The sequence below is a fragment of the Scomber japonicus genome, chromosome 22 (assembly GCF_027409825.1).
Source record: "Scomber japonicus isolate fScoJap1 chromosome 22, fScoJap1.pri, whole genome shotgun sequence".
Classification (NCBI taxonomy): domain Eukaryota; kingdom Metazoa; phylum Chordata; class Actinopteri; order Scombriformes; family Scombridae; genus Scomber; species Scomber japonicus.
In genome coordinates, this window is record NC_070599.1 from 9,938,266 (window position 1) to 10,061,049 (window position 122,784).

A 122,784-nucleotide genomic window follows, 5' to 3' on the forward strand; every position below is an offset into this window, starting at 1 on the left:
TAATGTGAGAATTATGACAAAAATGTTCTAAGAAGGGCATTTAACGGTCATAGATGAAACTTGTCAGTGCTTTTTGATGGACAAATCATGTAACAATGACACTGAATGGTGACCATCTGAATAATTTGGCCAACAGTAATGTATCTTGTAAACAAAAAAGGAATATCAGCTGTATTGTTAACAGATATTTATTGTTTTTAAGTATCAATGTGGTTTGTAGAGCTACGGATGGGAAACTAATCAAATGATATGTCACATCTCTGTAGCCCCACAGGTTTATCTATTATGTCAGCTGAGGACATTCATGGTTAATAAATGACAGGCTCTGATACCAGAGTACGATATTTGCTTATGTGTGTGTTTGTGTGTGTGTGTGTGTGTGTGTGTGTGGGGGGGGGGGGTTGTGTGACATGTTTTCAAGAATTGTATCTCTTTTTTAAATGTATGTTTAAGGAGGTAAAGAGGAGGTGTGTGTGGGGGTGTGTGTAATAAGAAAAAAGAGCCAAAGTAAGACAGAAAGAAAGAGTGAGAGTGGTTTATTGCATGTGTGTGTTTTTTGGTGTGTGATTTGGTGACGACAGAATGGCAGGTTCAGGCAGGGGTGGCGTGCGTGACGTTGTGTGTGAGGGGAGTATCCTGAGCTCCCTGCGCTCAGTCATTCACTCAGGCTCACACACACACACACAGACGCGATATTGCTCACCGGTGCTGACACACACACATACACCCAATTACACACAAAGAGGCAAAAGAGACAACAGCAAGAGCTCAGGTAAGACTTCTTATTCCTTTTTTAACATTGTGTCTTATTTTGACTGCTTGATGCTACTTTATGACATACTTATACATATATTGTGTGTCTTTAAGTTACTTTAAAAAGGAAATCAGCATTCTCTTAGCAGCACTCTTTCTTCTTTTTACATTACATGACATTCAATTAAATATGTGTTAACCTGCTTTATGCTCAATTAATCATTTTCTTTGTTTTCTCTACATTGTGTCTTTGAATTTTAAATGTTTCCATACAGCTGTCTTCTTTTGTGTTTCTTCTCACATTCACACTCACCTTCATTTTTTCTTTTCCCTTTGCTCAGTAATCTGTCTTTACTTTGTAATCTGAGCTACTGACAGAGTATGCAGATTGTGTCAGGTGTTACCTGCAGCTGGCATATCTTTGCCTGCTTAGCACATATCTCACAGAAAGTTTATCACTAGACACAAATCAGGTATCTTAACCACTAAGACTTGCTTAGCCAGCATTAACTTATCCTTACTTTAAGGCTGTTAAATTAAATGTATACTGGTATGTCAAGAGTTTCTACAATAAGTTATTATGTTTGGTCTAAATAATATCAATCAGGTATATGTACAAGCAAAACAACACATCCATTTATATATACCAAAAATATGAGGACAATTAGTGGATGAAACACATTATTTGTCACTAATTAGGTAAAGATGGCATTTTTCTTAATAGTTCAACAGTTACTTAAAGCAAGATTATGCAACTATTTTACCTCTAAATAACAGCATCAGAATCATTTTGATGGTACAGTGACTTGTATCAGGAAGAATGGCCCCTCTTTCACTTCCACTCCATGCACCAAATGCTTGATCTTACAGTTGGTAACTTAGGTTGAGTGGGTATGTCCACCCCTGAGAAACAGTGTACACCTTGATGTAACTTCAGCTCAATTGCTGTCTCACCAATATGTTATTAAATATGTTATTATCTAACTATAAGCACTAATCATGGTATGTGAAGATGATGTGGATTGTAATGCATGTCGTTCATAACACTAGCTATTAGCTACTACATTTCAGTACACAGCTGCTGTGGGTTCAGATCATGATGATCACAAAATAGGCCAGAAGCACAGTGAGGGATGTCACAACAGTATCCCAGTGTCAATATTACAAGTTTAGCATGAGCAGCATGTCTCTACATGAGACCTGAACGAAGCACTCACTGCTAAACATGCTGCTCACACTATGCTTGTGGTCTAGACACAGCATTAGTATGTAAGTCTGTTCCCCTTCAAATCACGTTCACTCATCTTACAATAGTGCTCAGATATCAACAGAATTAAATGCACCAGCATCCTGTAATTACCACTTGTGGGAGCAGAAGCTGCAGTTGCCGCTGCTAACACGCCTCTAGCCCCCCCAAAAAACTACAACGTGTTGCTTTTGCACTTTAGTTTCTGAAAAATTACACAAATTTGATACAGCATGCCAATTAGTAAGCTTTTGAGGCGCTAGTTAGCACATTTTTAATCTTCAGACTAAGCTATGCTAATTAGCTACAGGCTGTAGCTTCATATTTAACAGACAGAGTATAAGAGTGGTATCAATCTTCTTATACAACTTTCAGTAACAGAGTGAAAAAGAATAATTCTCCACATGTCAAACCATTTCTTTAAGTGTGAACTGTCTGTGAACTGTCTTTGCAATAGGCGCTGTCGTTTTTTCTTTACTAAAAACTGAAGCCCAAAAGGTACAGATACATTAGTAACAATAATAACCAACAACGATTTTGCATATTTTCAGTGGATTATTGTCAGATGTAGATTCCTGACAAGAAGTATTTGAGGTGTAATCCATTAGAGCAGCATTTATGCAGAAGTGTTTGTTATGTAGGGTGGGTGGGTGAAAGAAGTGAATGATGGTAATTATCGATGAATCACTTCTGCACTGTTATATTTAGGTTGAAACTATGAAACATGTTTCACTTTTGGTGACAAGTAATTCAGTGATGTGAAAGCAAGTGTTTTGTTCTTGATGGTTGATGGAAAGCACCTGCTGTAAAATTGCTGATACCCCTCTCTTTTAGTATAACAACCACCTTTTAAGTTTAGCCTCTTTTCATATCTGTTAAAATGGGCGAATTTGATACTGTACCCTGTTACACAGTTGAGAACAGGACAACAGTTAGGCTGACATTGACACTGAAAGTTGATCAATATGAAGTCATTGATTTTGGCTTCCATTCAGCTTCCAACTTGTTAAATCAGTATCAAAGTCTGACTCTATGTGTGCATGTGTGTGTTTGTCATCATCAGAACATTGTGTCTTTAGCTTTAGATATCCAGTTATTATCACAACCCTGATAACACTGACTCTGACCTCCAGCCTCAATAACACACACACACACACACACACACACATATATACTCTGCTGCATAAATGTCTTGTGACAGATTGCAAGGCAGATACTGTATAACACACAGAGCACAGTGCATACCATTCACAGCAACATCTACACTGATAAAATATGCAGGCACAAACACAAACCCATGACATTGACGTTAGATTTGGACATATCTGCCATCAGTGGTCTCATTTCATAGCATTCTCTCCGCTTTTATCTATTTTTTTAATCATCCGTCACCTTTCCTGAACTTTGACTAATATGAAATTTTGCAGCGGCTATGAAATGAATAAGACTGTGCGTGTGAAATAAGGAGACCAAGAGAGTGTAGTTGAGGGCAGGATTATATACCGGAATTAAGCTAATCTCTCTTGCCCCTTCTCTTTCAGAAGTAGCAGAAAAGCAAGCGAGAAGAAAACGTGTGTGAGAAGTGAGAGAGCAACAGAGGGCCCAAGAAGTCACACAGAAAAAAAGAAGAGACAAGCATAAAGAGAAGATGACAATCGGCAAGAACTCCAGGAAGAGCTCTGTGCGGAGCTCCATCCGGGCCCCAAAGTTTCTAGACAAATCCAGCGGCTTCTACGGTCGCCTTGATGAGCCTGAAACCACTGTAGAAGGGGAGGTGGAGATTGGAAAAGAAGTGGAGGAAAGGTGGAGTGGGACGGAGGATGGCAGCAAAGAGGGGGGAGTTGTGAGCAGCTCAAGCACACGTGTGGTGCACATTCCTGGGGCAGATGAAAGGGAAGAAGCAGAGGCATTTGACTTAAATGAAGGGATGATGGAAGATGACGGTGAGAGTCTCCTGCGCAGGAAACCCAGCCGCCGCAGCAGCAGGTGGAGAAGAAGCTCCAGGAGGAAGCAGAAGGAGGGGAAAGCTGAGGAAGACACAGCCAGAGATGAGAGGCCCAGCCTGGGCACAGAGAGTATCGCTGACACCCACATCCTGGAGGACACCAAGGCGATGATCGAGGTGGAGATGGAGAAACTGAAGACGATGGAGGAAGAAAATGAGAATGCAGGAAGAGGGAAGGAGCCTGAGCTCGTTCACTTTCCGGTTCGAGAGGAGGCGGATGACCAGGTCCTGATCAGAGACAAGAAGAGGGGTAGAGAGGAGGAGGGAGAAGAGGAGAAGAGGATGAAGAGGGAGCAAGAGGAGGGGATGAAGATGGTGAAGAGGAACGCGATAAAGAATTACCGTAAGGTGAGAAAAACAAACTGACAGAGGCATGTAGACAAAGACATACAAAATGAAAGCCTTACACTGTGTTATTTTGTTATTAGTATATTGCAGAACATTTTTTTTTATCAACTTCTGCTTTTGAGAGCTTCCTTATCTCACATTTAAATAAATTCCATCCTCAGGTTTACTCTACCTGGTTAAACTTTAAACCCTTCAAGGTTATATAACTCCCGGGAGTTTGTGGAACAGAGGGGTAAAGTTCTCCCTGGACATCCCTCTCATACTACTCACTGGGGCTATTAATCACTATGGAAACTATCATATCGCCTTAATTATAGACTGCAACCATGCAGGGTCAAAGTACAGTAGTTATTGGTGCATGTCACCAACACATTAGGTAAGCTCTGGCAGGATTTTCCCTTTGCGTCATGTTTAACAACATGAAAACATTAAGCTGTAACAGAGGTTTCACTAACATAGGTGGAACAGCTGTGCAGTGGTCTAAATGTACTGTACTGTATGTACCTTCACCTGATTCACATGTTTCTAAAGATTTTCCGCTTCCATTGAATTGCACATACATTGAGGTGGAATTCCTGTGCCTCCTATATCATGTGCTTTGATCAGTGGAACGAGGTATGGCAGTGTTGACCCGCCTCCTAAACCCACACCATAAAAATTCCATTGCTGTTAACCAATCAGCTCCCCCGTCAGGCCTCGGAGTCTGACCTGCCATGAGATTACAAGACAATCATGGTTAAGAAACTGTCTGCAGAACATTTGTTACTGTGTATAAAGTTCAGTGGAAGATGCTGAAAAATGAGCATCTCTGCAGCTGAGAAGAGCTGGTTGTGAATGAATACTAAGGAATAGGCACATGTCTAAGATAAATATGGGGAACAGGGTTGCAAAAGTATAATCAGGGTGTTGGATATTTGTTCTGGGTGGAACTGAAATGTAAGAGAAATAGGTAATGCTGTATTTTTGTACGTAATGTTCTTGGAAGGAACTTTGTAATTCATAGTGTTCGGTACACTCATATAATCTAATAGTGCACAGCAGGTCAGCTTAAGATGCATGCAATTCAAAATGTATGGAGAATAAAGTCCACTAATATTATAGATGAAGTGAAATCAACTGCTTCTCATAGACAACACAACTGAAAAAACTCCAACTAAAAATAAAGTGATAGAGAGAAAGAGAAAGTATTAAATTGTACAGGAAAACCCACAATCTCAGCCTTTTTAGCCATTAGCCGATAATGGCTGTAGTCATGGTAAAGTTCACCACTGTGGTCCAGACTGAAATACCTCAACAACCATTGGATGGATTGTAATTAAAAGTGTGAACAAACAGTGATGGAGTTTTTAGTCAAACTATCATCAAGTATGCCTACTTGAATCACTTAGTTACCCTTCACTTTTCTGCTAGTGCTACCATCGGGTCAACATTTTTATGTGCCCAATAGTTTGGTTTTACTCTACTGTGCCTAAATACAGCCTTATGTAAGTTAGCTCCTAGTGTGGCTGTAGACTTATTTCTCTTTATTATTCAGCTGCAGTACAACACAACACAACAGTAGTACAACACAACATAACCTGCTTTCATCTAATCTTTGTGTCTAATATTTACAGAACTGTAATAATACTGTGGAAAGGACATTTAAGTGTGCTCCTGTTCCTCATTCATATTATTTTTAGCATACACGTCTGATATTCTATGTGGTATACTGACCTTTATGTGTTTCCCTTTAACTCACCAGGCTTTGGACAGAGCGTTTCGTCGCGGCTGGGAGGCCTTCGTCACCAACCTCTACAGTGTCACCCTCACGCCTGTGACATCATCATCATCATCTGCGCGTCATCTTCATGTTCATCACTGAAGAAACAAATGGAACAAGAGAATGATATGGACAATTACCCCAAACCATTATATCTAAATATCTTGTATGCTGTAATTCTGATGCAGTGTTTCAGACAAACTTGCCAATATGACATTTACCTTCACTTGGGACTTTTATAGTCACATGATGTGTTTCAGTCATGCATTAGGTCTTAGAAACATTTCAACCTAATTATTTATGTTATTTAGAGTCTTAATTATTCAGCATAAAGTTTACTGCCGTACCTCATAATGCAGATTGTTAGTTTGATACTGATCGATCAGTTAAGTAATCAATTATTGTAGGAGTTGCAGAAGTCCAGCTATTGATTTTACAGTGAAGGCGATGGGACTGGGCTGAATGGAAAAGTTCAGTCTTCAGGTGACTGAGTTTAGTGGCTTCTGGTTCCCTTCTTCTACGTTGCTAATTTCAGATTTTAGGTCAGTTTTGTGAGCAAGTCTTCACATCTTAGAGCCGTACATCAGGTCCACTATTAAGAGCTATGCTTCTGTTGGTTTAGCACTATGAAACTAGTAAAAGTGTTGATGTGTAACCAAAAAGAGAAAAAAAAGGAAATTGTTCAGTGAATAGCAATGACTGATTAGTGGACATGTGTTCTGGAAATATTCACATTTCTGTATGTTAATGATTGCTTTCTGACAGCTAATCATTAATGATTGATTACGAGTCTGGAGGACACACACAAATCACTGCAGTTTTTACCAGTCGTAACTATTTAAACCCAGGGTCTCTCCAATCTGTGTGTACACAGAAATAAGTAGGGCATCTTGTCTGTGTTTGACTTCTCACTGTGAGTACTGATGAAGGTTATATAACCCGAAGAGACAAGACAGGAAAGTGTTTTAATGTTTGAGAGAGAGAAAATGAAAAAAGGTAGTTTATAGAGTTATAAATCAATCCCAAACTAACCCTAACAACAAAACCAACTTTATGTCTTTTTATTGTTACAATTGCATCTGCACACCATATGCATTTTCATTTGAAAAGAGTACCCCAACCTAAAGGTCAAATAGTATTTAAGAACTAAGCTATAACAGCCGGGTACAGGAAGATTCAGGTCCGGGAGATTTTCCAATGAATCCACAATTTAGCCTAGCTAAAATGAAACATATAATGTTCATAATAGGTCTGCTATAATTCCTTGTTATTTGCTATGTATTTCTTTTTATATTACCCAAATTGTGGTAAATATAAATGTGGTAATTTTTATAAAAATCTTTTTGTATCCTAATCAAAGTCATGGACCATAAAAGACGCACTTGTTATGTGAGAGTAAATAAAGAAACTGTCTCTCTGAATGTCAATTGAGTTTTTCATATTTGAATTAACTCATGTCAGAGCCATTTGACAATGAATGAAATGCCTGACACATCATTACACCATTGTAAGAGAACACCATGGCAACAGGTGCCCTGAATCAACGAGCAGCCAAAAAGTGACTAATCATAACATGAAGATATTACCTTTTCCTGCTAAACTCACTAGACTGAGTATCTCTGCATACTTTTAACCTATTAACAATACCTCAGGTAGACACACTGAATATGTCATGGCAAGCTGTATATTTGAATCCTGCTCTTATATTGTGGTATATTTACAGGTGGTACATGTGGATATCAACACATAAATCCTTTGACAACTCCTGCCTCACTTACTGTTCCTTACCCTGCTTCTTACAGAACATTGTATAGTTTATATGTCATTTCAGCAAAATAAAGCAGATGAAGCTTTCTGTTTCTGCAGGGATAGTCTTAAAAGGTCAAAATTGAAAGACATCTTCACTGTTTCAGCTTGGGGCCTGTTTACTCTAAGTGTTGCTGGAGTTTGACCCTTGATGAACCCAGTAAACTTCTACAATGGAGGTTGTTGTCCTTGAAATGCCTATTCTAGGACATAAATAAAAACAAGAACAAGAAACTGATTGTAAAAAATATGAAGTCAGAAGAATCTTAAACCTATCTGCAATGGAAGATCAGGGTTTAAATTTAAATAAAATGAATATAGGATAAATAAATAGTGTACACATATGTATAAGTAGCAATAAAATCTCCAGTTACTAAGAAAGTGCTACAGACACAAGGCCAACAGGATATGTCCCCCAGCATGGAAAAGGCTATTTGTAAGGCTAGAGGAACTAGATGAGCAGTGATGGTGGCTGGACACCTGCCTATCAAGTCAGCTGGTCCAGAGATTGTAACTTAGCCTATGCAGATATCATGCAGGTATAAGGCCTGATTCAATGGGATTTGAGGGGAGTTTAAAGGTGCATTAGCCTAAGCAGATACAAATATATGTTTGGGTGTGAGAAGGATTCAAAGGCAGCTTAACCTCTTAAGTGTTAACTTACTACAGTCCCACCTGTGGGAGACTTGAACCTTTGTGGCGTAATTTTCAGGATCACTTATAGTCATTCTCACTTTCTGGTTAAGACTGTAATTAAAAGGGTTGAAGAACAGCAATCTTCTAATTTTGGGTACATTGCACAAAAAATGAGGTGCCTGGTAGAAGTTTAAAGGTATTTTGTGATAGGTCAAAACATAACTTAACATGACTACTGGGCTTCCACAGAAATGCTTGCCCACCTTTTTCCACATGTTTTTTCCACTTTGATTACTTTTCTATTTCCATGAAGAGTAATGAACATTTGAGAACCATTGCTCTAAAGTGACAGTCAGTGGTCAAGTGGAACACTCTGTCTTCATTGTGTACAGTGTTTGTCGTTGTATAAAATAATTTTGATTTATGATGTGACAAGCACTGGTTAATGTGTAGTTAGGTTTAGACACAAAACACTTAGGTTAGGGTTAGGAAGAGATCATGGTTTGCTTTAAAATGATAACTAGAAACACATCACCATAGACATGACACAGTTCAGTAATGCCATGTGTTAGTATGACTGCTGCCACCTCGTGGATATATAAAGTATTTTAAATAAGGGAAATGACGTATAAAGTGACATTTAGTCGTTTGTTTTTTTTCCCCAAATGTGCCTTTATCCTACACATAGACTGTATATAAGATGCTATCCTATCCTATGCATCCTTCTTATATACAGTCGGATCCTACCACATGCATGATACATACTTGTTTTTCTAGGATAGCGAAGAAGCAGAGTACGCCGGTCATGACGTCGCCATCCTAGGAAAAGGAAAGTGACTCACCAGAGGAAGGTTTGTGAGGCTGGGAGGAGTCCTGCAGGCGGGACATAAAACGCAGACGCACCCGCTTCTTCTTCCACTTCCTTCTCACATCTGGTCGAGGTAAGAGTGTACCCACGTTTTTGCTAACACATATTTAGGTGCAGATTTTTTCATTACATTATATAAAGTAAAGAACCTGCAAGCTGTTTCTTTTAAAATGCAGCATACTAAACTGCAGTAGAGTTTGTTTCAACCTGTTTATTTGGTCGAGTGGCCTTTTGGCGAAAAACTCAGTAGCAACACCGGTCAGAATTAGCTTAAATCCATAACCATCCTGCAGTAATATTGAGTAGTTTAGTCAGATTGACTTTAAATACATGAACAGCAACATGTTCTCTAAATGCTGGATGTATTATTTATTAGGAAAAACAGGCCCAACATGATTTTAAGAAGCGGTTTGTTGAAATGGCTGCTGCTCTTTTTTGGCGGGGCTGCTAGCAGTGTCTCTCAATGATGAAACTTACACAGACCTGTACTGAATGACTGTGATTGCACAATTTTTATTCTGATGTGAGACACTTCTAAAATATCAGTGTGTGTGAGCACCTCATGCCGTCCTGAGCACGCTGCATGGAAGTCATGTTAGCAGCTGCAGCAGCTAACAGTATCTCTGCTCACTTTGTCTTCCAGATACTGAAGAAACTTCCAGATCTTCCTGCTGCAGAGGTAATTACTCATTCATACTATTACACTGGGCAGCATTGGTGCAAATTTAAAAAAAAAACAAAAAACTGGCATGATCAAATAGTATGACATGAAGTCTGATGCTACAGTGATGTTCTCTTTGAACTCTCTCACTGAATCTTTTTGAGGAAACCATAACTCAAATACTGAGTAGCATCAAGCTGGACATGTAAAAGTGTACAGTATGTATAAATCTGCTTTCTATAACCCATGAAATTTTTTTTTTTTTTGTTCAGGTGTCAGTGGAGAGGTGAAACTCAACATGAAGGTAAATTTGAAAATGTCTTATGTTAATATCAATGATCAGTAACTTGTCTGACCAGCTTTTAACTAATAATATAGTATGATTCTTCAAAAAAAATTATAACCACCCTCGGTAGTGAATCCTGTAGTGCTACGTCATCAAACACTAGTCTGGGGTCTAGGCGCTCGGTGCTTCAGTGATGAATCTCTGAACTCTCTCTTACTGAATCAGCCTTTGAAGAAACTTCTTTACCAGATTCTGAGTGGCATACAAGGGCGCCAATGAATCTTGGAAGTTAGTGCTAACAAGTAGTCTTTAGACTGCTCTGAAGCCTAAAGTTTTATTCTTTTCCTCAACAGATGAGCAGCACTGGTCTAGAGAGTTTAAGGCTCAACTTTGAAAGGTAAGTTACAACTTAAAAAGAAAATCTCCTGTGCAACTTGAACAAGGGTCAAAACTGATGAGCTTTTAAAATAGACAAGCATATGCCTGATTCTAGTGATGCTAGCCTTTTTAATCTGATCAGCCCTTAAGACACTAAAGCTCAATGTAAAGTTTGTGTTTTTGACTAACCACTGATCATCTTTGTAGGTCCGTCTGCACAATCTGCTCACTGACCTCACCACACCAGCTGAAACATGCACTGAGGTATGAAGAGTTTATTAATGACCATATTGTGTACGGGGCATAAAAATGATGATTACCTTTAATGACAAGCATATGCCTGAATATATTGATGTCAACCTTCAATCTGATTGCCCTTCAATGCAACTTGTACAAGATGTTTCTCTTTAGCTCTGTAATTTACTCATTTCTATTTCTCTGGTAGGTGGGAGTTTGATTAGAGGTTTGAGGATGGATACCACACTTCAATGTCTCAACAAGTAAGTTTTACTTTCAGATTGTTGTGAGAAATATCTTTCCTACCAGGCAGATAACGCATCAGTTTTGGACACTTCTGACAGTTTGAAAGGATGACATGGGTTAGCACCCATCAAACAGCTGGACGACTAATGTCACATGGCAGTTTGTCACCAAAGCCCTGATCAAACATTTAGGTCTAAAAATGTGCTGCAGGAAGTAGCTTGTTCTTTCTATTAAGTTGTTTGTTTTCTTTGCAGGATCTCTTCAGTGGATCATTGAAGATGAACACAGCATTGGTTGAAGTTTGACGGTAAGCTTTATATCAACACGAGATTACACAACCTTCACCAGTAATGCAGTTCCAATGATGATGATACTTAGCTCACTTTGAACCAATGTGAAACGACATGAACTTCTGAGAAACTGCATTTATTCACAGCTTCTGTATCAGTTTAACTCTAAATGAACTTTTTATTAAGTGAACTCATCTTCTGTCAACAGATGGTGCAGTGACTCCTTCAGCAGCACCACTGAGATGTTCTAGCTGAAGGTAAGACGTCACCTGATTGTGGAAAGGTGTTACCACTTGCTCAAACTCTGACCTGCTGAAAATGATGAGATATATTTGGAATCTCGTTCGTCTGAACTACTGTTGAGAAATTTAATATCTGACATCAGTAAAGGTCGACAGTGAACTAGTGTGAAACACTGATATTTTGTGCCTGACAGCTTATTGTCCATTACAGGTATCTGTCTGGACATTCAGGAAGATGCTGTGATCACTGAATGGAGTGTCTGCTCAGGTGAGTGAGCTTGTCTGTTACACAGTAACATGAAGTCCAAATCACAGCACAAGCAAAATGGTTTCCTTTATGATGACACCCGCACACGTCTTACGCCTTGTGTCAATGCTAGACCTGAAAAGGTGGACCCACTGGTGTTGCCTTGGCAACAAGGGGAAAACTTGTTGGGGTTACCAACAGTCTGAATGGAAACAAGTTAACATGGGTCTGAGAGCTGACTTAAAATGGAGTTAATAAAAACCTGAGATGTAGCCGATAGCCAGTATCAGATTTGTATGTTACAGTATACAAAGATCCTCTACTGGAATTGAACTGCAGACGTAGTGATTGTGCAATGTGTCTTAACCAGTAGACTAACAGTGTGCACCATAGTTAGGTTCTTCTAAGTTGACCTATATTATCAGTTCGTAACAAGATGTGTTGTTTCAGGTCTGGGAACATGAAGTCTTCACATACTCTTGGTCTTGTGCTCACTGTGAGACACAAATTGGTAAGTGTGATTTGGGTTTCTTTCCTCTTTCGATGTTGAATATTCTAGTGTCCAGTCTTAAAGCAGAAGTGATGAGTTTCTTTTTACCGCCCCAGTCTGAAGATTCATGACTGATTGGTATCCTCTGATCATGATTATAATGTTACAAAATAGTTTAATTGAATGTAATGAGTCACTGGGGCTCAGTATCACAAGTGTAAAGGATGCTCACTAACCTGAACAACTTGTCTCCACCATTAGGATCAAGCTGCCTGTCAAACTATCCATGTGAAGCAAGATGATGGAGGTATGTTTTAACCTCCACAACCAGTCACATTAACGCTGAATGTTGAAAGGATGTTCATGCTCCCAGTCGAGTAGTGGCCCCTGGTACTAAGCTTTCTAGTCTTTAATCAAACTTCTATTGGCCCAAAAAGACACTGAGAACCCTGGTCTGTGCTAGGTGTAAGGTGATCTTCAGGTTCCCTTGATGAGGTTCTGATGGATTGGACTGTTTGGTACCAGACCAATGACTGATAAACTAATCAAACCAGGAATTGATTACTGATTACATTCCTAAACAGTAATTCTATGTACCAGCAGGCAGGTATAAAGTGTTGATCCTTTTTTATCTTGTACTTTCAGGTTGCCATCAAATTGTAGAGGTCCTCTGGATTTTGAGTTGAGGTAAGCATCTGTTAGTGCCGTCATGTTTCTCAGCCTTTCTAGAGCAGAAGTGATGAGTTTCTGTTTACCGCCCCAGTCTGAAGATTCATGACTGATTGGTATCCTCTGATCATGACATTTAAATATTCAGTGTCTTCATCAGAATTGTCAAACATTTTAAAAGTGAATTCTTGTGTTTCAGGTATCATCAAAACTGCTGGATCTGCTACTTTGTGGCATTTGTGGTAAGAGCATTAACTTGAATTTTCAAAGTTGGGTTAGGGTTTGTAGAAATGATGAGTTGATACCCCCCTTGTCTGAAGATTAATGACAGATTGGTATCCCCTCTGATCATAACTGTTGTAGTTCTAACAAAGTTCAGCGTTTTGTCATCGTTATTTCTAAGATGATTTTTTTTTCTCCTTGCAGATGCTGGACACATCGGAGTGACAACATGGAAGCTATCAACCATCTTATGCTGCAAATACTGACTGTTACAGTTAAAAGTCTCCTACAGCTCAATACAGACTTTGGAAACATGTAAAGAATATTAAACCTGTCATAACTAATGTTTGTTACTTGGATATATATTTTGTATTTAAGTTTCCTGACTGTCCAGTGAACAGTTTTGATGGTGCAAATTTCAAATAAACTAAAACACAAGCTTGTGTAACTTAATTTTGCAGTGTCTTCATGTTCTACACAAACATTCAGAACACATGTAACACCAGGGAGTTAAAAAAAAGTGATAAGTCAGACAAAACTATTATACCATAGTGTCAAGTGAAATCAGCCATTTCATGAGTTGGTTGGATTTCTTGGATTCTACAAGTATACAAATGGATCATTTTTCATCCACAGCCACAAACATAAGTTTTGATATGGGATCTAAAGACAACCAACTAGATAAATATGGATGTCATGACATTGCTAAAATACCTTGATTGCAGTATAGGTCATATATCCCACCCTGTTCATGTTGGCAGATTTGATGCATACTGAAATCAAATCACACATTTAAACAAACTTTCCTAAAGGTGCATTGTTATTTCTGGTAGGTAGGTGGGCTCAGTGGAAGAGGGCATACTCTTTATGTTGACACTGGTCCTTCAAGTTATAGACCAGCCTGAGATGGAAACATTGAACAGTCATGACAATATTGGGAAAAAATGTAGTAGTGTAATTTGACTGTTAGAGAATGCATACACATGGTCTTGATGTCATTGATAACTTCAGGAGGTATTTACACGTAATCAGATGTGATATGCCGTACTATTAATGTGGGGGCTCATCTGCAGTGTTTCGTCACCACATTGTATATGTCGATGTACAAATAAACTTCATTCAGCTTTGTTTTAATTGCACAAATTTCCTTTTTTTAATGTAAATCCTTCCCTCATGACATTAGAATCAAGTGTTAACATAAAGCAAACGATGTGCAGCCATTTGTGACTCGAGTGATTACAGAAACAGACAGCGCAATAGAGCTTTTTAAAAAATCATTGGTGGAAATGAAGAGCAGAGAGAAAGGGCTTCTAGAAAGGAAAGCATTAGGAACAAGGGAGTGATATGGGGAATACAAGTTGAGATCACCATGGATAAAGTAAAGGCAAATCTAAAAGGTGATAGATGTATAACGATTACAAGTCTTCAAGGAAAAGACGAGGAAGGACAGTGAAAGTGTATTGTTGGAATTTGAGGAAGCTAAAGCACTAACATGGAGCAATATGATGATTGTCTGGTAAAAGGATTGAGATGAAGGAAACAAAGGATGTCATCTATATAAAATATAGCAAAAAGATGGAGGAATGCAAACAAACTCCAGAGAGCAAACAGTCATATCGAGGCTGAGGTTATGACACATGGGAGGAAATTCAAACAATACAGTTAACAGGTAAACATCCACCAGGACTGTATGAATGTAGCTTAGAAGAAGAAGAAGCAGCTGAATATATAAGCAGAAGTACAAAACACAGAGACAAGTTAAAGAAGCAGCGAAAGAAATGCAGGGTGGGAGTATTGAATATTAAGAATGTCCTTAGCATTGGCATGACATAGTAAAAAGCACAGTAGGTGGCGCTAAAGCCGCAGAGTTGCCACCCACCAACAAAAGAAGAAGAAGAGAAGTAGTTCCTTTCTGGCTCCCGCTCCCTATTCTCTCCCACTTCCTGCTGGCGTCTCATCGAGGTAAGATGAAACACGCGTTTTTGCCAACACTCGTTTAGGTGCAAACTTTTTCTTTATATCATAAAAACGGAAGCTATTTCTTTTAAAATGCAGCATACTGCACTGCAGTAGAGTTTGTTTCAACCTGTTTATGTGGTCGAGTGGCCTTTTGGCGAAAAACTCAGTAGCAACACCGGTCAGAATTAGCTTAAATCCATAACCATCCTGCAGTAATATTGAGTAGTTTAGTCAGATTGACTTTAAATACATGAACAGCAACATGTTCTCTAAATGCTGGATGTATTATTTATTAGAAAAAACAGGCCCAACATGATTTTAAGAAGCGGTTTGTTGAAATGGCTGCTGCTCTTTTTGGCGGGGCTGCTAGCAGTGTCTCTCAATGATGAAACTTACACAGACCTGTACTGAATGACTGTGATTGCACAATTTTTATTCTGATGTGAGACACTTCTAAAATATCAGTGTGTGTGTGAGCACCTCATGCCGTCCTGAGCACGCTGCATGGAAGTCATGTTAGCAGCTGCAGCAGCTAACAGTATCTCTGCTCACTTTGTCTTCCAGATACTGAAGAAACTTCCAGATCTTCCTGCTGCAGAGGTAATTACTCATTCATACTATTACACTGGGCAGCATTGGTGCTAAAATGAAATAAAACTGACATGATCAGATAGCATGACATGAAGGCTGCATTCACACTGCAGGCAAATCTGATTCCTTCTCATCAGATTTTTCGGCCGGACTGTCCACTGTTTTTAGCAAGTGTCTAAATCGGATTTGGCTCTGTTCAGACTGGGCCACATTAATGACCAATCTGACAGGTTGCTGTGGCAGCCTGAGATGGAAACATTGAACACAGTCATGACAATATTGGAAAAAATGTAGTGTAATTTGACTGTGTTAGAGAATGCATACACATGCTCTTGATGTCATTGATAACTTCAGGATGTATTTACACTTATTAGAAAAAATAAGCATTCACAAGTACTCAGATCTGACCATAATATTAATGTGGGGGCTCATCTGCAGTGTTTAGTCACCACATTGCATATGTCATGATGTACAAATTTCATTCAGCTTTGTTTTAATTGCACAAATTTCCTTTTTTTAATATAAATCCTTCCCTCATAACATTAGAATCAAGTGTTAACATAAAGCAAAGGATGTGCAGCCATTTGTGACTCGAGTGATCACAGAAACAGACAGCACAATAGAGCCTTTTAAAAAAAAAAAAATCATTGGTGGAAATGAAAAGCAGAGAGAAAGGGCTTCTATAGGACGAAGGAGGTAGGAAAGCATTAAGTGATAAGTGCAAGCTTTGTGGAGAAGGAAAGCAGTAGGAACAAGGGAGTGATATGGGGAATACAAGTTGAGATCACCGTGGATGAAGTAATCTAAAAGTTGATGGATATATAAAGATTACAAGTCTTCAAGGAAGAGATGAGGGGCTCTTTTGGCGGGGCTGCTAGCAGTGTCTCTCAATGATGAAACTTACACAGACCTGTACTGAATGACTGTGATTGCACAATTTTTATTCTGATGTGAGACACTTCTAAAATATCAGTGTGTGTGTGTGAGCACCTCATGCCGTCCTGAGCACGCTGCATGGAAGTCATGTTAGCAGCTGCAGCAGCTAACAGTATCTCTGCTCACTTTGTCTTCCAGATACTGAAGAAACTTCCAGATCTTCCTGCTGCAGAGGTAATTACTCATTCATACTATTACACTGGGCAGCATTGGTGCTAAAATGAACTAAAACTGACATGATCAGATAGCATGACATTAAGGCTGCATTCACACTGCAGGCAAATCTGATTCCTTCTCATCAGATTTTTAGGCCCAACTGTCCACTGTTTTTAGCAAGTGTCTAAATCGGATTTGGCTCTGTTCAGACTGGGCCACATTAATGACCAATCTGACAGGTTGCTGTGGCAATGTCGTTGGAGTAGAAGTCAGCTAGCGTGTATTGTGTGATGTGATATAATTGTGACAGCAACAACAAACCCTTGAACTGAGCCATCTCCCCAAAGATTAAGAATACGGTTTCGTCCTTTGTCCATGGACTGATGTTTTCGACGTCCTCCGTTGCCTCCAGTGATATCCAGAAGAGTTGTCGTTGGAAGAGTCATGAGCTCTCCCACACAAAAATCAAACCCAGCATTTTTAAATCCCGGCAACAGTGTTAAAGCCATACGGCTCAATTTTCTTGCTTTGTGTGTGACAGAAAGCCACATACAGCAGCAAGTACACCACTGCCTCCATGTCCTCCATTGTTTATGTGTTTGTGTCGTGTATAAAACGAAGTCACAGCAGTTTTGCGGAGTCGTGCTATGATGACCCTGCCCACGTTGAGTAGGTACCTTTTTGTAATGGAAAAGGTTGTTCCTGGAACTGTTTCGAGTCGTGCTGGAACTGTGTAGTGAAAAAGTGCCATTGGAACTCTCACTGAATCTTTTTGAGGAAACTAAATTACTTACTGAGTAGCCTGAAGCTGTACATGTATAAATCTGCCTTTTAACACATGAAATGTCTATTTTGTTCTTCAGGTGTCAGTGGAGCAAGGTGAAACTCAACATGAAGGTAATTAAAAAAAAAAAAAAAAAAAAAAATTACCCTAATTATTACATTGATCTCAAGCAATATCATTGTTTATCAGTAACTTTTCTGACCAGCTTTAATTCATGTTTAAGTTGTACCACTCTTTTCATGGGTAGTGAATCTGAGTGCTACAGCACTTAAATCTAAATGATGATAATTATAAGAGTAAAGCTGGAAAAATCCTTCCTGACTAGAAGTTTTTTTGTTTTTTTCATTAAGAGTCTGGGGTCTAGGCGCTCAGTGCTTCAGTGATGAATCTCTGAATTCTTACTGAATCAGCCTTTGAAGAAACTTCTTTACCAGATTCTGAGTGGCAAACATGAGCGCCAATTAGTCTTGGAAACTAGTGTTAAGCCAGGGCAGTCTAAAGATTTAAGAAAATGTTTCCATGGAAACCTGAAATGTTATGCTTTTCCTCAACAGATGAGCAGCACTGGTCTAGAGAGTTTAAGGCTCAACCTTGAGAGGTAAGTTACAACTGGGAAAAAAAATCTGTAACTTGAACAAGGGTCAAAACTGATGAGCTTTTAGAATAGACAAGCATATGCCTGATTCAAGTGATGCTAGCCTTTCTAATCTGATCAACCCTTAAGACACTAAAGCTCAATGTAAAGTTTGTGTTTTTGACTAACCACTGATCATCTTTGTAGGTCCGTCTGCACAATCTGTTCACTGAACTCACCACACCAGCTGAAACATGCACTGAGGTATGAAGAGTTTATTAATGACCATATTGTGTACGGGGCATAAAAATGATGATTACCTTTAATGACAAGCATATGCCTGAATATATTGATGTCAACCTTCAATCTGATTGCCCTTCAATGCAACTTGTACAAGATGTTTCTCTTTAGTTCTGTAATTTACTCATTTCTATTTCTCTGGTAGGTGGGAGTTTGATTAGAGGTATGAGGATGGATACCACACTTCAATGTCTCAACAAGTAAGTTTTACTTTCAGATTGTGTTTGTGAAATACCTTTCCTACCAGGCAGATAACACATCAGTTTTGGACACTTCTGACAGTTTGAAAGGATGACATGGGTTAGCACCCATCAAACAGCTGGACGACTAATGTCACATGGCAGTTTGTCACCAAAGCCCTGATCAAACATTTAGGTCTAAAAATGTGCTGCAGGAAGTAGCTTGTTCTTTCTATTAAGTTTTGTTTCTTTGCAGGATCTCTTCAGTGGATCATTGAAGATGAACACAGCATTGGTTGAAGTTTGACGGTAAGCTTTTATATCAACACGAGATTACACAACCTTCACCAGTAATGCAGTTCCAATGATGATGATACTTAGCTCACTTTGAACCAATGTGAAACGACATGAACTTCTGAGAAACTGCATTTATTCACAGCTTCTGTATCAGTTTAACTCTAAATGAGCTTTTATTAATTGAACTCATCTTCTGTCAACAGATGGTGCAGTGACTCCTTCAGCAGCACCACTGAGCTGTTCTAGAGATGTTCTAGCTGAAGGTAAGATGTCACATGATTGTGGAAAGGTGTTACCAGTTGCTCAAACTCTGACCTGCTGAAAGTGATGAGATATATTTGGAATCTCGTTCGTCTGAACTACTGTTGAGAAATTTTAATATCTGACATCAGTAAAGGGTTGACGTGAACTAGTGTGAAACGCTGATATTTTGTGCTCAGACCTGACAGCATATTGTCCATTACAGGTATCTGTCTGTGGACATTCAGGAAGATGCTGTGATCACTGAATGGAGTGTCTGCTCAGGTGAGTGAGCTTGTCTGTTACACAGTAACATGAAGTCCAAATCACAGCACAAGCAAAATGGTTTCCTTTATGATGACACCCGCACACGTCTTACGCCTTGTGTCAATGCTAGACCTGAAAAGGTGGACCCACTGGCGTTGCCTTGGCAACAAGGGGAAAACTTGTTGGGGTTACCAACAGTCTGAATGGAAACAAGCTAACATGGGTCTGAGAACTGACTTAAAATGCAGTTAATAAAAACCTGAGATGTGGCTGATTAGACATTATAGCCAGTATCAGATTTGTATGATAGTTACAAAATGAATCTGATCACATTCCTATTCTATGTACCAGCAGACAGGTATAAAGTGTTGATCTTTGCTCTTGTTCTTTTTAGGTTGCCATCAAATTGTAGAGGTCCTCTGGATTGTGAGTTGAGGTAAGTATCTGTTAGTGCTGTCATGTTTCTCAGCCTTTCTAGAGCAGAAGTGATGAGTTTCTGTTTACCGCCCCAGTCTGAAGATTCATGACTGATTGGTATCCTCTGATCATGAAATGTTACAAAATAGTTTAATTGAATGTAATGAGTCACTGGGGCTCAGTGTTAGTATCACAAGTGTAAAGGATGCTCACTAACCTGAACAACTTGTCTCCACCATTAGGATCACGCTGCCTGTCAAACTATCCATGTGAAGCAAGATGATGGAGGTATGTTTTAACCTCCACCACCACGGTCACATTAACGCTGAATGTTGAGATGATGTGGTTGTATCCAGTGCAACAGTCGTGTCAATGCTAGGGTACCAAGCTTTCTAGTCTTTACTCAGACTTCTGTTGGCCCAAAAAGACACTGAGAACCCTGGTCTCTGTCCATGTCAGGTGTAAGGTGATCTTCAGGTTCCCTCGAAGGAGGTTCTGATGGATTGGACTGTTTGGTACCTGACAAATGACTGAAAAAAAAATCTGATAACATTCCTAAACAGTAATTCTATGTACCAGCAGGCAGGTATAAAGTGTTGATCCATTTTTATCTTGTACTTTCAGGTTGCCATCAAATTGTAGAGGTCCTCTGGATTGTGAGTTGAGGTAAGCATCTGTTAGTGCTGTCATGTTTCTCAGCCTTTCTAGAGCAGAAGTGATGAGTTTCTGTTTACCGCCCCAGTCTGAAGATTCATGACTGATTGGTATCCTCTGATCATGACATTTTAAATATTCAGTGTCTTCATCAGAATTGTCAAACATTTTTAAAAGTGAATTCTTGTGTTACAGGTGTCATCAAAACTGCTGGATCTGCTACTTTGTGGCATTTGTGGTAAGAGCATTAACTTGAATTTTCAAAGTTGGGTTAGGGTTTGTAGAAATGATGAGTTGATACCCCCCTTGTCTGAAGATTCATGACAGATTGGTATCCCCTCTGATCATAACTGTTGTAGTTCTAACAAAGTTCAGTGGTTTGTCATCATTATTTCTAAGATGATTTTTCTCCTTGCAGATGCTGGACACATCGGAGTGACAACATGGAAGCTATCAACCATCTTCTCCTACAGCTCAATACACTTCAGAAAACGTGAAGAATATTAAACATGTCATAACTAAGAAGTTTGTTACTCTGATATATATTTTGTATTTAATACTTTGCTGATTGATCTGAGTTTCCAGTGATCAGTTTTGATTCAAATAAAACTATTAAACTCAAGCTTGTTGTAGCTTTATATTTCAGTGTCTTCACAGGTTCTACACAAACATTCAGGACACATATCAGAACTACTGTGCTCAGAAGTCAGAAATGCCATGTTTTAACTATTGGGTCTATAGGTTTAAGTGAAATAAGTCATTGTATTATATAGGGACAAATGCTGTGTACAACAGGTTATGGCACAGTATTACTATTGTATGGAATGTAGTGTTTGATTTGATTGACACAAATTGGGTAGATTTATTAGAGAAAAAAACATGCACAAATGATCTGATGTACCACAGTATAGAAGGGGGGGGGCTTGTGAGAAAGTATCAGTCACAAAATTGCATACATTGAGTAAACAAGGTTGATTCAGGTTTGTTCCAATGTATCTTTCACACATACACGCCGGAAACATAAAATAAAGGCTGTGTAGTCATGTGATTCCAGTGATCACAGACAGGGCTGTATGTGCAGTACTGCATGCAGCAGGTGAGCAAAACAAAATGCAGACTGCTGTTGAGCTCTAGATACCTCTGATCAAAAAGTCATGACAGCTCATCAAATAAAGAGATGCTGCTGTTTTGCCTTTTTTTAAGAATCCAATGTGTGCTCAGTCAGCAGTGAAGATCCTTGCAGCGATATCGTCCAGTAACCAGTCCACTCCGGCTAACAAGTTCTCTCCTGTTACTGCACTGCAACCAATGATACACCAGTGATGACTTTTAATCTCATCCAGAGCCAGTGCCTGCAGGAAAACACAGAAGTGACTATTACTGTAAATAATGAACAAATACTCTGATTTCTTTTTAAAAATCAACAACAATCTGACATCAAGAGTGTGAAAGAGACTCACCTCTCGTATCGCCTCTTTTGACAGGGCTCCTGGTAAGTCCTGCTTGTTGGCAAACACCAGCAACGTGGCACCAGCTAACCTCTGCAGGGAGGAAACGATGATACAGCACATTGACAGTCTTTAATTTGACATATTGCAGTATTTAGAGGGCACTTTAGCTCTGATTTAAGAAATACTGTCGCTTGAAATGCACATGATGAACTTCATTTGACAGCTGAATGTGACGCAGCATTTACAGAATGTTAAGATATTTTACCATCTGCATATTTATGACACAAAAGGTCTTTTTAAAATGTTACTTCACAGTTAACTGCACAGCTGAATATCATAATATTGATGCATTGATTAAATATCATGGATTTAAGTAAAATAAGAGTGAAATATAGAACAAAGCCAACATGAAGATCTACAACTAACCATTAAACTGTACTTGCTGTATATGTGTATGTTTCTGTGTACCTCCTCCAGCAGTAGTGCACTGAGCTCCTGTCTGCAGTCCTCCAGTCTGAGTCTGTCTGCGCTGTCCACCACCCACACCAGCCCGTCTGTGCTCTCAAAGTAGTTCCTCCAGTAGGAGCGCAGTGACTTCTGACCCCCCACGTCCCAAATATTGAGTTTGAACCTAGAAAAAACACAGAGAGAAGACCGAAGAACTGAGGAATGTGAAGTAAGTGAAACCTTATATCGCGATTTTCTTAAAACCACAGTTACTATGTGCTGCTCTGCAAATTGAAGTTAATAACACAGAAACAATGACAACAGGAAAGCAGTTATGAATATTCAAATCAAAGACGAGCTAGATTGTTATAAGTGCAATGGTGCTTCATAAATAAGACTTTTCAGTAGTTTGTTGATCAGACCCCCAGAGAGAGAGAGAGAGAGAGACTCAGCCTGGACAACAGAGGCTCAGTTATAGAGCAAGGGCACAACCAGGAGCCCCCGTTCTCATGACCTGAGAGACCGAGTGGATCTACACTATGTGGCATCAGCAACTCACTAATATACAGCGGAGCGAAATCATGTACCGTCTTGAGAGTAATCAGAAGGATTTGGAATGAATTCCTAAATATAACACGATGCCAATTTAACAAAGCCGCCACTGTGGGCTCTTTGTTAGTAACGGTTCAGCAGGATTGTGAACTAATTATAGACATGCTTCAGATTCTTGGCTTGAACAAGAATACAGTTCAGTCAAAACAAGAGGAGGGGAAATAAACAATGAGTGATTTGTTTTAGCTGTCGGGAAGATAAGGAGGAGACGGACTGAAAATGACAGGAATGAATGGCTTAACTAGGACTAAAACTAACAATTATTTTCACTATTATTTAGTTGTTTGGTCCATAAACTGTCAAAAAATGATGAAAAATGTTGATTACTGGGACATTTAAACAAAAGCAAAATAGATTATTTGACAGTCAGCAACTAATTGATTAACTTACTAATTGTTGCAGCTCTATTACACTGTTCCTGTAAGCATACTGAGACAGTTTTTCTTGGTGTTAGATAGTGAATTTAATAGTTAGACTACAGAGTTGATAAAACAAGAACTACATTACAGAATTATTTATTTATTATTGAAGCAGAGATACTGCTCATTAACTCTCATGAGCTCTGGAGTCCATCATGGAAATGTGTCAGATTTTCCCATATAGGCTAATTTTTATCTGCAATCCCTGGCAGGTTGATGCCATAAAAAAGACACACAAGAGCACATGAGCACAGACAAATATTACAACAATGCCACTAACTAAACCACTACTCCGGATTATGACAGCATGTTTAATTGTCTACTTTTACTGTTTTATAGATCTGGACTGTTAGGAATAGATAGGAATAGACTGACTGTCCAAAGGTGCTTTTGAGTGGCTATGTGGTGTTTACAGTCTCCTCTGGTAGATATATCTTGGTTTTGTTTAATGAGTTCATTGAGCAGATAGGATGTCAGACCATTAATTTTTTTTATACACAGTAACAGGTAAAATATCTGCAAATTTGATCACGTTTTCCCGTTAAAGTAATCATATTTAGTTCATTTTTTACAATGGTGATATGAATGTGACTTTTTATCCAATGTTTTCAAAACTTGCTTATTAAGTGTTTCTACCGATTGTATAGTGGTCCGGCCTGTCTGTGTCCAGCTGGTAGGACAGCAGTTCATCCATGAGAAAATCAGTGATGTATAACTTTGAGGCTCTGGTAGTTACATTGTTCCTAATATGTATAAAATTGGCCAAATCGAGTTTTGATTGTGTTGACACCTTTTTAAACTTAAACTCATACACTACTAGTCTAGATCTAGTCCATCCCTATTTTATCATATTTAATAGGCCATAGATAGGAGACACAGATTAAACATTAGTTACCCTAAGTATGACTGGAGAACATGAATACCACAGCTAAAACTGGAAAAACAGGAAGGAAAGCAACCTTTGCATGAGATCAAAGTGTGTGTGTGTGTGTGTGTGTGTGTTTATAATGTACAGTATTTTAGGTACTAGTCAGGATATAGAGTAGCACTACATTACCCTTTGTGCTCCAGTGTTTTAATATTGAAGCCCAGTGTGGGAGAGATGGTGCTGACATCCTCTCCGTTAAACTTCTTCAGGATGGTCGTCTTCCCCGCGTTATCCAGACCTCTGTAGGAGCCAGGTTAAAGAATAAACACACACACACCCTAACTTTAAACACTAACCCAAATGTAAGCCGTTCCCTATTAGGTTTTAACAGGCCATAAGTCTGAATTTCCTCTCCAAAAGTAGCCTATGACAGCCTCCATCCGAGACACACCTATAATCTTGTTAGTACTGATAGCTTAACTGTAGCATGATGCAGCACAAAACACACCAAAAAACACGCCACAAACAACTATTACCGTATGTGAATTCACCAGAAACTGATACAGTAAGTTATAATGTTACTTTAGAGTATGCGCGAACTAACAAATGAACGCTACTGTGTGTCTTGCTAAGCTAACTTAAACTGTATTACAACATTAGCAGGATACAACATTAGCAGTCTCATCTCCCGCTCCTTCTGCTTCATCTTCTTCAGAATCGTCAGTAAACCCATCGCGACTGTGTCCGGCTCAGCTGCTGTTACTGTAACAGATTAGTTGTTTTGTTTTTGCTGGTTTATAGCTTTGTATGAAAGATATTCAGCATCCACAACAAGCATGTCGCACCAAGAAGTGACTGGAAACGATGGTCCCGCCTCACACTCCCACTGATTGGTCTGTCAGGACATGGGAGAGCGCTGATTGGTTTAGGGAAACGTTCGAAGCGGGTTCTTCTTTGTGTTTATTGGCAGGTCGCAAACCCAAGTTTAAAGGTGCCTACCGCCACCTGCTGTAACAGTGTATAAATGAAAGGCATTAGATAAGTTTATTTGGTCTATATAAAACCAACCAACCAAACAAACAAATAAACAACAATAAACATACACAGACAATTCCTACCAATAAAAACCTATTTCCTAATCCTGCCTGCATTATAACATAACCCCCCTGCTCTGTGTCCTATATTTCTTAATGTTTCCTTCCCTGAATTATAGGCAATTTATTACAATTTATGTTCTACATATGTTTTGTTATATATTCTACATCTTGATTGACTTTTCCCCATTACATATCAGGTGGAGTGAAAACCTGCATGCCTGAATCTAACCATATAATAAGCACCTCCCTTCTTTTGTTAAGATTTCCTCCTTTAAATAGTTTAACATGAATTAACTTATGTGTTTAATAATGTCTTATTTTATTGTCTGTCTGTATCCCATTGCTTCTGCCTGGCATTAATTATGAATGATTTTATCACTTTATTGTCATACACATGAATTCTTTGCCAATGTATCCGTTTGCTCATTTCCTTTAACACCCATATGAGCAGGGAGCCCCTGCACCTTTACCATCATATTTAATATTAAAAATCTAATGTGAATTTCTATCATTAGATTTTCTCTGACTGTTTAACTCAATGAGAAACATCTGGAGAGCAGCTGCTGAATCTGAGCTGAATCTGATTTGATCTGTTTTTATTGGCTGAATTTCCTATATACCCCTGAGGGCCATAAATGAGAGCAATGATTTCTTCAGGATGATCGGTCAGAAGCATTTTAAGGTGTGGCTGATACCCGATTTGGAGCCCTATTGCGCATATTGGCAAGTAAATTTGTACATACAAGGAATTTGTCTGGGTGCTGTGGTGTATGACAGTCAAGAGCAGAAAGTAAGAGAACAAGTATCTGTACAAATTAAGAAAAAATACCACAAATGATGATATTTATAGTATAGATGGTATATGTAATGTGCAAGTGTAATACAAAGAATACAAATAATTGCATTACTGTAACATATCATAGTAGATGCGATGGGTTCACAGATGTGCGATATAAGATTATAGATTTTACATTCATATAACATGTAGTATCCATAGCTGTCTGTGTAGAGTCTGTGTCAGTGGGGGTCTTGAGCCTTGTTTATAGCATAAATGGTGAGTATTGCAGTCTTTTTGAAAAATGAATTCCTTGATAATTTATACACTGATGAATAGACTTCATTGGAGAGGAAAAAGCCTATATTATGCTACATAATGAAGCAACTACAACACTACTTAGGCTATTTTGTGTGCCATGGCAAACAGCTTATGTAACATCTAGACAATAGGGCATTGACTTTATGAAAACTTCTGTTGGCCCTCCTCCCCCTGTCCTGTGGTCTGGAAATATATTTAAAAAAACAAATTAATGTGAAACATCCTGCAGTCCAAAACCTCCCCAATTCAGTTATTCCTCATTAATCTCACAACCAAAACATGAGTTATACAGTGCAGCTGTGGGAGTTCTGAGTAATCTTCATACAGGTATCAGCTTTCAGAGTCATGACTCAAGAAGTTCACTAGAAATGTTCTCATTTCATTCACATCATCTCTGTAGAAGTGCTCCCACCCAAGACTTAATGTAACAATTAACACCCTGGCTTGAAAGAAGATACTGATCTACAAGAATAATAATAAAAAAAGCAGTATATTTGGTCTGACATATATTTAACATAAACCAAAAACATTATTTTACTAGTTGTAGAGATAATAGGACATTTCATCAGAACATGTTTATGTCAGAGGGAGGGAGGCATATGTCATATTAATCTAAGTTTTAGATGTTTAGCTATATTGATAATAAGCACTTCTACTCACTGCCAAAAACAGTCCAACTTTTTGAGCACAAATGTGACATAAACGCATTGACCCGAACCCTAACCCACAAATGCTTTATGGATTCCTTGTGACTTCAGGCACTTTACACTGCCCACCACTGTAATCAAGCCAAGTGAATCTGTAGGAGGATTTAGCAATGCCCCTTTTTGGTAACAGAAGTGACATAATTTCCTGCTAAAGAGTGGTAAAAGCTGTTGGCTGTTGTTAGGGGGCTTGGCCATTTATTTCCTGGCAAGGCGCGTTTTTAGAAATTCCCTGCACGTGAAGGAAGCTTCTTCCTAATATGGTAACCTAACCCACCCCCCACTTACAACCCTTCCCGTCCAAAACTACAGCTCTCCTAAATCTCTCCCATCATTCTTCCCACAGGCACTATTGGAAATGTGAGGATAGGATTATTATCTGACCTATCAGACAATGCAGTACACTAATGTGAACTTGAGTTTTATGGCACTTCAGGAAGGCATCGAAATAAAGAAAAACATGAAAACAAGCCTGATGTTTTATAGGTTTATTTTTTGGGATTTAGACTTTGTTAGATTTATAATTGGTCAATAAAACATCCCACAACATCCCCTTGTCATGAATATTTATCTGCCTGTTTATTGCAAGTTTGTCACAGCATGGATTTCATTTAGTATTATTTATAACCGATGTAATAGTAATAGTTGAAAAATACTAGTGCTTAAGTGAATATATAATCTATAGAAAGCCGGTTATGCAGGCTTTGAAAAAGAAAGCATTGCCTATACAGCACCGCCCTTCTATTCCCCTCCTCCTTAAATACACACACCATTACCTTGCAACGGGTCAGTTTAAAAGAAAGAGAAACTGAAAGCAGTCACATCATGTTGCATCATCATCAGCTCTCTCTGGTGCCAAACCTCCTGCACAAAAGCCATCAGACTGAAACTGAACGCAGCTCTGTTCTGGACACACAGAGTCAGCAAGTCACTAAGCAACCATCACCATTGGTTTGCAACACAGAAATATACTTTAGCAGCACCTCACCTCCGTCGTCCACTGACTCATCCACAGGTTATCCCAAACCGCAGAAAGTCGCGCAGCCGCTGCAGAGTATTATATGACAGCCGGTGGTTGCACCTGTGGGTATGTTGCACCGGTGAGGACAGGCTGAAGACTTATGCTGTTACCGGAGACTCATTTAACTGACCAGCCGGTCTGCAGCGTGAAGGGGGCGCAAGACATGTCTCCGTTATTCATGGATACCGTTTATGACTCCAACAGCCCCGGCTCGCTCTCAGCTGATTGCAACAGCAACACTGCTGGCTCGGTAAGTCCTCCTTCTTCTAATCTATCAATTCATCAATGAAGCAAGTAAGCCAATAAATACATACAGAAATAGAACATACTGTAATCCTACTGTCAGTACTATTACACATGTTATGAGACTATTAAATGAATGCTATAATAACAAAAGTTAGAGTTAGAGTTAGATAATCACTTGAACAAGTCATCTCATTTGAATATTTGATGATACATAGTCTTTTAAAAGCTATATCAATTAAAATATTAGCAAGTAAGTAGTAGTGAGTCACTCTAAAATCAATTCAGACCCCCTATTGAGCATAGATTCTATTATATTATATTATTCTTTTACATTTTCTTTAAGAATTAGGCATTGTGATCACCATCAGAAGAGACCAAAATGTACTCCCAAGACTCACTTTGGAATTTCTAATACCAGCATTCATTTTTCTATCTCTGAATGCCTGGCGCTGTTGGAATAGTTTGTGCCATTTATCACAGCTGATAATGATTTCAGCTCATTTCAAATTTCCCCAACCTGGCTGCAGGGCACCTGTCCTCTCATATGGGTAAAGAAAATAACCAAATTAGGCTTGACATATTATTCATATCTTCAGATTTTACCCTGGGTGACAGCACTTTCTTATGTGTAGTTTTATATAACAAAAAATCCTAAGTACTTGCTCTTGTTCTTGTACCATTTTGGTATGAGTCAGACTCAGTGATGGATCACTGAATTTGTTTCCTCTTCGGTGTCAGTTATAACTCAACGAGTGCTGAATTTAAAGGAAACTGGACTGGACCTGAGCCTATTTTTTATCTTTTTGTGCCTAAGTGACTAATGTAGACTGTCATTTTTGAAACTGGTCCAATATTGAGCAAGAGAGCTTTAGCCAGCTGCTGCAATACAGGCTGCAATGTAATCCTTTGGGGCAATTGCTCCTTATCAATGTACGTCCACCAAAAGCTCAGACTCTCAATCTAAGTATGACTACCACAGCAATAATGTTGGAATGGAAATTTAACCATGGCATAACCCCAGATTCACAGAGTATAGGTGTAGCCATAGTTGTTGCTATTTCAGTTAGTTTTTAGTTTATGAAAATGAATTGTAACATGTTGGTTGCCTAAAAAGTCTTTTTCAGCATTTGGTTGTAATCAAAGACCTTTAAGAGTTGGATGTTCATTTTTTCCTGTTAGTATATTTAGTTTTAATGGTTTTAAGTCTTTTTTATTGCTGGTGAAAATAAGAAATAGTACCAACATTATCACAGGTCACTATAGACCAGCCAGCATTAAGGTCATCTTGTCCAGATATGATCTTGTCTGGCCCCAAAAATCCAAGATGGCGACGGTCCAAATGCTAAACTCAAGGCTTCAAAACACAAGTCCAACCAACAAGTAATGTCACAGTGAATAAGTCCTTTTTTTTTTTTAACAGTCTACGCTCAACTATCGTAAGATTTCAGAAAGAGACCTGTCCTTGAGTGAGACTTGGTTTGACACAATCATAAAAAGACCATATCAAGCAAAAGGTGAAGAAAAATGTTTTATTTCTCTGTATGTAATAAGAACTTTTAGTGAATGTACATTGATGGGGTGAAGTTGCCCCAAAGGATTAAATTGCAGCCTGTTTTGTGGCTGCTGGTGCATTCACGCAATACTGGACCAGTTTCAAAAATTGCTGTCACCATTAGTCACTTAGATATGAAAGGATGGGAAAATGCGGTCCAGGTTGGAAAATACTAAAGTTTCCCTCTAACATCATGTGCTATAACACAATAAGTTCCTCTCTCTTCAAGTCCAAGTCTGTTTATTGCTTTACTGACCTGCTCAAACTGGGAGACTACGTGTCATGTCATGTATTAGATTTGCCTCATGACCTCATGAACTAATACAGGTTTCAAAAACATGCAATATAAAAAAGTTGTTAATGTCTTGAAAAAGGAGCACTCCTTAAAGGCAATAGAGGATGCCATATGAAAAGTATGCAGGGATGTTCATGACTGTTCATCTTGACAGGAAAAAGAGGGAGAAGGACCAGGGACGCAATACAGAGGGACTAAAAGACGACAGAAGAACAGAGAAGCAGCGAGGAAGAGCAGGAAAAAACAAACAGAGAGGGCTGATGAGCTCCATGAGGTTTGAAAAATGTACTCCTTCTTTCTCTCCTTCTTTTCTTTCTTTCCTTCCCTCTCTACAACATCATACTGTGATTCTGTCACTTTCTGTCTCACACACGCACACACAGAGGCTATGTGACTAGCGGTGTGTATGCGTCTTGTGTAATCTGGCAGAAGGCTCACAGCCGTTTCTTGGAAATGCTCAGCTTAAGAGAAGGGCTTTCACTCCCTCTGGTGAGCCCTCCCTTTCCTTTCTGCCCACTCCACACACACACACACACACACACACACGCCCCTACGTTTTTCCTTTCGTGTCTCTGCCATGAAATCTTCCTGAAGGGCAAATTCCACAGGTACTTTCACAGACAGTACGGGTTTTATGAAAGGAAATTTCTGATTGGATTCCATGGAGCAAATAATGTTCTGAGTCAGAAACTTCACAATGTGAACCACTGACAACAGTGCATGTATAGACTTTATACATTTTTTATGATTTGAATTAGACATAATTATATCCTCAGTAATTATCCATTTGAAAGAGCAAAATTTGATGCTCTATTCAAGCACGTCTTAACTGTCAAAATGATTTTTTCTTAATGCTTTGAGTAAAAGTTTTAATGAGACATATTGTAGAGATTCAGCGTAGCAGAACACAGTCACAGATCTGTCTGAATGAGAGTCCACATTTTTGATGATGTTGAACTTGAAACGTAGTGTTGTCATTCTGAAAAAGCTTTGCCACGTGCTTTCGGTTTAGTTGTCATAAAGATGATTAATAACACGATGATTGCCTGTGCAGTAAACATGAAGTTACCTTCAGCAGGTGGTTCATTTATCTTGGCAGAATCACTGGAAACAAGGGGAAACTGCAAGAGGGGGGGGGGGCGGGGGGAACTCCAAAGCACTCACATTTACATGTTATATCTCGACTGATTAATTCATACAAAAAAGTATCAAAACGACAGATTTTAATTTTTCCAGTCACTACACACCCCCTATTAAACCACATTATCAGTTTTGCCCTTTGCCTATTCAATACAGTAAACAAATTAGATAGTGTGTTAATTAGTGAACTTTAGAGGTGCTGAAGTGAGATTAAGAAAGATTTTGTTACCTTTTTAGCCAGGCTAGATGTTTCCCTCTGTTTCCAGTCTTTATGCTAAGCTAAGCTAACCGTCTAACCGTTAATCTTCTTATATAACTCTTGGCAAGAAAGCGAATAAGCTCATTTTCTCCAAAATGTTTAACTATTCATTTAAGGGATCCAATGTCAATGATGTATTTTAGTTTTAGACCCCTCACCTTTACACACAAGGATTTTAAAAAAGTGGTGGAAGGTGTAATAATCACTACAGCATGAATGGCTGCATGAGGTTAATGATTAACTGTAACTGTACTATAGATGTAGATATATAAAAGCTTACCATCAGATTTTCATGAATCTGTCTGTGATTTATTACTTTCAGGACACAAATAAGATATATTGGCTGTGTTTAACGATTGATGTTTCTTCTGCTTGTCCTCTTTCATGCTCATTACAGTGTGCCTCATTTTTCCTCCCACATAATATCCTACCTGTCATAACTGGTTGGATAAGTGTACATTTACCAGATTTGTGAATAGGTGTGTTTGGAGGGAATCCAGACTTTCACTTTCTCTCTCTTCGTCTCTTTCACTTCTGCTCTCTTTTCTTGTTCTTCAGGTTGATTTTGAAGAAGCATCAGAAAATGAGTTTAGAAGATAGTCCATGTCAGCAGTTGAAAGTTCAAAAGGTTCAGTGCACGTGTTGCATGGTTGCATACAACTGTTGATTTAAATGTAGACTTCGTGACCTTAAGAGAAAATAGCGGACACATCCTCATACTGAAAGAAAAGGCTTTTCTTCTCAGCATTATTCATGCTTGTTGAATAATTGATAGACTGGGAGCAAACAATTCTAGACACGTTAAAAGTCGGAAATGTGTTTTCTCCTGGTTTCCTCAGTTGGAGCTCTGACCTTCACTGTGTAGAACGATGTAGGTGCAGAGTTTGATACCAGAAGACAATTCACATTCATTTGCTAAAAGTGGTTAAAGTTAAAGGCCTATAGCTGCACTCTTGATTTGATTTAAATCTCAGAGATGTAATGTACTTCCATATTGATAGAAGGAAAAGAAGGAGATGTTTTAAGGATTTTTAACAAGGCATTTTTTTGTGTGCAGGAAATCCATATCAGACACACATTCTAATTCGAAGCAGAGGATTTGCAAAAGTTATAAAACGTGACTGGAGGGCCTCTTTAACTTGACTTTTTTGGCTTTTACGTGATTTGTGGAAAACCTTACTGCTCTCTTTGCCATACCCGCTCAGTTCCTGCTGAATTTCTCTTAACAGTAATATTTCAGTTCTCCTTTGTGCTCTAGCTTGACCCTGTCATGTTATCTGTTAGAGGAATCTTAAAGAAGAGTGTCATCAGTATTACGTGTCAGGCCTGGTGTGATTTCATGTGAGCGGAAAGTGTGGTTTCCGTTATTTATCTTTTGATGTATGTCTTTAATCAGTTTTTATTGCTGGTGAGTTCATCTCTTAGGGATAATAAAGATAAACCTCATTCAACTGGAGTTTTTTTTCACATTTCCCTTTGCCCTCTTTTCCATAGGAGCTGCAGCATCTGGAGCAATCAAACTCTGCCCTTCAGAAGGAGATTGCTACATTGAAAAAAGAGGCCAATCACTATACAACAGCTCTGGAGCGCCACAAGCCTTTCTGCTGCCTCAGAGCATCAGGGTCTAGCTTAACCAACCGCCTTTGTGTTTCTCCATCGCCAGTTGATACCACGCTCCCTCAAAACTCCTCCAGCCCTTGCGAGAACCCTCACCAGACCTCGTGCTCCATTTTGACAGCTGCACCCTCTCTCTCTACCTCTGTAACTCCCAGTCTGGGTCATCACACCCATGACTGTGCTGACAACACTCAACCTTCACCGTCTTCTGGGTTGCCTGCCGAACTCTTTACCACCTCACCCTCCTCCAGTGCAATGACTGCTACTTTTTCAGATGTGGCTCCTCACTCTTTGTTTAGTGAAGAACCTCCTTCTCAAATCACCTCAAGATCAAAAAAAGCTGCCCTGACACAGCTGTCCACCAGCCTTATTTCAAATCCAGTTTGCTCCACAGTTGCTCCTCTTCCATCTGAACAAGACATTCATGAAAGTTCTTCAATATCAGTGAATGCTGCTCTCCACATAAACAGTCGTGCCTTGACCCCTTCCTCCCACCCAGCTTCCTCTACACTTCCTTCCAGGGGACTGGATGCCTTTCTAATGAAACAAGCCTCTTTCCAAGCTGCTTCATCTAACATGGTGCCCCCTTGCTCCTATATAAGACCTCCAGCGGCAGAGAACGCAGGTCTAGCAGCACAAAATTTCCCCATGAATGTGCCCCAGCTTCATCAACATCAATTCAGAGGAAATTCCAAAAATTCAAGCATTATTTTACCAGCACCTCTTCAAGATCCTGCTCTACCATTTCTTTCGGTTTCCCAGCAGGCAAACCAGATTCCTCCCCCTGCCTCTGCTTTCACTTTAAAGCAGAGTTCTGGCCATCAAGTGATACCTACTCCTTCGTCTATGCTCTCCCTGCTCACTGTCCCTAGTCCTCTTAACGTTCCTCAGACTACCTCCGGCAGCTTGGCTAGACCTCTCGCTCAACCTGCATCTTTGGTGCCACCTCTTGGTGATCCCTTAAGTGATCTCTCCCTTTCTGAGTTCCTGGAGGTCAATGATTGGATACTAAGTGGGACTAGCAACCTGTAGCAGTTCAATCAAACTCTGTGGGACTCAAAATCAAGTGGTAACAAATGACAGCACAGAGACACCTGATGATTGAGGCCTCCAAAGAGCTACAGTGTAATTTGTTAGGAATGAAAAAACTGGTAACACCAACGATGCCAAGATACAAGCTGTTATGAGTATAAGCTGACACACTTGAAATATTTGACAACCAGATGTTTTCATGTTAGGAAACCTGGCATTAGAAAATGAACCAAGGATTTAACAAATGTCTGGGCTGTTGCCAATATTCAGCTTTTTGTCTCTTAAAGAAGCACTCTGGTGATTTAGTAGGCCACTTCTATAAAGTTGGGGCACTCACAAGAGACACACTTTTAAAAAGAATGGTTACAATTGAAGCAACGCAGGTAGAGAACATTGACTTTTAGGCTCTAGTTTGCTTTAAGAGACAGAAACACTGAATCCTACATTTCCCATGATTCACCTGTTTTGTTAGACCTACTCTGAATGTAAATCCAACATCTTTTAAACTCTACACCTCCACTTTGTAATGTAGGTTTCTTGTTTCTGTTGTGAGTTTATAGACCCTGAGGACTTCACAATGACATCATCAGGGGGATATTAACTCACTTGACTCCTGTTTTCACAGGTTGAGTAAGATAAATAAACGGTGGAGTTCCCCTTTAATGATGGTAAAAGGAGCCTTGCTTAAGGTCCAGGGAATCCCAGGAAATCTCTGCTGGATAACTGAGTCAAAAATCAAGCAATGTGAGAGTCCATAATTGACAAAAAAGTGCAACAGCAAAAACCTAACTTTTTCAAATGGAAGAAAATCCAAGGAAGGAAGGGTTTTAGCTTACAAAAGACGAGATACTGACTCAACATCTAAAGCTCATAATTTTAGATAGGGTGGGGGACTCACTTCCTTACAACTTCACAGAATTGCCATCTGAAGAAATTTCCATCTCAACCCGGAGCCGTGAGTCTGAACACAGTGCCAAAAATAACCACACAGCTCCGGTTCGGCTGCTTATAGTAGTTTAACTAGAGGAAAATTGATTTTTTCATTCACATTGGAGACATAATCAGATACACCGTCTCATCATACACAGTCATAAACCTCTGCTGCTATTTCAAATGTATTTATGTCCGAGACAAAATTAACATCAGTCAATTGCTGAATATTTTTAAAAATATACACATATATATATAGCTGTATATATAATTATTTATTTTTCAATAAAATTGATTTATGTTTTTTCTTCTACATTTCAAATCATACAATTACATGATTTGTCCTTGCTTCAATCATGCCCCTATATGATGCATTGTCAATTTATTTTTGTTACCATGCTTTTTTTCATAAACCAGATGTATTGGCCCTTGAGCCACTGTGTCAGATGATACTTTGTATTTTCATATTACTAAATACACATGTTACCATAAACAGCCCTTTAGTGGGTTAATCCAGCAATGAATTATGTAAGCTACATCTGAGACAGTAAAAACCCTCACTTACAGTTACTATATGACCAAGTCCAGCCAAATGTATGTGTGTGTGAGATTGCCTGTAATTATGATAGCTTGCAATAATGTTGTAAAACTTGTTGTATAAGTTTCACCAGTCTGTATTACAAACTAAGCTGTTTTAACAAGTGGTACACTTTGAATTGTAATGATCTGTGTAGGGGACATGGTAAAAAGAAAATGTGACGAGAAAGAAATAATAAATAATGTAATTGCTTTCCTTATAGCTAACAATAAGAGGTTAAAGAGGCTACTTAAACTTGTTGTAAGAACTACCGCTGGGTTTAAAGTTTCTTAGGAAATAGGAAATATCGCTGCGCTTATATAGCATGATTGCATTAAAATGACGATTTTGTTTTTTCAATTGATACTATTTCTTCTTCTTTTTTAATTTTGCAGGGCTGTAGTCAGGATTTTAGATTACTGAATATTACTGAATATTGAGATCATATGTGTAGGTCCTGTAATGTATCCCACCCCAGACACAAAAACTACAAAAAAGGATCTCTAAATTGTTTTATTTAATTCACTTAACTGTTCATTTATATCAGTTATATTTAGTGTAATTATGTTCCATCATGAAGTTCCTGTATTAGTTCCTGAATGTATTTGTGTCTGCCTAAAATGAGGTAATGTTTATGGTAAATGGATTGCAGTAGACTCCCGTCATTAACCCATTCACACACACGCACACACACACACACACACACACACACACCAAAATTGGGGTTTGGTATCTTGCCCACTTTTGGACACTTTGACATACAAGCTGGAGCTGGCAATCGAGCCACCAAACTTCTGCCTGGTGGTTGACCTCCACCACTTATATGTTTGCCCCTGTTCATTTAATATATTTTTATATATCTTGAGTCCCTAATTCCCAAATTCTCAGGAAACACATATGACCTCACTGTTGTCAGTAGTAGCTACGTCCCTGCTAATGTGTAGATTACTTCTCTTTTATATTGTAATTTTATATCATATAGGAAGCATATGAGAGTTTATTCTATTAGCTAATAATTTAGTGCCAGGCTTTGGTTGTGCTTTGTATTTATACATCAAATTAATATATTTATGTTGCAACTCAGATTGTAATAAAGAAGTTAATGAAAAATAAAATGATTTTGTTTCCCTTATTCGTTTTAGTATTCAATTCTTTAAATATGTTTGAATTCTAATATAACACACAGGGAGTCATATAGGAAGAGAGAAAGGGGCGCAGGCGCACAGTATAACTCTCATCCTTGTTCAGGCTATAAGAAAAGACTGTGTGCGTGTGTTCATGGTGAGAGGAGCAGTAAGGAGGATCAGGTCTCACATCGCGAACACGCCATCAAAACACACTCACTGCCAGCCAAGGTTGTGAGAGAAAAGCGCGTGTATAATTGCGCTTTTGAGTGTGTGTGTGTGTGTGTGTGTGTGTGTGTGTGTGTGTGTGTGTGTGTGTGTGTGTGTGTGGGGGGGGGGGGGGGGGGGGGGGTGTGTGCGTGTGTATGTGTGTGTGTGAGAGAGAGAGAAAGAGAGAGAAGTGGCTTAGCAAACAGAAGAATAATGTATGGAACTTGATCCTTAAAGCCAAGTACACACACACGCGCGCGCACACACACTCACACATGCGCGCTCACCTCACATAGGAGGCGAGGAAGATGGGGGAAAGGGAGGAGGAGGAGGAGGAGGAGGGTGGCGGAGAGTCAGACAGGAGCACTGATGGAGCGGGAGGGGGGGACGGGGGGGGCATTTGATAACGGGATGAATCTGCGGCCAGAGGTTTGTCAGAGGTGACGGAGTGAGAGCGGAGCAGCGGGACACTCATGACGCATCTGCTCATAATGACCCGAGTTTAAGAGGCAGAGACGGGCCACGTAAATAAAGACAAATAAATAAATAAATCCATCCTATAGCGTCATCCGCAGTGAGGAGCCTCACTCCTCTCTCTCCTTGCACCACCTTTAGGCTGGGGAGCCAGTGTCAAGACACTCAAAGGGAGCTAGGAGAGCATCCGGTCCCAGCTTTAGAAAATAAAACGCTTCTTATTGCAGCTGGCTGGCAGCAAAACTCTGGAGCATCTTCAATTTTCTTTTTTTTTGTAATAACCATCATTTTATATTTTTGGGAAGAATGACAAAGGAGATAGTGGATCAATGCTGAGGATATAAAAAGTAACTGCTGTGAAATTAATTATGAAGAAGAGGCGGCACATTATGTCCACAGCTGCCAAGATGGAGAGAAATGATGAGGCACAATCAGTGTATGGAAGAGATGTGCTGAAAACAGCATTACATTAGAACAGATAGCCTTAAAACTGGCTGACTTTTCCACTTGTCATGGGAGGAAAAACACTGGTGTTACTTATAACATCAAAGAGGTAATTTAATTGAAATGTTGCACTATATGCCAGTGACTCTGAAACTTAAGCAGTTAAATGGAACTCGGCCATCATTCATTTTAGGGTTAGGTTAGATTTACACCTGCGTTTTTGATACTGTGACATGTCAAAATAGGTAAAAAAGCCCCATTGGTGTCTTATTATTCCTGTGATAGTGGACAGGAAAACATTTATTAAATTCACTATACATTGTGAAAAACTGAGTTTCACAGACAATGTTGATTTTATATGTAAGAAAGCTGGTCAGAGACTGATTTAATAAGGAATCTGAAGGGTTTAGGGATCAGTCTTGTTGTTTTGGAAAAAGTGTTTGATAGAGAGCATCTTTGTCTGTAATATATCTCTCTGACATGGGCACTTGACTTTAGTAAATAGAAACAAGCTAACCGCGATTGTTAAAACAGCAGGGAGGATAGCAGGCCGCCAACAAAACCCATTAGACCTTTACAGCACAGCTGTACACAGGAAAGACCTGTCAATCACCTCTGACAAAACACACCCACACTACCCTGAGTTTGAGTTGCTCCCCCCAGTGTGAAATGCAAACGCAATTAATGTGGCCATAAATATTGCAGTGTAGGCTGTCCAGCATGGGTATGAATGCACTGATGTGCAACTGAGAGATCTCTGCTGTGTTAATGTGATGTTTTTATCTTGTGGACATGTCTGTGTTTATTCTTTCCTGAGTTAGACTAATGACAATGTTCCTGCCTGGGCTGGACAATAACGTTTATTCTATTCTATTCTATTCTATTTTGTTCTATTCTCTTATTTTCAATTCTGTTATTTTCTATTCTATTCTCTTATGTTATATTGTATTATTTTCTATTATATTATATTATTGTCTATTCTATTGTATTATTTTCTATTGTATTCTCTCCACTTCTATTCTATTCGATTCTATTATTTTCTATTCTATACACTCCACTTTTAGTCTATTGTATTCTATTCAATTATGTTCTATTCTCTTCTATTGTATTCTATTCTATTGTTTTATTTTCTATACTGTACTATTTTATTCTATCCCATTGTATTCTATTGTATTGTATTCTATACTATACTATAATATTCTATTCTATTGTAGTCTATTGTTTTATTTTCTATACTATTCTATTCTATTCTCTTCTTATTTTGACAGACACACGGTCTTATTTCCGGTGGACTGGCTCACTGCGTGCGTCTTGACGCAGCTCTCTGAGCCTCTAGGACGACCGGATAACGGGAACCGAGAAGGGGGACAAGAGCAAAACGCGTCAGTGTGACAGACATAGACGGGGTGCTATTGTATAATATAGGCCTTCAGATTTTTTTTCCTCTCCGGGCTGCCGCTGTGGGAGAGGAGAGGCTGCTTGCTTTTATTTCTCTTCTTGTGTGTGTGTGTTTTTTTTTTCTACCCGAGGAGGTGGAGACAGGAGCGGAGGGCGCAGCGGGGCTCGGTGTTGCATCGGCCGCTGCTGGCTGAGGACCTGCACATGTCGGCGCTGTGAGGGACCGTTTGTTTCCCCGCCCTGAAACGATTGGAGAACGGCAGGAGGAGGCTGTGTGGAGAGGTGCAGAAGAACAACATCATCATCATCAACCTGTGAGAAAAAAAGCAGAACATAATAGTCAGGTGCGGTCAACAGAGGATCCGTTAAAAAACGAGCCAGAAGGACAACAGTGATGCGGCAGCCGAGGTGGGCCCAGATTGATGATTTTATGATATCATCACCATCATCCACCGCCAGGACCCATCACTGATTTTTACTGAGAAGGAGCCTCATCGATGAGAAGGTTATATGCTATAAACTGGAGTGTTTGTTTTTTGATGTGGATAAGCAGGAGGAGGATCATCTTTGCTTGATTACATTCATTTTCCTTCTGCATAAGGAGCTATTTGATCACAAGGTTAACAAACATCCAAATTTAGTCTGTGTGTGTGTGTGTGTGACGCCAGAACAGCAGCAGAGAGGCGAGCGTGTGTGTGTCTGTGTGCGTGTGTGTGTCTGTGTATGTGTGTGTGAGGAGACGCGCCTGTCTGAGCATCATCTGGAAGCTGTGCAGGCTCTGCTCCTTCTCGGGGATGATACACAAGCGATTTCTCATCTGTGCGTGAAAAAAAAGGAGAAGATTCAGGGATGCTGCTGCCGATGCTGCCATTTCCAGTCCGGCTCTGATACAGACAGCGAGGCGCACAGCACGGGACTGGACATCCAAAAAATATCTCTCCTCTCCTCTCCTACGCCTCTGCACCTTCTCCCCCTGTATTTCTCTCCCCTGTCCTCCTCCTCCTCCTCCCCCTCCTCCTCCACCACTCCAGAGAGTCTATTCATTCTGATCAATTGATAATCCATCTGTGATTCAGATAGCCACCCACTCCTCCATCCTCTCCTCCATTCACCCGTACATCCTCTTAAACGCCTCTTTACGCACTCGCACGCACGCACGCACACACTCACGCACGCAGTAGCAGCACCACCACCATCATCACCGCCATCTAACAGCCATCATGGAGACGACCAAGCTGCCTCCGTCCAGCCCGTCCTCGCCGACCACCAGCTTCTCGGTGCCCTCCGCGGAGAAGGTGGATGGCTTCCCGCGGAGGTCCATGCGCAGAGCCCGGCAGAGGAGGTCTCACAGCTCGTCCCAGTTCCGCTACCAGAGCTCCCAGGTGGAGCTGACACCGCTGCCCCTGCTCAAAGGTGAGACACTGATTTATTGTGGCAGCCATCCTGTGGGTCAATGTCAAGAATACATTATAGTGATACCACGAGGGATGAAAAGTCCAGTAAAGTCACCACCAAAGGTTCCATCTTCACTTTATGTATGTCATCTTCATTGTTTGAACATCATATGAGTTTACATAACACACCTACTGATCCATACTGTGGAGAAAGTCTGTTGGTATAATGTATTTTCTATTGATAGGTGTCCACTGATTCATATGATCTTTTCCAATTTGGTCTTTTCTGACAGAGGTGATAGCAATGGATTTGATTTATTGAATTCAGGAACCACTCTGGGATGTTTTTAAGGCCCACTATTGGAATATTGTGCACCAGGGCAATTACTATTTTGGTACCACTGTGCTTTAATTTTATACAAACTTCCTAATTTTCATTTTACATTTTACATTTTTAGGTACAATTTGGAATAAACTGTAAGAAAAATTTAAAAAGTTGGTTTTGCTGACCAGTTCCCATTCATTCTATTTGAGTGAATTCATTTGCAAAACATCTAAATATCTTAAATTCTTCACAATTATTTCACTGACAGAGTAAAACTTACTTTTCAATGTGTATTTGCATTCTAGGCTCCTTAAAAATGGTCAAGTTTTCCATAATCGAACAAATTACATAACCCTTTCAAAGAAATGCCCTAATAATGGACAGTTACATAGCAGCCACTTTTATGAAATGATTGGGAACATTTCCTGGCAATCGATGGAAAACTAAAGGACCCATAAAATAAAGTGTTCTTCCCATTATTCATTCATTTGACAATTATATTCCAGATTTGTCTATTAAATAATATCATTAAACTGTGAAAAACATCACAAAGAGTTCAAAATGTCTTGTTTTGTCCGACAAGCAGTCCAATACCTTAAAAAAAATGTAGTTTCTAATGATGTGAAACAGAGAAAAGCAGCAAAATCTCATGTCCAACGAGTTGGAACTGGATAAATTTTGTCCTTTTTTTGTCAATTCTGTCAATCATCCACTCAACACATTACTGTATGTTGCCTTCAACAGCTTTACATTTCAAAGGGCATGTTTCACAAGAGCCATCTCACACTAACACAGTTTTCTTTCTTATTTTTTTTCATAATAATCTGGGTGAATTTTACATTTTTGTGGTTTTCTTTTTGAAGGATGGAGAAGAAATGCCCAGAGGTCCATGTTCAAATTCATGTATGCAGAATAACTGAGCTAGACTCACTCATGCACACACATAAAAAATACAATACAAAACTCTTAAACAAAAATACATCAAATAAGAAAAAGAAGCTCTATAATTTGGATGTATAGTATGTATCAGATCCTGACATTCAGACCTATATGACATGCCTCATAAAGACAGTTGGAGTGGCACTACTTGCAGGTGTGCTGTTGCTATAGCTCTAATCCCAGAGCTACTGTTACTACACAGAGGTCTCTTTGATCTATGGGAGCTTGTTCGATATCATCTCAGACTGAAGGCACGAGGCTACAAAAACATTGGACCCATTTTCTTTCATTTTCAAATACAGTGTAGTGCTGTCTCCATCTGCCAGACCACTTCAGACTCAGGGCTCCACCTGCAGACAGATAGACAGGCCTTGGGTGGGGTTTGATGTGGTTAGAAACAGAGTGCAACCACAGCAAAGTAGCCAAAGTTAGATTTGATTTTGTTTTTTTCTCTAAGGCAAGCTAGGGGTGACGGGGGAAATGAATCAAGCAATTTATTAAGAAAAAAAAGCAAACATTTTCATGCTTGCACCTTCTCAAATGTGATAATTTTCTGCTTTTAATAGTTTTATATTGTTTTTAATTGAATTTCATTGGGCTTTGGGCTATTTGGTGGACTAAATAGGGAATCACATTTGGGCTCTAGGAATTCTTAACCCTTTTTACCTTTTAAAATATTAATAAATAAATCTAAAAATGATGTGACAGATGAATCCATAATGAAAATAATCAGTAGTTGCAGCCCCAGAATAAGCCTCTGCTTGCACAGGGAATGGGTCTATCATGAAAAGGTGTTCATTGCTGATAAAATTACCTCTCAGGTCTCTTCAAAAACCCTGAAAAGACATTTCCTTAATGAGACATTTTGTGTATACTGAACAGATGTCAAAAGATGTCCAAATGTATATTTTTGTATCTCATATTTTGGTACGTTCAGTTAAAAAGACATTCCCTCCATGTTTTTTAATGCTGGTTTCCTCAAGAGCTTCTCTGTATCTCCATCTGTGCTTCATCCTCACCTTCAGTGTCTTCTTTCTCTCTCGCCTGTGTGTACAGGACAAGGGCACATTGTATGTCCTCGTATATATGCCCCTGACCGCTCTTTATAAGGTTAGTTCTCTTTTATGTAGCCTACAATCTCATTCCATTAACCCTCTATGAAGAGAAGACCTTTCTGCTTTTAGAGATGGTGCTCCTGTGTTGATGCTTTGCACCTCGTTCACCCGCCGTTGATTTCCTCTCCGGGCCTGTGAGTGACGGGCATGTGCGCCATGATGATGGAGGGTTTTCACTTGTGACTCCGTGACACCCTCAGTTCAGACCTCTCTGTGCAAACGTCCTTTAGCCTTCAATAGAAACAAGTCCCAGTTAAGACAAGGCCGCTGCACTGCTGCGGCACTCTTTCTGGATCCCTGGAGGAACTGATAGTAAGATCCTGCAGCACAGGCGCAAGAGAAAAGCCTGGTGTGGGGAAGTCTGTAACGGGCAGTATGTAGGCCAAGTGTAGACAGACTTGTGGGTGTTTTGCCCTCCAGGGAATCACATTCCTATTGTTAATTCCAACTGCTTCTCCTGTTAATGGCGACACATCTCTTCCACATTAAACCTGCTGGTGAAGTTAAGTGGGTTCTTATGGATCCATTTTATTGTTTGAGGTTTTATTTTTCTTATGTCCAGCAAAGATACAATGGAGATTAATAGCAGGAGATGTTTAAAATGACCAGTAGTAAACATTTAGTTTTAGATATTAGTCTCAGACAGAGCTACAGCTTGGACCAATTTCAACAATCAAGACAGGAAGAAATCCATCATAGAGGAGAATATTGTAACATCATAGAAGATGCTGATTCCTGCATCAACAGTAGACTCAGTTGAACAGGATGCATCTTTGCAAACCTGTTATCAGTAGTGTTTGAAGCATATTGGCCTTTAAAAATACTTTTTACGTGGAAAGGAGAGCATGGAGATCTCTCTTTAGTGCTGGTTGTTGAAAGGGATTATCATATGTGGCATGATTTCAGTATATTTTCTCTAGTTGGCACCAGATTTACAATAAATGCAGCCCTTTATCCTGGAAATTACCTTCAAATTCGATGATTCCGCACCTCACAAATTAACATCCAATGCCAACATTTAGAGTGAGTGCAGGGCAGTAAGGGTGTGGTGGATGGGTGTGCAGCACGTCTGACATTTATGCTCTAGACCAGTGTTTTAATGTACACAGACCAGCAATTATTGTACCAGTAACCACAGTCTTTACCTATAACCCTAACCATACTGTGGGTGCTATGCACAGATATGGAAGAAAATTAGACTTTAAAAAATGTTGGCTTTGGGCATAAAAAAACATAACCTGGTTTTGTGCAGTCCTTGTCTGGTGTATCCTAATATAAACAATTCATTTTTGGCATTACTCAAAATGTTTTCAGTGGAGTTTCATGAGCTCATTGTGTTGAAATCTCAACTCATGCATTCATATTTAATGCTTTAACATTAATTGTTAGCAGGCTTACTTATTATTTGTGAAAATCACCCAAATTAGAAGTACATAGACGTCACTCGCACAGATTGCCATTCACTTGGAGCAATCTTCAACTCCTGTGCAAGCACTGATCCACCATGCTGAAATGTCACCGATCAACACATTGACTTTCCTTCCAGTGACTTTCAGGGTTGCTGTTCTGTAGTCAGACACTGACCTCCGAACCTCCAGGAGTTTCCCTAAAGGGGATTAGTGTCACGGCATAACTGTGTTACTAATATTTCCTGCGCTGAAGTGAGACATGCCAAAGTTGCTGAATATAATACCTGAAGGATTTTGTTCAGTAAAGAAATTATTGAGTGATACAAGAATATTGTTGACATGGATTAGATGATCTTCAGGTGAGATGAGTACACTATCCTTGTGATGCTGCAGTAAACAATAATGACCAATAAAAGAGCAGCAGGCATGGTCAAAGCAGTCAGTGAACCCACAGATGATGGATGAAGGGTACAGAGTTCCTATAATCCCTTTTACAGTGTCTTCATGTTTGGCCACAGGCCTGCAGCATGTGTGCATACTCACACACAAACACATGCATGAAACCTTTCTGGATGCTGTGTTCTTGGACCAGTTTTGGACTTCAAAGTGCAAACTGCACTCTACCGCAGTGTGCAGTTTATTTCTATATCAATGGATGTACTTGTTTAAAACATGTGATTTATGAGTGAGTTTTTCCTTCAAGGTCTAATTAAAAAGAAACACAGCCCTCCTCTCAGTTTTGTAAGATTTAAACACCTTTCAGTAAACATCTGTGGTCTTAATGTTACTACAAGCTATTTAGTATGAAATGAAGATTAATCCCTGCCTTTATCACTATTGAACAGTTGCTCATTTCAGGTGCTTTTCTTTGTTTCTGGCTTAATGTTCCCGTTAAAAAAAATTGAGCTTTAATGTAAGTACTGCTGAAAATTTCAGACAGGGCCCCAAATGAGATGGTGATTAAGTCATAACTGAGGCAACAGGCCTCAATAAACTTAGTGTTTCTGTGGGACTCAGGCAAATTAAAATATTTAATATCTGCTGTCACACAGTAGGCAGCCACCAGATGGGTATCAGAAATGGTTTTCAACATGGTGGAAGTCTCTCTTTTCCTGTATTTCTGCACTTTAATCTTCATGTTAAATAATGAAGTAGTTGAGGATGGTTTCCAGTAAAGATGATGCTCTGGAAACTGGCCCAGTACAACTAACTGGCTGCTATCTCTGTACCATTACATATTAGATACCGTAAGATATTCAACTGAATAACTTTAGGTTTTGGACTGTTGGTGTGCTTTAAGAAAGCTCATCATGCTTTAGCAAACATTCACATGTTTACATTTTTGTCATTTGTCTAACTAACTATTGAGCTAGCTAAGTAGCTGTTCAGATATTTGTCTGTGTAGCTTTAGCAACCTAACCTGCTAAGGTGGCAAGACAAGAACTGTTGAAGACAACTAATTGATTATATTTTGATCAATCTGCCAAAGTAATGTAAAGTCAATCATGCCTCATAGCACACACATCACATAAGAAGATAAGTTATTTGTCGCAGCTTGACCAGAGTGGATTGTTATGTTGGTCCTTGGCTCTCCTGGTTGTCCTCCTCAGTGTCTTCAGTTACACTGCAGCTCAAACTAGAGAACAGGCTGTTAGCTCAGCGCTCCTCCCCAGCTGTGAAGCTCTCCCCTGGGGCTACAGACACCAGTCAGGCTTCCCAGTCACAAGTGCTGTGCTGTCGCTGGCAGGCTAACCAGACTAAGGTCACATTCCTGCCCAACATCTAGTCAGCAGATAAACAAACTTATGATTAGCATTTATGCCTTGTTCACACAAACCAAAGATAATGTCCATGAATGTGGTTCAAGATGATTTTTAAATGACTGAACCTGTTATTCCTGCCTTTTATTAGTAGATAATCTTGCAACCATGCAAGGCAGCATCAGATTCCTTTCTTTTAACCTTGGGATAGGCCTGGCCACAAATCCCTCTGTCGTTTATTTGTCAATTTTCCAGCTCTTCCTTCACTGCTCTCTCTGTGATTTGTGAAATATATCTAATATGTCTTTTTAAATAAATGTTACGTATACATTCAGTATGCACCACATTCAGAGAGTGCTCAGCTAGGTTTGTGTTTCGATTGGACTAATAGTAAGTATGAGTCATCCACGTGAAAATATGATCCACACATTGCACCTGTAGTGCCCACCTCGTCAAAGATGTGTTTTTCTTCTAGTTACTTCAGTCGGATGTTTGATCACCACTGTGTATAATAACATATGTGAAGTATGACACTTGAAGGCTGTTTTCACATTTATGTGCTGAAAGTGAAAGTGAAAATATCTGACTTAAGGGCGTGTACAAATGAGCAGGATTTGTGACATCCCAACAAAGTTGGAGGCAGTTCTGGTCTGATATGGAACGTAAACAAGTGTGATGTAGAAACTTGATGCTTCCAGTGCACTAACACTGAGATTTGCATATTCATCGACTCTCAATTTTCAATGAGACAGAAATATCACCATCATGGATAGAAATATCACTATTTTGAGTTAAAATATTTTTTCACTGTGGACAGAAATCATATCACATGGTGCATAGAAATGCTATTACCAGAAGAAATGTAATCCGGATAACAAATTACCATGATATTGAATGTAGGTTGGGAATAGGTTTGACCTCTGTGGGTTTAACTATGCAGTAAGTCAGTTATTCTATTCTGAGCTGAGTGAGGATAAAACCGTCCTAAAAGCATTGTAGTACTTATTAAGCTCTGAGTGTGTCTTTGTGATCGTGCAAAGTTCAAACGCATGCAGGACGATCATGGGACGCGTTCTGGTCTATCTTGAGATCTTGGGGAAGATTGTTGCAGCCAGCAGCTACCTCAGCAGGAGCTAACACAGAGAGAGCAAACACACAAAACGCTTTCTGCACAGCTCGGCCCAGCGGCACATCCTGCCGGCTTGTTTTGTAAAGCTCAGATTGCATTTTTGACCATAGCAAATGTTATAGACCTGGGCTGGCAGGACTGGAGACCTAATACATAGTAAAGGTCATGGCATGCCTGTTTTATTAACTCAAATAATCCCACAATGTGCCTCATATTCTAAAATTGAAATTAGGGCATTAAAATGTATCTGTATTAGGAAGTCACAAGATGATCATACTAAAACTATTCCTGTAAACCGCATGTCACGAGAGGCTCTACTTTTATCGTCCTAGTTAAAAGAGAAACGGAATTTCGTCAGTCTCACAGTCTGATCTGGAAAAACAGCAGCAGATGAAGCCAAAAATTGTGAAATAGTCCTTTTTTTAAAAATCACAGCTGTTTCTTACAGTCAACTGTGGGGCTGGATTTCTTCTCATCAAAAATGGATGATAGTTGTTTATTATTATCTCCCACACCAATGTGAAAGCAGCAGAGCCGCAGAATAGCAGCGCGCCTAATTGCTGTTTTGAAAATGAATCAACATGCTGAGCTCCAGTATGCTTATCTGGGTGCTGAATCCTCAAAACAGCTTAAAAAAAATCAATAAGAAAACACTCACATAAAGTAATTAAAAAGAGGCGTTTCGTGCAAAGAATATTCAGCATGCAGACTAGCGCAAGCGTTGCTAATTGCTGCTTTGACCATGCAAAAAAAAAAAAATACTCATACAACAAAATAGCCATGCATGATGTTTTCTGTCCTTGACGTTTCAATAAGTGGCTTCCAGCAGTAGTGGCTTTACAAAGAACTGCTGAGTGGCTTCAAATAACTCTGTGAGGCCCTAAAGGATGTTGTGTGAGCTTAGTGTTAGTGTTAAATCTCCTGTACCTGCACGAAAACCCATCCTGCTGGTTGGCGTTAGCATTTAAGCATCTCTAAAAGCCCAGAATCACCCTGAAGATACAAGACAAGCAATACAGACAACGTAGGTGAATCAGACTTTGTTGCACAGAGGAACAGATGGTGAGCTGAAGCTGAGTGGGCTCACAGGAAGAAGTAAACATTGTTAGAGATTGTAGGTAAAATGGTATCGTGAATAATCAGGTTATGATCCTTATTGCAGGTCATCAAATAGTAAATCTATTTCTTTCATAGCTTTCAAAGAAGTGTTTCTGGCTGTTTTGCGTCTTAATATGTGTCCGATGTTGCTATCGGCCCACTTGATGCTGCTTAACAGGTCGAAGTGTGCTTTTTTGCAATCCTCCTGTTTCTAGGGACTGATAGGAAATGCATAATGTTCCCGCTGCTGTCTGCTGAAGAACAAAAATACACCGCTGCTAATGTTTCATAATGCACTCAAAAGTGGGCCATTTTCACTGCTAACAATGAGCGGATTAGAAGGAAAACATGCCGTCAGACATATGCGTTATAAAATCTTAAAGACTACCTCATGAAACAGAATAAGGTGACGGAGATTTAAAGACACACTGCATGCAAAAATACAGTGAGGTAAGCTTATGAATGTGATAAGCTATCCAAAGCCTCTTTTTTAATTGAATAGAAGTATTTTTTTTAACATCTCGATTCAGTTGTACTTGTCCTACTGTGCCAACAAATCCTTTTATTTCAATAGAATCAGAGCAATACATGGATTCACTGGTGGGGAAGAGGTAAATTCATGTGAATCTTTCCCATCTTTTATGCACCCTGCTCTGTCGGAGTATAAATTGCTCCTAAAAGAGGCACAGTTTGATATGACAGGCGTGGCACAAATACAGTGCTTGGATAAACTGAGTGAACCTATTGTCCCCTTAGCAACCAAACACATCATTGTTGTCTAAGTGGACCTTAATTTTCGACAAATAACCTACAAACAAACAAACAACAAAAAATCAACTTGACTGCATGCTGACAAGTCTTATTAACCGTTATGGGCACAATTAACAATAATGGAATAATGTTAAATGCTAAAATATATTCTAACAATAGGAATAGTAGAGATGAGCCATAAAGTCAGTGAACTGAGACAGTAGTATTTACACTATCTGACGTTTGCTTAGATACTGTAAATACTTACAGTTTGAACTGTGTGTAATGAGAAAAATAAACTATGTCTGCAGTATACTGTGTGTAATCCTAACAGACAAATACTGCAGACATGGTGATTCATGTAGTGAAAATGACCTCAAGCTCCTGTTTCCCCACCATATTTTAGGTGTATTTGCTTGCTTTAATATTGCTTCTGTAGGCCATGATGTGAATATTCTACTCTGCACTATGTTAACCTGCATGAGAAATTGCAGCATTTGTGTGTTTTCATTTATCAAATCTGTCCAGCATGTTTGTGTGTCAACATTAGGCTGTAATAATGGATGTAGGAAGCTTTGTTTTAAATATGCTGTTTACTGTAAAACAGTCACCTTCTCACAAAGATTGTGTGTGGGAGATTGAATGACTATGCGTGCATGTGTGTGTGTGTGTGTGTGTGTATATGGTAGGGAGAGGCCAGCTGGATGGGCTTGGTATTGGGTTACAGAAAGCATGGAGTAGTTTTTTGCTCTAGGACTGTCTCAGATCAATTAAGAGGGAAAGAGGGAGAGAAAGTGAGGGGGGTAATGAAAGAAATGGAGTGGATGAGCAAAGAGGAAATGAGTGGACATTAAGCTGACAGGTGGAGGAGGAAGAGTGGGAGGAGGAGAAGCGATGGCGAGATTAAAAAAACAAAAAAAAAAAGAAGAAAAAAAAGAAAAAAAGAAAAAAGCCAGAGGATATTACAGGAGGGAGGATGTAATGAAACAGCTAGCAATGCAATAACCACAACCACTGCTGTGTCACGGAAGAGTGAGTTGGTTCTTAAAGGAATACGCTGATGCTTTGGCAAATAAGCTCTTTGATTGAATCACCACAAGTTTCACCTTTATGGGTGATCACTGTTAAATATTCTCCTGTGGCGCCAAGACAGTGTGGAGCTAAGCAAACAAAGAAATACTGGACATGCAGAGGTGACTCGTGAAGCAGTCTCAAGCAGAACATATGAGAAAAAAGTGTGTTTTGTTGTACATGCCCGTCTTAATTAAGGACAACGAGATGTGAGATTGATTTTTTTTTTCTTCATTTATCACATTTCCTTGTCTGTGATGAGCAGCAGCAGCAGCAGCAGCAGCAGGATGGTGATGTGTGATGTTGCCTGTACGCTGCAGAGCAAACCAACAAATTATTATTCAACAAGTGAGCGTTACAAAGCCCGCTAATCAAATGTTGAGGATGTCTCCAGCTGGGATAACCGTCTCCCATATTTGTTTACGAACTGTCTCCAATTTGTGTTTGCATTTCAGGCTGCAAGTATTGCTCTCAGAGGGTTATTTTAATATCTAACAGGCCTGCTAGTCATTGGGTCAAGGAGAATTTGTATTTTTTTTGAAAGAAGAGGACAAATATCCAGTAACTCAAACAACTGTGAGAGTCTGGCTTTATTGTTCCTTATAGAAATCTATTTATTGATAGTGATTCAGCTGATTATAGGGGGAGTAAACGACAAAAATTACAGCCAGTGCATCACGCAGCTATGAACCACAGCCTGTAACACCCAGACGGTCTCTAATCATTGTGCTGTGTGGTGGAAACATGTATTATTAGAAACATTGGATTATTTAAAGATAGGCTTAGCACGCCTCTTAATCTTTTGCCATGACTTACCCTCCTCTCACAGCTTTTGTCAAAGAGAGAATAGGAGTTTTCTGTCTATGCATCTATTGAATACAGGAGCATAAAGACTTTCTGCCGCATTTTGAAATCTGTGGCCATCACTACACAATGCTGTTGTGAAAGGTTTTCAGATACAGCAGCTGTCACTTTTACTGTTAGTGAGTCATGAGTTTTACTTCACCGATTTTCAGATGGTAGACCTTTTACTGTAATTTTTCACACTTTTAAAACCTCCTTATTAAAGGAGGCATCAGAAGTTCATAATTATATCCGGTTTATGGTATTTTACACCTACTGTGTGTTTTTACCCAGAAAACTGCCAGCAAACACTAACTTCCACCAACACTGAACCTAAAGACAAGTTTTGTTAGGTGAAATTGATTTTGACCCTAAACGTCACCATATTTGACAAAATAATAAAATGAATGTATGTATGCAGCTTTAACTGAAGGTCCACTTTCAGCATCATCTCATATTCTTCATTTTAAACCAGAGTTCTCCCCGCTGCATACAACCACTTGTCATCATGTGACCACACATCATGTGACAACTTAACCATGAGTGTGAAATGCAGTTGAAAGCTCCCCCCACAAAAAAAGCCAAGCAAGTAGACTTTGAAACGGCCTAAATTGATTTTTCACCCTTCGTAGATAGTGGAACAAGCTGTAAACACAACAGTGATGTATTATCAGATTACAGTATAATCTAGGTATGACTAACATGTTAGCAATGAGTCTCCTATTTACACATTCAGCGGATACGGAGAAACATTAGCACACATTTGCAGGCGTGTCTATAGCAACCTGATGAATGTTACTCTCTTTTAGGTCTGTTGTAGTCTTAAGAGGCATAACTATGTCTTGAGCTGCTAAATCCTCCACTATGTTTACTATAGTACTAGAAATGTGTCTGTTATTTGGTGCTGTTGAGTAGTGTACAATGGGTTGTTTATGCGTTGGGTGCGTTGCTACTGTATGTTGCTGCTGGGAACGAGGTCGATAACGCAGTGACTCTGAAGAAACTAGAGGCCGTAAAAACCAAAACAACTTGCTGAAAGACACTCACACAATCTTCAGAGGTAATTTGATTCATTAATAATATAAAAGATGATTAGTGCAGCTTTAACCGTACCTCAACCTTGTTTAGTTTCCATAACTGTGATCTTTCTCTAACATTAACAATACTGTGGTTGCTATTTGCAGGTGTTGTAGAAAGACATTACTGTGAAACCTCAACAGCAGCATTCTGTCAGAAGATAGAGTTTAACATTTTATAATTACATCATTTTTTAAAGGTAATCAAACGCACAGATAAAAACAAAATAAGTCACAACTTCCATCAACACTAAAACATAATTCCTGTAGTTTTAGATGAAAATGACTCCACATACCTTTTGAATTTAGTGTCTTATTTTCATTATTTTAGTGAGTGGAGTGTAACAAAATGTAATGACTTGTTACTTGGCCCAACACCAATTTGTCCACCAAATGTCATAAAAATCTGTTTGTATTTTGGCGAGAGTTCTGCTGCTGACAGACAGCGAGGCTAACAGAGAAGCATAAAACACCACATCCTTGACAGAGAACACAAACATGTCCAAAAATGTGTCCGTTTCTGTCAGCGGGACGCACTTGATTATCAGCAACAGACTGTACATACGACTCTATTTACATGTTATATGCTAATAATGCCCAGCCGCTCTCATTACCCATTCTCAGTACCATCACCAAGTGACAACTTCCAAGTATTTCCTGCTCTAATTTAAAGCAGCTGGATGATTCGTCCTGTTCTTTCGTGGCAGGTAAATTTCCGTTTGACTCCTCAAGTCTTCCTGAAAATCTGACGATGGGTGACAGAAGGGGGATGTATTCAATCACATGTGATAACATCCCATCCTCAATTTTCCTCTCTAATCACTCTGTTTATGAGCAGGATGATGGATAACTGCGTCCATGTTTCCTTGCCAGTTTGTCATGATGTGGACTGAACATGTGTTATTAGGAGGATTAGATTATTTAGAGATAGACTTAGAGCACGCCACTTAAACCCCTTACCGTGATATTTATACTGCCCTGACTTCCACACTGCAACTCTGTAGCTCCCTTATACTATTTATAACTGTCTCTCTCTTGCTTTCCTTCTTTATCTGCCTCTTTCTCCCCTCTCTCCTTTCCTCTCCCTCCCCATCCGCTCTTCCTCTCTGCGTCACTGTATCTGTGCATTGAGCATGAGTGTGTGTGCTTAATGACAGAGGTGCAGAGGCGGCTTGGATGCTAGCTAAATCAGAAGCTGTCCTCTTCGCTTTCTGTCTCTCTCTCTCTGTCTCTCTCTGTCTCTCTCTCTCTTTCTCTCTCTCTCTCTCTCTCTCACTCTCTCTCTCTCTCTCTCTCTCTCTCTCACACACACACACACACACACTAAGCCCCAAACAGAATAACTGTTATTTAAAGACTAGAGCTGTACTCGCTCATTTACCAAAAAAATAAAAGCCTTGGAGAGATGGATGGGTGGAGGAGAAGGGAAAGATGGAGGGAGTGAGGGAGTGAGTGAGAGAGAGAGAGAAGAGAAGGGAGGCACCTAGAGATGGAAAGATGAGAGGAGGAGGAAGAAGAGGATGATGTCATCTTTTAACCCTATACCGCTCCCCCCCGCCTCCCTCCTGTTTCCTCCCGAGATTCTCCCCCTCCCTTCTCTTCCCCTCTCCTCCCCTCTCCTCTCTTCCTCTCTCTTCTCCTCCCCTCTCCTCTCCTCTCTTCTCCTCTCCTCTCCTCTCCTCTCCTCTCTTCTCCTCTCCTCTCCTCTCCTCTCCTCTCCTCTCCTCTCCTCTCCTCTCCTCTCCTCTCCTCTCCTCTCCTCTCCCCTCTTCTCCTCCCCTCTCCTCTCCCCTCTCTGTCGCTCTCCAGCAGCTCTATATTTAGATTTGTGCAGCTGTGTATATGTGTGTTTTGTGTTTTGATGCTGTGTGTGAGTGTTTGGCACTGCTCATTCTTATATGTCGCTGCTCCTTTTACCAAATCCACCTCTCTCCTTTCCCTCTCCTCTCCTCTCGTCTTCTCCTCTCGCTCTCACCATCATTTCTACGTCACTTGCTTTTTCTTTTTTTTTCTTCCTCTCAGCGTTTCAGGTTGCATTTCTTATCTCTTCCTCCCTTACATATTTAAAGGATCAGTCTGCTGATATTCTATACTCTATATTTGGCTTACAGGCAACAAATCCCATCTGTAGACCTAAACTAACAATCAATTGATCCTTCTAACAAATGCAGCCAAAAGTCTGACGTAGCTTCTTGCACTGGATGACATGTTCTTTAATTGCTATGATCATGGTGCTCTTTAGTTTATTTTGAGTTAAGTCCACACACACGCCCTGCTGCTGTAAATAATTACTAGTTCACCAAATGTGTGTTAATCCGCAGCTGAAAATAGTCCCCCAACAAACACAGGTTTTTTTTTTGTTTGGGTAATCTTGCCTATACTACAGTCCTCAGCTGTCTTAATAAATTAAAACTAGGTTTATAAAAATGTATAGTAGCCTATGTCTTTACTAGGAATGATTGGTGGTGGGGCTGAGTGCCACAGCCAGAATAAGGAAACCAGAAAGTAATGAGAAATATGTGATTTCTCATGGGATTTTGTTGATCATAACAAAAATATTGCACACTGCCAGCTTTATTCTTCATACCTAAATGTAGAGCTAAAGATTGTACAGATTGTTGTAGAAATTGTCCTTTTTATGGTGCTGTTGTTACACTGCTGCATATAAATGCAATATTCTAGCATTTTAAACTCTCTGTCTCTAGAGGATAAAGCTCAGGCAGTCGTATTATTTGGACTGTTTTAGGATGCACACAGAGATATTAATGAAAAACAGGGAGGATTTACCTGTTTCAGCATATTTGATATACTGCTCCAGGAGAGAAAACTTATCCTATCGGGGATAGAAGGTATATTTTATTGAAGCACACATGAAGAGTTGCAAGCTTCTCAGTGTAATATCTAGTAGACTAAAGGTTTTTTTTTTTTTACTCTTTCTCTTTCCAGGGCTTTACAACTATTGTTAATGTTTGCCTGCACCCCAATGAGTCTTTGTATGTAGTAGACTTGACATGCAGGATGGACTTCTGCTAACAGCTAACACGTTTATGTCTTTGGCTATTAATGAGTGACCAACCTGCAGAGCAAATTGTTTAACTGGAGATATTTCCGATGTAATTTAATCTTATATATCATGACTTCCACTGTAACACTCGCTATGAAGTCAAGTTTTACTCCTTAGTTACAGTTAATATATAAATATAGATCAAAGCAGCAGTCATATTTTGGGCCTCTTGTGGGCAGCTGCAAACACAACACTGACATTTTATTACCATATAAAACTAAAAACGTGCAAACATACTTATTCACACATTCACACAAGTAAATATCTGGCTCTTTAGCTGATAAATGATCACCAGCTACTTAGCATTGACTTTGTGCCATTTAGAGCTGGACAGGAAGTGTAAAGCATTTGTAGGACTTTTTGTTGTTGTTGTTGTTGTTACTGAAAACAGCTGACTGCACTGATGGGAGCGGTGAGAGAGAACCAAAACAGTAAAGCCGGGGGCTGTTAAACCAAAACAATTAGTGAAAAGACATAATTGCTTTGTAGAGTTAAGGGGATCTAGACAATCAGATGACAATTCCCTGTGACTCATTTGGCATTACATGTAGTCATTATATCCATTGTTAATGTAAACATATAGTAGAGAACAGCTGATGACTCATTCAGATAGCTAACTAAAGAGAAACTACAGACAGGAACAGATTTTTATAAATATTATTTTTTGTGGATATACATTTTGATTTTTTATCTGCACATATGAACTGCAGAGAATCAAAGAGGAATACAAAGCTCTGAGTACTGTGCATTACCGCCTATAGCTCACCATGATAATGATAGCATTTTTAAATCAGCTTTCTATACCCGCCTTTCTTATTTAGCTGCATTTATAATTGTGGTGACATACATTTTTGGTGCCATATTCCTTCAAAAAGAGCCCTTTTGACATGAAATATGATGAAATATGGTGTATTTGGAGTTGCATTTTTTGGATCTATACAAAATCTATGTGTAACATATTAGTGATTCAAAACTCCAATGACTCACTTCCCATGATTAAGATCTTAGCATTCTAATCAATGCACTGACATGAGATTAAAAGCAGCTTTGTATAAATGAGACTGGTGTAACCCGTGATGACCTAATAATAGCAAAGCCACAAGGGAAACAATTAAATTCACTGTCATTCAATATATAATAACAATAATAATTACAAATAGTTTGATTTCTTGCCTGCTTATTTGTGTCTTCAGACATTTTCCTTGCACACTTATCCATTTTTGGGCACATTTCTACATGTGTGGGGAATAATATCAGACAGTAAGGTACCATCAGTGGCCAGTTAAGCAAATACAACCCAAAACTGACCCTCTGTCTGTGATTTTTATTTTTCATTTTCTTTGCTTCAGAACATGTAGTGTGGTTCCGTCTGTGCCCGTAACCTCGCTGTGCTTTCATCTCGGCTTCTTCTTTCGCTCTCTCTCCCACACTTGCTCTCACCTGACCCACCAAGTCTCTTCATTTCCTTCCATCCTTCTCTCTCTCTTTTTCTCACCTCCCATCTCTCTCTCCTTCTCCCAGACACACATACTTGCTTTTTCTATTCCCTTCATCTTTTCACCTCACTCTGTTCTTTTTTTTTTTTTTTCTCAGTCCCAGCACGGCACATCTTCATACAATTACTCTCCATTAAAAATGGATTAGATTTCACCTTCACAGTCTGTCTACAGAGGGAGAGCAGGAGAGAGGAAGGGAGGAATCAGGAGAGAAGGACAAAGAGATAGGAGGGATAGGAAGAAACAGATTAAGATGGGGCCGAGCAAAAAAGAGGACAGAAAAAGAGGAGAGGAAAAAGAAAGGAAAAGATGGTACTCATAAAAGAGGGCGACACAAAAGACACAATTGCAATTTGTCATCACCTTGCAGACACACTCGTTATCACAGTCAGAAGCAACAGTTCCCCCTCTTAAACATTTAACACTTGTTTTTTTTTTGGTCACAAATAGTCAGAAAATGATGTGAACACGACTGTCACACGTTTTTTTCCAGTCACTGAGAAATGGCTGCAATTCAAGAACAAATTGACCACTTAGAACGGCTCAATGAACAGGCTCATAGATGTGAGCAGGGGATGTAAATTGTTCAAAATAAGGCAGGAAGGTTACAGAAAAGTCAATGGATTCAGTGCAGGTCATTGCTTTTACTCAGGGAATATATCACAAACAAGAACCAGTGGGAAGTCTGAAAATCAGGATCATTACCTTGTATTACTGAAAGCCTAAAAGTATGGATTGAATAGTTGGCTATAATTGATGGAACAAGCAGCACCTTTTTGTGGTCTCAAAAGAGTATGTGCCTTGTTCCTCGACACCTCAAGCAAAGGGCAATCCTCTTCTATTGTTGTGCAGCTCTGTGCCAAAGAGAGCAGATGGTCCTGGTGTGCCCACAAGAGGTGAGGGGGTCTGGGGGCTGGAAGAGCTCCAGTCAGCCCCTCACCCCTCCTGTGTCTCCCACCTAGGGGTTAAGAAGGGTTAAACCTAATCCGCTCCCACTGTGTTTATGTGTGTGTGAGTACTGGATGATCATCCGTCCAACTGCACAGTGAGTCTAGACTGCCTCCCAGCCATCGTGGAGTATCCTCTGGGTAACATGTATTGTTTTCCATGTACAGAGGGAGATTATTTGCACTGGCCTGTAAGCACATTGTGTTACCAGCTTATCAGGTTGATCTCTGTCTTCATAGCAGACCATTTCTTTGTTGTGACAATAAAAAAACCCCTCTGTTCAGATATTTTGTGTACTGAAGTCTGACTAAAGCTGTAAATACCAACATCACTGAATCCCATCTCTATCTAAATTAGGGAAATGGAAAGGAATTGATCCCATTACTAGCAGTTACAAAGCTAAACAGTCATCACCAGTTTAGCCAGGCTAATGCTGCGTTTGCTGATGCTATATTGGATCTGAAAGATTTCCCATGTTCAGAACTTGTAAGCGATCACATCATCTGACAATTTAGGAAGGTTGTATGATAACAGAATTGGCTCTGAGACTTTAAAATACTGTGCATTGATTACAGTATATCAACAAGACTTGTAATTACAGTGACTCCAACAGGACATGAATGTGGCACGAGACCAATATTCACTTTGTGTCACAGAAATTGATGTCTCATTCAGGTTTTGAGTCACAAGTCATGCTAGTTTGGGTCACCCACTCAGTCAGTGCTTGAAACTGCTTTATTAGGAATTATTAATAATGGCATTTTTTTATGTAGTAATCATTCAGCTGAAGTTAGAGGATGTTTGCTTATAGCCAAAATGTATAAGCCCCCTGTATAAGTCTTGTGAGTAAAAATAGTGACAAAATTCCCTATTTGGATAAAAAAAAAGTAATACATGAAGGAACTGAAAAAGTGCAAAATGGTGCAGCACACGAGAAAAAATAAAAATAAATTAGTGACACTTTCAGGTATACTCAGATGAATATAGTGATTATCCAGCTCAAAATCCAGTAATATTCAACAAGGTTCTTCACGTCTGCCATCATATCTGCATTTACTCTTCATTTTCTTGCTAATTATTTGGACATATATCATTATCATCATCCTGATTATAATCATCATCATCGTCATCATCATCATCATATTATGTCATAAATATATGTATACAGTTTGAAATATCTGCATCATAAACAAAAAGTCTCCAAACGTTTGTTCAACACTGAAACATATGTTTATGTACAACATTTGTTTTACATTTTCAATATTTTTTACATCATTTGTTTCAATGTAGATAATCATATTAGTGTTCAAATCAAACCTCACATACAGCTCACTTGGTTATATAGGAATCTGAAACCTGGATATTTCACCGCTATATTTAGATACTGAGTCATCAATCATCTGCTTACTCAGATAAAAAGAACCAAGCATTCCCATTTGGCTGCTGTCACAGCTTCTGACTCTATTTTTGTGTTTGTTTCTTTTTTTTTCTCCATATAACTTACATTACAGTTACATTTTTGCATGATGATTTACAGGCAGAGCTGTTAAGTTTCACAGCCCCTCAGGCACGCAGAATCAATTTAAAACTGATTACACTTGCTCAGTAATCCGTGGATATTAGACGCTTTCTTGACATCCATGAAAAGTGGAGTTTTTTCAGAGGTACAAGGTTTTAATCTGTCGGCCAGCAGCAGGTTGTTTCATTGTGATGAACAGGTCTGGAGAACGAATCTGACAGGTAATAGTTCTGAGATACAAATGTGTTTGTAGAGTAATAGTCTGCTCTCTTTCCCTCATTACCTTTGAGAGAAGATCTAGCTTGTATACATCTCTGTATACTCCAGCTTGCTTTCTCACACACCCCAACGATTCACTACCAAACACAAAATGCCTTTCAGGAACACAACGGATTTAGCTGAGCAGCACTGCCCTTTTTTTGTCCTTTAACCTCCTGGTCTAACATCTCTCCTTTTCTCTTTCTTCCCTGCCTCTCAATCATCCAGACGCCCCGGTGGCAGAGTTACACGACCTGTTCTGTAAGAAGCTGCAGCAGTGCTGCGTGCTGTTTGATTTCCTGGACTGCGTGGCTGACCTGAAGGGGAAGGAGATCAAACGTGCAGCGCTCAATGAGCTGGTGGAGAGCGTTGCCACGAGCAGAGGAGTCCTCATAGAGCCTCTCTACCCAGAGGCTATAAAGATGGTATGAGGGGAGAGGGAGAGGGGAGGTTTGGGGTTAGAAATGATGGACTAGTGGATGGATAGACGAAAAATTAAAAATGTAAGACAGAGCAGTAAATGCTGTGTATTCAAATGCCAGAAAATGTAGCAGACAGTGACAAACAACGATCTGGAGGATGAGCAAAGGGTTCAATAACTGAATGGTTGGAGGGTCAAAAACATAGAAATCTAGAAAAAAAAACATTTCCACAAGTGAATCGATCCTCATCAAATGCAACACCTGGAGGCTCTACCCGCGGCAAGAGGAAAGGAGGAGAGAGGGATGAAAGGATGGCGGTGCAGAGGCGGCAGACAGTGTTATATCCAGCTGAGGAGCTTTGGTGGAGTCACCAGAGGCTATAAACAATGGTGGTGAGAGAGGGGAGGAGAAAGGAAGAGAGGGAGCGATAGATAAGGGGAACCAGGGAGAGAGAGAATGGTTGCAAAGGGTGCTAAAGAGAACAGATGGTGAGAGAAAGAGGGATGGAAAAGAAAGATAGAAGTGTGGTGGAGAGTGTGGCCATCAAAACAGAGCACCAGAGGTCCCAGAAGTTAAGAAGAGGAGGGAAGGAAGGAGAGACTGAGGGTGTCTAGTACACAGGAAAGGAAAGCCAACAGAGGATATAGCTTATACTATGGTATCACCATACCCAGAGGATATGAATAGGATAATAGGACAGAGGATGGGATGGAAGGAAAGGGGATGAACGCTTTCATATGGGGCCACTAGCTTAAAAAAGCTTAAATTATTAGATGACCAATAATAGAAGAAGCCCATAGGACTGTAAATTCATCATATTGTGAATGAAATGTAGGAAAGAGAGTTAAGTTACAAATTGACACAAATTGAAATCAGGGAAATTGGCTCCTAATGTAAGAATAAGATGTTTATACAGTAGATCTGCAGCTCTGTGAGGCTTTACTAAGGCGAACAATATATATATGAAATGTTTGCTACTGCTACAAAAAGGAAGAGGAAGACTGCAGAAAAAGAGGAAGAAGTGAGGAGAGGAAGAAGTGAAAAAAAGTATGAGATGGATGGACATAGCGCTGATGTGTATTAACCTTTTAGGATTTAAATGTCAAGATAACCATATACGAGGAAGAGTGGCTGAATGCTTTGGACCTTTTTATATCCCAGTGAGGATTTGAACGGTCACGTGAAATGAGCCCACATCCTCCTGCAGTGACAAGTTTCACTAAAACACTAAGCAGTGTAGAAAGGAGGAATGGAAGGAGGAGAAAATGCAGCTGGGATTTACCATGTTAGCTTTTTGCAATAGAGTTTATGCACAAAGTGGGCAATGTAAATGCATTTGTTGAATAAATCATGACTTAGCGAGCAGTCAGGTTGCATGACTTATCAGCTGTTCATTTCATACATCAAATCTGGCTGACATTAGCTGATGTTAAAGATAAAAAAACTCTTCATGAGGACCAACATTTTTTTTTTTTACCCTCAAGCTGCCATCTGACATAATAGTACAATACTGCCACCCACCTACAACAACTGTATTTGATCCGCTTAGCTCTGGTTGATGGAAACCTACTTAATACACAGGTTTTCTATTAATAAAGGACACTTATTTGCTCATTTACATTGTTTTATAACACTAAATGTTCAACCTGCATCTATCTTAAGAGCTAAATTGTTATGTAGTGACACAAATCTCATCAGATGACTAATGCTTTGGTGAGTGAAGAATCCTGTGAGAAATCAGTCTAATGATGAGAATGAGTCAAAATGTGTTTCAATGCTCTAAAGCATCATCACTATATTTATACTTTATTAGGACAGTTATGAAACTTTCACTCAGTGTTCAGTCAGTGCAACTGTTACACCCCCTTTGTATTTGCTCAGTCCTGAAATGATGTTCAGGGTATCCACTGTACTAACAGGAATGTATTGTATGATATTTGGCCGGCTCTAATCTCTCTTTACGCCTCACTTCACTCTTCTCTCTGACCTGTTTTTCCCTCATCTCCCCTTATCCCCTTATCCCTTTCCTGTACTCATTTCCCCCCTTCCTCACCACTCCATTCATCCATTTTCATCCTTTCCACTTCCTATTTTCTTCATCCTGTTCCCATTACTTTCCTTCCCTTCTCCTCCTCCTCCTCCTCATTTGTGGTTTTCCAGATCTCGGTAAATATCTTCCGGACTCTCCCACCCAGTGAGAATCCTGAGTTTGACCCAGAGGAAGATGAGCCGACACTGGAGGCCTCCTGGCCACATCTGCAGGTACTAATGCTGTGATAATTGTGATAATGACCATATTCAGACATGAGTTCATGCGTTTCCCCCTGCAGAGCTAGAGGCAGAAAAGGATATGTTCAGCAAAATGTGTTGGCCCTTTTCACCAAAAATCACTCTTGTAATATATATGCTTTGTTATTAAAGTTAAACACAATGCAGTGTCAGCAAGTGCCGTGACAAATGGGACCTTCCTTATGTTATCTACTATATTTGGCAGAGGAGAGGATGCCGTAGTGCACACAACTCCCACCAGGTGTTGCTTTAAATGCAGCGCTCAGCATTTATCTGCACACAAACATACTGTACCTGGGCCTTAGATCAGTTAAAACTGCTGTTTAAGGCAAAATTATATGGCAAAATATTCCTGTTTTTGTCCTCCTAAAGATGTGATGTTTGCCCAGATGACATTTAGGTGTGACGTACAGGTACTTCTCCACTCTTGTCACGACACGAGTCAAGAAATAAGCGTGAAATCCAAACTGTCACAAAACAGTAATATTAGATCCTTTTCTCTGCCTCACTTTGACATCTTTTGCTACAAGGCATCACTGTCTGTAGTCGTAGTGTAGTTTTCTCACTTGTCACTTGGAGCAAGCATCATGTAAGGTTGCCGAAATCAAACCTGACTTCCTGCCATTTGTCTCTCTGTCAGCTGGTGTATGAGTTCTTTCTGCGTTTCCTGGAGAGCCCAGACTTCCAGCCCTCCATGGCCAAACGCTACGTTGACCAGAAGTTTGTCCTGCAGGTAATCCTCTCTATTTTCCATCTTAGAAAATTGCAATTTGTCAAATTCAAATCTCAGAGATGTTTCTAAAATACTCGCAAATGGAGACGTATAAATAAATAAAGACTGAAGTACTACGTTATAGTACCTCTCCTGAAGCGCTCTCAAATTTTGGTATCAAGGTTGGGGGAACGTATAAAAATTGACTCCAAGGTTGGTTTCATATCTTGCTCTATTTTAGAAATTTATGAGGAAATAAAACAGCTGATGTAATATTAATTTTACTGCAAGTGTGGTTCAAATGTATTTCTATGATCAAAGACCAAATAATTAGAGGTTATTTTGCTAGTTTTTACCTCCTGGAGAAGCTGTTTTGGGATTAAGTCTATAGTTAAGATTGGTAACAGTTCAAATTAGGGATTAGATATTGGGTGTAAGAATGCAGAATTACTGTAGAAACATACTGCATTTGTGTCTGCAATTATGTCATGTTCATGCATGTTCAGCTCCTGGAGCTGTTTGACAGCGAGGACCCCAGGGAGAGGGAGTACCTAAAGACCATCCTGCACCGTGTCTATGGAAAACTACTGGGCCTCCGAGCCTACATCCGCAAACAGATCAACAACATCTTCCTCAGGTACAGGCTACAATCCACCCATCCAATACTAGGAATTTAAAGGTGATATTTATAGCACTTCAACATCAATAAATCAAACATTACTCAACAAAGAAAGAGCGTCAACAAGGAGAAGAGCTGCCTTTGTGACCTGTGTATTGCAGTTGTTTTCCATTAATGATGGTTTTACAGCATTAAACAAAAAGATTCTTACTTTAAACAGGAGATCAGAATTCATGTTTATTATATTTATTTATTGGCTTCTGATATTAAAACTGCATTCACACTGTTTCTGGCAACTCTACTGGGCTGCTTATGATTATTTTTTGTATAAATTGACTTGAATGTGAAAAAACAAGGAGTATAACAGGGAACAAGTATGAAAATCCTTATTGTAACAAGAGTTTCACAAGCTGGGTACAAGCATTTAAGGATCTTTAAATGAGTTGTCTTGCTCAGATACAGCCGTGTCCTTCCATACTTAAACTACACACAAACATGACTCTGCACATTTGCAGTCATATCACTCACTGAATCCGCCATGTATCTCCATCCTCCATCTATACTAAGAGCTAAATTATTATGTCGCGACACAAATGATTGGTTAAATAGCTCAGACTAACAAGATAGCTGTGATGTACAGTCATGTTTCTTCTTTTCCCTTTCACCAAGCGTGGCTGAATTGTCATCTTTTATCCTATTGGCAGCATAATTCAAGCACAGGAGAGCTGCAGCAAGCTTTGTTTCTGTCTCAGTTAACTGGTTTCAGTAGCATTGTTTGTGCCTTTTGACAGCTAAAAGATAAGGTGTAAGCATATATCTCCTTACCGGTATGTGCACTTCTTTTTCTTTTTGTTTCCCTTTCACATGATAGCATCACTGTGGTCATAGAGGTGTATTCCCGGCAGGGTACATCAAAGATATGCATCAATTCCTTGGGAGTTTTATGCCTGGGTCACAATGTATAATACCACTTTAAACAATTGTAGTTCTTTTTTAATGGCTTCTACCTTTGATGATGTAGAAACAGTTGCTTCATCTACTGACATATATAATTACAACAGTGTTTATGTGTGTGTTTTTTTCCAATCTTCAGGTTCATATATGAAACTGAGCACTTCAACGGAGTCGCAGAGCTGCTGGAAATCCTCGGCAGGTTTGTATGCACGCAACACACAAACACACACTTTAGAGCATATAGTACTTTGCTGCTTTAGTGCAGGAAAATGCATTAGATATGAATAACAAACACATACACACACACACACACACACACACACACATACAGCACTTGTCCAGCCAGCAGGTTTACGAGATACTTAGTGAAATTAAGCAATTAAGAATAATGTTGACAAAGCAACTGCTCAACACAAAAACAATATGCATAGAGTTTTATTTTTCCTTTACTATCATTGCTCCGTGTCCTATCAGGTAAAGACAACTGTGGGTGAAAAACCTGGTGGAGCAAGAAATGACAGATGATAACAGGAGGGAAATGAGTAAAGGTGGGAGGTGGCAGGAAGGAGAGATAGAAACAGGAAGGAGGGGGGGGGGGGGGGTTAAAGATATACATGAAAAATGACTCAGAGGACTGTGTACCATGTTGCTTTGTCTCTGAGGCCTGTGAGAGAAATATGAAGACAATAGACATGAAGGGCAGACAAGGAAGGAAACCAAACTGATAAACAAACATATTTGCTCTTTGGTGATGCTGGTACACAAGTCAGTGGGAAAAAGGAAGGAAAGATGACAGAGACGAAGAGAAAGAGAGGAGGAAATGGAGGGTGGACAAAAACAACACAAGTGATACTCTCTAGTTGGTGTTTCTCACTCATTGCAAACCAATCTCATAATTTGCTTGAACTTTTTGATTGATGTTACTCAGAATAACCAGCTATCTGCTGTTGGCTCTTGTGAGTAATGAACCAGAATAATCTGAACTCACATGACAAATCAGCTCTCCTCTCCAGATAATTACCGACATGTTTCTGTGCGCTTATTGTTAGACATGAAAGAATTGGAGGAGACTGGCTGGATTAAAGAGACTTTAGAGAGACTGGAGTTTGCCTGAGGTTGGATTATTACTCAGCATTAAATTAACGAGCAAGTGTTAACAGTGTTGGCTCGCTCCTATAGAGACCACAAAGAAAGACTGTTCATCGCAGAGTTGTGTGTCTTTCTCTAGGGAACATTTTAAGCTGCTAACTTTAGCTGTTAACACTTACTTTTCACTATAATGCTGTCTAATAACGCTAGCTACAGGCTAAACTAGCTCTAGGTAGCCTTGTTAAACTGTACAAAATGAGAGATAAGTCACTAACTGTGTATTTATTTGCGTTCTTCTCAAAAAGGATGTAAATATATATCTCCAATAGCAATAGCAAGACATTGACTCAAGTGTGAGACCGAGAATAGCTGTGACATTAGTTCATGGCACTGACATACTTCCGTTGCTGAAAGATTGAGACGTGGACAGTTTGAAGGAGAAAGACAAACCAAACAGAAGATGATGGCAGAAGACACAGCAGGAAGTAAACAAATCAGTATTAGAGTCAATAAATGTTTGTTTTTCTCAAGGGCATTCTGGTTGCTAGAGTCGAGTCGTGCTCACTGTCTTTGTCTTTCAATATCTGACACTAGTGAGGCAGACGTGCCTGTAAATAATCTGTATTGATGTTAAACATAGAAGAAAAGGTTGATATGAAGCTTGGATTCAAAGAGATTTGGAGAGATTGGAGTAGCTGAATGTTGCTAAGTGCCAGAATATTTCAGCAAACGTGTTAAAGGTTTGAGAGAGCGGCGAAGAAACTGATCCTCTCCTTCTCACCTGTCACCTCCATCTTCCTTGAGTGATCAAAAGGTGAAATTAAAAACGGATGGTGGCCATTGAGTGCATTTTTTGTGCTTTTGATATCAATTCAGTTGAGGCTCAAGCATGAGGGGTTAACGGTGAATGGTTGAACCGATGGATGAGAGAGATAGAGAGAGAGAGAGAGAGAGAAAGAGAAGGGGATGTATGAAGATGGAGGGGAGATGAGTGAGTGAACAGTGAGTCAGGAGTGGAGGAAGGAGGAGGGAGAGAAGGAGAGGAGAGAGAGGTTTGTATTCATGTTGGTGGTAACAGGGGTATTTATAGCTCCTCCCACACAGGGAGAGAGGGAGAGAGAGATGGGCTAGGGAGGATAGAGAGATATTAAGAACAAGGGTGAGAAGAAGGCAGAAAGAGAGATTAGATGAACGGCAGGAGGGAGATATTAGTGAAGGAATGCTCTATTAAACAGACAAAGATGCTATTAGAAAAAATGAAGGCAGACACATAGACTAACTGATACTGAGATAGACAGATGAGCAGTTTGTGCAAACTGACAGCTCAGAGAGATAGTAAATTGGTTTCCAGCTCTCCAAGTTTAGTTCCCACTCCTCCTCAGCTGACACTTTTCCCTCCGTAGGCTGAGCTACCACTACATCAGTCAGCGTGGTAGTGAACTGAGCAGACCACTAGTCATTGGAAATGGACACAGTATAAGAATAGACTCCACCACACAGACAAATGTACATGTAGATGTGAATGGTAGTTTTTACAACAGCCTCAACTATGGAGCAGTAGGGTTAAAGGTCACGTTTGTGCCTCTCATGTTTTACCATTACATTCAAGTCAAAGAGCTAAGCATCATATTTTTGGAACATCAAATTAACTCAAGACTTAATGCAGGTCTGAAAGTATTTCCAGATACACTAACAATCATCTAAAATCATTAAAAAATATCCTATTTGCTACAGAATTGCTGAATATTAGACCTTTACCTTATCAAGACCTTCATTATCAAAATCGTGGCCTCATTAAACTTTTGAAAGCTTGTATTATTCAGTATGTGTACAAGATCTGTCAGATTTGATAATTGTACTGTAAGAAATGATCTGGGCCATTTGAAGCATCTAATCAACATATACAAGTATTTGACATATTCCCCTAAACTGGTATACCCTCCAATGGGTAACATAATAAATCTGTAGGGAGTCATAAGGTGATTAATGGGATAGAAAGTTGAAAATACATTGTTTGTCTCCACAAATTTGGATTGATTTGTTTGTATTGTGAAACATTATCTCCTCTCCTCCCTTCTCCTTTCCTCCAGCATCATAAACGGCTTTGCTCTGCCTCTGAAAGCTGAACATAAGCAGTTCCTGGTCCGAGTTCTCATCCCGCTACATACAGCAAAGTCCCTTTCCATCTTCCACGCACAGGTCAGTGACATTTTACATTTTTCATTTTTGTTTAAGAACTGCCACTCATTTCTGTTGATGTTTGTTACCATTAAAATTGATCATCTTTTTTCCCGATATTGACACCCATATTTGATGTGTATAGATGTATTTAACGTTACCCTGCGGCTGTATGCGGATATTCTGTGCTAAAATTGTGGACATTGTTTCCATCTGTCAAGCCAAAAAACTTGAATGAGATTGGCTTGTTTATCTACTGGCTAATTAACTGTACCTTTTAGTCTGAAATGTGTTTGTAGGAGTAGGGATTTGGTTCCAGTTGGCATCATTAGTTCTAATGAAAAGTTTGAACGGTCAACATTTTAGGTTGAATATGAAGTGTGTGTGTGGATATAATCCAAGAGGAGGCGACACATTTATCTTTCTTATCTTGAGAAATCAACTATACATGAGTCATTCTATAAACCAAACCATTAGCACAAATCAGTCAATGGTTTCTGCAATATGCAACATATACCACTAAGAGGCAGAGTTGAGTCACAGATAATCCTGCAAAGAGACGCACTCACCTTTGAGTCACACACAGTGTGTGAGTTTGTGTGTGTGTGTGTCTTTGGTTTCTTTGGTTTGTGTCTGTGCCAGTATGAGTATGTGTGTTTGTGTTGTCATAATATTTGATGATTTAGATGGTCACTAGTCTATTGTGTGTGTGTGTGTGTGTGTATGTGTGTGTGTTTGTGTGTGTGTGTTTTATTTGTGTCACACATTATTTGATTATGCAGAGGGTACAGTTTGTTCTCCACAAACTGGTCTGATGTGTGTGCGTGTGTGTGTGTGTGTGTGTGTGTGTGTGTGTATTCTGGGTCTCAGCATCACCGTGCCCTACATTTCTCCTCCCCGTCTCTCTCCCTGTGGTTCACACACATGCATTATTCACACACTCAAACACACACACAGATACACTCAGTTTGACAGGGTCACGGGGGAAACGGTGCTAGTGGACAGCAGTTCTGCACTCAGTAGGTGTGGCCATGCAGAAGTGACCCAGATCTGGAGCTAAATATCAAAATATAATATCACAGTAGCACCTTTTAATCATCTTAAAGGTTTTTTGATGCTGTGAATCAGTCTTCTTGTGGTCTATGAAGGATGTGCTCATTTATATTCATGTCGCTGTGATGAAATAACATCTGTTGGAGCTATAGTGTGTAGCCACAGCATGGTTTGAGCAATAATCATCCTGGATTTTCAAATAGCAAGAAGCAAACGCAATGCATTCATGTGTTAAACTCACATCTGAGGCTTCTATTTTAAAGATGAACTTTTAAAGATGAGCTAATTTAAAAAAAAAAATGTTTGTAGTGACTGTGCTTCCTATGTTACTGTTAAGGGGTGTTATGTCTTAAATTACCAATGATACAAACCAACAGGAAGTTGGAAAGTAGGGGGAACGACACTTTGAAACTACTTTCATAGGCTGCGGAAGTAGTCTGCATGTCTCTGATTCTGCCTTAATGGGTTGGTGTTGCACAAACCTTTGGGAAACTTCAGGAAACATAACCACAACTCACTGAGTGTTAATAACTATGTTTCTATCTTACAGTGCAGATTAAAGAACTGTAAATACATGTCAGGGTTACTTTTATATGGGAAAGCTGCAAAAAGTACATAGAGAAAATGACATAATTATGACTATTTAGAATAGCTTAATCCAAAAAAAGGGGGCAATTTTTGACTTGTCACCTTAGAAAATCAATATTGGTAAAATCTCAGCCTTAAAAAGACCACAATGTTCATAATCCTTAGCCTAACAACGGCCTCCCGCACCCACAAAGCCCGGCCTGACAACGGAATCCAACATCATATTTACCCCGAGCAATTTCTCTTATGCCTTGCTAATACTTTAAATAGTTTGACCGCTTAGTACCTTTATTTTAATCCTCCTCTCTTTCCTGCTTTTCTTTTTATTCAAGCTTGACATCCCTCCTTTCACCGGTCCCTTTTTTTAGACTACACACACTCCTTCTTTCTGCCTCTGTAACCATGTTATGGTGCAAATGAAGGACAGGAAAGTAAAGGGCTGGAGCGAGCGGAGAAGACAAACATGAAAGGTGCCCCGTAAGAAGGAAAATGGATTAGACAGGAAAAAAAAAAACAACAGTAAAATAGATAAAAGCTGCAGAAGATGTGAAAGCCTGACAGACAGAGAGACAATGCAGCTACAGGTCAGGAACGAGACAAAGAAAGAAACAAAAAAAAAGAGAAGAAAGAAAGTAAAATCTGATTATCCTACAAAAATGCAAAATGTTGAGACAACTTACAACAATCTGACAATGCACAACATCTACTGTCTTCAAATTGGTATACTTTTAATTTAAAGATATATGAACTAACTTATCTGAAAGTTATAAAAAGGGACCAGCACAGTATTCATGTGAACAAGGCAAAAGCATAAGTAGGATAGAAGAGGAAAGACGGAGAGGGAGAGACAAGAGGTTTAAACTCTATCTGAGATTGCCCTTAAGGGACTTTGTGTGTGTGACATCACTCCTTCCGAAGTAAACACACGCATACACACAGTCTCCGTCGCCACGGTGCCCACTCGCCACGGCAACCGGCCTGGGTGGAGGGGGCAACCGCAAAACACACAGGCACACAGACACACAGACACACACACACACACACACATATGTAGACACACGTACGCACACAGTGAATAATAGGAAATGATTGCAGATCATATAAGAGGAGACAAGAGCTGATGTAGAAGGAGACACAAAAACACACACACGTACATACTTGTGACACACATCTCCCCTCGGAAAACTTGTCTTTCCGATCTTTAGCTGTGTGTAATCCTGTGGGATAAGTGCTAAGATCTCCCTTGTCTCCTTGTCAGCTTCAGGGAATGTGTGTGTGTGTGTGTGTGTGTGTGAATGTGTGTGTGCGTGTGCGTGTCTGTCTGTGTGTTCTCACCACATCTCTTCTGTCCTTACAGCTGGCCTACTGTGTGGTGCAGTTTATGGAGAAAGATGCTACTGTGACTGAATATGTAAGTTTATTAATGAACTCACTGAACTGTCTACCACTATGTTGGTAATGATAGTTAAAGAGTGATTCTAGTTTATTAAAAATCACTTCTTATTTTTGTCTACCCCAAGTTAATTGCTGGGACCTGGGAATGCTGTGGCATCACTAAAAAGAATTCAGACAGGTCAAGAAGCAATCATACAAGTTTTAAAGCTGCACTCACCAATATTTCTATATTAAAAATAAATCTACTTAATACGTCTAATGTTAAAGGTGAAACTCAAACTGTATTATCCTTCAACTCTGTAGATTACTGCAGCTCTACGGAGCGTTTCAGCATGTTTCAGCTCATTACTTTTAGCTCACAGTACCAGCACCAAATGGCAGTTAGACAAAGTTAGTAACTAGCTTGTGAAGTTGAGTTGTGAAGTTGGATGTGTAATCAAGTCAATTTAGCTTTATCTATATAGTGCCAAATAACAACTGAAGTTATCTCAGGGTGCTTTTCACACAGAGCAAGCCTAGACCGTACCCTTTCATTTACAGAGACCCAATATTACCCCATGAGCAAGAACTTGGTGACAGCAGCAAGGAAAAACTCCCCTTTAACTGGAAGAAACCTCAATCAGAACCAGGCTCTAGTTTGGCGGCCATCTGGAAGGAAAGGAAGAAGGAGAGAGAAACAGTGAAGCACAGCAACAACAATAACTATAACGATAGTTATAGAAATATGACTAACGATAAACTAAAAGGTGTGCTCGTTTCCAGGGTTACCGCCAAATAAAGTAGTTTAGATAATCTGGCTAAGCTGTTGGCTTGTTTACAACTTGTCGGAGCTTCTGAACTTGCCCTGTTTGAATTCGTAGTAGCGATGACAGTGTGCAGAGACTTGTCTTATCATAAAACTGATGCTCAAACAAAATAATAATAATAAACAAGAAGTGTCCTTTAATACCACATGACCATTAAACGTTATAATTAATGTCAGTCCTACAGTTTTAAAGACCTACATGTACCCCTGCTGTCAGTGGTTGAATAAGACTATCAGCTATAGTTTGCTTCATTCACCAACATCAGTACACTAAAGATTAGACTCAGTGCAAAGTTAACATCACATTTCTTAATGCACTAGACATGAATATGAGATAATGCCACACATGGATGCCAGCCAGCTACCCTGCTGAGCTAATGGCTGCAGTGTTTATTTATTTTAATGGGTTTCATATTTTTTCTGCAGATCATCAGAGGGCTGCTCAAGTACTGGCCAAAAACCTGCACGCAGAAAGAGGTGAGACAGTTGATAACAAATACAGAGCTTTAAGTCACTGATTGTAATTCTGGGAGCCTTTCGGGTGTCTCTGTTTAGTTCTTCGCAAGTAAAGGATGTGTGTGTTGTCGTGTGCGTCTAGGTGATGTTCCTGGGGGAAATCGAGGAGATTCTGGACGTGATCGAGCCGTCTCAGTTCATCAGGGTCCAGGAGCCACTCTTCAAACAGATCGCAGCCTGTATCTCCAGCCCTCACTTCCAGGTGAACACCCCATATTTACGCATTACGCAACTGTTATATGAAACCATCTTTATTATGTCACTGTAGCACAAAAAAAACCCATCTGTGAACTCTGGTCTGTTCAAAAGGAATCTTGTCAGAACTTTGAGAAATAAAAGTCAACTATTCTGTCTGTGTCTGTTTTAGGTAGCGGAGCGGGCTCTTTACTTCTGGAACAACGAATACATCCTCAGTCTGATAGAGGAGAACTGTCAAGTCATCCTGCCGCTGGTATTCGCCACCCTCTACAGAGTCTCCAAGGAGCACTGGAACCAGTCAGTAATATAAGCCACATCTTTGGCCATTCTGTTTCTGATCAATTTGGGTTTAATCTTAGATGGAGAAAGAATACATTTTAAAGCAGTCACAGTTAACAATCAAATCAGTAAATTACTTCTATAAGTCCTATAATGAAGTATTAAAAGTAAAAGGTCAAGGTGGAGCCAATTTTAACAATATATTGTTAGTGAAGAACATTGCATCATATTTTACAATATTTCCCTGTGAAATTTTATGAAGTAGAACTAGACAGTGGCACAGACTACTGGAAATACTATATCACTATTAATACTTATGAAGTTTACTTAACATTATGCTTCACAGTTGCCACAAATTCCCATCTTTTATACTTTAATATCACTTTCCAGTATATCCTGAAGTATCTGAAGTATTAGCATGGATGGACACACAAAAGACCCAAGTGTTACAGTATTAGTTAGGTAACATATTAAGTTGACCAACCCTAACCCCAAAACAAGGGCTAGTCCTTTAATGTTTATCCGCACCCATAAACGCATGGGACAGATGATCAACCAGATTCATTATTAACTCCATCCCTGCAGGACCATTGTGTCTCTGATCTACAACGTGCTGAAGACCTTCATGGAGATGAACAGCAAGCTGTTTGATGACCTCACTGCCTCCTACAAAGTGGAGAAACAGAAGTGAGTATGACTCACTGTGTGTGCGTGCGTGTGTGTGTGTATGTGTATGTGTGTGTGTGTTTATTTGTGTCACTGGATACAACAGTGACAACAAGAGGAAGAAATAGTCATAAGTCAAGTCTTAAGACTTAAGTCATGTTTTAGACGGTATTTGTTCCATTATCCATCACGTTATATTTCACATTGTAAGTATGTATCACTTAGGTCATCTTGTCAACACGGACCACATCATGATTCTTATTCGTAATCCCTTTTCTAAGTCAAGATAGTGGACACTATTGGGAAATAAAATAATGTGTTCTGCTCTTCCTTTTTGGTGAGTGAGATAAAAAAGATCAATATGAGTTGGGAGCCAGTTAGCGTTGCTTAGCATAAAGGCCAGAAGCAGGGGGAAACAGCGAGCCTGGCTCAGTCCAAGGTTCAGTGTATGTTATTTGATTAAGCTGTATGAAAGGAGAACTGTAAAATGACAAGTCATTTTAGGGGAAGTTGCTGGTGTGTGTCAATCAGTCATGAACTTATGTGGTTAAGTAACCCTCCACACCCCACCCCTACCCCCTGCTTCAAACCACACATTATTATTTTTATATTTCTGCTTGTGTTATATGATGAAACAAATGGGATGGCAATTTTAAGCTAGGCTAACCACATCCTGATTCTGGCTCCAAATACACAAAGAGACACATGCAAGTGTAAATAGAATCATGACATTACTATCTTTTTACCTTTACTTTTCTTTCCTTGTTCTCTCCAACCATTCTCTTCTTCTCTTCTTGTTACTTCAACAATCATTTTACAATCTCTATCTGACCATGGGAGACAAAAATCAAAGTGCTGCCTTCAATTCATCAGATGCATTATTAGCTTCTTCATCGGGCTGCCTCTAACGGCTCATTTCTCTTTCTTTAAACCTCTTTTCTTCTCTTCCACCTGCTTCACCAGGGAGATGAAGCGAGAGAGGGAGCGCGCCGAGCTGTGGCGAGGCCTGGAGGAACACCAGGATCGCTGGCTGCAGATGCTTACCGAGGCCGCCAGGAACCAGCGCAACCTCCAGGAGCGAGGCGAGAGAGGGGACCCGCCGACCCCTTCGTCTCCGCAGACGGCTCACACTGACCAGCCCGAGCCTAAGCCAAGCGGGGCCTCCTCTGGTGCTGGGGAGAGTGCCACCTAGACGTCGCCCCGCAAAGATGAGATAACACAGTGGTTAGGGGACAGGGAGAAGACATGAAAGTTGATGGTAAAAGTGTTGGGAGAGCTCAGATAAAAAAAAAAAGGTACAAAATGAATCCACAGTTTTTTGTGTCTTGTATCATCGAGGTGGTAGCTTTTTGTGAAAAAGCGCACAAACTCGGTGATCCAAGGTAAAAATAATTGTACCTTTTTTTCTGAGTTGTGTGAAACTGGTTCATTTTTTGCTGTACACACATTATGTTGCAGATCAGAAGATGAATATTGTCCAAAAGTGCAGACTATCATTTTAATGAACAGCAGTTTATTAAGCTGCAGGACAGTACCCAAAAATTGGTGGCTGGCCTGCTTTAAATCAACCTCAAAATAAGAGATGAAATTTCTCTTTTGGTGCAACACTAACCAAGTTTAACATGTGTCTAACTTGTTTCAACATTTAACCAACCGAGTCAAAGGTTATACTGGCCTTGTATTTATCTTTTGGTCAGAGATGCTTATTTCATGCGTGGATAGCACAATACATTAATAAACAAAAGAAACAATTTCACACAAATGTCCCAAAACTATTGCTGCACAGACCAGACACACACACACAGACACATGCACATGCACACATACACAGATGCAGGTACATATTTACTGTAAATATGAGAAGACAGAGCTACAGAGAAACAGACAGAGAGTGTGTACAGGTAAAACAAATCTCACACACCAACAATCGATTGATGCACCGAAATATTTCATACATGCATGAACATGAATTTCTTTTTGACACAGTCACACACACACACACCTGGTTCTGGCGCTAAAATCCTCTCCCATTCTGTCGGGTTCCACCAAAGGGCGAGCCTTAAGTCCCAGAAGGTTTAATAACCACTGATGAAGATGATGAAAATGATATAAAGTACAATAATGTTCCTTCTTCTTACTTGTTACTCTACTACTACTACTCTACTCTACTCTAAGTACTACTGATGATGATGATGATAATGTTTTTATATATATACATATGTCTCTGGATATTTCTGTAGTGTATTATGGAAGAAACACTAGTGTAGCAGATACCATAAAGGGGAAGGCCGGCTCGAATTTTGAATTCACATCACGTTAACTGTATGAGGCCATAATGTGAGTGCTGAAATTCAGCAGAATTCCCCTTTAACAGACCTTAATCAGGGGAGGAATGAACTGGATTGATGGCTGTTTTTCTTGTATTTTGAAACTTTGGATATTTGTGGTGCGATGGGTGTATTTTAAAGGGTTATTGCATAAAAATTAAAAAAACATTCCACTTTTAAAGGTCATTACTATATTATTTTTTTTAAAGGTGTCCTGTGGAGTTTGGCTGTAAACAAAGTTTCTGTTTACATTTAGTGTTAGACAACAAAACGCACTGTGTGTATCTTTGAGGCTTGATAAATGACAAAATGATGCATTTTCTTCCTCTTAAAACATTTGCAGTTTTTTGAATCTTTTAAATCGTGCATTGTTTACATCCGTGTTTGCTCTCTAGCTGTCTACTTCACCACTGCCTTTGTTGGCGCATTTTTTAATTTCTTTACACGTTAACGCCACATAATTGATAAGTGGAGTAGCGTGAAACTGCCACCAGAAATATGCATTGTGTCCTTGTACTCTTGCACGATGTAAACAAAACAGGGACCCCACTTATAAAAACATTGCTCCATAGAGCTGCTCCACAGGAAACCTTTAATGTTGATATTGTGACACAAATCATAATTTTTTGGTAATATATTTCAGTGAAAAGTTTAACAGTTTTATTAATTAGCCAAACCAAAAATGAATCCATACAGACCAGGAAGCCCCACCCAACACAAAGAGTGCGGGAAGATGAATGAATCGCACCACAAGTATCTCAAACCAAAAGAAAAACACTGTAATCCAGTTGACTTTCCGAACCTGGAGCGTCTGTTTATTTAGGCTCAGCAGACCTGACGCTGCTAGATGGCGCCCATGACGATGATAACTTTTTTTTTTCGGTGTGAACCAACAAAAATCTGTTTATTCTTGTCTGATCATGATGATAGAGTGATGGGATAAAGAGAGGGAAAAAAACTGAAAAAAAAAATTATTTTAGCAATATTTTCATTCTTTCAGGATCTGTGTTTTTAGGGGGTTAAACAGGAAGTGGGTGTCACACTCAAATGTTTACCCCCCCACTCTTGTTTTTACTCCTGTTGCGTCCTTGATATTCACATTGTCTTAAAGGTACTTTATGTGTAAATTTATTTGATGAAAATGATTTTGCTTTGTAATTATGTTGTTTTTTTTTCTTGGTTTTTGTATGATCTTGTTCATTTTGTGGAAAACTGATACTGATGCTATTTATTTTCTATTTGATCAGGAAATGTAACCTTATTTGAAGATGATGGTCAGGTTGTGTGAGTGTGTGTGTATGTGTGCGTGTGTGTGTTGGTGTGTATCCAGTGAGTGAATCGGTGAGCAGGAGATGTGCGTAGACAGAGTGACAGAGAATGAGAGAAAACAGTTCTCTCTTTGCTTCTTTTTCCCTCTCTCTCTGCTTCTCTCCTTCCTGAGGGACAGGGTTTGAATCCGAATGTATCGTAAAACGAATTGATTGATTGTTTTTTTTAATGCTTGAGACGCAGAGCTACCTGTCGGCTGCTTCGTAACCAAACATTCAAAAACTCTTCAAACCAGCAGTTTTTCAAAATGCTCACTTCAAATTCTGCCTGAGTCAATGAGGTTTTGAAACCCATTCAATTTGAAGCTATCAGATTTGGCATTTCAAGTTTTACTGCGAAACCTTTTTTTTAGCACTTTAATTTGGTTTGAGTTTGTTCTGAACCTTTCAGGCTGCAATCACACCGATTCTGTCATCTTTTCTTGGTACAAATGAAGTTGTTGGTTTCAAACATACATGCTATTGTTTTGCATTTCATATCATTTGCAGATTTTGCATCCAAAGTCCAGTTTTCAACTTCTAACACCAAAGTGAAAGTTAATTGTTAAGTGACGTTAGTAGCTTGGCAACATAATCTTCACCGAAGGGCCACTTACTAGCTTTTCTCATAGCCACAACCACATCATCAGTGGATGGCATTTGCTCGGTTGTCAAAGAGATGTCTCAGTATTCAGCAATTTGGCAGGTGTTCAAAATGTAGCACTGAAATGAAGTCGTCTCCATGACAACTGGGCAAATGTGGTTTATAGTTGAAAGAAAAAATGTAGAAATTGATTGATTTATACAAAATTGAGCCTCAGGTTAATTGGTCAAAAAGCAACCACACAATTTTGCAAGCACGTCAAATTAAGAATTATTTTTGAAGTATCCAGTATTTGACAAGAAAAAATTAACAATTTGAAGAAAATCATTATCCTAACTACTAACTTGCGATGCTTCAGATTTATTTTAGGCCCTATTAAGGGGTCCCACACCTAAGTTTGGGAACCACTGACATATGCCTCTCTTATCTGAGTACGATTCAACAATGCTACATTTTTTTTTCTTTAAAGGCACCTTTCTTTTCTTTCGCATCTGCTGTTTCTGCACACAACAGGAATGTAGACATACAATGCATGAAAGAACTACAAGCTTGCTTCATGGCAACCACATCGAATACAATGATGGATTAAATGTAATAGCAGCCTCATACAGTACCAGTAAACACCTGCAAACACCATCTGGCTAGCAGACTAAAAAAAAACACGCTCATTTGTTTGGATTTCAAATATTACTTTGACTCAGGCAAAAAAACAAAAAACACTCAAAAACACAACCGAAAAGAGACAAGACTTGACCTCGCTGTCATGAAACTCAGCTTTTTTATGATTTTCGTTTTGGCTAGCTTACTCAAAAACCCTCTTGATTGTTATTGTCAGTCGGTCAGCTGACTCGGGGAAATTAGAACCCCTGCTCCCATTGTTCTAGAATTCTTTAATGACAACGAACAATACTATTCCTCTTTCAAGAATTCTGTTGTCCATTCTAGAACTGCTCCAGAACAGGCAGCGTGAAAGGAGAGAGTGTGTGTGCGGAGAGCTCTGGTATCGCCTCACAGACAGCCATTATATTGCTGCTTTCGGTCCATCACATTTCCCATCTGTGGCCGTTTTCACGTGGCCAATATTTAAGCAAATGCTTTAAATCAGAGGGGAGGTGTGAACTGATTCAGCAAAAAGCAGTTAGTGAAGATGAAACAGAGGAGGAGAAAGACAGAGGAAAGAAAAGACATAGAGTTAGAAACGATAGAATGGCAATAAGTCAGAGCAACAGTAATGAGAATGAGAATATAATGTTACCGAAACCTACAACCGCATTACGTAGCAATTTCACTGAATTTCTAGATTTGCACTGTCTGCCCAATGGTCTGTGTTTGTTGTGTTGAAGAAAAACCTTAGAGAAGATGATTAAGACGATGCAGAAGAAGAAGATGATGTATATTTTGGGGACCAACACAGTGGTGGGGGGTTTGAATGTAGAGAGGCTTACTACTGTACGTAACATTACATGGGGGTGTAGAATGGAGAAAAAAAACTATGTGCTAAAAATGAAACTTCACTTTGAGAAAACACTCTGGGAGTCTGCGCTGTTTCTTGTGTCACCTTCTTGTCTCCTGTGTAGGATATCTACATCTTCATCCTCGCATGAATCAATATTTTTATATTAACAATAGATCAAATGACAGTGTGTAATGTGAATGATGTTGCTCCAAGTGATGAACCCACAAAAGAACTGTCCCTTCACTCTGCTATTACATTCAGCTGTCCTTCATTGTCCTTCAGCATATTTTTTTCAGCCTGCAAACTCCACTCAGCAGCTGTTTTAGTGGAAAAGCTCTGATAAATATGCTACCTTGCTGACACCAAATGGCAGTTTAATGACTAGCTGGTGAACATGAGCCTGAAAAACAACTCGAAATGATGATGGGATGTTGCTCCATGTCTCAATATGTAAATAATTGCATGTTTGCAAACGTGTTTTGCATAACAACATTATAAGATGATACATCATTATGATTTCAGCTTGCTCTGCTGCCTCCAAGTCATGCAAATGATTAATTAATGAAGCTTTAATATTTTAACATTCATGTTTTAGAAGACTTTGCACTGTTTTTTTTAACAAGTTTTAGCTCCTTAAAGCTGCATTAACTGTTTTTTGGCCACTGGAGGGCAGCAGAAACAAGCTGCACACATAAACTGACATATTATCACCTTTTAAACTGATGAAGTAGTGAACTTGTTGAGAAACTGTTGCTACTTTTCACATCCAACAGAAAGGCCTACATAACAACATTGATATTCAGTTGGAGTCCTGTTTCTGGCCACTTGATGAATGTAAACCCAAAATTCACTCTTCTTTTAGTCCAGACTACAGGCTACAGTTTTACATTTGTTTGAGGTAGCCATTCATTTCCATTCATGTTTGAACAAAATTAATTAGCAAGCTCTTGAAAGTTGCTCTGTCAGTAATATTGTTGTGCTGAGATTCAATTAGCAAAGTCTGCATAACAAAGATGAATGGAATCTGAAAAGGTAGCAAAATTATGTCCAAAGATATAACACATTTGTCACACATTCTCACACGTTCACTGTGATGTAAAGTCTGAGTTAACACCATTAGTTTAATATAAACTTGCTTGTTAAAGTTACAGAAATGTAGATTTTACCCAATTCTTTGGGTTAAAAGTTTAAAATTACAGGTCTTTCTACATGTTACTGAAAATCATTTAGTCATTGTAGGTGTCAAGTTCAGTGCTGATACTCTTCACATCACTGAGAAAAGTTGGATCAAGAACTGAACTCGCACACACTGGCGCACACACACAGAGAGATACAAGCTGAGGTTAACAAAACATAGACAAACATCAGTATTTTCCAGGGAGTCTCCATTATTTCTGGCTTGGGGTCTCTAATGGTATTTCATTGTAATTGCTATGATGTCAGAGTGTCCGTCCGCCCTAATGGCCTTCTAAAAACAACAACAAAGACAGATTGGTTCCATTCACTGGTTGTTGTCTGAGCAGAGACACACAGGACTCCAGCAGCTCAAATCTCTGCAAGACCCTCAACTGAGAAGGTGAGATGTGTTTTTGTTATTCATTAAGTAACATAGTGCAGGTATTTAGTATTATATTTTTTTCATTCACTATTAGGAAACTTTGAACTGCTTTAGGATCAAGAATTGCACATAATGATAATAGTAATCTATTTTACACCACAGTTAGTGTAGTTTCATAGCCTATATGAAGTCTTTGTACACATTAGTGAACATAGTGCAATGTTGGTGGCACACCATTCTTTTCATGTAGAAAGTATTTCTATTCCAGTGCTATATTTCTTAAAACAAGGGAAACACTCTGCAGCCTAGCTGAGTTGAGCTGATTTAAGTTATTTCAGTGCAGTTTATGTGGTTTGCTTTAAAAATACTATCATTTAGGAAATGACTTTTGATTCTGATCCAGACAACAGGAGAAAAAAATGCCTTTCATGCAGCTGAAATTGAGTGTCAGTCCCTTGTTGGATTTCTCGCTTAAATGGCATCAAGATGCTTTTTTATTGTTGTTTTGAAGTGTAATCTTCGGATCATTAATTGCCCCTTAAAACAAATATATTTTTTACAATGTTACAGCACTATTGGCTGTAGTAACTATAATAAACACCAGATGGAGTCATGCTGGCTCTTACACTCTACAGTATATTACTCTTGGAAGTCTAAAAGGAGCAGTAGTGGATCAACTTCCCCTGTAGAAGTAAAATATTGTCAATTAAACCTTTTATTATCTGTTTCATATAAGATGTCAAACTGAATATTTTAATATGTTGTGGTTATAAAAACACATCTAATTTTAAAATGACATGACAAATGACAGGGAGGGGAGGAGCGCAAGACATATAACTCCTGATAATATTCATTATTTTTTAAATCAATACAATATTTCTTCACCAATAATATTAACATGACAATAAATGGCATTTTTCCCTTTATGGTGAACTGTATGACACCTTGGAGAGGACACATGTAGCTGATAAATACGGGATATAAAAACTTTAACCCTCTTTCTTTATTTCATCTCCTACCCATCATTCCCAGCATGCATCTACATCCCATGTCCCTCTCCTTCCTACTCCTCCTGGTTGCCTGGGCAGCCGTGGTGTGTGTTGCTGTGACGACCACCACGCTCCACGGTTTCCGAGGCTGTGCAGTACGAGAGTTCTCCTTTGTGGCCCAGAAGCCTGGCTGCAAGGGACTGCGTATCACTACGGAGGCCTGCTGGGGGCGCTGTCACACCTGGGAGGTATTGCTCACACACATTTACACACACAGACTATCCTTGTCCCTCCAAGTGAAAAAGTTCAGGAGGTTAAAGGCTTGGAAGTTTGCTCAATTGACAAAATGAAAATGACAATTTGTGGTTATGGGTTGTCGTGTGCTGAAACTATTTCTTGGCTACTGGGAACACTGACGTCCTCAAGAGAAAAAAGCTAGCCAAGTTTGTTTCCCATTACTTTCAGTCTTTATGCTAAGCTAAGCTAAATGCTTGCTGGCAGTATCCACCAGCCATTATACCAAAGCCCACAGTTCCGAAGGCCTGTTGTCTGTTGCGCTCTCCCCTGAAGTTCAAGTGATCATTTTAACCCAAACCATGATCTTTCCCTAATCCTTACCAAGTAGTTTCTGTGCCTAACATAACCAGACCTTAACCACAGCATAGTCACACCATAAAACACAATTATTTTTAAAAAGCACACCAAAATACACAAAGATACTAAGGGCCAAAGATAACAGAGGGAGCCTGTTATCTTTGGTTATTAATGGTTAGGAACACCTAACCATAAATAATGACAGTTCTTCATTGGTTATTAGATACTGATAATATGTATCTGACAAAACAGGCTTCTTATATATTACTGAAGTCTTCTTCTAAATTTGGCGTCACGTTTACTTCAGTACAGCTCTGATTGTAAACTGCATTGCTAAGGCAGATGACCATTATCCGGGAAACATCATGTTTCTCAAATGGAGCTAAAACAACTCAAAGCTACATCAGGCTTTGGCTACAGGCAATATTTGTTAGTAGGCTCTATTCATTGCTGGTTTTGGTAGTTTCATGGGAAGAAAAATAGAGAATATCACCAGACTTTTCCTTTAAAGGATTAGTTTGTACGGTTTAGTGGCATCTAGTGGTGAGGTTGCAAATTGCAACCAACTGAATACTATTTTCAGAGCAATGGGTATTTTTCAGACTATTGGGGTTTCGGCATAATGATGGGCAGTCCTCCTGTTGGCAAGAAAGTGAATAAATGCATATCCACACCCAGCTGCACCTCTTCTGTTAAGGATCTTTGTGCATAGAGACTTTGTTGGTAAAGCCTGTAAAAAATAAAGTGTTCCACCTGTGTCTTTGTGTGTGTGTGTGTTTGTATGAACCCTGCAGAAACCTGTACCCGATCCTCCCTACATCCAGCGACAACACCGTGTGTGTACGTACAGTCGTACCCGTCACATGACTGCCCGCCTGCCGGGCTGCCAGCCCAACATCTCTTCTCTGTACCACTACCCCATGGCTCTGCACTGCCACTGTGCTGTCTGCTCTACACAGGACACCGAGTGTGAGACCTTCTGAAGGGCAGGATGCCACTCTCAGAGAACAATGTTGTCAACACTTAATATGAAAGACACATTAAAATTATGAAATTAAGATATTTGATTGTGTGTGACTTTCTGAGATGATTAACAGCACTTCTGGGAAGAAATCTTAGAAAGTGCTATAATACCTTTATTTATATAGTACCTTTAAAAGTGTCTTTAAAAGTTCACAAAGTGGAAAAAGTAGGATACTCAAAGGGCAATATAACAACAGAAAGATGAGTGAAGATAAAACCACATCAACACAGAATTAAAGTAACGTTAGGATAAAGAGAGCAGATAGAAGGATTATGAAACGACAGCAACAGAGATTAAAAAAATATCATTAAAGCAATAAAAGACGACCACATAAAAGCAAGTTGATAAAAATGGATTTTAAGAAGTGATTTAAAAGAAGTTAGTGGCTCTGCAAGCCTTATCTCCTCAGGCGGGTCCTTCCAAAGCCGAGGGTCCCTGATGGCAAACGCACAGTCACTTTTAGATTTAAGACTTAACTTTGGAATGACCAGAGATGCCCCAAATGAGGATCTAAGGCTCCAAACTGGTTCAAATGGGGTCCACGTCTTTGTTATGTAGCTTTGTTGTATGTACCCAGATGTGCTTTATACATGACCAGTAATATTTTAAAATCAATTCTAAAACGAACAGTGAGCCAATGGAGAAAAGTAGCCACGTCTAGAGAAAATAAGTATGTGAATGACATTTCCCAGGTCAGAGTGTGAGAGCATTGGTCTAATTCTGGAATAGGTTGGTATAGTGTCTCTAATAACAGAAAATGGCCTGAAATACAGTTATAAAGAATAACAATAAATCAGTATGATCATAAATTTCATATCAGTGACCCAACAATACATGTTTCTGTGGACTAAATACCATGTGTTTGTGGTTATGTATGTCTGTAAATAAGAAAGGAAAAAGAAATGAACAAAGTGAGCTCTGTGATTCCTTATTCTTTACACCTTATGATGTTATGCAGGATTTCAGAACACTTGGTCTGAAAGAAGACACGTTCGCATTATATGTGTAAAGAGAAAGCAAATATTAACTGTAAAGATCAAGTACCACTTTTGCTTGGGCTTTTGCCTTTTTCAACTTCATCAGCTGAAGTTAGCCCAGCAATTAAAGGAAAATATACATAGTGAGTGTGTGTGCATGTCTTTCTATCTTTGAGAGAACCTTTCTTTTATTTTTGAGATGACATTTCTGTGCTGAGAGGATATTTCAGCTGGTACCCACAATTGTAAAGGGCAATTTGAAAGAGAGGGTTAAGATTTGTTTTTTTAATTGGGTTTAGGTTTGGTTCAGGGTAAGGATGGAAATTAGGCATTTGGTTATTATGGTTAAGGTTAGGGTAAGAGGCTAGGGGATACATTTGTCATGGTTCAGCTGGGTTTTGGGGTTTGTTTTGTTATTTTTCTGTGTTCGCCTATGTTCGTATGTCCTGGACCTGGCTTCCTGGATCTAGCTTGCCTATCTGCACACCTGGCAGCAATCAGCTCATTGCCCACTGCTCAAATAAATGTCCCTCCACTCCCTGCCAGATTGTTCAATCAGGTAAGTGGTAGCTACCTGCTCTCGGCCACTCTTACTTCAGCAAATCAAGTGTTGCTTTGTCCGTTGTAGTCATCCCTATCTCTGTGAGTCTGCTTCAACAAACTCTCACCACAATAGAGTAATGTCAATGATTGCCCTCATAAGGATAAAAAGACAAACGGATGTGTGAAGAAAGAACAAAAATCAAGAAATCACTTAAATCAATTTACATTTGCAGAATAGAATTTTATTGACATACAGTTTCATCACAAATTATACAGTGCAGTCTTTCTCTTTTTCATTTTAACAAACATTCTTTGGTTTCATCAATAGATATTATTTACAAAATGTCCTTAAGTTCAAATTCATAAATATAAATAAAATTTGTACATTCTTTAGTCTCTTGTCTGTGTTTAGTGGTTATTGTAGTTAGGTTTACAATTGTTTGACTCTTTTTGTTTAATGCAGGTGAATTAGGTGATGACCCGTTAACCAGCACCCCTGTCTTAACTGTCAGTGTAATGTTCTCGTTCATTTAAACATGAAAGAGAGGTGAAATCAATTTGATTGATTATAATACTACACTCTTTTTACACTTTTTAAAAGTCACTCAGTGGGAAGGGGAATGTAGCTAATTTAATTTCTAGCTGCGTGATAAGTCAAGTGTTTGCCAAACCTCAAAGCAAAAATATGTAAAATAAAAGGTTCAGTTTAATTGAAGTGAGTGTGACAGAAACACAAATGTGTACCAATCAAGTTTCCTAAAAAGCCTCCCTCGCAGAAACACACACACACACACACACACACACACACACACACACACACACACACACACACACACACACACACACACACACACACACATACACACACACACACACACACATACATTTACAAACAGTACATCTGAACACATATACAAAAGTCCATAATGGCCATTTCAGGTTTTACTGCTTGAATTTTTCATTTCATTCTCAAATTTAGAAAGCTCAGAAAGTAATGACTACTAACCCTAACCCTGGTTTTCACAGTAACATGATGGAAGGCCAATTCATTTTAAATCAATAAGTTAAAGTGTATTTTCTTCAACATTCAGAACAAGTCAACAAACTATAGATAGAAAAAGGATAGTTACTGATGCGTCATTGAAAATAACTCTGCCCTCTCAAATTTTTCAGTTATTTACCCAAGTTTTGTACCGCTGGACTGACTGAACTGTAATTTGGTTGTTATCCTGGTGTATGTTTGATATGCAGCATGTTGGCTTGATGTATCAGTAGCGGGACTTGCGGCACATGTCACAGCGACACTCCTTCGCTGTCAGGATCTCTATTTCATCATGGTGACGACCTCGAGGGCAGTCCAGGCGAACTTTGACCTGAGGAGACAATAAGCCAATGGTTAGAAATGATAGAATGATAGAATGATAATGAAGTACATCTCCCGTTATCATCCAGATCTCTTACCTTGGCGTCCTTGCTGATGGTGCAGCATCGTGAGGCGGAGGTGATGTTGTGGGTGAAGTTGGAGGCCACCAGTACAGAGTATCTGGATGGGAAGGCGCTGGATTCGCAGTAGCCGACGCAGGCGTGGACCAAGTGGGTGCCTTTACAGGTGCCACGACGGTCACTGCGGATGGTCACGTTGAAGGCTGGAGGAAAAGGATGGATGAGCAGGCATGAAGGTACAGATTTTAATATATCAGTACATCATTGTTAAATTGACTGTGATACCTTCATCTACAATATACAAACTTTACATGACAACTAGAGGAACCGTTGACTCTACTGTTTTCATGACCACATTTTCCATAAACCCCCAAAACTTATTTGCTTTTTTATTTTAAAGCTTATTTCATTATGAAAATATGCACAAAATAAATAAATGTTTTTGGAGACCCTGTGAATGTATGTGTGTAAAACTTACGATACAGGTGACATCCAGGGGTGAGGTTCTCATAGCTCCAACCAATTGGAGAGAAGAGCAGCATCAGTGACATTACTGGTAGGACCAGCAGGAAAAGATGTGAGGTCAGGCACAGCGACATCTGGATGGTAGCCTGGAGGATCCAAACAGAAGAGTAAATTACGTCAGGGAGGTTAGGGTTAGGGTTAGGGGTTAGGGTTAGGGTTAGGTTTAGCCCATAAAGAGGTTTTTATGCAAAAACATTTCCACAATCATGCAAATAGTTGTGAGATGATTAAAAAGACTGGCGGTCGGGGGTGGGGGATGTGCTTATTTTTCTGATTTTTCTCAAATCCTTATGTTTTTCCCTGTGACTTACAAAAATTAGGAACCAGTGCTTCTTCAGACACATCTCAACGTGGTTTCCTGAACTGAATAAACAGCAGAAGTTGTGATTGAGTGTCCGCACAACCTGAGGTGATCTTCTGCTTCTCAAATCAAAGAGTTGCCCTGAGCTCCATCTTTCATCTACCAAGGTGATTTCCCATCCCGCACATCTGCCTGTGTGTCACTCAGCTAAAGAACAGCTAATGTGAATAAAAACAATAGTCTCTTAATCTTTTCAGTCTGCCTCATTTAACAGCTACCTGCCGACACACGTACACGTTAGCTCACACCGACTCATACAGACGCACACGTAGGCTGCATACATGACAGCATATACATAGTCAGATACTATACATGAATGAAAGTCCTGACTTAAACTATATGTTTTGTATCCTGTGTGAATGTCTGTATACACACGTGCTCATGCCCCCCTCTCACACACACACGCTCCAACACGTGTGTAAACAATAAAGTCATGTTTTCCTGGGAATTTCATGTGCCTGACCCTTGCCCTCGAAAATGGCAGCTCTTTCCAGCTCCGTTTCCCTCCAACTTGGAGCGTTGGGAATCACCAGCTGTGGTGATGGTGGAGCGGAGCAATTAACACTGCCGGTACAACCAAATTAACGGGTCAAGACTCTGTGTGTGTGTGTACGGCAATTAACCCTGTGTCAGCTGGTAGGGAAGGGGGAAATGCCCGGCTTTTTCCTCTTATGTGGGGTTTCCATGCCTGAAGGTTTGGTTTGTCTTTGAGGAAAATGGGTTGTAATATGCTACAAATGGCTATAGGAGGTGAAAGTGGGAGGGCTGGTGTTCATTCTGGAAATACAAGACCACCAAGACAGCGTATACAGAATAGGCACACTCAGAAACCTATAATTGGTCAGTTTCCAATCTTTCGAAGGCTAAGTGAGAATAGCAAAGATGGCCAAAGAAGTGATAAAAGACTTTCCTAAACCTGTGGGGAAAAGGCACTATAGCTTACATAACTTGTCATTTCTGATTATGTAACATTCAGCAAGAAAGCTCAGAATGTTTCAATATAAATTGCGTTCAAATATTAAATTAAATATCATAGTTCAGGGTTGTAGTGTCTAAAAACTGTGACTGACCTTGAAATCACAATAGATCAATTTATTTTGGATTGTTTAAACAGTGATAATTTATAATTGCTTTACATAGAGACTGCTGTGACGGCTTGCATAATTACATGAATGCAATCTGGCTTTCTAATTTCTAAATTAACTCAGCAGAAAATGCTAATACAGTAATATATAATCATTATCTAGTGTATGTAGTCCCACTGAGAGTTGGAAATAAATCCTCAAAATGCCAGTATGTTTCAAATTAACATGTCATTGGAATAATAATGCTTAGCACTAATGTTCAGTGCAATAAATCAGCTGAATTGTCAGCTGAACACTACAAAACCCTCTCTGCAAATTGTAAAACTTATGTGTATTTCAGAGAGAGGTAAGAAAGACGTACAACTCACACATTTAGTAGAGAGATGAGAGATGAGAGATGAAAAGGGTTTACAGGTGTATTTTCCCCAAATGTACCACTCTTTCAATATAGTCTGGCTTGTACAAGACTGTTCTTCTAAAATATATAGGAAAGAATCTCTCTCTCTCTCTCACTTACTCTCTTTAAATCAAATGATTTAGAAGTCTATCCCACCAACAGTCAAGCCTAACTTAAAGTCAGGTGTAAAAAGGAGCTCAGTCTTACCTTGAGACGCAGCTTGTGGAGCCTGGATGAGTGCAGAGCAGGTGTGTCGACTGACAGGTGTGTATGAGTGTGTCTGTTCTGAGCCCTGTGCAGGGATGTAAGTAACACAGGTAAGAGCGGAGACACTTATACAGTAGCTTTGGACACACCCATAATTAGAGAGCTGAGAGTGTGTGAATCTTTTTTTTTTTTTTTTCTTTACCTTTCATACAGGTCCCTCTTTTTCTCTTTGTGACCAGTCTTTTAAAACCCATAAAAAAACTTAAAAAATTCAAATCCTCTTTAACTTCGTCTTCGTCTTTCTCCTGGAGTGTGTAACCATCTCTGCCTCCCTCTGCCCTCCCCCTCCTCGCTCTCTGTTTGAAACCTTTAGGGGGACCGCTGTGACACAGAGGAAAACTAGATAGGTTTTCCATCAACGCGCTGCCACAATAGTAGGAACACACACAACTTTACCTCACACATGTATGCAAGGAGACACACACTCACACATGCTCGTATAAAGCCATGAACGCACACAAAATTACAGAAAAAATAATATTTTAGGCCTCGACTGCCAGTTGATACACATAACAATTTAAATAGTAAACTGAATTGAATTGGAGATGTCATAAAAGCACACACACACAGAAACACACACAAACTCTGCCTGGGTTTTCCATTTGTGGCTGCAGGAGGAAGGGCAGGGTCGGGTCAGAAGATATTGTGGGTTTGGGTCAACTCTGTGTGTGTGTATGTGTGTGTGTGTGTGTGTGGCACATGATGGGTATATTCTGGGCAACGCCTGGATCTGCTTCTTCTCTTCCTTGTCTTTAACAGAGGAGGTCAGCTTAGCAACCAACATGCAGTGGATAAAGAAATCTTTTTAATAGGGTCTTTCTTCAATGATTTGTTGGATTTTTTGCAGCAGTTACTGTGACATGGTTAAGAAAAGGGGCAAACGTTCCCACATCTGACCACTGATGACTGTCCCTGTCTCCCTCCATATGTTTCAGTTCTTTAAAAGCTTTGCCAAAGACCCAAAATGGGCTCCCTTTGTTCACTTTTAGTGGGTTTCCATGAGGTTTCAGGGTGAAGGAACAAATGTCTTACTTGCTGGATCAGCTACTCCAATCATCAGAAGGGGGGATAAAATTTAATTTCCTCTCCTGAGGTTACTTCAGTGTTTTTGGTTTTTCAACAAGCCTTTCCTCGTCTTCCCGGACAGTTGTGGTCCTGCAAATCCCACAGAGACGCTACCAATAAGACCTATCAATGACTTGCAAAGAGATTTACTGCAAGGAACAAAATAAATGATGAAATCACAGTCAATTATCAGTAGCTGGAGGTGACCCAGTTAGTGTAATTTAAACACTCATTTTGTTTTACTTACTAATCTTCGAATCGCAGATGTATCTTTATGCAGTAATGACTGTATGTTTTTTTTTTTTTTTTTTTTTTAGCCACAGTAGCAGTTTCACATCTGTCTTTTATTGAATCAGACTCTGAAATGCAGACTGCAGATACAAATGGCTTTTAGAAATGACAAACATTTAACCCTAGAGGAACAGTACTGTATTAAGTCAGATTTGAGCAGGAAAACAAAATACTTCTTTAAAGCCTTTAAGGTTATTTCTCCACTACAAAAGCTCAGCTTCCCAAATCATTTCTGTCTCTATTTGAATTAAAAAATCTGTCTGTGCAATAAGAACATTTAAAACTATTTCCAAAAGAATTAAACTAGAATTTTCTAGAAATAAAATGTCTGTTTCTTTAGGACAGAATAAGGTACAATGATCAAGTATAATGAAATGCTTACAACGAGCGGAGTTTTGCACTGGAAAGGGTTAAAAAAAACTGTAATTGCACTGGCAATTTTTTTCACTTGTTTTAAGGAAATCTAGCTTTTACTGTAACACTGATTTACAGTCAGATTTTACAAGAATACGTCAAAGTCTTAAGTTGACCCTCCATCTGTAAATTATTTTTAACAGGCATGACAATTCTGTTAAATTTTCTGTTAATCTGGACATTGCTCCATGTCGTTATTCATACAAAGGAGTTCCTTTTCATGAAACTCATAAAACATAATGTCTTCTTTGTACTGTGCCAAGTGGAAACATTTGCACAATTTATTGATTTCATTGGTTTTAATAGTCATATTTCTCCATACTGTGTCTAAAAATATGATCTGCCTTTTGACAGTATAACTTTAAATAAAACAAAATGTAACAATACCCTGAACATGAGCCTGTGTCCTCGCTGGTAGCTATGGCCATGATTACACACACACACACACACACACACACACACACACACACACACACACACACACACACACACACACACAAAAGACTTGATAATAACTTAAGGGAAAGAAAACATGGATGGTTTCATTTTAAGGCTGCATTGTAGAATCATAGTTGCAGAGGACAAAAATGACACTCAAATGATGTTTGTGAGTTTTAACATTTTAGTAAGATATTTACAAATGCAGGATAGATGCTCTGGCTCCCACTGTCACGTACACACACACTCTCTCTCTCTTTCTCTCACACACACACCTTCTAAGAAAAACACAATTATCATCTTATGGCCCCTCTACCCCAAACATTCCCAATCTAGTTATGTCAATGGAAAACGGAATGTGTGACACCATCACCTAAACCCCCACCTACACACACACACACACACAAAACTATTAGTGTGTTGACTGTAAATTGTGTGTGTTCTTTTTATTCCATGCCAACTGGAAAGAGAGAGAGCGAGAGAGACTATACATCTGAATGGCCTCCAGCACCTCATCAGATGGGACAGACATGAATGAACTGTGTTAAAATAAGGACTCTGTCTTCTACTTGAAATGCACACACACACACACACACACACACACACACACACACACACACACATTTCTCCAGTGTGACTCAGCGGGGTGACTGATGTTTGTATCGCTCAGTGGCCCCGTCGTTCTCGGCTGCCTTGGAAACCGTGGCGTCTTGAATCACTATAATATCATTAATGTGTCCGCTTCCACTTCTGCCCTGTTATTTTAACATCAGTGTGTACGTGTGTGTGTGTCTCTGTGTGTGTGTGTGTGTGTGTGTGTGTGAGGCTATATGATGTGTACGTGTGTGTAAAAATTGAATGCACGTTACTATGGTGTGTGTGTGTGTAGTAGAGTGCAAGGTGTGTATATGTATTCACTTGTGTCTATTATGTGAAGTACTGTGTGTGTGTGTATCATTACGTCTGTCAGTGTGTAAGCAGATGTGTGTGTGTGTGTGTGTGTGTGTGTGTGTGTGTGTTATTCTGGCCTCTATGACAATATAAGGAGAGGATTAGGCAAAGTTTTCCTGTTTCTAAGATGATGTTTCAGTCCAGTTGACCCATTTACCCCCATATATAAACACATAGATGCAAGCATGGACACGTGCATGCATGGGTGCACACATACATACATACATACATACCCTAACCCTAACCCTTCATTAAAATGGATCAATTAACACATATGGTTTTTGGTTTATGTGTATGTGATCATCTAATGTCTTTAAAATGCTTCAATGCAGACGTCTTCATCTGACACTGACACACACACACACACACACACACACACACACACACACACACACACACACACACACACACACACACACACACACACACACACACACACACACACACACACAGGTAGAACACTTAACTAATTTAGATTGACAGGAAAGTGGAGTTTCCACAAGGTGATACTCACTGAAGCTCAAGGTGTGCACTTATGGCAGATACAAACAGAGGAGTGGAAATATTAAGAAAGAGCCGGCATTGTCTCCATCAATTACTAGAATAAAGCCTTGGAATGTGTTCCTGTGAACTCATTTGACAGTCTGCACGCTGAGGAAACCTGAAACCACAGGTTGGTTGCTCATTTTTAATAATATGAATCCATAAACTGAATTAAACACATTTTCATTGTATTAAAACAGAAGAAAACATGATTACTGGAGAAGCTTGTATAGGGTGATTATAAGATTGGTTAACGTAGATCCGGGTGAAATAATACCCACATTTCTGGAGTAACAGAAGATGCAGAAGGAAGAGCTATCTCTGATTGTGTGGTAGAAAGAAACTATATTACACTATAAACAGCAAAGACACAGCCCAGTATTACTTACACAACCATCCAGTATACAGACAAAAAAAAAACAACCATGAACGGAATAGGAATGAAAAGAGTAATCATATTTATTTGCATATCAGCAAAGACAAAAACAGAAAGATGATCTGATGGACTGAAGCAACAGGTCATATTTTACAAAAACAATCTCTATATTGTAAAATCAAACATGTATGTAAAGAGATCAGGAGAATAACATTTAGGAAAAAGATGAAAAAGATGATGAATTCACAAGAAAATGAACAAACCCTATGAAATCTTGTTCCTGGAGAAATTTAAACACTTTTTGTTTTCAGAACTTTAACCAAACAAACCCAGTGAGTTAAACTCTCACAGATCTCTGAAGAACAAGGAGAAGGGGAACATATGTCTGCAAAGAGAAAGACAGGTTCTAGTGAATAAACTGCACACTTGTTCTGATGTATGTTCATATGGACGCTACTGTAAATCTTTACTAACTTAAAAAGGCTACATTTGTAAGACTGTTTGGCACGCTCTTTCAAAGTGGAGTTATTTTTGATGTGCCTGAGGACATCTGGTGTCTTAGCTTGTCTCAACAGACATTGCGCAAAGATATTATGATTTCTACTCATAAAAGCTGGATTTCCCCAATCCATTTTAGTCTTTGACAACGCTTTTTTTCTTGCAGATCTGCAGCACTAATCAGCTCCTGTGTAAAAAGTCAATCAAATATTTTGTAATCTCAATCATCTCCACAGGTCTGACTCTTATCCTTGCAGATTAACTGATGTGCTGTTGTGTTATCTGTCAGCTTTGGCCTGTAGTATGTGAGAGACTAACAATTTAAAGGTATCTGCTGGCTACTGTAGTATAGCCGCTCACTCACCACTGTTCTTTTATACCAACCTGGCCAGTTGAGACAGGATTCCTGGCTTGTCAGGTGACCCGGGGACAGAATCTACATCCCCTTCGTCTTCATCACTTTCCTCCTCCTCATCGTCCTCGTCGTCCTCGTCGTCCTCTTCCTCCTCGTTGTCCTCTTCCTCCTCCTTCATGTCCTCTGTTGTCCCAGGAGGCACATCTTGTGAACTTCCCCTGGGACTGTTGACACCTGATTCTTTCTGGTGAACAAATGTATTTTAACTGACTGTTAGCACCCAAACAGCAATTGTCCAGTATCTTAGCAATTGTGGCCAGCTTTGGATATCGCTTCATATTTACACAGCGTGTATGGGACTGCAGTAAGAGTGATAATATGTAAGAGTTTGTGCAGTTTATTTTTTTTGCCTTTCCAAAACCAAAAATACAACAGCAAAAAAGTGTGAGGAATGCGTTAAATGATGTCTAACTGTTTTATTGTGAGCCGCTAATGTTAGCAAGCCTGGCGAACTAGCACCTTTAGTAGCTAGCTAGCAATTACTTCCAAGGAGATGAATTAGCGTGTCATTAGCTAACTCGGTTAGCTAATGACAAATCCCTGTTCAGCACTAGTGTAGCAACAGTCCTGAATGCTATATCAGAGTTTGGCTAAGGTTACACGGCACTAAGTTAGTAGGATATATGTATAACAAATGTATTTTTAAGATTTATCTATGTAACATTAGTCAGTGAAAAGCAATACAACTCAACTGGAGAAAATAAATGTCAGTTAGCTGTCTAGATAGCTTAAATAAGTTATCATTAATTGGTAAACTCAACGGTCACTGATGAGAGATGAGAAGCCTGCTTATGTCTACTTTTGCCTGAAGTTGAGGACTCAGAGCTTTAAAACCCCACACATTTTGAGTGGTAAAGCAAAAATGTGTTCATTCATATTCCTAGCTGGGGACCAACTCCAGTTCTTTGACCAGAGCCTTAGTCAGCGGCAGTGACATGAGTATTAACCCAAACATACATGTCTTAAGTATTAATGGGACACAGGGTCAACATGCAAACTCATGCAACATGCAAAAGATCGAACCCAGGACCTTCTTGCTGTGAGGTAACACTACTAATCACAGAGCTAACCACTGAGCCACCTTGAGGTCACCACAATGTTCAAACCTAATCCTTTTTAAAGCTTTGTAGCCTTGTAATGGCACTTCCCTCTCAGTGTTAAGAAAATAAATAACTCGCTGGGCTCACATAATTAGTTTAAATCATTTTTTCCACTTGAAACAAATGTTGGGGGAAAAAAGCAAAGCTATAGAGGGGGAGATAGAAAAAAGACAGAGTGGACAAGTATATATAAAAAAAAAAGAACAGGGTCAGATGACATGAAAGGCAATGGATGAAAAGAGCGCTGGGTGGAGGGTAATTTTAGGATTTTGTTGCTAATCAAACTAAATCACATCACCAGAAACACACACTCTTCCACATACACACAATTGCACTGAAACATGTACACTCTCTGTCTGATCTAATGCTATTATTAACCTTAATCACACTTGTTATCCTACCTGTCTGCACTAATGTTAGCCGGGGGCTGTAATAAAGACAGAGATGCTACGAGTGTGTGTTTATATATGTGGTAGAGAGGAAACCAGAAAGTGTTGTAAGATGGAAACTGAAAGACGAATTGTCAACTCATTCTAAACAATGACGGGATGAAATGACTTGTCTTTTTTTATTTGACATGTAAGAGTGTGACAAATCAGTTCACCTGTTAAATGTGATGAGTAAAAGATTGAACATGATGAATAAAAAAAAGAAGAAAGAATCACCTTGTCAGCATGTCCTGGTTTCATCATACCCTCTCCCTCTGCATGTGGACTGTTCCTCCTGTTAGAGAACAATTCATTTTGTTAATTTTTTGAAAGCCCATCAGTGATTGACATATACATCTGAAAAGCTGTATACAAGTTAAATATTCAACCAACTTTCCTTTTTACTTAAAAATAAAGTTGCTGTTTTGTTTTTTTGACTGGTTTTATGGTTATGTAATGATAATCAGAATCAGAGTTTTTCACATGTAGTCCTATTTATGTGGATTCTAATTTGAAACTGAATGCATAAATGTCACATGAAATGTACAAGGCTGCCCTGTTGTAAATGACCACTTGGTTTTTATTGGTAAAGAATGAAGAGAGAAAGATGATCCAAGTCTTTGCAATGAGGTTTGGTTTCTAAATGTAGCTCTGTTTCATTTATACAATTTATCCAACTTGTATATCAAACCAATCATATAAAACAAATTATATGAAAAAATTAGTCAGTAAGAGTGTGACCAATTTTTGGTATGGTATTTTCACTTTATAAGAGTGTATAAAACTAGATATGCATGTTCCCAAATATTAAAAATCTTACAGTGTTGACAGCATGGATGTATTATAAGAGCTGGGTAGGGCACCGATGCCCAGCCATTATCCCAGTGGTCACTTGCAGTATTGCAGTGAAAAAAATCCCCCTGCGGCCCAAAAAGCACTATCGTAAAAGAAACGTCTGTAAAACTGCTGACAGGACACCTTGAACTGCAAACAAGGTCAATTATGACTCTTTCTATAAGGATTTTTTGACCAATGGAGGTTTTATATTTGCAAAACTTTCCTTGAGTTGAGAAAAGTTATTTAAAAACCTGTGACGTCATCACAGTGTAAATTCTATGAGCTGAACTGGGGAAATACTACTGCGCATATTCCGCATAACACAGAGGCAAACCTGGAAGCTAGAAATGATTTGGCTGTATGGGCCAGCTGAGCAATGGGCACCATTTTTGGTCTGGTATCCACCTTTAATAATGTATCCATGGTTTACAGACAAAGGCAGAAGGACCTATAGCAGCATAGCTAAAACATCATTGAATTGAATTGACTGAAACTATATAAAAATACACCTTACCTTGTTACAAGTGTTAAAGGATATAACAATTTCTATTCTTTTGCCAAAGTCTGAGTCAAATACACCACAAAAAGGGCCACAAGCATCGTGGTCTTCTGCTTCATTTATTTACAGAGAACACAGAAAAGGAGGCCTGCCTTAGAGTAGAACATTTTAGGGGAAACTCTCCCAAAGGAACGAGGCCAAGAAGGTAGCGGAAACCTTTCTGACTCAAACAGTAGACCAGGACAGGGTCATAGCTGCTCAGACTCGGGATGAGCACCAGCTGTCATTTCAGGGTTTTACAAGTGAGCGAGCAGGCCTCAGAGGTGACTGAGCAAAGAGTGGTACAAGAGCAGTAGTAGTATTTCACATTTGGAGAACAAACTTGAAAAGGGTCTTTCCTGATGTGGTAGGAGAAAAAGAAGAAGGGGTCCACATTCTTCCAATCATCAACCTGAACATACAGTTTAGGTTCACCATTGTTAAATTATACGTTATGTTATAAATATATTTAAAATAACATTCTTTTACACTTTCTTATCAACCGCACTACAGTCAATGACATTAAAGATGTGTGGAAACAAAGAAAGTGCTGATGAGCAAAAAGTTGTCTATTTTTGTTCGTTCAACGTCCCCACTTGTTCTTTGAAACTCAACTCAAACCCGAGAAACTTTTCTTTCTGTTCCCATTTTTCCAGCAGGTTTAACAAAAAAACAAACCAGCTGTCTCTCCGGGGCATCATGTAGACACTAATACACACACAGATGAATGCCATCAGTGATTCAGCAGTATGTGGGAAGCTTCTAAGATTAGAAAGGACACCCCTGTCAAGCTTGATATATTTAAAAAAACATGTACAGTAATTGTTTTTTTTTAATAGCATGTTTATTTTTGGTTTTTCAGTTTTTGTGTCTGTGTGGTACCTTTATTAAGTATGTGTACGTGTGATGGTCAGTGTGGTGAATGTAATGCAATGAGAGCTGCTCAATGAAACTTGTTTTCCTGGAGGCTGGTAATGATGCTCGAGGCCCTGCTGTTTGTTTAAATGGTTTGTGCATCTGAGTGTGTGTTCCTCAAGCTGATAAAACAGAGACAATTCTGTTTATATAAGCTAAATACAGGCTAATTGGAGGACAAAACCTTGTTTGTGTGTGTGTGTGTGTGTGAGTGCATTTTAAATAATCATTTAAGCCCCACTGATCTGACTGTCAGAGTGATTGAGGTGGCGCCCGTTCGCCTCTTGTCTGTTTCATAACGGCAGGAATCACTGAAGCGTGTGAGTGTGTGTGTTCCTGTGAAACAAGATGCTGTCAGAATGGACGTCTGTGAGTGAGACCACTTATTTTCACCTCCACAATACGTGCATACAGGTGTGTGCAAACGTGAATGATCCTAGCCTGAACAAGTGATGCTTTTAATAGTAATAAAGAACATAAGGGATGACAGTTTTACAAATCAATTCAACCATCCTTAATTATGTCTGTATAAACATAGTTACTGCTCATTGTTTAACAAAAAAAAAAAAAAAAGAAAGACAACATTCAACCATGATGGTATGAGGTATCTGACACTATTTTTACAAAGGGATTACTTTATAAAGCCAAATGAACAAACTACAAATATCACACTTTGGTCCATCAGATGTGAAACTTGTAGTTTGTTCCTTTTGTTTTTTAATGTAATCTCTTAAAATGTCAATCTTAGTCTCCTGGTGTGTGCTGGTATACCTTTTTGATGATTACCATTGCCATTATGTTTTGATGACACATTTATGGATAGACACCACAAAGAAAGACACACATAGACAGAAAGTAGGAGCCAGTGTGTTTTTGTATTAGTACAGGGTGGATGTTTTGGAGCAAATGTGACAGTATTGTCACACTATAGCCCTGAAACTTTAATAAGGTTTTTTGTCTTATCTTAACTTACTTTCGGAACATTTAGTCCTGTTTCCATGGAAACAAATTTGTGTTTACTTACAGTCAAATGTGACAAATGCAGACTAAATGTAGATGAAGGCTGCAGTAATACAGAGAGCACTCACCTGAGTGAGGAAACCCTGTGTTCAGCCTCCATGTCCTTTAATAAATCCTTTATTATGGCGTCCTCTAGTGGTGAGTCTTTACGACGCTTTGGCTGTGGCTCAGAAACACAGGCGACCTAAAAAACACAAACTATGGTCATGCATATTTTGTACACAAGCTGTGACAAAATATTAAGTGCAATATGATGATATGTTGACCATAGCCACATGAATATTGACATTTTGTTTTGTTTTGTTAAACTGGGGACATTCAGTATCAGAAAAATGACTTATAACAGAAGATCAACTCACTTGACACTTGGAATTCTCCTCCACTTGCTTTCCTGAAACAAGATAAATAAATCTTCATAAGACATCACCATGCCTGAATAGTAGCTTATGTGAAGGGTCCCTTATGGCTGAGCGCTTATAACTGTTCCCACACAACAGGCCTATAGAGCCTACACAGCCCCAAGATCTAAAGTGCTGATCTGTAACCTTCAATAATGTCTTAGTGTTCACACTTTCCTGTGACCACAACTTCATCAGTGTTTCTAAACAAGTACAATGAGTGCAATAATCAACGGGTATTACTGTACGTGCTCTAACTGTATTGTGTTATTGGGTGTGTGCTGATCCTCACCCTTCTCCATGTTCTTCTCCAAGTAGAGGATAAGAACATACGGGTATGCTCTCAGCTTCACCTCACTGTGTTTACACATCGCTGTAGACATTCCCATCCACCGTTTCTTATCTGGTAGCTACAGTTAATAATAAACAGTGCCAACAGTGTACCAATAGTCCTCTACACTTGAATGTAGCTCATCAGTAGCTGTATTATGTGATCAGTATTTGGCAATATAGTGATTCTAAAATACTGTATAGACAAGTTATGTGCATTTGGATGACTTAATGGACAAAGGTGTGATGTGTAAGTACTGGGTATGGTATGAAAAAGGAAGGATAACTGGATGGATAAACTGATGTGAGGTGAAGGATACAAGGGAAGACAGTGAAGTTGGTGCTGGAGAAGGGCTGGAGATTCTCCAGGTTGCCCAGAACAGTTCTGATAATCTCCTGAAAACAGAGAATTAGAGAAACAAAGAGACAAACAGATCAAATAAAGAGAAAAAGGGCAACATGAAAAATAAGAGGTTATAATGAATAACTTATTTCAATGCTGACAAGGACAGGATTCATAATTACCTCCAGTTCTTGGTTGAAGCTGTGTCTTTCTATCACTTCCTCTCCACTGTTGAAATATGTGAAATGTATTATAAAATGTTCACAACACACTATTATCGTTATTCAGTGGTAGCAGTTCCAGTTTTGGTGGCTTGTTTTAATATAAAGCTGATTATAATCAGTGACAGTAAAGTACCAGCATTGAAAGGCTTTGACGGTTGAGCTCAAAAATAAAACCTCTGCTGCTGCTGCTGAGTCTCCAGTTTGAAAATTATTTGGTATAATTAAGATAAAAGTGTCTTCTATGGTCACAAGAGCTTTCCAGGACGTGTTAGAACCTTTATTCTAAGACGTTGTCATTGACAAACTCACATCACAATGTGTAATGGCAGCCATTATAGAGAACAGCGTTGAAAGAAAAGAGTTGAAAAAAAGAAAAAGATCAATGTTTCCTCTTGCCTGAAGCCTAGATATATCCCCCACTGCTTTTGCTACTGAAGAGTGTTTTGCAAAGCTTTAAAGGACTGAATCCAGAGGAGAAAGGGGGAAAGGGGGAAAGGAAGGATGGCTTGTATTTGTTTGACTTAGTGATTTTGAGATTTCATGCAGTTTTGCTCTGATGAAAATATGTGAAGAATGGCAGAAAAAGGCTTAGTCTTACACCTTTAGCTGCTCGCTTGGTCTCAAAATCTCAAACATTGTTTTTGTCTCATAGCTTTTCATGGCTACATTTTATGGAATGTTGTTGGTGTTGCACACAGGTAAAAAGCACAGAGGTGCTTATTCAATTTCTGCTCATGTTCAGTGATACATGCTCAACCAGAGAAGACACCAAAAATAGTAACTAGAGCTACTTTAAACCCCACTACTTCCACTAATAGTGAAAGTAGCTGGGCCGTCCTATGGTTTCTGCTCCTCTTCAGACTCAGCCTTATTTACACTTGACTGTGCTCTCTTGCTCTGACTAAAAATATAAAAACTGAGAAGCACAGAGGAGATATTAATCATACAGTGGGCTGTGAAGTAAGATGTAGGTAGTATCTGTCTTGCCTGTAGCTGCTGCCTCCTCTGGTCTTGAACTTGTAGATGTTACTACCTGCTCTGACGAATCGAGTTTCAGGGAAAGGGAATGAGGAGGCCTCTAGTGTCATGGCTGACCGAAAGTAGTCAAGTAAAAAGACACAGAATGAATTGACAACTACTGTCTTTCTTTCTCTCCCTCTATTAATATTACCCTAATGTATGAAGAAAGTGTGAATAACTAACTAACTAATTAACTAACTTCAACCTTCCACCAGAACGTTAACAGTTAAAACCGCGGGTGTCAATCAAACGCTTGACTGATAGTGATTTGCAGGATAGAGCAAATTCCCGCCTTCCATTCAGGTTAGCTTCTTTCATTGGCTACATTATCTTCCAATCAGCGGCGTCAGAGCAAAACTGACCAAGCTGTCATAAGGTCAGCTGACCAAATGTAGCAGGAACTTTCTTATATACAGTCTATGAGCAGGACTTTATCCTAATCGTGACATTTTTTCTCAGGGACACTCTTCATTTTGTGTGTGAACAAAAACCCTTTATACGCACCATACTTTAAAAGTATTCAGCTGAAAGGACGCCAAAGGTGAGTTGAAAACAATTGAATATCTTCTATGTTGGCAAACTTCTCTGCTGTTTATTTGCAACTGTGACGTTCAAACATATTATAGTTCAGTATACTGCCATTAAAGTAACATGCTTGTAACAATGGTTGTAATTCAATGTAGCGTGCAGCGTTTCAACACCACACTTCAGACCACAGACAGGGTGCAAAGAAAAGTAAGTGCCTTTCAGTCCAGATGTCGTCCTCCTCTGCGACCTCCTCTGTCCTCCTAAATACGGGGGTTCAGATGCCCCTCCTGGGTTTGGGGACCTATGAACTGCGTGAATTTGAGGATGTCTCCAGAGCTGTGGATGCTGCCCTGGCTTCTGGTTACCGGGCTTTTGACAGCGCAGCTATTTACCAGAATGAAGTTGAATTGGGCCGAGCCCTGAGGGAGCTGCTGCCAAAACATGGCCTGACCAGAGAGGATGTATTCATAACCAGGTATGTTTGATAAGTAAATGCTTTTCAAATAGGTCGTGAGTATAAAAGTTATAGTCTTAAGGTATTATGGAACATAAAACAGAGCTTTTGCTCCAGCACTTTTACACACAAGATAAACATATTGCTGCAATATTTATATTGTGACATGAAGCTAAAAATACTAGTTTGCTGTATTGTAATAGCCTTAAAAAGTTTTCTTTATCAAACTGTTATCGCTGCATAAATGAGCAAGACCTGTTTGGATGTCATACCATAATCACAAGACCACTTGGAAGAACTGAAACTCACTTTTTCCTCCTAAATGCTCAGCATGAATGCTTGATCTGTCCTTCTCTCTCTTCCTCCCTACAGTAAACTGAGCCCAAATGATCAGGGTGATAAGGCCATGCAGGGAGCTTTAAGCAGTCTGTCTCAGCTGGACTTGGATTACATTGACCTCTACCTGATCCACGAGCCTGGCACAGAGGGACTGGAGGTGACTGACCAACGCAACCCAGGTCAGGAGTCTCATGTTCCAACTCCTTGATATAGTTGTACATGAATAACACTGGTAGTGAGGTCCTAATTAATATTTGATCCCAGTCAACAGAGCCCAGAGCTGGGTCACACTGGAGGAGCTGCATGCACAGGGAAAGCTGAAGGCCATCGGAGTGTCCAACTACACACCGGCACACATGAGGGAGCTGATGCAGAGCTGCAAGGTCCCTCCTGCAGTGCTACAGGTATAACACACCAGAGTCAAAGTAGGATAGAGAACATGTGAAATACAAAATTGTACACTAACACAAAAGCATAATGTTTTCTTCAGGTGGAGTTCCACCCACAAATGTGCCAGGCAGAGTTGAGGAGTGTGTGTGAGGAGTTTGGAGTGTGTTTCCAAGCTTACTCGTCTTTAGGGATAGGAAACCTGCTCACTCACCCTGTGATCATGGAGGTGGCAAAGAACTGTGAACGTACACCTGCACAGGTAAACACACACACACACACCCACACACCTAGAACAATTTGATTTATGTCTTCTTGTGGTCCACAAACCAAACACAGTTTAAGTCTTTTGTTCCCCTCCAGGTCTTGTTGCGTTGGGCGGTGCAGCAGGGTGTCTCGGTGATCCCTAAGTCCTCACATCCAGACAGAATAAAAGACAACGCCAGGCTCTTTGACTTTACACTGAGCGACGCAGACATGAACAGACTGTCAGCTTTGGACTGTGGACACAAGTACTGCATTGATTCCACAGAGTTGGTCCTTTAAACCACAAGTGGGATACTTGTTGACTTCAATGATGCCTTATTACTTATTTTACATTTTCCCTCCCAACTCTTCTTATCTGGTAACTGCAGTTAATAATAAACAGTGCCAACAGTGTACTAATAGTCCAGTACACTTGAATGTAGCTTATCAGTAGCTGTAGTGTGTGATCAGCATTTGGCAATATAGTGATTCTAAGATACTGTATGTCCAGTTAGATCATTTAAGGGACAGGAGACAAAGGTGTTCTGATAATCTCCTGAAAACAGAATAAGAGAAAGAAAGAGACATAAAATAAAGACGGAGCAACTTAAGAAATAAGAAGTAATAATGAATAAATTCACTGTGAAAACGCACAATTAATTTCATAAAGAAGATTGGGAGTGCACAACTTATTTGAATACTGCCTAGGAAGGCAACAGGTTCCATAATTACCTTCAGTTATTAGCTGAACCTGTGTCTTTCTATCACTTTCTCTCCACTGTTGAAATATGTGAAATGTATTATAAAATGTTCACAACACACTATTATCATTATTCAGTGGTAGCAGTTCCAGTTTTGGTGGCTTGTTTTAATATAAAGCTGATTATAATCAGTGACAGTAAAGTACCAGCATTGAAAGGCTTTGACGGTTGAGCTCAAAAATAAAACCTCTGCTGCTGCTGCTGAGTCTCCAGTGTGAAAATGATTTGGTATAGCCTAGTTAAGATAAAAGTGTCTTCTTTAGTCAAAAGAGCTTTCCAGGACGTGTTAGAACCTTTATTCTAAGACGTCATTGAATTAAAGCTGTCAGATCCTGTGAGGTTTGCAATCCTATTTTGTTGCTCAAGGAAAGGTATGGAGTCAAGACACTCACTAGAATATGTAATGGCAGCCAATATAGAGAACAGCGTTGAAAGAAAAGAGTTGAAAAAAAGAAAAAGATCAATGTTTCCTCTTGCCTGAAGCCTAGATATATCCCCCACTGCTTTTGCTACTGAAGAGTGATTTGCAAAGCTTTAAAGGACTGAATCTGGAGGAGAAATGGGAATGGAAGGATGGCTTGTATTTGTTTGACTTAGTGATTTTGAGATTTCATGCAGTTTTGCTCTGATGAAAATATGTGAAGAATGGCAGAAAAAGGCTTAGTCTTACACCTTTAGCTGCTTGCTTGGTCTCAAAATCTCAAACATTGTTTTTGTCTCATAGCTTTTCATGGCTACATTTTATGGAATGTTGTTGGTGTTGCACACAGGTAAAAAGCACAGAAGTGCTCATTCAATTTCTGCTCATGTTCAGTGATACATGCTCAAGAAGACACCAAAAATAGTAACTACAGCTACTTTAAACCCCACTACTTCCACTAATAGTGAAAGTAGCTGGGCCGTCCTATGGTTTCTGCTCCTCTTCAGACTCAGCCTTATTTACACTTGACTGTGCTCTCTTGCTCTGACTAAAAATATAAAAACTGAGAAGCACAGAGGAGATATTAATCATACAGTGGGCTGTGAAGTAAGATGTAGGTAGTATCTGTCTTGCCTGTAGCTGCTGCCTCCTCTGGTCTTGAACTTGTAGATGTTACTACCTGCTCTGACGAATCGAGTTTCAGGGAAAGGGAATGAGGAGGCCTCTAGTGTCATGGCTGACCGAAAGTAGTCAAATAAAAAGACACAGAATGAATTGACAACTACTGTCTTTCTTTCTCTCTCTCTATTAATATTACCCTAATGTATGAAGAAAGTGTGAATAACTGAATAACTAACTAAATAACTAACTTCAACCTTCCACCAGGACATCAACAGTTAAAACCGCGGGTGTCAATCAAACGCGGGACTGATAGTGATTTGCAGGATAGAGCAAATTCCCGCCTTCCATTCACGTTAACTTGTCATTGGCTACATTATCTTCCAATCAGCGGCGTCAGAGTAGATGTCGCTATGGTGACGGCGAAAACCGCCCAAACTGTCATATGGCTGTCAGCTGACCACGTGTAGCAGGAATGAGTAGCTGTAAACATCCTGTGCCCCGGTTTTTATAAGAAGCATTTCGCGCGTTTTCTTAGTCGTGACATTTTTTCTCAGGGACACTTTTCATTTTGTGTGTGAACAAAAACCCTTTATACGCACCATACTTTAAAAGTATTCAGCTGAAAGGACCCAAAAGGTGAGTTGAAAACAATTGAATATCTTCTATGTTGGCAAACTTCTCTGCTGTTTATTTGCAACTGTGACGTTCAAACATATTATAGTTCAGTATACTGCCATTAAAGTAACATGCTTGTAACAATGGTTGTAATTCAATGTAGCGTGCAGCGTTTCAACGCCACACTTCAGACCACAGACAGGGTGCAAAGAAAAGTAAGTGCCTTTCAGTCCAGATGTCGTCCTCCTCTGCGACCTCCTCTGTCCTCCTAAATACGGGGGTTCAGATGCCCCTCCTGGGTTTGGGGACCTATAAACTGCGTGAATTTGAGGATGTCTCCAGAGCTGTGGATGCTGCCCTGGCTTCTGGGTACCGGGCTTTTGACAGCGCAGCTGTCTACCAGAATGAAGTTGAATTGGGCCGAGCCCTGAGGGAGCTGCTGCCAAAACATGGCCTGACCAGAGAGGATGTATTCATAACCAGGTATGTTTGATAAGTAAATGCTTTTCAAATAGGACGTGAGTATAAAAGTTATAGTCTTAAGGTATTATGGAACATAAAACAGAGCTTTTGCTCCAGCACTTTTACACACAAGATAAACATATTGATGCAATATTTATATTGTGACATGGAGCTAAAAATACTAGTTTGCTGTATCGTAATAGCCTTAAAAAGTTTTCTTTATCAAACTGTTATCGCTGCATAAATGAGTAAGACCTGTTTGGATGTCATACCATAATCACAAGACCACTTGGAAGAACTGAAACTCACTTTTTCCTCCTAAATGCTCAGCATGAATGCTTGATCTGTCCTTCTCTCTCTTCCTCCCTACAGTAAACTGAGCCCAAAAGAGCAGGGTGAGAAGGCCATGCAGGGAGCTTTAAGCAGTCTGTCTCAGCTGGACCTTGGTTACATTGACCTCTACCTGATCCACTGGCCTGGCACAGAGGGACTGGAGGTGACTGACCAACGCAACCCAGGTCAGGAGTTATGATCAATTCAGTTTTTTAACTCTTGTCACTTTGCACTTTAAAATAAATGTGTGAATTGCATTCATACTAAAAAAAAATACATTTAGCAACTTTGAGAGCTGAAGAAAGTTACCTTAATTTAAAATAACTCTGTGCTCTAGTGTATCAAGTCTTATGTTCCAACTCCTTGATATAGTTGTACATGAATAACACTGGTAGTGAGGTCCTAATTAATATTTGATCCCAGTCAACAGAGCCCAGAGCTGGGTCACACTGGAGGAGCTGCATGCACAGGGAAAGCTGAAGGCCATCGGAGTGTCCAACTACACACCGGCACACATGAGGGAGCTGATGCAGAGCTGCAAGGTCCCTCCTGCAGTGCTACAGGTATAACACACCAGAGTCAAAGTAGGATAGAGAACATGTGAAATACAAAATTGTACACTAACACAAAAGCATAATGTTTTCTTCAGGTGGAGTTCCACCCACAAATGTGCCAGGCAGAGTTGAGGAGTGTGTGTGAGGAGTTTGGAGTGTGTTTCCAAGCTTACTCGTCTTTGGGGAAAGGAAACCTGGTCACAGACCCTGTGATCATGGAGGTGGCAAAGAACTGTGAACGTACACCTGCACAGGTAAACACACACACACCCACACACCCAGAACAGTTTGATTTGTTTTCTTGTGGTCCACAAACCAAACACAGTTTAAGTCTTTTGTTCCCCTCCAGGTCTTGTTGCGTTGGGCGGTGCAGCAGGGTGTCTCGGTGATCCCTAAGTCCTCACATCCAGACAGAATAAAAGACAACGCCAGGCTCTTTGACTTTACACTGAGCGACACAGACATGAACAGACTGTCAGCTTTGGACTGTGGACACAAGTACTGCAGGGACTCCTCAGCGGTGGTCTGATAAACCACCAGTGGGATACTTGTTGACTTCAATGATGCCTTATTACTTATTTTACATTTTCCCTCCCAACTCTTCTTATCTGGTAACTGCAGTTAATAATAAACAGTGCCAACAGTGTACTAATAGTCCAGTACACTTGAATGTAGCTTATCAGTAGCTGTAGTGTGTGATCAGCATTTGGCAATATAGTGATTCTAAGATACTGTATGTCCAGTTAGATCATTTAGGGGACAGGAGACAAAGGTGTGCTGTGTAAGTAGTGGGTACGGTATGAAAAAGGAAGGATAACTGGATGGATAAACTGATGTGGAGTGAAGGATACAAGGGAAGACAATGAAGTTGGTGTAGGAGAAGTGCTGGAGACTGACCAGGTTACCCAGAACAGTTCTGATAATCTCCTGAAAACAGAATAAGAGAAAGAAAGAGACATAAAATAAAGAAGGAGCAACTTAAGAAATAAGAAGTAATAATGAATAAATTCACTGTGAAAACGCACAATTAATTTCATAAAGAAGATTGGGAGTGCACAACTTATTTGAATACTGACTAGGAAGGCAACAGGTTCCATAATTACCTTCAGTTATTAGCTGAAGCTGTGTCTGTCTATCACTTTCTCTCCACTGTTGAAATATGTGAAATGTATTATAAAATGTTCACAACACACTATTATCATTATTGAATGGTAGCAGTTCCAGTTTTAGTAGCTTGTTCCATTGTAAAGCTGATTATAATCAGTGACAGTAAAGTACCAGCATTGAAAGGCTTTGACGGTTGAGCTCAAAAATAAAACTTCTACTGCTGCTGCTGAGTCTCCAGTGTGAAAATTATTTGGTATAGTTAAGATAAAAGTGTCTTCTATAGTCACAAGAGCTTTCCAGGACGTGTTAGAACCTTTATTCTAAGACGTCATTGAATTAAAGCTGTCAGATCCTGTGAGGCTCAAGGAAAGGTATGGAGTCAAGACAAACTCACACTAGAATGTGTAATGGCAGCCATTATAAAGAACAGAGTTGAAAAGAAGAAAAAGATCAATGTTTCCTCTTGCCTGAAGCCTAGTTGTATCCCCCACTGCTTTTGCTACTGAAGAGTGATTTGCAAAGCTTTAAAGGACTGAATCTGGAGGAGAAATGGGAATGGAAGGATGGCTTGTATTTGTTTGACTTAGTGATTTTGAGATTTCATGCAGTTTTGCTCTGATGAAAATATGTGAAGAATGGCAGAAAAAGGCTTAGTCTTACACCTTTAGCTGCTCGCTTGGTCTCAAAATCATTTGTATTTCATCTCAAGCTTGTTTTGGTCTCATGGTTATGTTTTTTGGAATAGTTTCGATATCATGCACAGGTAAAAAGCACACAGGTAGGTTATTAAATGTATGCTTTTGAACTGCTGTCATATTCAGTGATGTATGCTCAACCAGAAGGTCTGTAGTGACATGGCTGACCTAAAGTGGTCACAAAATAAACAGATTAATGTATGAATGAACTGATGAAGTTGTTGGTTCAGTGAACCGGCATATGGCATGCTAGGCTTGCATATTACAGACTAGTTTAGCTAGCTAGCTCGGACAACATTTCAGGTGCAACCTAACCTCTGCCTTTACATCTGTAATAAGTGTCTTACATTTTGAATAACCCTAGGCAACAACTCTCTCTTTCCCCCTCCATTAATATTACCGTAATGTATGAATAAAATGTGAAGCATGTAATTGTTCATTCGTTTAGCAGACTAACTTAACCCTCCACCAAGACGTCAACAGTGAAAACCGCGGCTGTCAATCAAACGTTTGACTGATAGTGATTTGCAGGATAGAGCGAATTCCCGCCTACAACTTACGTTAGCTTCTTTCATTGGCTACATCTTCTTCCAATCAGCGGCGTCAGAGCAGTGTCACTATGGTGACGGCGAAAACCGCCCAAACCGTCACATGACTGTCAGCTGACCACGTGTAGCAGGAATGAGTAGCTGTAAACATCCTGTGCCCCGGTTTTTATTGAGAGCTAAGTTGCTTTTCACGACTCTACATATTCCTCACATTTCCTCTCACGGACTCATTTTGTTTTTTGTGTAAATAAAAAAAGCTTTGTATGCATCATACTTTAAAAGTATTCATCTGAAAGGACCCAAAAGGTGAGTTAAAAACAGTTTAATACTGTTAAACAGTTTAATACACTTCAGACCACAGACAGGGTGCAAAGAAAAGTAAGTGCCTTTTAGTCCAGATGCCGTCCTCCTCTGTCCTCCTAAATACGGGGGTTCAGATGCCCCTCCTGGGTTTGGGGACCTACAAACTACGAGGTTCTGAGGATGTCTACAGAGCTGTGGATGCTGCCCTGGCTTCTGGTTACCGGGCTTTTGACAGTGCAGCTGTCTACCGGAATGAAGCTGAATTGGGCCGAGCCCTGAGGGAGCTGCTGCCAAAACATGGCCTGACCAGAGAGGATGTGTTCATTACCAGGTATGTTTGATAAGTACACCCATTAAATCATTATCTATTATCGCTGAATAAGATGAGTAAGAGACTGTCATACTCTAATTACAAGACCATTTGGAGGAACTGAAGCTCATCTTTTCTCCAAAAGGCTCAGTAAGAATGCTTGATCTGCACCTTCAAAGTGTCCTTCTTTGTCTTCCTCCCTACAGTAAGCTGGGCCCCAAAGATCAGGGTGAGAAGGCTATGCAGGGAGCCCTACACAGCCTGTCTCAGCTGGACTTGGGTTACATTGACCTCTACCTGATCCACTGGCCTGGCACACAGGGACTGGTGGTAGCTGACCAACGCAACCCAGGTTACAAGTTATGATCAATTCAGCTTTTTAACTTTTTCATTTTGCAAAAAATTGTGAATTGCATTCATACTAAAATTGTCTTATTTGGCAACTTTGAGAGCTGAAGAAAGTTACCTTAATTTAAAATAACTCTCGTGCTTCACCTCCATGATATAGTGGTACTTGAGTAATACTGATGAGGTCCTAATTAATATTTGATCCCAGTCAACAGAGCTCAGAGCTGGGTCGCATTGGAGGAGCTGCATGCACAGGGAAAGCTGAAGGCCATCGGAGTGTCCAACTACACACCGGCACACATGAGGGAGCTGATGCAGAGCTGTAAGGTCCCTCCTGCAGTGCTACAGGTATAACACACCAAAGTCAAAGTAGGATAGAGAACATGTGAAATACAAAATTGTACACTAACACAAAAGCATAATGTTTTCTTCAGGTGGAGTTCCACCCACAAATGTGCCAGGCAGAGTTGAGGAGTGTGTGTAAGGAGTTTGGAGTGTGTTTCCAAGCTTACTCGTCTTTAGGGATAGGAAACCTGCTCACAGACCCTGTGGTCATGGAGGTGGCAAAGAACTGTGAACGTACACCTGCACAGGTAAAAAAACACACACACACACACACACACACCCAGAACAGTTTGATTTATGTCTTCTTGGGGTTCACAAACCAAACACAGTTTAAGTCTTTTGTTCCCCTCCAGGTCTTGTTGCGTTGGGCGGTGCAGCAGGGTGTCCCTGTGCTCCCTAAGTCCTCACATCCAGACAGAATAAAGGACAACGCCAGGCTCTTTGACTTTACACTGAGCGACACAGACATGAACAGACTGTCAGCTTTGGACTGTGTACACAAGTACTGCTGGGATCCTTCAGAGGTGGTCTGATAAACCACCAGTGGGACACTCGTTGACTTCAATGATGCCTTATTACTGATTTTCTTCAGTTCTAGCTATAATGTAGTAGAATGAAACTGAGCCAATGTTTTGAGGACTTGGGATAAATGAATACAATTGAGAGCACAAGTAACACTTAACTGACTGATGTGCTATGACACCTGACAACCTTTCCAAGCAGTACTCATACCTTTGTTACCTCATGATCAAAAAATACATTTTCTTTTTACAAATCAATCCAAGTGTCATGAGTTTGAGACTTCCCCTTTATAAATATGTTGCTTCATATTGTTATTTCACTATGTTAATATTATGTCCTATATGTTCAAGTCTTGCCATTCAAATTGTATGAATGCCCTAAAATATGCTATGAAAAACTTATGACTTCACATTTTTTAAAGCACCCTCTGTACTGGAATATCTCAAAGAATGACACTCACTTTAAAACCACTCTTAAAATTATTTATTCAGGACAGCATATACCAGAAGTTTCACAGCTGTAGAGAAAATACATTTACAAAAGTCATTAAAAATGAAAAAAAAAGGAAATATTAAAATTCAATTTTCTCCACACACACGCACATACATACATCTCCAGATTCAAGTAATACCAAGGATGGTTGCAAAACTACAGGTGCCCAGGCAGGTTTTTCCTCTGGGATGTCTTCACTGCCACAAATGCCAAAAAGTCAAAACCATTAATGGCTGCATAACTTATTTTTTTTAGTCACCATCTGTTGTTTGTGATAACATTTTTCTTACAGTTGTGACAGCAAATGCACCTCCACACGATTGTGCTTCTTGAGCAGAATATTTGACAGCGAGCTGTAAAGTTTAAGGCGGTAATGCTGGCTATGCGGTGTCACATCACAGGTTACAGCATGTTCAAGGCAGTTCATGACAAAATGAAATTCCAGCTGATTTTTTTTTTAATTTACAGAGAGTAAAGCATTCGTATCTAGCCCCAAGCTCTCAACACCATGGGCATATTTTTTGCCAGCTGTACTCTTTGGGTCAAAGTACAGACACAGAAGTGACATTAAAATGTAAAACACAATTTTTTACAACAATTATTTAAAACACTTATTCTTGGCCTCCATGTTAAAATCTGATATCATAAAACTGAGGAGTCACTCCTTTTTGCTAGGAGTGTTATGCTTATTAATTTAAAGGGTTACCAAAATCTTTCAGTCAACTCATCCTACAAAGTCAGGCTGATGCATATGTTACGTAACACATGGCAGACGTGGTTGAATCTAAGATAAAAGGTGGTGCCATTCAAGATTGTCTGTAAGTCTCTCTTTCTGATTTGAAAAGCTGCGAAAGAAAAGCTGGGAATGAACTTCACTACTGTAGTTCAAAGACAGTACAAATGCAGCGTATCAGCCTGCACACCCGAGTGCTTCACAACCCAACCCTACAAGTCGAGAGGAAGAGAATAAGACACAAGTAGAACAAACCTATTACCATTTCCAATAATCACATATTGATAAACAAGTCACATGTAGCCCAGTCATATTCACCAAGCTGTGTAGATGTGCTGATCTTTGTTTATAGTAATGTATGACTTTTGAGCAGTGGTCTGTGTGCAGTCAGTACTAATAATCCTCAAAAGCCTGAATATAAAACACATAAATTGCCAATCTAGAGTTAGATCAGCACATCTACACCAAAGGCATGACAGATTAAGATCCCATTATAGTCACACCCCAATGTAGATAAACCCACATTTAAACAAATTCACATCCCAACAGGACTGAAAACTGATTTTTGTGAACAAGTTCAAAAAAGTAGATTGCACCTGTGTTTAAATGTGACTAGACGCTACATCCACCTTCTATATGCATTGGGTGCTGAGTAAATGGGGCCAAAGGCTAGTGTATTGACTCCTTATATAGCAGTTAATTCATCTCCCACTGACGTCTTTAAATATGCACCTAACATGTATTACAACAGCCATGGATTGTACACTGCCTATTGCTAGGTTGACCACACTCATTAAACAGCATGGTAACCTTGTAAAATAGGAACATGTTAAATAAAAATTCTGGCCCAAAAACCACATTGCTTATAATCCCCACCACTGTCATCTGATACAATATTAACAAAATATGTACACATAAAAATTCCAGTGTCTGTTTTATTTATTTTTTTGCTCATCCAAGGCTTTAAAAAGATAGATTCATGTTGGTTTGTGCTTTTTTTTAATATGTATGTTTAATGTTAATTTTCTTCAGATATAATCTAACCCTGAAGTTTTACAAAAGATATTATTATTTCTGCATCATCAGAGATTGTCCTTGTACAAGATTGTTCTTTCTTTTGAAAATTTGAGATATAAAGCTGCTACTGATAGTCGAGTACAGTTGTTTGAATGGTGCTGGCTTGCGTGTGCCAGAAGCTGGATAAAGGCTGCGCTATGAACACTTAAAAGTACAGTATGTGGGATTTAGTGGCATCTAGTGGTGAGACTGCAGATTGCAACAACCTGAATATGCCTCCCCCTCCCCTTACAAGCATGTAGGAGACATTACAATGGCCACAAAAAATGCTTATGGCCATCTCTAGAGCCAGTGTTTGGTTTGTCCATTCTAGGCTACTGTAGAAACATGGCAGTGCAATATGGCCGGCTCTGTGGAAGACGACCCCTCTGTAGATATAAAGGGCTCATTCTAAGGTAATGAAAACACAACTATTCTTATTTTCAGGTGATTAAACACTAATTAAAACATACTTATGAATATTATATTCAATTTCTGCCAACTTTTTCACTAGATGCCACTAAATTCTACACACTGCACCTTTAATTGAATAAAAAACCTTCCTTTACACATGTATAGCTCTACTCTGTGTGAGTATTTTGGCACACAGTTACAGTAATGTCCACAAGCTGGCGCAAGGCAAGCACAAACATTTGGAAACACACAAGCGTCAGTGATTTCCTCAAGAAAATGAGGAAGGAAGGAAATTCTAACAGCGTTCAAGGTGGCCTCGAAAAGTCCGGTGTGTGATCTCAGCACTTTTATCTCTCCATCTACAGTATATTGCATAGTGTCGATGTGAGAGACGACTGAAGTGGTAAGCATGTTTTTAACTGAGTTTTCACCTCTCGAATCCCTCTATATGTTATATACATCTTTTTTTTTTTTTTTAATATAATCCGTTTTATGGGGTTCGGATAGCTAACAGTCTGTCCTCATGCCTGTCTGTCTTTCACCATTTCACAGTGACCTGCCCAAAAATATCGTTAACATCACAACCATCACAAATACAAAAATTTATTTAAATGTCACTAACCAATGACATAAAAAAATGAGCGGGACACATTCAGCTCAGTTTTAATTACTGTTCGTCCCACTTTTCCATGTCTTTGTTTTTGGATCTTTCTTTCTCTCTTTTTTTTTTTTTTTTGATCACACCAACCTGTCATCCGTCCCTACTCAGAGCAGATCGTATTGTTTTCATTGGTTGTTCTCTTGGCTTTCCCCGTTCTCGTCGTCTCATTTCCAATGATCTCTCCATCCTTTCAACTTTGTGTCGCTCTTTCCTCTTTCCAGTGGTCTACTCAGTGCGGTGTGTGTGGTTTTCATGGTGGTTGTTCTCTCCCTCTGTCTCCTGGTGACTGAAGAGGTAGCTCCACCAGCTTTTAGAGTGGGGCATCTGTCTGGTCGGCCCAGCGTTCTTTGCCTTCTTCATCTCCTGAAGCACAAATATAAAGTGAGGAACAAATTTAGCTGTTATCTTAGATGCTACATTTTGTTTTATTATCTGTGTTTGTTGGATTGAATCATTATATAGTCTGATCCTGGCACAACCTCAATCTTTCTTATAGCCCAATTATATATGTTATCAGTTCCCAAACCATGCCAAATATAACATAGCCCCTGATCTGTCTCTTTTTAAACCCCTTTAATATGCATCCTCATACTCACCCCTTTGTCTAACAGGCTGTCGAACTCGTCGCTCATCCTTCGGAGCTGCCGGCCATATTTTTTGGCTGCCCAGAGGGCAGGGGGAGCTGACTTGGACCGTACCCGGAATGGAGCTCCTTCATTTGGCGTACCAGCCTCATCGTCCCCCCTGGCCTGGAGGTCCTCGTCTCTGGAGACAGTGGAAGCGTGGGACTCTGAGTTCAGCCTCATTCGACCTGTCGCAACATGGGAGAGAGAAGGGTGAAACGAGGTTTGTCATGTTTCACAGGAACAGGAACTGATCAGTATAAGTGTGGGAAAAGAGGCAATAAGGGGATCAAGTAGGACTAGATGAATAGTAATGAGTAAATACCAGAATGAAGTGTTAAAAAAAATGGAGATTGTGGGGAAAATACAAAAAACACCCCTTTTTACTGCTTTAAGTAGAGCTACCTAAATGCAAACTGGGTTAGCCAACATTTAAACTGTACAGGCTATCTTAAAAAAAGAATGAAAGCAGCAAATATTCACATTTGAAAGATCAATTGCTTAAAAAATAGATTGAGAGAATTGATCATTAAAAGAGTGGCTGAGTCTTCTGTGGATCTGCTGATTGATTAAACAAGAGTTGTAGCTCTAGCCAGATTCAAAGTCTCTGCAAAATGAAGCCTAAGAAATGAAGTCAGGAAGAGTCAGGACAACAGATGGAACATTTGGAGAAACTGATGAATAGACCATGTTAAGAGTAGGGCTCACACTGCAGCAGCTATTACAAACAACAAACAGGAGTAGAAACTGATGAGGTCATATTAATTTCTGTTTTTTTAATAAACTGAATTAAGATTCAAGCTATCATTCATTACTACCAGCATACATGTGTTAGTGCTTTAAATACGCAGTGCTGCCCTGATACATTTCAGCATATCATGACACACTACACATAATAACTAATGTAGCATAACTTGAGCATAGAATTGCATTGTAGTCAACAACTCGTCCAGAAACACAGCAAACAATGAATTTGACAGCAAACAATGAGGGACAGTGTAAGTACTGTAAGCAATAAAGATCAGCACAGAAGTTGTTTTGTAAACCCTGATTGTTAAAAATGCTATTTAGAGATAAAGCTGTACATGAATGCTTACAGGAATAGATAAAAGGCGAATGAAGAAATGAAGCTGCTTTGATTTGATGTATTTTGAATCCCATCTGGACCAGGTTGTGGATAAGGGTGTTCAACGATATTTAGGCAGCCTAGATGTCCGGGTGTGGTTAGATACCAGCATTGCTGAGACACGTTCTGTGACGCTATCACTAATTTGGAAACCCTCCCTTTCTTGTAATTCTCTATTTAAATTAACCCTTGGTGGTAACCTACCTGGCATTCTGAGTTCAGGTAGGGTGAGGTTGTGGCCTAAAGTAACCCGCTGTGCTTGCTCAGATGATGATTGGCTGTTATCTCCTTCTTCAACCTCCTCCTCGGGCTCTGACTCGTTGTCGGAAATGGTGAATTTTGCGGCCATCGTGACATCTGGAGAAGGAGGGTTCAATATAAAAATGATGAATGTTACTTTTGGATTTGATAACAATTATGCAGTTAAAAAAATTACTATATGAACAGAGGAGGTAATATGCACACATACAGTAGAAACACACATAAATCACTGTTTAGTTTTAAAGACCAAAGCTTGACAGCCTCCTAATGGAAGTGTTATTTTAATTATTTATTATTATTATTACTATTAAATTGCTTTTGTGTCCTAAGGAATGTGGTTCTTTCTCTGTGTGAGCTCACTGCACCAAATTCCAACTATGTTGAAATGGCATGGTTAATATTAATGTTGCCCAGCACTTGACCTCTCTTGGAAAACTAGAAAAATACACACGTAGACCTAACAAATAATGACCAAAACAAGATTTGTTCCAATAATTATGTATAATAAAGGAAATCCAGGTGCAGGGAAGTGACTATTATGACAATTATTCTACCATTTCAGTCAAACAACACGTTAGCTAATTATTGAAGAATCATAAAATGGCATCATCCATTGTATCCCTGATGCTGCCCCCCTATCTAACACACCCAGCAGGCTATCTCGCTCTGCTGCCTTGATATTAGCCGGTCCAAAGGTGTTCACACTGTAACAACCGAGCAGATAACCGAGCTGTTTTGACAACACACATACCCGCATTCGATAACATGAACGACTTGTTGTTAAACTGTTATTAAACAGAGCAGCACACACATCTTTCTCCCCGGTCAACACACTCAACCGCTTGTTTTGTTGTTGTTGACTGAAGAGGACAAAAGAAACTTCCCACAGGGCGGAAGCTTGTCGGGGCTATTGGAGCTAAGAGAGTACGGAGAAAAAATGACTATGGTTAGTTTTCCTTACCCGAAATCTTTATACCGTGAGCCCAGAAAGTGCGAGTGTGTCTTTAGTTAGCCTCATGCGGCCGCAGCTGTTGTTGTTGTTGTCGGTGTCTTGTCTTTTTACTGTACAATACAGTTTAGCTCCGCGTTCACCCAATCGCCAGGCGTCACCACACCGCTGCTGCGCGCTGACGTCACTGTTGCGAGCTAGGACTGGGCTGTTTGTCTCACCGTATTACCCCAATGAACTGTATAGAGGCGCAGTTCGATTTTCGATGAGCACAAGTTAAAGGTCCCCTGAGATGTTTAAAGGTGCAGTATGCGAGGATTTTTGTGAGGATTTAAAAAAAAATGAAAAAGCAAAAACAAAAATTATCAACATAGTGTCATTAAATAATAAAGTGAAACCTCCCCTGACTTTCTATGTTGCCTGTAACAGCATATGGACTGATTTCTAAGACTTGGGACAGTTTTGACGGGAAAATGCAAATGATGTGATGCTTATGCACACTTTCAAGTGCCATGCCTCTCTCCCATACCCCTACAGCGCCAACAGGATGCAACACTACCTACATTAGTACTGGAGGCTTTCCCACAACTACACATAATATGGGTTATAGGGGCCCAGCAGGTGAACATTTGTCCCTGCAGCAGGTTCATCTGGTCCAATTCTGTAGCTTCTACTGGCATTTGATGTCAAATGTGTCTACAAATCACAACAACAGTCTAAACTGACAAAGAAATAGAAATGAATTGGGAAACTGACTGTATATTAACAGTACTACAGTGGTTTCCCCCTTTTTTCTACTGCTTTGTTGGCCTTCTTTCCCTTCACACTATTTAGTTGCTGTTTTTATCTTGATCGCATTACATAATCGTCCTAAGCAAATTAAGTTGCCATGGAATTGTATAGTACTAGTCAAAACTTTTGATTGGTACTCTATACTGTATGGTTACATTTCAGTTTTTTCCTGAGCACTTTAAGGGTTTCTTGTCCACGTGGGATTGATTTTTTACCTCTGAATCAGCTGTTGACAAAAAAAATAAATAAATAAGTGTACATGCATACATACCAACTTCCTTGGAAATCTTTGCTGTCTGGGCTTGGTTTCTTTTTTTCTAGAGAGAGATTTGGAGTGCCTGTAAACATGAGGGCTAAAGGTGAATTCATTGGTAATAAACAAGGAGGGAAGCCCAGTGTTACGTAACTTCCAAGAGCACAGATTTGCTCTTGGCAGATGTTGAGCCTGATAAGAAAAGGGTGGGACAAGTCTACACACTTGCTCTTACTTCACATGACTCAGTAGGCATCTGGTAACGTGATAATGGATTTGTATTTAGTAAGACACATTAAACATGAACCAAACTGATACCAAAACAGAGGAAGGGAACCAAAACTTTAGTCTAATATTTGTCTTCTCTTCTTTTTTTTACCTGAGACACGTAAGAAGACAGAAAGACAGGAATTCCTATTGAGAAGTTTGTTGTAATACCCTGTATGAGCAGCAGGGGGAGAGGCAGGACTACAAACTGATCTTTGGGATTTTTGCTGAGCTGTGTTCCTTTTCTGTCATGCACTGCTTCTTCCCCAGTCAAAGCTTGTCAGTGTCTTGCGAAAGAAAAAAAAGGAAATACCCCACATATCTTTCTATTTATCATTGATGACTACAACTACATCTTTTGCAACATATAAACATCTCATGAGATCAGAATCAGGGTTACCCATGGATATTGCACCACAAAAACAACATCAAAACCAACAAAATAATATTTTCCTCATTTTCTGAGAAGCTTAACTGCTGCAATAATGTTTTGCTCAAGTAACAAACCCACATCCAAACGTGTCTCCTCCCCATTATTGTTTTAAAATCCTTACAATAGAACAATACATGGGGTGTACATGGTACAGTTCCCTCTCCTGATAGTCTCTTCACTTTGCTCTCCTGCACTTTCCTCTCATCAATGCAGGAGAGTCAACCATGTAATTATCTACTATTTATATGTAGAGCTGCCTCTCTTCTTCTCTTCTTCTCACTTCCTCTACATCATTCTTCCCTCTGCCTCTCTCACATTATGAGCCTCTGTGAGGTTGGAAACAAAATGAGTCTGTTTTGTGAAGTCAGTAATCGACACTTGAGTGAGAGAAGCAGGCTTGTTTTTTTTTAGTTCATTATTTTATTTATTGAGACTGTGACAGGATTCAAGGCGATGTGATGCAGCTTCTTCTAATTCAGGACTGTCAGTGCATCCAAATAGAGCTGTTTGAGTTTCTAAGCTTAGACAAACATGCAGAGTCCACACAGTCAGCTTTTCATACACTGGGGTAAAGATGGAGCGGTTCTTAACAATGACTGTTGAGACTGGCTTCTTTTGAACTCTATTTTTGGAGGGATTATACAAATAATACATGGGAGTTCTTATTTTGGTTGGATTCGTGTATAGTATGAGGAGCATACTATTATTATCCATTTTTATGTGTGTGTGTGTGTGTGTTTCTGAGACACAAAATTAAAGAGCCATATTACCAAATTACCATTCTTACAGTGGTTGAGAGTGTGAATGAGAGAATGATTTCACACACTTTCACATACAAGCAGGATCATTTTCACATTCATACAAGCACAGAGAGTGTGTTTGTGTATAGGTCTGGTGGATTTGAGTATAATCTGAAAAAGCCTTACAATTAAAGTCCATTTATATCTCCATGTACCAACCTCACCCTGCCTCCATGCCCCTCATCTGGTGGTTATTTTGGGAAACATAGGCGTATGCACTCCCACACTGTCTCCAAACCACCACTCAGTGTGTGCGAGTGTGCCTGTGTGTGTGTGTGTGTGTGTGTGTGTGTGTGTGTGTGTGTGTGTGTGTGTGTGTGTGTGTGTGTGTGTGTGTGTGTGTGTGTGTGTGTGTGTATGTGGATGTTAGAAGGCTAATGCAGCAGCATTTCCAAGTGGCTACAGAAATGTTCTTTCTATTTCAATGCCAGGACACTGCCTGTCTGCAGCCGCAGCCTCACTCACTGTCCTTTCAAATATTTCCCCCTCTTTGCAGACCCAGGTTCAGTCAGGTAGCTCTGTGAGGCAGCCGAGGAATACATTATGAGCAAGTTTTGAATTATTTGAAGTGGGAGAGCTGAGAGAGAAGAAAAGAAAGACGGTATGAAAAGAGAAGATGATTTAGCTCCAACAATTCTAAAAAAGATGAGAGGTACGAGAGGTACATCCGAAATGCATGCAGACACTATGTACCAGGCATGGTGAGAGGGAGAGACGCAGACAAAGAAACTGAAAAAAAAGAAAAGCAACAGATGAAAGATCATAAGCAAAGGCGGACAGCAAGATGAGAGGGGCGTCTGTGAGTGTAGAGAGAGAATTAGAGTTGTGGAGGAACTGAAATGTTGGCAGTATATGTGAAATTTTTGCAAAGTTAGCAGAGAAAGAGAAACCAGAGCAATGGCACAGGTGAAAGAGACAGAAACTGGGAAAGAGAAAACTTAACCTACATGAGAGAGGATACACTCCCCAGTCCCATTCAAGTTGAGCCCTTTCATCACTGCCCTCAGTACATGCTCATTATATACGGGCCGCTCCCTTGCTGTACAGCAAAGTCACTCTGTGATCACAAGGTTGACATATGGCAGCTTTATAATTCAATGCACCACACCCATGTGTTCCCTGCTGGTCTTATAACCAAACTCTTCTGAAACTAAAGTTTGTGACTAAGTATGGGTTGCTGTTTTTTTTGTTTTTTTTGCTTGCTGGTAAAAAAAGAAAAATGCCCAGCTCAACAAGTCATTTGATCTAGGACTAGTCTTGAAATCCCTCCGTCCTTACAAGTGTAAAATCTGTTGTACAGTAGCTCAGAGTGATGTAACACTTCTTTTCGTTTCAAGAAACTAACACTTGTTTCTTGGAAATCCCAAAAGAGGAGGCACATTTTGGCGTATTGAGAAATATGCTCATTTGCTTTCTTGCTGAGAGTTATGTGGAAAAATGGTCACCAGTTCTCATGTAGTTCGAATGTAACGCTACAGCTACAGTCTGTTAGCTTAGCCTAGCTTAAAGACTGAAAACAAAGGGAAACAGCTAGCTGGCTCTGTCCAAAAATCAGCCTACCACAACCTATAAAGATCACTAAGGGCGCATTCACAAACTCCAAACGTGCCTGGGCATGGCCTAGTGTGAGTGCGCCCTAAATAACAACTAATATTTAGTTTGTTAAGTCTGTACAGAAACTGAAGCAAAATAACAAGCACTTGCAAAGAAATTACAATCTGCCATATAGTGTCCCATAAACTTATTGTTACACTCCTGTTTTTGTATGAAGTTTTAAAAAGGAATATACAATTAAATTACTGAGCTTAGGGGTGTTCACACCAAGCGCGTTGGACGCGATGTTGTCGCGTGACAAATGAGAATCTGTCGTGCTGTTGCTCGAGTTTTGAAGCGTGACCATTTTGTGTACATTCGCGTCATCCCGCCATCGCGAGCCCGCCCATTTTCACTGCACAGCAACATTGCTTTCTTTTCTCTTCAACCATGGTCGAGATAACAACTGTTAGCTTCTAAGTGGGCTCATCTTGACTCAAGCTAGCTGTTTTCCTGTTTTCAGTCCTTATGCTAGGCTAAGATAACCATCATCGGGTGCAGCTGCACGTTTAATGGAAAGACATGAGAGTGGAATCCATCCTCTCATCTAAATCTCCGCCAGAGAACAAATAAGAAATAGACTAAAGTAACAATATAAACATGGCTTGAATGAAAGTAGGTTTTAAACTGTAATTAACCTCTGCTTGGACTTCATTCGGCACACACGTCCCACCCATACACATGTCTGTTCTCTATCTTGTCAATTGGCAAGCCACACACACACTGGTACAGCCCTCTTATAACCCTCTAGTATCATCAATTATGGTTGGGTTGTTTTCATGTGGTTGGAGCAGAAACCATGTGAGTGTATGTTCAGAGAGCCACTGAATATATATATAGGCTATATGTGCAAACTGGTCTGAAACATATGTTCTCCATATGTGAACTTAAAGGTGTGCACCAGCATTTTCCTGTCATTATATCTCCTCATGATAGTTAATGAATAGATGTCTTTTTCCACTCAAAAAAGGGCACTTTAACTGTCTCAGGATAGGAAAGCAAGACCACAATATGAATGTAATGTCCTGTGTCTCACCTTCCCTGATATATAGATACTCACAAGTTCAGGTTTTCAATTATTCACACTTTGCTGCAACTAAGTAAGCATTGCATATCAC

At 39.6% G+C, this 122,784-nt stretch overlaps 10 protein-coding genes, 3 long non-coding RNA genes and 10 other non-coding genes across 27 annotated transcripts; 18 read left to right on the plus strand and 5 right to left on the minus strand.

The window, feature by feature from the left end:
• Nucleotides 1-533: 533 nt before the first annotated feature.
• sb:cb1058 (uncharacterized protein LOC394209 homolog) lies at nt 534-7,532 on the plus strand. 2 transcript variants are annotated; one of them, XM_053343772.1, is made up of 3 exons: nt 534-772; nt 3,544-4,352; nt 6,094-7,532. In XM_053343772.1, the coding sequence occupies exons 2-3, from the start codon at nt 3,648-3,650 to the stop codon at nt 6,211-6,213; spliced, it is 825 nt and encodes a 274-aa protein (XP_053199747.1). In that variant the 5' UTR covers nt 534-772; nt 3,544-3,647; the 3' UTR covers nt 6,214-7,532. The 2 variants fall into 2 exon arrangements, with proteins under 2 accessions (XP_053199747.1, XP_053199746.1); XM_053343771.1 differs by having other exon boundaries at nt 535-772; nt 3,541-4,352.
• A 1,951-nt stretch (nt 7,533-9,483) lies between these two features.
• LOC128384226 (uncharacterized) lies at nt 9,484-21,341 on the plus strand. 2 transcript variants are annotated; one of them, XR_008324097.1, is made up of 12 exons: nt 9,484-9,494; nt 10,065-10,100; nt 10,355-10,386; nt 18,370-18,413; nt 18,597-18,653; nt 18,835-18,889; nt 19,125-19,177; nt 19,369-19,428; nt 19,632-20,377; nt 20,714-20,755; nt 20,939-20,981; nt 21,162-21,341. It is a non-coding gene; the product is annotated as an uncharacterized LOC128384226 (long non-coding RNA). The 2 variants fall into 2 exon arrangements; XR_008324096.1 differs by lacking the exons at nt 9,484-9,494; nt 10,065-10,100; nt 10,355-10,386 and adding exons at nt 16,939-17,049; nt 17,895-17,928.
• On the plus strand, nt 11,586-11,650 carry LOC128384863 (small nucleolar RNA SNORD29). The gene has a single exon (XR_008324592.1). It is a non-coding gene; the product is annotated as a small nucleolar RNA SNORD29 (small nucleolar RNA).
• On the plus strand, nt 11,834-11,903 carry LOC128384865 (small nucleolar RNA SNORD30). The gene has a single exon (XR_008324594.1). It is a non-coding gene; the product is annotated as a small nucleolar RNA SNORD30 (small nucleolar RNA).
• On the plus strand, nt 11,982-13,735 carry LOC128384227 (uncharacterized). The gene is made up of 6 exons (XR_008324098.1): nt 11,982-12,029; nt 12,459-12,519; nt 12,760-12,805; nt 13,144-13,185; nt 13,367-13,409; nt 13,594-13,735. It is a non-coding gene; the product is annotated as an uncharacterized LOC128384227 (long non-coding RNA).
• Nucleotides 12,094-12,219, plus strand: LOC128384873 (small nucleolar RNA SNORD22). The gene has a single exon (XR_008324602.1). It is a non-coding gene; the product is annotated as a small nucleolar RNA SNORD22 (small nucleolar RNA).
• LOC128384867 (small nucleolar RNA SNORD31) lies at nt 12,581-12,654 on the plus strand. The gene has a single exon (XR_008324596.1). It is a non-coding gene; the product is annotated as a small nucleolar RNA SNORD31 (small nucleolar RNA).
• LOC128384870 (small nucleolar RNA SNORD31) lies at nt 13,228-13,301 on the plus strand. Its single transcript, XR_008324598.1, has one exon. It is a non-coding gene; the product is annotated as a small nucleolar RNA SNORD31 (small nucleolar RNA).
• LOC128384864 (small nucleolar RNA SNORD29) lies at nt 19,228-19,292 on the plus strand. Its single transcript, XR_008324593.1, has one exon. It is a non-coding gene; the product is annotated as a small nucleolar RNA SNORD29 (small nucleolar RNA).
• On the plus strand, nt 19,486-19,556 carry LOC128384866 (small nucleolar RNA SNORD30). The gene has a single exon (XR_008324595.1). It is a non-coding gene; the product is annotated as a small nucleolar RNA SNORD30 (small nucleolar RNA).
• Nucleotides 19,755-19,880, plus strand: LOC128384874 (small nucleolar RNA SNORD22). The gene has a single exon (XR_008324603.1). It is a non-coding gene; the product is annotated as a small nucleolar RNA SNORD22 (small nucleolar RNA).
• Nucleotides 20,151-20,224, plus strand: LOC128384869 (small nucleolar RNA SNORD31). The gene has a single exon (XR_008324597.1). It is a non-coding gene; the product is annotated as a small nucleolar RNA SNORD31 (small nucleolar RNA).
• Nucleotides 20,798-20,871, plus strand: LOC128384872 (small nucleolar RNA SNORD31). Its single transcript, XR_008324600.1, has one exon. It is a non-coding gene; the product is annotated as a small nucleolar RNA SNORD31 (small nucleolar RNA).
• Nucleotides 21,342-21,662: 321 nt separating the features above from the next.
• Nucleotides 21,663-25,407, minus strand: arl2 (ADP-ribosylation factor-like 2). The gene is made up of 5 exons (XM_053343280.1): nt 25,209-25,407; nt 24,730-24,840; nt 22,663-22,825; nt 22,204-22,284; nt 21,663-22,095 (listed from the first exon to the last, which is right to left on the minus strand). The coding sequence occupies exons 1-5, from the start codon at nt 25,271-25,273 to the stop codon at nt 21,961-21,963; spliced, it is 555 nt and encodes a 184-aa protein (XP_053199255.1). The 5' UTR covers nt 25,274-25,407; the 3' UTR covers nt 21,663-21,960.
• A 15,569-nt stretch (nt 25,408-40,976) lies between these two features.
• ppp2r5b (protein phosphatase 2, regulatory subunit B', beta) lies at nt 40,977-74,962 on the plus strand. Its single transcript, XM_053342907.1, has 13 exons — nt 40,977-41,169; nt 60,179-60,375; nt 62,533-62,634; nt 63,302-63,394; nt 63,880-64,010; nt 65,086-65,145; nt 68,126-68,234; nt 71,212-71,265; nt 72,481-72,531; nt 72,653-72,772; nt 72,938-73,065; nt 73,633-73,734; nt 74,677-74,962. Exons 1-13 carry the CDS (start codon nt 40,977-40,979, stop codon nt 74,903-74,905), a joined length of 1,569 nt encoding a protein of 522 aa, XP_053198882.1. The 3' UTR covers nt 74,906-74,962.
• A 7,036-nt stretch (nt 74,963-81,998) lies between these two features.
• LOC128384008 (glycoprotein hormone beta-5-like) lies at nt 81,999-83,531 on the plus strand. The gene is made up of 2 exons (XM_053343590.1): nt 81,999-82,202; nt 83,343-83,531. Exons 1-2 carry the CDS (start codon nt 81,999-82,001, stop codon nt 83,529-83,531), a joined length of 393 nt encoding a protein of 130 aa, XP_053199565.1.
• A 2,829-nt stretch (nt 83,532-86,360) lies between these two features.
• gpha2 (glycoprotein hormone subunit alpha 2) lies at nt 86,361-87,134 on the minus strand. The gene is made up of 3 exons (XM_053343615.1): nt 87,014-87,134; nt 86,554-86,738; nt 86,361-86,465 (listed from the first exon to the last, which is right to left on the minus strand). The coding sequence occupies exons 1-3, from the start codon at nt 87,132-87,134 to the stop codon at nt 86,361-86,363; spliced, it is 411 nt and encodes a 136-aa protein (XP_053199590.1).
• A 6,186-nt stretch (nt 87,135-93,320) lies between these two features.
• LOC128384040 (glutamic acid-rich protein-like) lies at nt 93,321-99,717 on the minus strand. The gene is made up of 6 exons (XM_053343614.1): nt 99,690-99,717; nt 99,359-99,390; nt 99,068-99,183; nt 95,927-95,984; nt 94,131-94,345; nt 93,321-93,633 (listed from the first exon to the last, which is right to left on the minus strand). The coding sequence occupies exons 1-6, from the start codon at nt 99,697-99,699 to the stop codon at nt 93,594-93,596; spliced, it is 471 nt and encodes a 156-aa protein (XP_053199589.1). The 5' UTR covers nt 99,700-99,717; the 3' UTR covers nt 93,321-93,593.
• A 68-nt stretch (nt 99,718-99,785) lies between these two features.
• Nucleotides 99,786-100,474, minus strand: LOC128383321 (uncharacterized). Its single transcript, XR_008323889.1, has 3 exons — nt 100,253-100,474; nt 100,048-100,123; nt 99,786-99,800 (listed from the first exon to the last, which is right to left on the minus strand). It is a non-coding gene; the product is annotated as an uncharacterized LOC128383321 (long non-coding RNA).
• A 1,272-nt stretch (nt 100,475-101,746) lies between these two features.
• On the plus strand, nt 101,747-104,222 carry LOC128383309 (uncharacterized oxidoreductase YtbE-like). Its single transcript, XM_053342923.1, has 6 exons — nt 101,747-101,855; nt 101,998-102,317; nt 102,669-102,814; nt 102,900-103,039; nt 103,126-103,284; nt 103,386-104,222. The coding sequence occupies exons 2-6, from the start codon at nt 102,070-102,072 to the stop codon at nt 103,566-103,568; spliced, it is 876 nt and encodes a 291-aa protein (XP_053198898.1). The 5' UTR covers nt 101,747-101,855; nt 101,998-102,069; the 3' UTR covers nt 103,569-104,222.
• A 1,690-nt stretch (nt 104,223-105,912) lies between these two features.
• On the plus strand, nt 105,913-107,583 carry LOC128383310 (uncharacterized oxidoreductase YtbE-like). The gene is made up of 5 exons (XM_053342924.1): nt 105,913-106,169; nt 106,521-106,666; nt 106,905-107,044; nt 107,131-107,289; nt 107,385-107,583. Exons 1-5 carry the CDS (start codon nt 105,922-105,924, stop codon nt 107,562-107,564), a joined length of 873 nt encoding a protein of 290 aa, XP_053198899.1. The 5' UTR covers nt 105,913-105,921; the 3' UTR covers nt 107,565-107,583.
• Nucleotides 107,584-109,550: 1,967 nt separating this feature from the next.
• On the plus strand, nt 109,551-111,470 carry LOC128383312 (glyoxal reductase-like). Its single transcript, XM_053342925.1, has 5 exons — nt 109,551-110,019; nt 110,205-110,350; nt 110,555-110,694; nt 110,781-110,939; nt 111,045-111,470. The coding sequence occupies exons 1-5, from the start codon at nt 109,784-109,786 to the stop codon at nt 111,222-111,224; spliced, it is 861 nt and encodes a 286-aa protein (XP_053198900.1). The 5' UTR covers nt 109,551-109,783; the 3' UTR covers nt 111,225-111,470.
• Nucleotides 111,471-111,681: 211 nt separating this feature from the next.
• badb (BCL2 associated agonist of cell death b) lies at nt 111,682-118,628 on the minus strand. 3 transcript variants are annotated; one of them, XM_053342930.1, is made up of 4 exons: nt 118,592-118,628; nt 116,523-116,675; nt 115,166-115,380; nt 111,682-114,932 (listed from the first exon to the last, which is right to left on the minus strand). In XM_053342930.1, the coding sequence occupies exons 2-4, from the start codon at nt 116,665-116,667 to the stop codon at nt 114,795-114,797; spliced, it is 498 nt and encodes a 165-aa protein (XP_053198905.1). In that variant the 5' UTR covers nt 116,668-116,675; nt 118,592-118,628; the 3' UTR covers nt 111,682-114,794. The 3 variants fall into 3 exon arrangements, with proteins under 3 accessions (XP_053198905.1, XP_053198906.1, XP_053198904.1); XM_053342931.1 differs by lacking the exon at nt 118,592-118,628 and adding an exon at nt 117,541-117,686 and having other exon boundaries at nt 115,268-115,380; XM_053342929.1 differs by lacking the exon at nt 118,592-118,628 and adding an exon at nt 117,541-117,686.
• Between the last annotated feature and the right edge of the window lie 4,156 nt (nt 118,629-122,784).

Excerpts from the sequence above, each read along its gene's own strand:
- sb:cb1058 (XM_053343772.1), top strand. The coding sequence starts at position 3,648 with ATGACAATCGGCAAGAACTCCAGGAAGAGCTCTGTGCGGAGCTCCATC. Across the intron at positions 4,353-6,093 it reads CGATAAAGAATTACCGTAAG|GCTTTGGACAGAGCGTTTCG; the intron begins GTGAGAAAAACA and ends TTAACTCACCAG.
- arl2 (XM_053343280.1), bottom strand. The coding sequence starts at position 25,273 with ATGGGTTTACTGACGATTCTGAAGAAGATGAAGCAGAAGGAGCGGGAG. Across the intron at positions 22,826-24,729 it reads AAAACACTGGAGCACAAAGG|GTTCAAACTCAATATTTGGG; the intron begins GTAATGTAGTGC and ends TGTTTTTTCTAG. Across the intron at positions 22,285-22,662 it reads GTGCACTACTGCTGGAGGAG|AGGTTAGCTGGTGCCACGTT; the intron begins GTACACAGAAAC and ends TCCTCCCTGCAG.
- ppp2r5b (XM_053342907.1), top strand. The coding sequence starts at position 40,977 with ATGGAGACGACCAAGCTGCCTCCGTCCAGCCCGTCCTCGCCGACCACC. Across the intron at positions 73,066-73,632 it reads TCCAAGGAGCACTGGAACCA|GACCATTGTGTCTCTGATCT; the intron begins GTCAGTAATATA and ends CCATCCCTGCAG. Across the intron at positions 73,735-74,676 it reads TACAAAGTGGAGAAACAGAA|GGAGATGAAGCGAGAGAGGG; the intron begins GTGAGTATGACT and ends CTGCTTCACCAG.
- LOC128384008 (XM_053343590.1), top strand. The coding sequence starts at position 81,999 with ATGCATCTACATCCCATGTCCCTCTCCTTCCTACTCCTCCTGGTTGCC. Across the intron at positions 82,203-83,342 it reads GGCGCTGTCACACCTGGGAG|AAACCTGTACCCGATCCTCC; the intron begins GTATTGCTCACA and ends TGAACCCTGCAG.
- gpha2 (XM_053343615.1), bottom strand. The coding sequence starts at position 87,134 with ATGTCGCTGTGCCTGACCTCACATCTTTTCCTGCTGGTCCTACCAGTA. Across the intron at positions 86,739-87,013 it reads CCCTGGATGTCACCTGTATC|CCTTCAACGTGACCATCCGC; the intron begins GTAAGTTTTACA and ends CTTTTCCTCCAG. Across the intron at positions 86,466-86,553 it reads CCATCAGCAAGGACGCCAAG|GTCAAAGTTCGCCTGGACTG; the intron begins GTAAGAGATCTG and ends TTGTCTCCTCAG.
- LOC128384040 (XM_053343614.1), bottom strand. Across the intron at positions 99,184-99,358 it reads AGGAGAATTCCAAGTGTCAA|GTCGCCTGTGTTTCTGAGCC; the intron begins GTGAGTTGATCT and ends TGTGTTTTTTAG. Across the intron at positions 94,346-95,926 it reads AACCAGGACATGCTGACAAG|AAAGAATCAGGTGTCAACAG; the intron begins GTGATTCTTTCT and ends TTTGTTCACCAG.
- LOC128383309 (XM_053342923.1), top strand. The coding sequence starts at position 102,070 with ATGTCGTCCTCCTCTGCGACCTCCTCTGTCCTCCTAAATACGGGGGTT. Across the intron at positions 102,318-102,668 it reads GAGGATGTATTCATAACCAG|TAAACTGAGCCCAAATGATC; the intron begins GTATGTTTGATA and ends TCCTCCCTACAG. Across the intron at positions 103,285-103,385 it reads GTGAACGTACACCTGCACAG|GTCTTGTTGCGTTGGGCGGT; the intron begins GTAAACACACAC and ends GTTCCCCTCCAG.
- LOC128383310 (XM_053342924.1), top strand. The coding sequence starts at position 105,922 with ATGTCGTCCTCCTCTGCGACCTCCTCTGTCCTCCTAAATACGGGGGTT. Across the intron at positions 106,170-106,520 it reads GAGGATGTATTCATAACCAG|TAAACTGAGCCCAAAAGAGC; the intron begins GTATGTTTGATA and ends TCCTCCCTACAG. Across the intron at positions 106,667-106,904 it reads GACTGACCAACGCAACCCAG|TCAACAGAGCCCAGAGCTGG; the intron begins GTCAGGAGTTAT and ends ATTTGATCCCAG.
- LOC128383312 (XM_053342925.1), top strand. The coding sequence starts at position 109,784 with ATGCCGTCCTCCTCTGTCCTCCTAAATACGGGGGTTCAGATGCCCCTC. Across the intron at positions 110,351-110,554 it reads AGCTGACCAACGCAACCCAG|TCAACAGAGCTCAGAGCTGG; the intron begins GTTACAAGTTAT and ends ATTTGATCCCAG. Across the intron at positions 110,695-110,780 it reads TCCCTCCTGCAGTGCTACAG|GTGGAGTTCCACCCACAAAT; the intron begins GTATAACACACC and ends TGTTTTCTTCAG.
- badb (XM_053342930.1), bottom strand. The coding sequence starts at position 116,667 with ATGGCCGCAAAATTCACCATTTCCGACAACGAGTCAGAGCCCGAGGAG. Across the intron at positions 115,381-116,522 it reads ACCTGAACTCAGAATGCCAG|GTCGAATGAGGCTGAACTCA; the intron begins GTAGGTTACCAC and ends ATGTTGCGACAG. Across the intron at positions 114,933-115,165 it reads ACAGCCTGTTAGACAAAGGG|GAGATGAAGAAGGCAAAGAA; the intron begins GTGAGTATGAGG and ends TTTGTGCTTCAG.